The sequence below is a fragment of the Punica granatum genome, chromosome 1 (genome assembly GCF_007655135.1).
Source record: "Punica granatum isolate Tunisia-2019 chromosome 1, ASM765513v2, whole genome shotgun sequence".
In the NCBI taxonomy this organism is placed as follows: Eukaryota; Viridiplantae; Streptophyta; class Magnoliopsida; order Myrtales; family Lythraceae; genus Punica; species Punica granatum.
Genome location: NC_045127.1, coordinates 6,989,010 through 7,126,148, shown reverse-complemented (window position 1 = coordinate 7,126,148; position 137,139 = coordinate 6,989,010). Strand labels below are relative to the sequence as shown.

At 38.4% G+C, this 137,139-nt stretch overlaps 18 protein-coding genes, 1 long non-coding RNA gene and 2 other non-coding genes across 27 annotated transcripts; 11 read left to right on the top strand and 10 right to left on the bottom strand.

Moving 5' to 3' along the window:
• Window positions 1-15,512: 15,512 nt before the first annotated feature.
• On the bottom strand, window positions 15,513-16,263 carry LOC116192145 (auxin-responsive protein SAUR50-like). The gene has a single exon (XM_031520601.1). The coding sequence runs from the start codon at window positions 16,092-16,094 to the stop codon at window positions 15,744-15,746; it is 351 nt and encodes a 116-aa protein (XP_031376461.1). The 5' UTR covers window positions 16,095-16,263; the 3' UTR covers window positions 15,513-15,743.
• Window positions 16,264-33,959: 17,696 nt separating this feature from the next.
• On the top strand, window positions 33,960-39,607 carry LOC116193178 (cytokinin riboside 5'-monophosphate phosphoribohydrolase LOG1-like). The gene is made up of 7 exons (XM_031521971.1): window positions 33,960-34,289; window positions 34,733-34,830; window positions 37,888-37,918; window positions 38,091-38,190; window positions 38,277-38,347; window positions 38,429-38,572; window positions 39,031-39,607. The coding sequence occupies exons 1-7, from the start codon at window positions 34,131-34,133 to the stop codon at window positions 39,124-39,126; spliced, it is 699 nt and encodes a 232-aa protein (XP_031377831.1). The 5' UTR covers window positions 33,960-34,130; the 3' UTR covers window positions 39,127-39,607.
• Window positions 39,608-42,098: 2,491 nt separating this feature from the next.
• Window positions 42,099-44,150, bottom strand: LOC116192796 (protein disulfide-isomerase LQY1, chloroplastic). Its single transcript, XM_031521444.1, has 5 exons — window positions 43,804-44,150; window positions 43,606-43,689; window positions 43,468-43,519; window positions 42,507-42,663; window positions 42,099-42,418 (listed from the first exon to the last, which is right to left on the bottom strand). Exons 1-5 carry the CDS (start codon window positions 43,969-43,971, stop codon window positions 42,397-42,399), a joined length of 483 nt encoding a protein of 160 aa, XP_031377304.1. The 5' UTR covers window positions 43,972-44,150; the 3' UTR covers window positions 42,099-42,396.
• Window positions 44,151-49,995: 5,845 nt separating this feature from the next.
• Window positions 49,996-52,982, top strand: LOC116198511 (putative HVA22-like protein g). The gene is made up of 7 exons (XM_031528711.1): window positions 49,996-50,274; window positions 51,019-51,060; window positions 51,154-51,252; window positions 51,335-51,391; window positions 51,492-51,555; window positions 51,642-51,851; window positions 52,120-52,982. The coding sequence occupies exons 2-7, from the start codon at window positions 51,029-51,031 to the stop codon at window positions 52,549-52,551; spliced, it is 894 nt and encodes a 297-aa protein (XP_031384571.1). The 5' UTR covers window positions 49,996-50,274; window positions 51,019-51,028; the 3' UTR covers window positions 52,552-52,982.
• A 599-nt stretch (window positions 52,983-53,581) lies between these two features.
• Window positions 53,582-56,143, bottom strand: LOC116208753 (WEB family protein At1g75720). The gene is made up of 2 exons (XM_031542307.1): window positions 55,861-56,143; window positions 53,582-54,561 (listed from the first exon to the last, which is right to left on the bottom strand). The coding sequence occupies exons 1-2, from the start codon at window positions 56,026-56,028 to the stop codon at window positions 53,929-53,931; spliced, it is 801 nt and encodes a 266-aa protein (XP_031398167.1). The 5' UTR covers window positions 56,029-56,143; the 3' UTR covers window positions 53,582-53,928.
• A 1,270-nt stretch (window positions 56,144-57,413) lies between these two features.
• LOC116208738 lies at window positions 57,414-63,329 on the bottom strand. 2 transcript variants are annotated; one of them, XM_031542291.1, is made up of 13 exons: window positions 62,111-63,329; window positions 61,680-61,870; window positions 61,334-61,391; window positions 60,596-60,711; window positions 60,296-60,500; window positions 59,935-60,202; window positions 59,787-59,853; window positions 59,637-59,697; window positions 59,446-59,509; window positions 59,084-59,174; window positions 58,622-58,945; window positions 58,364-58,540; window positions 57,414-58,258 (listed from the first exon to the last, which is right to left on the bottom strand). In XM_031542291.1, the coding sequence occupies exons 1-13, from the start codon at window positions 62,175-62,177 to the stop codon at window positions 57,872-57,874; spliced, it is 2,076 nt and encodes a 691-aa protein (XP_031398151.1). In that variant the 5' UTR covers window positions 62,178-63,329; the 3' UTR covers window positions 57,414-57,871. The 2 variants fall into 2 exon arrangements, with proteins under 2 accessions (XP_031398151.1, XP_031398159.1); XM_031542299.1 differs by having other exon boundaries at window positions 59,793-59,853.
• A 2,982-nt stretch (window positions 63,330-66,311) lies between these two features.
• On the bottom strand, window positions 66,312-67,505 carry LOC116192885 (gibberellin-regulated protein 11-like). The gene is made up of 3 exons (XM_031521576.1): window positions 66,949-67,505; window positions 66,771-66,849; window positions 66,312-66,648 (listed from the first exon to the last, which is right to left on the bottom strand). Exons 1-3 carry the CDS (start codon window positions 67,111-67,113, stop codon window positions 66,467-66,469), a joined length of 426 nt encoding a protein of 141 aa, XP_031377436.1. The 5' UTR covers window positions 67,114-67,505; the 3' UTR covers window positions 66,312-66,466.
• Window positions 67,506-68,567: 1,062 nt separating this feature from the next.
• On the bottom strand, window positions 68,568-69,501 carry LOC116192886 (gibberellin-regulated protein 1-like). Its single transcript, XM_031521577.1, has 3 exons — window positions 69,280-69,501; window positions 69,074-69,119; window positions 68,568-68,972 (listed from the first exon to the last, which is right to left on the bottom strand). Exons 1-3 carry the CDS (start codon window positions 69,367-69,369, stop codon window positions 68,791-68,793), a joined length of 318 nt encoding a protein of 105 aa, XP_031377437.1. The 5' UTR covers window positions 69,370-69,501; the 3' UTR covers window positions 68,568-68,790.
• A 2,212-nt stretch (window positions 69,502-71,713) lies between these two features.
• Window positions 71,714-73,021, bottom strand: LOC116196196 (snakin-2-like). Its single transcript, XM_031525803.1, has 3 exons — window positions 72,659-73,021; window positions 72,418-72,463; window positions 71,714-72,313 (listed from the first exon to the last, which is right to left on the bottom strand). Exons 1-3 carry the CDS (start codon window positions 72,740-72,742, stop codon window positions 72,132-72,134), a joined length of 312 nt encoding a protein of 103 aa, XP_031381663.1. The 5' UTR covers window positions 72,743-73,021; the 3' UTR covers window positions 71,714-72,131.
• A 3,719-nt stretch (window positions 73,022-76,740) lies between these two features.
• Window positions 76,741-79,711, bottom strand: LOC116192951 (ER lumen protein-retaining receptor erd-2.2-like). The gene is made up of 6 exons (XM_031521665.1): window positions 79,324-79,711; window positions 78,129-78,328; window positions 77,868-78,008; window positions 77,669-77,749; window positions 77,140-77,264; window positions 76,741-77,051 (listed from the first exon to the last, which is right to left on the bottom strand). The coding sequence occupies exons 1-6, from the start codon at window positions 79,676-79,678 to the stop codon at window positions 77,003-77,005; spliced, it is 951 nt and encodes a 316-aa protein (XP_031377525.1). The 5' UTR covers window positions 79,679-79,711; the 3' UTR covers window positions 76,741-77,002.
• Window positions 79,712-81,212: 1,501 nt separating this feature from the next.
• LOC116189370 lies at window positions 81,213-83,378 on the top strand. The gene is made up of 5 exons (XM_031519016.1): window positions 81,213-81,619; window positions 81,720-81,831; window positions 82,155-82,225; window positions 82,317-82,919; window positions 83,011-83,378. Exons 1-5 carry the CDS (start codon window positions 81,410-81,412, stop codon window positions 83,128-83,130), a joined length of 1,116 nt encoding a protein of 371 aa, XP_031374876.1. The 5' UTR covers window positions 81,213-81,409; the 3' UTR covers window positions 83,131-83,378.
• A 196-nt stretch (window positions 83,379-83,574) lies between these two features.
• Window positions 83,575-84,000, bottom strand: LOC116202554. Its single transcript, XM_031534145.1, has one exon. It carries the CDS (start codon window positions 83,998-84,000, stop codon window positions 83,575-83,577), a length of 426 nt encoding a protein of 141 aa, XP_031390005.1.
• Window positions 84,001-84,736: 736 nt separating this feature from the next.
• On the top strand, window positions 84,737-87,190 carry LOC116189376. 2 transcript variants are annotated; one of them, XM_031519028.1, is made up of 4 exons: window positions 84,737-85,020; window positions 85,352-85,507; window positions 85,621-85,691; window positions 86,713-87,190. In XM_031519028.1, exons 1-4 carry the CDS (start codon window positions 84,865-84,867, stop codon window positions 86,912-86,914), a joined length of 585 nt encoding a protein of 194 aa, XP_031374888.1. In that variant the 5' UTR covers window positions 84,737-84,864; the 3' UTR covers window positions 86,915-87,190. The 2 variants fall into 2 exon arrangements, with proteins under 2 accessions (XP_031374888.1, XP_031374896.1); XM_031519036.1 differs by having other exon boundaries at window positions 84,882-85,020; window positions 85,348-85,507.
• Window positions 87,191-90,541: 3,351 nt separating this feature from the next.
• Window positions 90,542-92,303, top strand: LOC116194151 (translation initiation factor IF-2-like). Of its 2 annotated transcripts, none has more exons than XM_031522902.1 (4): window positions 90,542-91,119; window positions 91,219-91,281; window positions 91,455-91,526; window positions 91,664-92,303. In XM_031522902.1, exons 1-4 carry the CDS (start codon window positions 90,739-90,741, stop codon window positions 92,084-92,086), a joined length of 939 nt encoding a protein of 312 aa, XP_031378762.1. In that variant the 5' UTR covers window positions 90,542-90,738; the 3' UTR covers window positions 92,087-92,303. The 2 variants fall into 2 exon arrangements, with proteins under 2 accessions (XP_031378762.1, XP_031378754.1); XM_031522894.1 differs by having other exon boundaries at window positions 91,443-91,526.
• Window positions 92,304-100,170: 7,867 nt separating this feature from the next.
• On the top strand, window positions 100,171-100,268 carry LOC116193325. Its single transcript, XR_004154236.1, has one exon. It is a non-coding gene; the product is annotated as a small nucleolar RNA Z161/Z228 (small nucleolar RNA).
• Window positions 100,269-106,494: 6,226 nt separating this feature from the next.
• LOC116191991 lies at window positions 106,495-110,891 on the top strand. Of its 2 annotated transcripts, none has more exons than XM_031520370.1 (13): window positions 106,495-106,847; window positions 106,972-107,237; window positions 107,733-108,058; window positions 108,135-108,227; window positions 108,329-108,419; window positions 108,488-108,581; window positions 108,664-108,761; window positions 108,868-108,937; window positions 109,107-109,219; window positions 109,315-109,431; window positions 109,732-109,808; window positions 109,906-109,950; window positions 110,039-110,891. In XM_031520370.1, the coding sequence occupies exons 2-13, from the start codon at window positions 106,998-107,000 to the stop codon at window positions 110,526-110,528; spliced, it is 1,854 nt and encodes a 617-aa protein (XP_031376230.1). In that variant the 5' UTR covers window positions 106,495-106,847; window positions 106,972-106,997; the 3' UTR covers window positions 110,529-110,891. The 2 variants fall into 2 exon arrangements, with proteins under 2 accessions (XP_031376230.1, XP_031376237.1); XM_031520377.1 differs by having other exon boundaries at window positions 106,496-106,847; window positions 109,122-109,219.
• Window positions 110,892-111,304: 413 nt separating this feature from the next.
• On the bottom strand, window positions 111,305-113,685 carry LOC116191999. The gene is made up of 2 exons (XR_004153992.1): window positions 113,376-113,685; window positions 111,305-113,280 (listed from the first exon to the last, which is right to left on the bottom strand). It is a non-coding gene; the product is annotated as an uncharacterized LOC116191999 (long non-coding RNA).
• Window positions 111,832-111,949, top strand: LOC116193324. Its single transcript, XR_004154235.1, has one exon. It is a non-coding gene; the product is annotated as a small nucleolar RNA Z279/snoR105/snoR108 (small nucleolar RNA).
• Window positions 113,686-121,336: 7,651 nt separating the features above from the next.
• LOC116198771 (chaperone protein dnaJ 11, chloroplastic-like) lies at window positions 121,337-122,267 on the top strand. The gene has a single exon (XM_031529005.1). The coding sequence runs from the start codon at window positions 121,436-121,438 to the stop codon at window positions 121,949-121,951; it is 516 nt and encodes a 171-aa protein (XP_031384865.1). The 5' UTR covers window positions 121,337-121,435; the 3' UTR covers window positions 121,952-122,267.
• A 918-nt stretch (window positions 122,268-123,185) lies between these two features.
• Window positions 123,186-125,466, top strand: LOC116198755. Of its 2 annotated transcripts, none has more exons than XM_031528987.1 (6): window positions 123,186-123,762; window positions 123,875-123,923; window positions 124,013-124,085; window positions 124,413-124,579; window positions 124,910-125,023; window positions 125,154-125,466. In XM_031528987.1, the coding sequence occupies exons 1-6, from the start codon at window positions 123,392-123,394 to the stop codon at window positions 125,307-125,309; spliced, it is 930 nt and encodes a 309-aa protein (XP_031384847.1). In that variant the 5' UTR covers window positions 123,186-123,391; the 3' UTR covers window positions 125,310-125,466. The 2 variants fall into 2 exon arrangements, with proteins under 2 accessions (XP_031384847.1, XP_031384855.1); XM_031528995.1 differs by having other exon boundaries at window positions 123,202-123,762; window positions 124,034-124,085.
• A 6,452-nt stretch (window positions 125,467-131,918) lies between these two features.
• LOC116198739 (thaumatin-like protein 1b) lies at window positions 131,919-134,433 on the top strand. 2 transcript variants are annotated; one of them, XM_031528975.1, is made up of 3 exons: window positions 131,919-132,128; window positions 132,283-132,979; window positions 133,238-133,636. In XM_031528975.1, exons 1-3 carry the CDS (start codon window positions 132,059-132,061, stop codon window positions 133,392-133,394), a joined length of 924 nt encoding a protein of 307 aa, XP_031384835.1. In that variant the 5' UTR covers window positions 131,919-132,058; the 3' UTR covers window positions 133,395-133,636. The 2 variants fall into 2 exon arrangements, with proteins under 2 accessions (XP_031384835.1, XP_031384829.1); XM_031528969.1 differs by lacking the exon at window positions 133,238-133,636 and adding an exon at window positions 133,669-134,433 and having other exon boundaries at window positions 131,920-132,128.
• Window positions 134,434-137,139: the final 2,706 nt, after the last annotated feature.

Sequence of the window (137,139 nt, the reverse complement as noted above, 5' to 3'; positions counted from 1 at the left end):
ACAGACCAAGATGCTCACACACTATATGCATTTGTTAGAAATGTAAGAGAAATCGAGTTCTACTTCATCCAAAATGAAGAAGAGATTGTTGTAGCAGAACTTGCAAATCAAGTTCAACAATTTGTAGTTTCTGATGAAGATGACAGTGAAGACAATAATAAAGATGAAGAACAAGATGAAGATGCATGGGAGCTTGAGTATGATGGTTTAGATGATAGTGATTCAGATGATGCATGAGTACCAAGGCAAGATAGGGATGAATATGATGACTGTACCAGGGCAGGGGAAGGTGGATGGGGTGCTTCAGTGGATAAAACAGTGAAAACTGCAGGGGAAGTTCAAGCTACAGGGGAAGTTCCAATTCGAGAAGCAGGGGAAGAAGCAAGGGAAAAAGGTGGAGAAGGAACTAACAGGGCTGAATCTTCTCGTGTAAGAAGACCTAAATGGAGAGCTTGCAATGCATTGAACAGAATAGCTGGGGAAGAACCATCTGATCATCAAGCTTCTGATGAATTTGTAAAGGAGCAAGAGTATCATTCTGAAGATTTGCAAAGTCTAAAGGGATGTGATGATGAATCTGAAAAGAGGCCTGCATTATTTCACGAGAATGCAGAACATGGTCAAGTGCAGCTGCAACTGGATATGTTATTTCCTAGCTTGCAGGTTTTCAAAGAGGTTGTGAAAGATTACACAGTTTCCATTGGGAGAGAAGTGGTTATGAAGAAGAATGATAAGGTAAGATGTAGATTCAAATGTCAACCTGGTTGTGAGTGGGAGGCATTTTGTTCTTGGTCAGAACCTTATGGGGCTTTTCAGCTAAAGAAGTTTATTCCCAATCACAGTTGCTCCAGGAAGTTGCAGAATAAGCAAGCAGACAACAAATGGATTGCTGAGAAGTTGGTAAACCAACTGAGAATGATGCCTAACATGACTGGAGGGGATGCATATAAATATTTATTTAAGGTATACTCCATTAAAGTTGGTGAATGGAAAATATGTAATGCCTTGCGGATTGCAAAAAAGCTTATTTAAGGCTGTGAAGAGAAGCAATATGCCAGATTAAGAGATTACTGTGGAGAGATTATAGCAAGCAACCCGAGTTCCAGTGCAGTAATTGGGGTTGACAGACCAAACTCGAGATTGCCTTCCATATTTGATAGGATATACATATGCTTTGATGCAAGTAAGAGGGGGTTGCTAGTTGGGTGCAGACCACTGATAGGATTAGATGGATGCTTCTTGAAGGTCTACTATGGAGGCACTTTTCTAGTTACTGTCACTCATGATCCAAACCACTCCTTTTATGTAATAGTATGTGGAGTTGTCGAGCATGAGACTAAAGACAGATGGAGCTAGTTCCTGGGAAGGCTACTTGAAGACATTGGAGATCCAAGGGAACATGGTTGGGAGTTCATATCAGACATACAAAAGGTAATTGTCTTTTGGTTCATATTATTGTTTCAGTTTCCATATCTTTTTGTATGGATCTAACTATTACTTTCTATATTTTCTTTGACAGGGCCTTAGGGAAACAATTAAGGAATTATGCCCAGACACAATTCCCAAGTTCTGTGTGAAGCATCTAGAAGCAAATGTTTGGAAAAATTGGCACCTTGTAAATCTTAGGAAAAAGCTATGGCAATGTGCCAGATCAAACACCATGGGAGAGTTGAAAGGCATTTTGAGGAGTTTAGATGTATCAGTGAGGAAGCCTATGAATATCTCCAGTTGTTGGACAAGCATAGCTGGACCAGGGCAGCCTTCAAAAAACATACCAAGAACCAGAGCCTGTGCAATAACATATATGAGCAGTTCAATGCTGCTATTTTGAAGTATCGAGGAAGACCTATCATCAACATGTTGGAGGAGATCAGGTTATATTTGATGAGGAAGATGAACTCTAGTAGGAATCAAATTGCAAGATATAGAGGTCCAATCACACCAACTGCCCAGTCAAAGTTAGAAATAGCAAAGAATGATAGTCACAAATGGCATGCTATTTGGGTTAGAGACCCTGACTTTGCAAGGTTTCAAGTCCAACATATATACAGTAGCAACCATCGGCATGTTGTTGAATTGAAGATGTCAACATGTTCATGTAGAGAGTGAGATTTGTGTGGGATCCCTTGTAAGCATGCAGTAGCATGTATGCATGTTGTTGGCATTGATGCAGAGAAGCATGACAGTTCTTGCTATTCTAAGGAAACATGAGAGATGATTTATGTTCCCTATATTGCACCACTGAGAGGTGAAGATTAATGGATAAAGTTTGATCTAGAACCTGTTGAGCCTCCAAGATTTGGCAGGGGTGGTGGTCGTCCAAAAAAGACAAGGTCCAAGGCCAATGATGTTCCTCAAAACCCATATAAGTCTAAAAGGAAGTATAAGGAAATATAATGTGGAAGGTGTGGTGAGAAAGGACACAATGTGAAGACATGCAATGGTACAATATCGAAAGATAAGCAAATGAAGAAGGTTAGGACTGATACCAGCCCAAGTGCCTCAGTTTTACCTTCTGAGACTAGGCTTACAGGAGAAGATATGCAGGTATGCTAACTTTAACTCTATTTTGTCGCTCTTTATGCTGTTGATTTTGGAAATTGACCAACTATTGTTTTTAGGGAGTGGCATCCAGCATGGTCGAACAGCCAGTGATGATGTTTCAACAAGCAGACAACATATCTCAGCCTACCATACCTCATCCAGCACCAATGAGACCTCAGAAGTTAGGGGTCAGATCATTGAGGCAAAAACCAACAACAAATGATTCAAGCAATGGTGCAGTAACGTCAACTTCATTAACTCAGACTCAGCATTCAATTGCACCAACTACATTAGTTCATAATATTATTGTGCATGTGAGTTTTTGTTCTTATGTTACTGTGATTGTGTTGATGGCATGATCTTTGGGCTTATGATTGCGGATGTGCTTGTGATTGTGTTGGTGGTTCCTAATTGTGCTGGTAGTTCCTATGCAAGGAAATGATGTGTTTATGCTTGTGCTTTGCAGGGAATGTCACCGTCCATGTGTCAAGAATTGGCTAGTGGCCCTCCAGTGCTCATGTTGACTCAGTACCAAGAGGACCTAAGAAGCCAGCAAACAAGCCAAAAAAGGATTTAAGGAAGCGAAAAAAGTAGCTCATTTTGCATAAAGAATATTGTGGTTTGAGAATATTTTTGGTGATGTTAGGAGTATTTGTGGCCATTACCTTTTGATAGCATTTTGTATAAAAAACTGTTAATGAATGATAGTACTGTCCTTATGTATCTATGGCCATTGGCTTTGGACCATAGTGGGATTTTTGTCCACCATTTTGGTGACTTTCAATATTGGCAAATGTATATAGCATATGATGTATTCCATCATTTCTGCAATACAGTTTTTTGGTGCATATGGTTTACAAATTGCAAGTTAGTATATTAATTGCAAGTTCCATATGGTTTGCAGATTGCAAGTTGCATTTGCTATACAATTTTTTGGTTTAAATGCCAACATAGTGCTATACAGATTGCATATGGTGAAATCAATGCTATACAGATCAAATCATACAATGTAATATAGTGGGCACATGTGCCAACATTTGCTAACCAATGCAAGTTCCAGAGCAGTGACATAAAATTGCAGATGAAGATGGACAAATGGACAAGAACTTGACAAACGCATTTCATTACCAACATCAATACAGATCAAGTCATACATAGGGCTGAGTTGGATAGCAACTTGCAAAAACTTCCAACTCACTGCTCTAAAACTATCACAGCAATGCAACATATCCTAGTTAACTAAAACTACCTACAATCCATCGATAAACAAGCTCAGAACCACCCCACAACAATCATCACAACCAACAAGCTCAGCCGAGCATCACAAGCTCAGAACACAGACATCCTCACCACCAACACACCCATTACAATTGTCAAAATCCACCACAACAGCTTCTTCAATTGAAGCTCACACTCCAGAATCTTGCTTTTTAACAACACTACATTCCTCTGAAGTTCGTCTTCAACTGAAGAAATGTTCTGAATTTGGTCTTCCCACTCAAAATACCCGCAGGTATGATCTTCATCTTTCCATAAAGGACACCTGTAAAATGGTCGATCATGATTTGTAATGGTCTTCGAGATCATCCGACGTGCTCTTTGTCCACAATAACAAATAATCGACCTAACTCCGGAAATGCTTGAACTGCAATTAGAATGACAGCTCATGCTCAACTTCCGATCTTTGTTCATCTCTTTACACTGCAATTGAATTGTAATTGCAGTAGCAAGTGATTAAGGCTTATTTTCCTCACTTGTAACTTATTCATTCCTCTGTGATTGAGCTGTAAGCCACGAACGTCGTTCTCCACTGTAATTGGAGTGGCCAACCTCGAACTTCTTCCTTCCTCTGCGGTTGAATCGTAAATCGACTATCCAACCTTGAACTTCTTCCTGCAAAGTCGTGAACCTCTTCCTTCCTCTGCACTAGATTTGCAATTGGAGTTACAATTTCGAATTTAGTGTTGCCGAATCACAATGAGGGCTTGTAATTGGCAAATTAGGGATTTCGAGTAACAGGTCTTGAAGAAGGGCTTCGAACGCATCGTTTTTGTTGTCAAGTATGGGGGATAACGATGCCGTTTAGGGCGAGCAGGTAACGAGGAAGACAACGATGCCGTTTTTGGCAATTTAAGGGGTGGTTAACGGAGTTAGGTCCAGCTCAGCCGCCACGTGAGATTTCCGTCACGATTGGCACGCGCAAGAAGACGGCAGGACTAAAACATCTGACGGAATGGTGATTCGGGGACTAAAACCGAGGCAAAAAATTTTGAGGGACCAAACCTTTGGCACTGGTATCTTTCGGGACCAAAAGTATACCTGACTCTTTTTCTTTCTTTGGAGACTTTTCTTGGAAGCTATTTCAGAGATTTCTTTCCAATTAGTATTTTCACCCCATAAGAAGAAATGCAGGGGCAATCCAGTTCCAGTATTATTAGATTACTGATGATTACTGGGAAAATTGATCCGTTTAATGGAATCTTTGAAATATAAATCGGAATACAGAATTGATGTATATTTGAAAAATATGTTGAATTCCTAAAAATATAATATAGATGGTAATGTTATATAGTTGTCTTTGAAAAATATGTTGAATTCCTAAAAATATAATATAGATGGCAATGTTATACTGCAGTCTTTGGTATGTAATATAAATTGATGGGAAATGAATGTAATTTTAACGTCCTTACTGGTTTGAGTTTCAAATTGCCGCACATCATAATACATTACCATTAGAATAATTCGCACATTAACTAGAGAAAAATAATAAGAAAAAAACATAATTATTGTTCTCTCAGTTTCAAACATCCACTAATCCTGCCAACAAAAAGTAGACACCCTCCCAAAAGGATGGTGGGAAAAAAAAAACGAAAATCCATGATCGCTGATAAGGAAAGAAAAGGACGAAGAACGGCCCAAAGGGAAGAAAAAGGGAAAAAAATATATATTCTGAAATGGTACTCGATATGGCATTATACGAATACCGTGTGTTACAAAGAAATTTGATTGGCTCGTGACACCACTAGATGAATCTGACGTGGTAACTCTGATTCATGGAAGGCTTTCTCGTTAAAGATAGATTATTCGGTAATCCTACTTCGTAGCTTGAAGTAAGAAAATACCAATTAAATTATAATAAATTAAATAATAAATATTAATCACTCGATTAATTATGATTAATTTTTTAATTAAAATAATATTATTGATTTTTCCTGATCACATCATTATCATGTATGATGATTTAAAATTTTCTCAGCCCATAGGATTTCGTAACAATAACAAGAGCAAGCAGCTTATACTTTCCTTACTCCAAATATAGTGGGGGCAGTGCGTGTCTCAACGTATTTCTATGTTTTTTTTTTTGAAAAATTCTAGGGTCATATTATGTCCTCAATTTATATATTGTCTTCCAATATCATAATTTAGAGCCATCTATTAATATAGCATCGATATCTGCCGGTATTGATTTTTGAAAACTCTTAACATCGTATAATGAAGAGCTTACTAGCTAGTTTATCGTAAATAGTGCATGTTAAGACTTGCTCTCACACTTTAAGCCTTATATATAGATATATGTGAACCATAGTATAAACGTAAACCATCGTAGAATGGTTCAAGTGGTACAACACTTATTCACGTTTGGTGAGATAACCCGACTCAAATTAAATTAATCGAGATTTGTTGAGATATGTTGTCCCACACGAAAAAAATTAAAAAAAAATTACAAGTTTATATGAGATTTGAGTCCAATAACCTATCAACTTAAATTTTTGGGTTGTAGATGCGTTCAAATACGTGTAGGTCCAACAAATAATTTTACGAGATCCTTTGTCTTCTGAATATTAGGTCGTGCACCAAAAAAAATATATTAATAACTTTGACTTCATATAAAAAATCGAATAATTGAGAGGGCAGTAGCCCACCTGATTCTATCGTATATTCCTCCACTATTGCTTATGTGTAATCCGTCCTTATCACATACATTTATATATATATATATATATATATATATATATATATTGTATGGAGACGATATTATCACACATTATATATATATATATATACATGTATGGAGACGATATTATCACATATATATATATATACACATGTATGGAGACGATATACTGATTTGATTGTTGATACTCACAAACTGTGTTCTGCTTAACAAATAATTATGAAATTAACAATTAGAAATAGTCATCCTTATTTATTCGTATAATCAATCTCCATGAAGTGTTACATAATTACAAGCGGTAGGCTGGATTAATCTATAGATTTTCAGAATTTCCCTGTTCAGTTTTAGTCGATTACGCAGACCACATTATCATATATATATATATATATATATTTCTACAAACTGACAAGTTTTTCTCATTAACTAGATGGATTGTGATGGTTATGTCGTCGATAATGACTTGAAATTTAGTAATAATCACGAGAAAAGATTTCTGTACTTAAATTTCAACACGTTAATTTATGTAGCCTGATTCAAAATATAAGTAAAGTTTACCTTGTCGAGATAAGACTTAACTAGCATCTGAGCCATGTTCTTTGCCTTAACCTAGGGCTATGCCTGTTGCCTAGGTACTACTATATAACGACTGACTAAAAATTAATTAACTATCCAACCCACCAAAAGAGAAAAAAAAGTAACTAATTAACCTCATCAAATAGTTCAACCAAGGGAAGATAATACCCAAAATCTACTGCATTCAATCTAATATATAGCAATTATTGTTGGAGGACGTCGGGTTGGACGGAAAGTGATCAATAAATTAATGCAAATATGTTTAGCACAGTGGCACATTATCTCATATCTCTATATGGTGTAATCATATGGATCCAAATTCCATTTGTACATGTCCAAATTTGAACCATAACTGCATCAGGAATAGTAATACCCACGAATCTTCCCAATGAGATTTTCGTGAAACACCACTCATATGCAAACACAGTAGTCAGAAGACTACTGCTACAATTGTGTTCATCAATAAATAGAGGAAACTCACCCCTCACCCTTTAATTGCTCCTAAATCTCCTTGAAGACTTGTAGCTATATGATTTAGAATGTGGAATGTTTGCGCATTATTGACTGAATTGTCACCTCAATTCATTGATTTCCATCTCGCAGGTACAAGCCAATAGGCCTCCTTTCTATGGCAAAATCATATTTTATATAAACCTCTCCTCTGTCTCTCCATTATTATTCTTGTATCCAAGCATCTGTTTAGGATGGTAGTACTGTTGATTTGAAACCTCATCTTGAAATCGCGGCGACGAATTCAGACCAAATAAGGTCTTAGTGTAGTTATATGGCTCATATCAGACATTTCACGACAAGGTTCGTTGCCTTTTGATTATGCACAATGATGTTTGCTATATCGGTGGCTCCCAACTCCTTATATCTATAAATATATATACACATATATCATAGATAAATATTGTTTCAAAATGATTATCGTACCTGTAGTCGAGAAAAACAAGGACGATATTTGCATTGAGAAAAGGACATTTCTAGTACAATATTTTCCCACTGCGTACGTTCTTTTCGTTGAAAGATATGCAATTGATTGTAGCTAACAGGAGAAGCATGAGTACACAGGAGAATGCGAATAAAACAGAAGGAAACTTGTCATCTGCAACAGACAAATTAAATGGCAACTTTCACTTAAATTTAAAATTATATTTAATTATAAGCCACTGTTGACCATGTGAATTTCTATTTTCCAATCTATACATCAGTCTTTCAACTTATGTGCAGTAGTGGTCCCCGTTAGTTACTTGGCTCTCGAAAGTACAATGAATTCTATGATCAAATTACGTACTGGGTACGGTGTCAATATCTTATCCGATGAGATCTATCGATAACCGTTAACTTTAAAATCGAGATGTCAAACTATAATTTCAGAAACCATTATGTAACCACTCTATAACATTAAAATATTCGGCAATGTATTACCTAGCTCAAAAAAAAAAAAAACCAAAAGGGGAGGGTCTGCATTCTGCATGGAAACCGTGCCCAAGGCCTTTAATATGCGAGAACTTGTGAGGGAGGGAAGGGAATGAACATAGAACCGGATATCAAGCTTCTATCTTAACTATGTAGGCAACATACAATTTGTTAATTTATTTATCGCATGATCAATTTGAGAGATTCGGCAATAACTATGTTTGTATCATATACATAGTGCAATGAACCGAAACTCAGGGCCATTATTTCCTATTATTTATCCACAATACTACGAAACATAATAACATTTTTAATATAATATAATATAATATGCATAAAGTGATGTGCTGGTGGAGTGCTGCTGCTGTAAAGTGGAAGAACTAAAGCACAAGCCATGTTCTTGCTTGTGTATACATGGGTTGAAATTTTCTACCCCTACTTATGACGGTTACCTTGTATATATATGCAAATAATGTATGTGGGTTTCTAGGGAAATGATGATACATATTCATACCCACATATATATTTTTAGTAATGATATCCTTCTAATTCAAAAATTCCATTCACAATCGTATAAGTTATAATTTATATATAACAAAAAATAATTATTTAATATATGTGAATATATGAGTGTAAACGAGCCGAGTTGAGTTCGAGTACAGGCAAACTCGACTCGTTGACTCGGCTGGTTAAAAAAAATGCTCGAGCTCGAATCAAATTCAAGCTTGGTCAACTTCAATATGGAGGCTCAGGCTCGAGCTCGGCTCGTTAGAGCTCGTTTAGTTTTTTGACTATTTTATTTATCATTTTGTTTTCAAATTTTGATTTTAATTTTATTTTAAGAGTTTGCGCTTAAGAAAATAATGAGAAAGCCTAGCTCAGTCCTTGAATTATGAGCTTAGGGGCCTAAGTCTACTAATAAAAGGAGATATACGTAATTTTTTGTAGAAGCTTGGCTAGGCTTGCAAGCTGAGCAAGCCGAGTACCACTGAGCTCGACTCGGCTCGTTTGAAAAAAAAGTTCGGCTCGAGCTCTACAAGACCGAGTCGAGTTCGAGTTATCACCGAGTCGATCTCAAGTAACTCGCGAGTGGGCTCGTCTCGTTTACACCCCTATGTATGTGTTACGAAGATTATAGACCCACCTTCAAGGAGAATTAATTAATCCTATAACCATTGATTAACCAATAAAATAATCCTGAAACCCTAAAATCCCTAAACCCCTTAAGATCCAATAACTCTAAGTTAATCCTAAAATAACCCTAAATTCTAAATTAATTTTAAAATTTTAGAGTTATTGCGTTCACGAGCTTTAGGGTTATTCTTGAGTTACAGGATTAAAAGGTTACACAAATTTAGGGGTTTAGGGCATGTTTGGTTTCAAGATTCTATTTTAGAATCACAATTCTAACTTAATTTTACCAACTACAAAACAAAATAACTCATATAAAGTCAAAGAGTAGGCCCCATTTATACCACTTTTTTCCACAACAAAACAACATAACTCATACAAAGTCAAAGGGTGGGCCCCATTTATTCCACTCAAAATCAAAATCAAAATTTGATTTTAAAATCCTATTATGAAACCAAACGCAACCTTAGGGTTTAGGATATTTTAGAGGGTTAATTTAGGGTTCAAGGTTTCAAGTTTATATAATTGTAGGTTTATGTGATTTCACAATCTGATTTTAAGATTTTAACTCTAATTTTAACTCTACTCACTACACAACAAAAGTCAACAACACAATTATTACTTTTCATTTTTCTTTAATTTTTTTAATAATTCAATTTAATTTTTAATAATAAATTATATCATCTATTCATTAATTTTTCTACAATTCAACAATACAATCATTACTTTTTTCAACTATTCATTACTCTCTTTTTTTTCAATTTTTTTCATAATCTAACATCGCAATCATTACAAACCAATTAGGGCGGGTTTGATTTTTTGGTTTGATTTTAGAATCATGATTTTGATTTTAACTCTACCCACTACACAACAAAAACACACGTTTCCCAAGTCAAATTTATAATACCATCTCATTTGTTCTTTTCCACAATCAAAATCAAAGTTACTTTAACTCTGAAACCAAACGCACTCTTAAAATCAAAACTCAACTCAACTCAACTCTAAAACCAAACACCCTATTAAGATTTTAGAATATTGTACCATTCTATTTTAGTATTTTATGATTATTGATTTTTTCATTTGGTATGTAAAATATTATTTATTTGAAATGTTATACAGATGACCCTATAATTAAGGTGTGTTTTAGATAATGTTATTATCTTGTTATCAATTTCACATGTGATGTGATTGACACTTAGTCCAATCATACTATATGGTCTAGTCACGTAATTATGGGTTATCCCGTGGAATAAGTTCTCAGGGTGACAAATTTCTTCAGGTTCCTTTCAAAAGTACCCGTGAATCAAGAAATTAATATATATCGTCATTGACTGTAGTATAAATAGAATATGGATTTTTGGGCTCACGAGTCACCGCATGCACAAAATCTATTGTTGTACATTTCAAATCTCTTCTCAATTTCTTCGACAAAAAATTTTATTACACATACACCAAATTCTGATTTTAAATAGGAGCCAGATAGTTGTCTAGTACTTTTTATCAAAGTTCGAGTACTTTAGTTTAAGTGTTTAGTATCGAATTAAAATACCAAACACTTGAGCTAATATACTAAATATTTTTAAAAAGTGCTAAACGCTTGAATTAAAAATACTAAACGGTATCATATGACACCATATCATGCTAGAATTTCCTGCAAGTTGAATAGCAACGGAGGATGCAACGATAAAAGTAAAAAAAGAAAAGAAAAGAGAGGGGTTAATGATAAAAAAAATTACTTTGACTCATTTTTTCAATTTTGGCTAAAAGAGGTATGAAATTTGATTTTCTTGCCATATTAGGCATTTGTGTCATTTTCCATCTATTTTACTAACTTGATAGAAAATAGTGTCTACGTGATAAATGGTGTCATGCCACTTCAACAAAAAAATTTTAAAAATTAAAGGAAAATTTTGAGAAAGGCATTGATCGGAGAAAGAGTGAGTCACCGTCCCCCTATTAGAGTCGCCGGTGACATTAGAAGACACCGACAAACCTAATTATTAGAGTGGTGGATAGGTAGAATCATGAAAATCCTTAAATTGGGAGTTCTCACTATTTCGACAGGTGGGGCGTTGATCCTGACCACCATCCTTGGAAATTCTCCTGATTTCGATGAGTAGGACTTTGATCACGGTTACCACCCCCTGATTGGGGTTGCCGACACCCTCCAAGCTCACCGACGATCTCAATCAGAATTACGGTGGCTAGTCGGGACCCTCATCCTTTCTCAAATCAAAGCATTTCTTTCTTTTTTTATTTTTCTTTAATTTTTTTTATTATTTTTGCTAATGTTATATGACACTAGTTGCCATGTAATCACCATTTTCCGTCATTTCAGCAAAATTAATGAAAAATGATACAAATGCCTAACTTGATAAGAAAATTAACATTCATATATTTTGTCAAGAAATAAAGTTCATGTTAAAATTGAAAAAAATTCTTTTTTTTTTGTTATTAACCCAAAATAGAAAAAGAAAAAGGAATTTCCGATTGGGGTATGGTTCGTTCACCTGCGGGTGTCAGTCAGTTAACCGGTAAAATGGGCCCACATCACATGGCCAGTCACTTTACGGTTTTCCGGTTTTCCGGTTTCTTGATATGTGGGCCTCATGCACCGCCGCAGGCACCGCGAAGAAAAGCAATTTGCAAGTAAGCCCATGTATTTCGTACGATGACCCCAAGCACCCCTTCAACATTTCCAACGGCCAACAGTCAGATCAGACGACTGTTATTTTTTTCTTTGATTTTTTTTTCCTATTTAATTTTTTTTTTCCTAATGTGTTTTCTGTTCTGATGGGCCATCTTACTAGAACACGACATACATGGATCACGGGCATCCAAATTTCTACAACGATGAATTTTAATTAAATTAAAAAGGAAGTCCTGATTTTTAATCCGAAATATACATATAGTAGCGAATCCTTCGACATCAACTTGTGTATCTGTCAAACAGATAGTGTAATGGCCCTAGGTAGGTTGCATCGATAGATTAGCTAGAGCATGCATCTGGTCCGTTGGCCCCACTCACATCGATGAGAGTATATGGAGAGGGAAACTCCGGTGACAGATTGCGTGATGATGAATCTACTATATATGCATCGGTTTTATTGGTGTGTTTGGTTTTAGAGTTAAGTAAAATTGAGTTTTGATTTTAATTGAGTTGTAATGATTGTGATATTAAATTATGAGAAAAAGTAATGAATAATTAAGAGAAAGTGATGATTGTATAATGATTGTGTTATTAAATTATTAAAAAAGTAATAAATAATTGAGAGAATTTAGTATTAAAAATTAAATTGAGTATAATGAAATTGTACGTAAATTTATATACGGTGAAATTGAGTATAGTGAAGTTGGTTTTTATTGTGGGGTAAATTACAAAAAAAACCCAAATTTTGTAAAATGTCTCAATTTTGTCATAAATTTTGTTTTGTAACAAAAAAACCATAAGTTTTCTAAAATGTCTCAAAAATGACATCCGTTATAACTTCCGTCAATTTTTGCTGCTGATGGTGGGTCCCTTTAACAGTCCACGTAGGTCACACGTAGGCTAGTGAGTCCCTTTAACAGTCCACGTAGGTCACACGTAGGCAAAAATTGACGGAAGTTATAACGGAGGTCATTTTTGAGACATTTTAGAAAACTTATGGTTTTTTTGTTACAAAACAAAATTTAGGACAAAACTGAGATATTTTACAAAATTTGAGTTTTTTTTGTAATTTGCCCTTTATTGTGTAGTTAGTATAATTAAAATCTTAAAATCAGATTACAAAACCAAACGGAGTGATATGATCCAACTAAAGACTTTGCATCAGAGTTTACGTTACGACTCCAAATTGAGCCTCTCGAGTGGCACCGGGGTCAAGGCATACGGACAACTGAATGCTAGCACGAGTGGGTCGTCCAGACCACGCACACACACGCACATATATATATATATATATATATATATGCAGAGGGCAGGCAGGCCCATGCCTTAAAAAGATCGAGGAGGATCGATGTTGATTGATCAGGATTTTGTATTTTTTTTGCCTAACCCAAAGCCTACGCTCAGACCTGATTCATTTCCAAGTAGGAAAAGCATATAACGAAATGAAATTGGGAGTTTCAAACGTTAATTCATCCTTTTCCTGCCAGTACGCTGACAAATGTTGCTACATTATTCAGCGTGTGGAAACTGGGAATTCCTGTTTTTGAATTTCATTTTCTTTTAGAATGATATTTTTATCTTTTACAAAAGAAACAAAAACAAAAAAAGATGATTATTAAAATATCACCAAAGCCACACGCCCCAATTCCTTCTTTTCCTGCACCTAGCAGATATATTGGCTAATAAAGCTCCACCAAACTTGATAGTACTCATTGTCAAATGGAAAATATGCTTAAATTATATATACACACACATATTTTAAATCACTGTGCTGTTTGTTCTTCTTTGATACGATGAGTTTACCTTTATTTTGGTCATTGAAAATTTTATCGGCCAACAATTTGATCCCTGAAAAATTTCTTTAGATAAGTAAGGAAAATGGATTAGAACATAAAAGATTTTCGTCACCAAATTAATAGTCCATAAATTTCACTTCGGTTTATCAAAATAGTTCGATCGCTGGTGGCCGTGACTGAAATGTGATGTGGACAAACGCCGTTACTTAATTGAACAAATTAAAACGACGTAATTTTAGACAATTTCAAACATTGAAAAAATAATAAAAAAAGAAAAGAAAATTAAAAAGATGGGGGACTAGGGGAGCTTAGGTGGGGGCTTCCCTGCTGGTGACTCCCCCGCTAGCGAGATCACTAGAGGTCCTTGAAGCCACTGGCGACCTCATCAGTGGGGAAGGTCTCCAGTAGGGGAGCTTCCACACAAGCTCCTCACTCTGTGTTCCTCTTCTGACGTTATATTTTCAGCATATCTATTAGCGTCTCGATTATTTTGGTAGATGAAATTGAAATTCAAGAACTGTTTTGATTATAAATTTTTTTTAGGAATTAAATTGTTGATTGATGAATTTCGGGGAGCATAATGATGGTAAATTCTTGATATATATGATTGTTATATTCTTAGATTACTATGTTGTGTGTTTTCTTCGACATAATTGTTTCGTTTGCTTTTGACAAAACATTCATTAAGCTTTAGCTGTCTGTAATAGGAGAGAGTGAGTTTTCAACGGTTCACGGCAGAAATACTTATCACGGCGACAACATAACCTCATCCCAATGCTATCTTCAGACAAATTCCCCTAAAAGAAAGAGAAATGGTCGTAGAAGGTACAGTGTTACTTAGGCTTTGGCTTTACAATATTGAAAAGAAAAAAAGGAGAAAAAGGCATGCATGCATGGATTACTATTAAATTATATTACCTCCAACAATGTCAACATCGCTTGATCTTAGGCAAATAGGCCCATATAATTACTAGAAAATTTAATCCATCCGTCTCATCGTTATTTACCGTTGTTTTTCGGATATATTTCCTTTAAGGTTTCAAGATAATAAATACTTAAAAGCTTTATCCAAACCAATAAAAAGTTGAAAAAGGAGATAACATAGTAACCGATAAAAAAGGAGATAATATAGATATATAATAAGATCCACACCAACATCAAAGAGTTTATTTTTGGGTCCGCATGCATGCACAATATATTAAGAAAAGAATAATTATACACCAGTGACATGAGGATTACCAATTTTTAGGAAAATTTTTTGGGAGGATTACTAATTAATGTTCCTCTCATGCACAATATATTATGCACGCCGTCGCATGTAATTTTGAGATTTCAGATTCGATACTTTTCGTGAAACTACTCATGTTCTTTTATTAGTTATTAAAATTTTTTATTTCATTATACTAAACTCATTTATCTATTTTATAATTAAAAAAATAAAAAAAATTTACTCATATATTCAAGTAATGAAGTTTCAGTAATGTTCTTTTTTCCCGCTGTTGCGGCTACAAAATTATCCGCGTACACCACGGTGAGCTAAATATGACCCGACCCCGGCAATTTAATTACAAAATCCAAAAACCCAAATCATTATTATGGGTCTTTCGGGTCAGATCAACCACCGTAACCAAAAAGATAAGCAGAAGGTGATCGATAGCCAGCAACAAGTTGGTCATCGGAGCATCGATGAAGTTAGCGACTGGAACACGACCTCTTCGCATGGCAGGGTTAGGCCCATGTCGTGGTCAAACCCGAACTCCTCCTCGGCCCTGTGTAGCAGCATCTGGAACTCTGGGCGATCAAGGAGCGTGATTGGGACGATGTGCCGCGTGCGCTTCTCCCCAACGTAGACAACGAAGTGGCCCTTCGGGACGTCCAACGGAAGTGCTTGTGCCTCGGCAGAGTGGTCGTAGTAGCCTTGCTGCTGCAGCTGCTGTCTCCTCCCTAAGCTCGAGCACCTCTTGAGGATCTGCTTGAGGACCGCCGTCTGGGAGAGTTTGCTCGATTTCCTCGTCAGCGCCATGGCTTTTGCTTCGTGTTATTTCGCTCAAGAAATTAGAGAGAAGGTCGGAGAAGACGAAATGTGGGGGTTTTGGCTTTGAGGAAGAAATGAAAGGGGTTGTGGGGGAATTATATAATCACTGCATGGGATCTTCTATTTTTCTTTTTCTTTTTCTTTTTCTTTTTCTTTTTCTTTTTCTTTCTTTTTGTCTGAATCATTGGGATGAAACAAGATATATTCTACAGTGAAAGTATCTTGTGGCTCGCCGTATACGTGGGGATGTCATCATTAAAATCCAGAAAAGATTCAAGAGAAGTTGGCATATTTTCTAGGGGCCGGCCCGGTCAATTGTTGTTTGTCTGGTTTGCCTTATATATATATATATATGAAGGTGTATTAGGCTATTATATATTTTTAACTTTTTTTATTAAGTGTGAACCATAATATATGAAAATTCAATGGGTCATGACTAGTTCAATAGGACTGGGTCAGCTACTAATGGTTAAAGCTCTACGAATTAAAGATTTTTTAATTCACAAGACTCGAATCTGATATCTTATTTAACGAGAATAATAACCGAATCACTTGAACTAACTCTTATTGATTTATTGTCTTTTTCATTTTTAAGGAAAAATACATGCATCCACGAGCCTGATAAGAAATAGGAAAGTCGATAACAAAGATATCACAGGAAATCCTATCAGAATCTCCAGTCGAGATCGGTGAGCATTACCGTATGAAAATCCTCCTTAGTTTTGTGTTGTGGAGGACATGAAGAATGCATTCTTGCTCAGTAGGTACAATGATAAGAAATAGGGAAGTGGTAACAAATATATCATAGGAAGTCCTAAAAGAATCTTCTTTAGTTTTGAGATCAGCGAGTAGTACAATATGAAATCCTCTTTAGTTTTGTGTTGTGGAGGAAGAATGCTTTCTTACGCAGTTGGTACAGCGGATTTTGGATTGAAAAGAGAGAAATCCTTGACAGGCAAATAAGCAATTTGGCTATTTGAGATTACTAATGTTAGGAGAAAATCGGAGGTCATTATAAAATCCGAAGAGATTATGTGAAAATCGTTACAGAATGTGCTTCGGCGCCCTAGTTCACAAATATATTTATACAAAAATTCATAAGGTAAGCAAAGATTATCATAGGAAACCAAATATTCAAATGGCTTTGTGAATTTCTAGATTTTCCTTTAGAATTGGAATTTATCTCACAGAAAAAGAAAAGTTTGCATGCCCCCACCAAGATCAAGGATAAGATATGCCAAACAGTCATAGTAGAAAATTCGTGGAGAATATAGTTGTATTTTGTTTTTGGTTTGCATTGATCTCACCGTATTTGAAATCTCAATCGATCTCAACTAAATCAAGCTAGAGTTACGTTAATCTATGAAGGGATAAAATCTTTCAATTGTGAATTTTTTCCATTCATAAAATTCAAATTTAAAACATTATACTTCAAAATAAGAGATTCCAGATTGTTTGAAGTTTGAACCGACTCAAGTTGATATCCATTTGTTTCTTTCACTGTTTGTGGCTACCAAGGCTTATACTCCAATTTACAAATGCAGTATATATCAAGATCGATCAATGTTTGAGAAGAGGAGTTAGGGGGGCAGAGACTTGGGAATTTGGAGCTTTCAGGTTAGAATGTGTGAACTTTGAGGGACATGTTGGAGCCAGGCACATCGGCATTAGAGCCACCTTGCTGCCTTTTATCTGGACAGCTTGGTCCCCTCTCAGTCTGCCGCCCACCACCACTCGTATGCAATTTAATGCACAAAAACAATGCTCGGACACGAGCCGAGCCCTTCCTCCACCTAATTGCACATTTCTCCATCATCTATTAATTATGTCAATCCTCTCCGCTTTAGATTTTGAAATGACCATAACCGTGTATTTTAAAATATGGTAAATTATACTGGTGGTCCAAAATATTTTACAAATGTTTCATTATGGTTCAAAATTTTTTTTTCGCTGCATGATAGTACAAAATGTTTCAAAGTTATTTCATGATGGTACAAACCGTCAATTGGTCCTAACACCGTTAACATTTTGCTGACATGGCGCTTCCTATGTGTCACTTTTGTTACATGGAACCAATCATAGTGCGCCACGTCATTTAAGAGAAAATAAAAATTTTAAAAAGTCCTAAAAAATACAAAAAAAAATTTTAAAAATACAAAAAAGAGTAAAATTTTGAAAAAAAATAAATAAAATTTAAAATTTTGAAAATTAGTTTTTAAAAATTTAGTTTTTTTTTAATTTTTTTTTAGAAATACAAAAAATACAAAAAAAAGAGTACAATTTTAGAAAAATTTAAAAAATTATTTTGAATTTTTGAAATTATTTTTAAAATTTTTTAAATTTTTAAATTTTTTATAATAATTTTTAAATAATTTTTTATTAAAATTTTTAAATAATTTTTTTTTTTTTAATATTAAAATTATTTTAAATTTAATATTTTATTTTAAATTTTAAATAATGAAAAATATTTTAAATTTTAAATTAAAAGTTTAAAATTATTTTTAAAAGTTTTTAAAATATAAAATTATTTTTGAAAGTTTTAAAATTTTAAAATTTTTAGAATTATTTAAAATTTTTCGGTCACGTTTGCAATGAGGTGACACGTAGTAGCCACGTCAGCGTCGGCTTGACGGCGTCAAGTTCGAGTTGACGGTTTGTACCATCATGAAACAACTTTGAAACATTTTGTACAATCATGTAGCGAAAGAAACTTTTTGAACCATAATGAAACATTTGTAAAACATTTTGGATCACCAGTGCAATTTACCATTTAAAATATTAATCATACTATTAAAAGGAGAGGTGTTATATATGTCGAAATCCGCAGTGCCGAAGAGAGGTGATGGCACCTCCTGTAAATTTGAGTAACTTTATGGGCAATTAATAATTCACTCTACTTTTACACATTCAAAGGAAATCATTTTCGGAGCCTATTAAAAGTGAGTGCACATCCTCACTTAATTACTAAGAGATTTCAGATTTGATACTCATTATGTGATTATTCATGTCCCTTTATTTGCTAAAAAAATTTTAGTTTTATTGTATTAAGATAACAAGTCTCGTAAATAAATAAATAAAAATTATTTAGAGACTATTTGGTTTGTTACTTATTACGCAATTATATCTCCACACTGCTAAGGTATCATCTTTTTGAATACTGAATGTTCTGGTTGTCGTGCTAAACAAATTTAATTTGTATGCCATCTCACACGTGTTAGATGACATATAAAGACCATGCTCTATTGAAGGGAACGGCATGGACAACCTATGTCAAAGTCAACATAATACAAGCTATGTTTCACGCATGTACATGCTCTGAGATTTGTTGAGGAAGTGGAATCATGGTTATTTGATGAGCACAGACTAAAATTGGTCAGGTTGGAATCGACGAGGCATAGAAAGGCCAAGCTGACGACATATTATCTGCCCTGAGTTCGATCCTTGGTATGAGAAAAGACATCTCGTGGCGGGAAGGGTGCCCTTAAACTTATAACCTCCAAGACTCCCTTTAATTTTCAATGCCGGTTTCTTCGATTGCACATATGTGGCAAAGAAATTGTAATCGTATGAGAATCAAGTTCCTGCTTGATTATCTGGCAGTTAAATTGCAATATGCAAGAAGCGTGCGGAGTTTCAGGATAAGGTTCGGGTCGCTTTAACTCGATGGGTACAGCCACAAGTTCACACCTTCTTGGGTGACTGGGTTGAGTCCTTCATCATGTTCCGAGGCTAAAAAGAGAAGGATACTTCTCAATGTCTCTTCTCCTAATTAACTTGAATGCTAGCTCTTCTTATATATATCTTGTTCCGTCGATCACACATCTTCCCCCACTTCCCGTGGCAACTTCATTAATTGTCTCAATGAATGGGTACGGAATTCCATGTCCAGTTTTAGAACATAAACAACATCGACCCGTAATTGCCGTCCCGACTCCCCAGCCCAGCCCCATCTTAATGAAGAATGCCGTAAGACATCTCACATATCCTATAACTCTATTCTGATATATCCAATGGCGTGAAAGAGCAAGATTTCAACTTAGTATTTAATCCTCAAGGAGGTTGAGTCCCGCGGCAACTGGACAGGCCAAGTAATATTTTCTCATTGCACCCAGACAGACCCGATATAAGAGGGAAACTAATCTATGTTTCATATATATAGATGCTGATGAAAAGCTTGGAAGTGTTCATTGCACTGAACTAATTAGGCCAATTTACGTGCAAATCAAACCAAGATAATTAGGAGCGACCCGACTCAATTAATTGTCTTAGTTTCTTGACCGAATCGTGTAACTGTTCAGCTGGAAAGAATTGCATGCTCCGTAATTAATGGTTCATTAGACAGCTCATGAGGGTTGATGACTTTCGTCGTGAGATTTTCCACGGCTCTCTTCGTGGGCAAGGGCAAATTATCGATCGACGTGGACTCTCATTAACCCATTCAACACTCTACTAGAAAGTAAACCTCGTGGAGCGGGAAAACCTTAAAAAGAAGGTGTTGACCTGAAATTAATTCTGACCCTTAATTACAGCAATTTCCATGACTTTGATTGATTAATAACAAAAGTGAACGTAACAACATGTAGACTAAATACCTGGGGTTGTTTCCATAGCTGATGAGCGCCGAGTAAATGAAATATAATGCGGGGATATCGCGTGGCACGGGTTGGGATAGTAGTCAAGCTTAGTAACAAACAAACTGCCTTAGAATATCAAGTTCCTGTACAACGGAAGACATATGATGAGTAATCGGTGTTGTACATCATCCCGCGAAAAGAATAGATTCATCATGACAGCTTCTTACGCACATAGCATGAGCACTAAATGTTGCAGCGACCGCTCGACCGCATCGCGAATTTGACATTATAGGCGCAATAAAATCATCTTCGGGTTTCTTGTGGGTCTAGATTGGATTCTATCGAGGAGCTAGCTGTTGACTTTATATGGGTCCGCATCTCTTTAAGGTATTGGGGGTTCATTGAATTTGAGTCGGAGGAACCAGTTCGGAGGCTCATGAAAGGTGGTGTTTTGTTGCATCTTATGGAAGGAAATGAGATTAGGCCCAATGAACCCCGGTGTTTAATTTCATACCTACTAATGCATATGCATATATATATTTATATATGTACGTACGTACAAAGTATATATTCTGGGGAGCTAATGCTCAATTTACACTATATATAATAGCAAGATCAGCAGCTCTCATGGCGGACCTTCAAATTTACATTATTTAATCCGAGCTAAACCTCCCATAAAGTATTTTCACTTACACGAACTGTATGTCTAATTAAAAGATCTTTTCACGAGCCAACATTGGCCCAGTTGATTCTCCAGAAGCAATACACATAATTTTATAGGTTCCCAAGTGTTTGGGTCCTATGAAAATACCGGCGAGAGTTCTTCATTTTTATTTTTCTTTTTCTTTTGGGCTTGGAGCAATGTAACTGAAAATGAAAACACAAAAGTTTAGCGGTCCATATTATATCTCCCATTCCCGAACAAGGACAGAGTAAGGAATGGAAGATCCATTAACGTTACAAAAAGAAGCCCAATGGTTGGTTATACCTCACCGGATAAAGCTCTCGGCCCGTGGAATATACATAGCATCCCAAAAGGAAAAGAGAGTTAAATCTACTAGCGTTAAAGAATGAGCGGAAGATAAGCCAATGTCGTTTGCTTCAAGCGATTCGGCACTTATTCAACTTAAGCAAGATCTCAAGTTCGAGTTCTTGAAAATACAAAAAATTTATGCTGTGAGAGTTTTACTCATTCTTAAGTCGATCCGATTCGATTGAATTAATTGAAACTCAATTGAACTTCTGAATATTATGATTCATACCAAAAAAAGAAAGAGCGGAAGATGAAACAAACGCGGCTTCATCCCGAGAGCGTAGGTTCGGAGTCACCAACCAAAAGTAGGTGATCCATGTGGAGGATTGAGCACCGCTTGCGAGATGAGCTGCTTCTGCTTCCCCCGCTAAGGGGTCGGTTGTTCAAGTACACCTGATTTGACAGAAATCCTATGTCGTAATTTGGCTTCTTGAGAACGTTGAAAGCATGCCCTCTTTTACAAAAAAGCAACTCATCTTTTTCATGGAACTTTTCGAGTTTGGCCTCGTCCAAGAGGATGAGTCCGGTCCTCCTTGTGAAAACGATATATAATATATGCATAAGACATCGGGTTTTTTTTTTTCTTGGACGCCAGATCGGTCACTCAATAATTTCTTCGAGCCCTGTACACGAAGGATATTATTGGAGGGACAAGAGCATGCACCTGAGAACAAGAACAGATGTAAGTTGTTGAATGCATGGATATTAGACTTTGGTGTTCAGTTCTACACGATAAATTATTAGGTGGACCCAGTTTACTATATCATGTCAGCAAATGTTTGACACGTGTAAAATAATATGTTCAGGCTCTCTGAAAATATTAGTGAGATTAATTTTTATACGTATTAATCATTTACTCATTTAGTTCATGGATGACGTACTAGACTAAATCTACCAAATAATTTCTTATTCTACGCGTTGCAGCAAAGTCGCAGCTTTAAATGGTCGGGTTTGTGAGAAAAGTAGGAATGGCCCACATTACATTAGTCCCAACCTTTTGAATATAAGAATTGGGTTTCTGTATGGTGATATGATGTTGTGACACATCATACTCTTTATTATTATTATTATTATTATAAGAAAGGGCTAGTATAATATTTTTAATTATATATATGGCCTAGTACTTGTGTATAATACTATCAGAATTTTCAAAAGTACCACACGATATAAATGAATAATATAATTAAAAGTATTACGCGTGTCATGATGATATAATGTCACCAAATAAAATGAGGGTGCAAATGGTTTGAGGTGGCTCAGGTCTTGCACTTTCGGGTCGGGTTGGATCGTGGAAATACTCGCCCGAAAGAACCAAATGTACCTTGGGAACATGACCGTTAGTGATTCGGGTTCTCAGGTTGGGCTCTCGGTTACCCGTAAATGAAAAATATAAAATTTGAATTACATTTTCAATATTCAATTACGATTTCAATATAATATTTTGATCACTAAACAAAATAAATTCAATGCAATTGAATCTCCTACTCATCACAATAAAAATCAATTTCAAATATAAACCCAAAATGATGCAATCTATAATCAAGTTTTAATTAAATATTTACAAACCTATTACAAACCTATATATTTTTAAAAATAAATCGAACTTGGGTCCGATCCCATCGGGTTTCTTTACAAAACCCAAGAATATAATCGTATTGAGGTATGAAAAACCTCCTAAATTTGAATTCGGGTTTATGAGTCGGATCGGATCTCAAGTTTCCGGATTTTCACTTACGCCCCTAATATAAAATCCCTGTAAGAGCATTGTTTGTCCAAACTGAAAAGCCTTGGATAGAATAGGCATATTACGTCGTCATATTTTGATTTGAAATTACAGCGGTGTGCACAAGACATTTGTGCTTATATATGTTGAATTACTATTAGTTTACGACATAGGTCAAGTGTAATACCTATTACATGTAATACCTATCATACAGATCTCTTGTTCCTCATTCCTTGTATTCTGTATTATTGCAAGACAACAAAATTTAAAAATAAAAGGATATTTTTGAACCGCTTTAGGCTGATGAACGGACGGTGCATGAACTTGTGGAATTTTTATCTATTAATTCACTAAAAAAGAAAAAGAAGAAGAAGAGGGAGAAAGAACTTTTGTGTGATTTAGTTTCTTGTAACCCACGCGGAGCTGGCTTCCAGGAATGAGTTGAACATTCTGTTCACAAGTCAAAGGAGGACGACGCACGGTCGAAGAAGACGCGTAGAGCGATCGGCTGTTATTCATTTAGATGAAAAGCATGTTGACACACATGAGATGTGTCGATCAGCCCGATGATCCAACCTGAATAATTTGGCTTGGAAGGAGTTTGAGTGTAGTTTAATTTTTATGAAAGTAATTCGGATATGTCCAGTGCCATTCTCGATCATTTACTTTCAACTTACCTACAGTCCCTATGTTTTTAAATGCAAATGATACATAGCAAGCATTTTTTTTTTTTAGGTAAGAGCAAGCATTCTTTTCTTCTTCTTTTTTATCGGTACCTATTATTATTTAAGTATTCAAATATCTTGGATCTTGTTGCAAAGAATATTAGATGATAACACCGCGAAATTAAAGGGGAAATGTATCTAATATCTAATTAATAAAGAGATGCGTCTGCATTAAATTTATGCTAAATAATAATTTCACACGTCTTTAATTTTATAATGTATTAATAATAATTTCATTGGAATTTCATTGTGTGTTTCCCCGAATATAATTTTCTGCTTGATCTGCTTTAATAAATATCATTTCATTTGACCGATCCTAATTAATTACCCGTTGTGTAATTAAGGGTGAGATTGACATTTGGTCTCACAGTGACCAATTGATGATCGATCCCCTGTTGGTAAGAAATAAAATAAAATAAATAATTGGACAACACACACTCATTAATGAAAGTATATTAATAATTTAATCAAGTACTCTTATGGTTCCATCAGTTCCCTGAACTATAGGATTTCTTTTAAATTTTCCTTTTTTTTTTAATACTACGATCCTATACTTAAATCTGGGAGAAGGGTACTTCTGCTACAATTCAATTGGGTCATGAGGTAATGCATGACGAAGTTGTGATCAAATGCGTTTAAATTGTTGCACCATATACTATAATTAATTTTGATCAAATCATTAAAAAATCTAATTAAACTAAATTTTATTGCACGGTCATTTAATATAACATTACATTTCTATATTGATAAATTTTTAAACGGGAAATGCATTGAATATTCGACAAAATCTTAGACACGGAAGCTTAGCCAATTCCACAGGGTAAAATAATAGAGATAATCCTCTTAATTCAAAAATTGTACTCATTAATGACATGAGTTGTAACTTACATAACGGCTGAAGAGTTATTTGATATATTAGGAGGATTCTTATGCACATCCTTTAGGAGCATTTTGGCATTTTTGTTTATAGAGTAATGTATTTAATGTCTACTGGCCTCTAAGCTACCTAACTAATTAAGTTCGAAGAGGCTCCAAATCCTACTTTTATATATATATATATATGTGTGTGTGGAGGTCTTTGTGATAATCATAATTCTATCTATAATAAAATTTAGTCATTTATAAATTTCTACTTAGTTATTTATCCAAAAAAAAAACTCTAAAAAGTTTTCCTTTTTGGACATATCGCTTCCATCATTTTCCAAGACACAAGTGTCTCAGTAAGCCCAAAACATAATTAAAAAGGATTAGTCCATTCATATTTACGATCCATGATCCAGTTTAGTTCGTACTTAATTAGCGGAATCATAATTTGCTATTGATTAGTAAATTACGGAAATAGCCCTCTAGATAGTATCATCATGATGTCAATGATTATGAGCATGATTTTCAATAACAACAACCATAATGTATAATTAATAATGCTGTTTTTTTTTGCATATATAGGCTCTAATGATGTGATGCCCTAGCAGCCCTACATCTACGTTCTGGGGCAAAAATGGAAGCTAATGAGCATATTTTTGAAATCTTCCTCAGTTTAGAAAGAAAGGTTTGGTTTCATTTATTTATTTATTTATTTTTCTTTTGGTGGGTACAAAAGTAAAGGTAGGTTGATTAGACACAATTTAAATACGTAGCCCCTATTTGTATCTCAAAATTACCACCCCCGACAGCTCCACCAAAGGTAGTGTCATTCCCCATTTTCCTTCTTTGGCCGGGAAAGGAAAATTTCGTACTGATTCACATCATTTCCAGAATAAAACTTAGAACATCATGGTTATCACCACCCGTAAAATATGAGTTCCTGTTTCAGTATTTTTAGCAATAGAAATAGCTCTTAAAATAAATTCGTTTCGATTCCTGGAGTTTGATTTGTCACGGGCATACAGTGAAGCATGCGCTTTGTCAACCGGTCGATCCCATTGTTTAGACAACCTGATGTTGAATTTGAAAGGCACCGAAGACATATACGAAAGCATGTCCCTTCTGTTTCATTCGACGGAGTAACAAATCATAAAGCCGTCACTGCCCTTTTTTTTTTTTTGGTAATCGTAGTAATATGGTAAAATAAAGGAAACTAATTAGATGGCAAAAACATGAGTGATTGGTTTACTCGTCTGCAATTTATCACTCCATTAATTTTAGTTCAAAAATTATGTGTTATTCCCATTATATATATACATATATATATATATATGTTTTTTTTGTCAATTTAGACATCACAAGTTCGAATCTTATAGTAAGACTGCCGTGTCCCATAATTAGCTATTAAGATTTCTATTTCATTATAACAGACTTATGACTCTCCTATGTAACTAGAGAAAAAAATAAATGAAAATTATACAATGGAAGATTGTAAAAATTTAGTAAAGTTTTAAAAAAGTAAGTATTTTTTTTATTACCGAAATTTACTATAGTTTCAAAAAGAAATATTTCTTTTTCTATTACCGACAACCATTCACTTACTTATATAAATTTGGTAGTATTTTCCTATAAAAATACAAATATTGGTAGTATTCACATCACTTTGCATAGCTTTTTGCCAGTCAGAAAATTCGGCTAGTGAGCTTTTCATTAGAAGGTCCGATGACTTGCCAACATCAATTAAAAAGGGGAAAAAAAGACATGAACCTGCATTTTTTATTTTATTTATTTATTTGGCTAAAAAAGGAAAGTTGCTCATTTTAATAGTCATCCATAGACATAGAGGTTTGTTATACCACGGGGTCCCGAGACTCCAGTAGAATCACTAAACAAGGATAGACCTAAGAAAGCTGTAACATGATCAAAGACAACAAGCACTTCAAGTTGATCTCCACCTATTTTCGCGAGAAGGTCCACACAACTGTTCGCCTCGCGAAAGGTGTGGCTAGGTTTGATGTTCAAGAACCTCCTGCTAAGCGTCTTGCAATCATCAATCAGTTCTTTTAAAAGCCCAATAGAAGAACTCACACCCCAAATCCAATCAAACACTAATCGAGCATCAATGTCCACACAAATCCGATCAATGCCCATCTCTAGCGCAAGAATGAGGCCTTGTCGGAGAGCACGCAGCTCAGCAACTACGCTAGTAGTCAGTCCTAAGTTCATAAAAAAAGCCCGAGATCCGGCTTCCATTTGAGTCCCTGATAATCCCCCCTCCACCTGCCTGACCTTGCCCCTACTGGAGCCGTCCGTATTAAGCTTGAAGTATGTAGATGGTGGTGGCATCCAGCCAATAAAAAATTGCTTAGTCTTGCCCCTCAAATGGGTTTTAATGGTAGGATGGAACTTTGCAGCCTGCTTTAGAGTGAGCTGATTTTTATAATCTTAATAAGGTCAAACAAATTCCCGAATTACTTTGGCATTGGCATTGCTCTCAATTTATACATAATCTAAACGGCATTAAATTAATCCCCTTTCTTTTTGGAAGGTGGCAGGTATTTTCTTCTCCTACCTTCCAAAAGATCAAAACCCGTCACTTTATATTGATGGCGATATGCTCCTTTCTTAGCCACATTGAACAACACTTATAATCACTAATTTAATTATTTTCATGGTTTAACATAAATATAATTAACAATGGTAGGTTGGTCAATAGACTCAAAGGCCCTCCACTTCTATAATTAATTTTCATGCGGAAAATCCGAAAACAAAATTGGGGGAGATGAGACCAACTCTAATTGGTTGGCAATTGGTATTCTCTTTCCCAAATTTAAAAAAGATTAATCCATAAGCATGCACATATATAAATGAAAAATTCTTCGAAGATTCTTCTCTTACAATGATGTTGTAATTAGAAGGAATCGATTAGAATTTTACGATGAAGAGCAATAATACTAATAATTAACACTCATTTCTTCATGGTTTGCAATATGATTGGTGTTTTCTCACGTCATGTGTCGAGATAATATCATCGAAATGTTTTTATATATGAACAAATAGAGATAAGCACATCGGGGGTTTGTGTAATGACTTTGAAGACGCATTTGGTTATATTATAATGTATGAAATTTATTTAAAAAATACCAAAATTATAAATTAAAAAAAAAACATTATAGTTGTCTGTGACGTTGTTTAAACAGATAAAAGTGGTATTAATTAAATGGCCCCAATAATATTTTATTTCAAAATTAAATCGGCGAGGAAGTTTCGAGGAAGCAAGAGACTTGGACGACCTGTCTTGCCGTCGGAGAAGTTCTTAATTTGAATGCATAATATATATGTAAAACTTGCGAAAATTATGACTTACATGTCCGGAAGAAGAGAAATGACGAATTCATTGGATAAAATCAACTATCGTTGCCCTACCTATAATAATAATATGCATAAGTAGAAAATTACAAGGTTATATAATCATTTTATTATTGTTTTTTTTTCCGATTATAAGGAAGACCCATGAGCGTAATACAAAAATTAGAAGTGAAATAAAATAAAGTGACATATAAATTTCATTAAAGAAAATTGAGCTTTTAAATCGACGCATTATACTACCGCACCAAAACTCCTTTCTTCTCTTATTGTTAGATTTAGAGAGATCTCTGCAATTGATTCAGTTTTCAAATTATCAAAACTTTTGGAATAGTTCATTCATTTTGGAATCATTTGTTCTTCATTCCCTTTTTCCTCATATTTTTCACTTCATGAGCAAGAGTGCAAAAAATGGAAATTATGAGGTCCTTAAGTCCAGACCATTCGAGGGGCTCTCGGGATCATTGGATGGGAGGACAACTCCTTCGACTAAAGGTGCCCTCCATATAACTGTCTCGATCAGCCTCCTGGATGGTCAGCTAGTCCCGAGACCTTAGAGGCTCCCACGAGACATATATAGTAGATGAATCTTTGCAATACAAAAGGGGAGGGGAGAATGAAGATAGGAGGAGGAATTTTTTTTTTTATTAATCGGTAATGAGGATTCTTCATAAAATCGGTCTTCAGCTAGTCCCGAGACCTTAGAGGCTCCCACGAGACATATATAGTAGATGAATCTTTGCAATACAAAAGGGGAGGGGAGAATGAAGATAGGAGGAGGAATTTTTTTTTTTATTAATCGGTAATGAGGATTCTTCATAAAATCGGTCTTCTGCAAAAGGGACATTGGAAAAATACCTAAGCAGAAATTATAAGTGCGGGATATATTAATTGATTCGAAATACAGACTACAAAGGAAAATAAATGTGAAAGCCACATCGAGTAAAGACGAAACACTTGTAGCAAGTCTTTTTAAAACTAATAATCTCAATCGACTATCTTCATGTAACAATTCGCTATGGACCCCAGTAAAAATGGAAAAGAGGGATTCTTAATGCAGTCCATTAATCCATTGCAAATTTCTAACTCTGTTGAAGGAGATAGCATGGAGAGGAATTAATTCTTAAATCAGTGTCCGAGTGCATGGTCCCATCACAGAAACCCCACCTAAACAATTAGAGCAGAGTGGACCAACTCAACCTTAACTATGAACGTCCCAATTCAAACTAGTCGAGCCAATTATCGCTAGGCAATCTCAGTGGGTTGAAACCAGTAACTATGCCGGGGATCTGAGACCTGTTTAAAAACCACAAAAGTATATAGAATCTGGCACAAAAGCTTCTTGAAAAAGGTGGGGGATTCGATAGGAGGAGTAATTGGAAAGATCAAACATAGTGGAGAAACATGACAAGAATGATGATCCAAAAAAGTTGAACTGCAATGGTCAGTGGACACGTGCGATTACTTTGCATTTGACGTGGCTGCCTCCATTATAATTTTTTCTTTTCTTTTTAATGCTGTGGTGGTGTGGTCTGTGCCGTTCCTGTTCTTGTTCCTGTTTGGAGACAATGGGAAAACCATTGGAGCAGCTTAGAAATATCATTTCGATGATGCCCTCATTGGAGGAAAAGGGAGGGAACACATAAGCCGAAGCTGTTCATCGACAAGATGATGCATGTTCCGTTGGTAATGCGTGTCGGGTCCAAATTATCGAGATCGACACATGTCCTAGTCCGTACATGTGTCGATTTCCCGCCTCGCCCCCCCCCCCTTCCTTTTTTAATCATAACACTAAAATAAATTACATATATATCTGTAAATTCATAACTGATTGTGCATCTCATACGCAAATAATATCATGAAAACTATAAAGCACGAGTGTTGGTCTCTCCAACATGAGTACATATTATCGTCATACAATGTTCTGTAGTTGAGATGGTTCATGGGTGATCATTGATATGATCATCCAAAAACAGGGAAAAAGGAAAAGGGAAAATTCATGTTCTATGCATGTAAAGTTACCGTGTCACACATAAATCATGGATTTGATTTGATGAGAAAAAGCTTAGTGGATGTGGATGGTCAGAAAAGAGAGTTAATAAATTTCATGCATGGTAAAGCAGAATGTCAATTAATTAATTAATTCATTCATTCATTTACGTGGTAAAAAAAATTTATGAGTCTAATATAATAAAATAAAAATTCTAATAAATAATAAATAAGGGACACATGTAATCTCATCATAAGAATCAAATCTCCAATCTTTAGGTTATCAAGTTATCAAATGAAATGTTATTTTTCCTCTCAACAAATACATTTTTCGGAGCTCGAATTTTTACTCTCCTCGTTACGTAATTGAAACTATTTACCACTCAACCTAGATTTTATTGGTTGCATTATACCATATTTATCTGAGTAATTAGTTAATTGTGAGATTCATATTCGATTCTTTAAATGAGACTATTTATATTCATTTATTGTACTGTTACTTTTCTTTACTTAAATTTATGAGTTTTTTTTTAGTCGAAAAAAGAAGAGTAGACCACCGCTATCATCCTCCATTTATTCATTTGCAATCGTTTTTATTCCTGACATATTTTTACCATCAATTAGCCTCAAATGTTGGCATTCCATTTAACATTTATATCATTCCGTTAACTTTCGTGACGGAAAATTCATGGACGACATTATGTTTTCCAGAATATTTTCGTCACAGAATGGTATAAATGTTAATATAAATGTTAGACAGAATGCCAACGTTTGGGGCTAATTGATGGTAAAAATATGTCATATGTAAAAACGATTATTAATAAATAAGTGAATGACATAATGGTAGTCTATTCAAAAAAATAATTAAGTGAAAATTGAACCACGATTGTCGGAGAAAATCGGACATACGACAATCCAATTCCAGAATTCTCAGGGGTTCATGTGTAGCTAAAAGGACATAGGCGGCTGGATAGGCTTAGGGTTAGGTGTAATAAGCTTAGAGGCATTAGATTCCAATGGAACCAATAATGAAGTGGCCAAGCATAGCAAGCAAGCAAAATTCCCAATATAATGAGGACGTGGCCGCATCCAAAGACTTCCCTCAGCCAGTCAGATGTTCCTTCCGACGTTGTCCTAATTAATTAATTTATTTATCTGACGGAAAATTTTACAAAGAGTTCGAGGCGTTTGGTAACAGTCGGTTTCCTTCTATCTTGTCACACGGCAGTTTGCAGTTTGCAGTCTGCTAGCTTTGACTAATTGTGCCTATAAAAAGTAGTTTTATTATCTGAAAAATAAAATTAAAAATTCTTTCCATTTTGTAGGTAAGTAGGTCTTAGACGAAACCGCTGTAAACCTCATCCAATTTTTCATTGGATGGTGTTAACTTTTAAATCTTAAATAAATGCGTATAATATCCCATCAACACATACATACATAATTACCTATACGCATGTTCGTTGAAATGGGATAAATGTCGACTAATAATGAAAGTACGTCATCTCTGCATTTGTCAAGACTAACTTTCGGGTTATAAAACGTCCTTAACAAGGCATGATCACGATGAAATATATGATCCCGTAATGCTTGAACTGTAAGCTAATCTTTGGATAAGCCCTAATCAAATAGCTTGATCCTGAGAACTTTCGCTCCGTTTGATTTTACAATCATATTTTTAAATTTTTAACTCTACTCATTATAATAAAAATCAACAATATAATTATTATTTTTCTTTTTTTTTTTCAATTTTTTTAATCATTCAATTCAATTTTTAATATTAAATTCTCTCACCTATTTATTATTTTTTCACACTTTTTCTCGTAATTCAACAATACAATCTTTACAACCCAATTAAAATCAACTCTACTTAATTGTAAAACTAAACACACCGTAGTACCAACGAATAGGCAACGGTGCAATCAAGTTGAACCTTGGCCTGGTTCATGCACGATTCTAAACTCACTAAAGTTCGATCTAGAGGTGCAACTTTAAGGACAAGTCGACTCGACTACCCCTGTTAAACCTCTTTTGAGCCCATCTCAATTGAGTTCCAACTTCTATTAGATCCATATTACTTTTTTTTTATATTTTTTTATTTTTTTAACTAGTTACAAGAGAGATTTATAAATTCAATATAATAAAATAAAAATTTTAATACTTTATAATTTTACCATAAAAATTTGAATTTATAACATTGTAATTATTAACGAGAGAGAGAGAGAGTGTTGCGTCGTTGGGCTGTATCTCATTCTCTATATTGCTACTTCATGTGTGTATGTCAATATCCTGTATAATGGCATAACTTCTCTTCACGTCCAATCAACATCCGTTTCTCCCATTTAAAAATGAGAAAAGGAAATTGATTGAATTAATTATATATTACACAATTATATATTATGTGTGTGTGTATTTTCCCATGCAACTGGGGATGCCACGGTTGCCACCCAACCCCTTAAGTGGCTGAATTTAGCTTGGAGTACAGGTGTGGGTGATACCATCTCCATCAAAATTGGACCCATATCGTGGGTGATCCTTTCTGATTTGAGTTCCCTCCGAAGGTGGAATCACATCACAGACACGAAGATAAACAACTTATTAAAATAATAATTATAAATTATTCAATTATGAACACTTTAGATACAATTTTTTTCCACATAGATCATAATGAATTCTCCCTGTATATTATCCGGAAAAACTATATATACAATTTTCACGTGCCAGCCTGAAATTGAGGTTTCCACTTCCCATTAAGTAATAAACATTATTGGTAAATAAACAAAATATCGATGACGGATCGTGATCCTCAATGTAATAAACAAGAAACTAAAGGAGCCTAAATTAAGTCTGGATTATTAAGGTATGTTAGTTGGACATTAAATTAATTGTGAACTTTAATTTGTACGGGCTACTCGATATTTTAGCAACCTCTAATAAAATATCGATGACGGATTCTCTTATTGGATGCATCTCATTTTAATTATATACATACATAACATAGAGATATTCTTCGAACCGAAGTAATGTGATCGGTGACCCTACTTATTAGCTGTAAGAAACGCAACACAACTTACACGAAACTCGGGATAGGACGTCCATCTAGAGGTTATTAAATCCCAAAAAGTTATCGAACTTTACCCTCGGGATATTGATTCTTGCGTCTGATCTAGTACTGGTTCAGCTAGAGCATGTTTTAAAACTTCAGGATGCAAAGTGATTTTAAAATTGAAAGTGCGGGGTGCAGATCAGTACAATGAAAACTGCATGGTGCAAAGTATAAATATATGTCCAAAATATCGCGAGATGAAGGAGAGAAATGGAGTGGGTGTATAAAAGAGGGTGTAGAGCAGTATTGGCACGAGTCTTCACCTAATAATTAAGAGATTTTAAATTCGATATTCGTTGTGGGACTACCCTTGTTTCTCTTATTAGTTAATTACGATTTTTATTTTATTGTATTAAGCTTATAGACCTCCCTTGTAACCGAAAAAATAAGAGCGGATGTTGATGTGTCGGGTGATAATGGGATCGGGCCAATGTTTATATAACGTAGGGGCGCTTGCCCTGATGGGATGTACACCACATAAGACTCTGTGGGGGGACCAATAGCCATTACCAGGCAAAAAGGCCATTAGCAGCGATCAATACTCATTCCATTTCTCCCCTTACTTTTGGCCTTACCGCTCAATCTCTCTCTCTTGAAAAGAGAATATACCATTAGAAGCACATTCAAAGAGGTGGAGATTTCCTGATATGGAAAATAGCAACAACCAGACGTTCCAGCGGCTCCAGAGCCCAATGATGATCAGGTCATCACCGTCGAGGTTCCAGCGAGTGTGTGTCTTCTGCGGGAGCAGCCCCGGGAAGAACCCGAGCTACCAGATCGCTGCTATCCAACTCGGCAAGCAACTGGTATTCATATATCTTTTCATGCACGCTATCATTCATTTCTCTTGTCGTACAAATCAGTTATAATGGTTATAAATGACGTCGTTGTCGGATTTTCCTAACTCGTTACCGGCACAACGATCGTAATTCGAATCTAGGCCCTGCTGGTTGTATCTTCGGGGTCATATTGAATGCTCTAAGCATCCGATGTCGAAACCTCCGGAACCTGAGGGCAGAGTCCCCTGTTTCCAGTAACCATTGTTTGGTTAATCTTTGCTTGGAAAAAGGGCAAGAGTGATTAAACTAATGAGTGCGTGAAGATCGTGGCCACTATTAATTTACAGTACAACAATGATGATACGATCCACTATATAAATTAATAATATAATTCCGTAAATTCAAGAGTGATTTTTATATATTCGGTTGAATCGGACACGTCAGTGGCATTAAACAAAAACATTTTGCAGGTGGAGAGGAACATTGACTTGGTTTATGGCGGAGGAAGCATCGGTCTGATGGGTCTTGTATCTCAAGTTGTCTACGATGGGGGCCGTCACGTGTTAGGGTAACTCTCCATTCCCACCCTCCCTTCCCCTAAATAATTTGTTAGGATCGCTGGAGTAAGAACTAAGAAGGGTTATGAAGTAGTAGATTATGAAAGTTTTGTTGAAGAAATGGCAGAACAAAAATAGAACAAAATATTGTGGAAAGAGAGACTATTTTATTTGCAGCAAGATGAAGGCCTTTTATAAAGGCTTACAGTAACAAAAAGGCTTACAGTAACAAAAGACTAAATAACAAATCCCACTATTCCTTGTAACAAAGAAACAAATGTCCATTAATCCAAAAACTAGTAACAACAAACTGAAAAATAGGAATAACAAAACATGATTCAAATTAACCAACGATAACAAAGGCTTTGTAACAACGACCCAATAACAAAGACTTAGCAAACAACTAGACCACAACTAAAAACAAATTGTAACAAACTTATTCGAATTGTAACAGTAGCTGGTGTTGCAATTTAACACTCTCACTCAACACCAGCTTTTATCGTTTCCACCATGCCGAGTTGATGAGAGAAACTTTCAATCTTGTTGCCACTCAAGCCTTTTGTGAACGAGTTTGCAACTTGATCTTCTGTTTTAACATGCTGCAATCCAATATCTCCTTACATAAGTTTTTCCCTGATAAAGTGATAATGGACCTCTGCGTGAAAAACTAGATTTTCTGCCAAAACGCATAGTTGACAAGTTGTCACATTACACAAAGGAATGGGATTCTCCGTTGGCTAGTGCAATTCTTTCAAAAATTGCACAAGCCAAGCACTCTCTTGAGCTGCCATTGCTGCTGCTCGATATTCTATCTCTGTTGTCGAAAAAGACATAGTTGGTTGCCTTTTGCTGCACCAAGAAATTGCTTTGGACCCAAGAATAAAAACATACCCTGTAGTTGAGCGTCGGGTATCATGATCACCTGCATAATCAGTATCACAAAAACCAACCAGCTTGCAATCTCCACTTGTCTTGTACAGAATACCATAAAAGTGTGCTCTTCACATATCTCAAAATTTGCCGAATTGCTTCCAAATGACTTTTCTTTGGATTTTGCATATTCCAACTCATCACCCCAACTGCATAAGAAATGTCGGGTCTTGTCAAAGTTAAGTAGATTAAACTACCCACCAGTTATCGATACATGGTTGCATCTTTCATCTTTCCCTTCATGAGCACACATTTTAGCGTTTGTCTTCGTCGAGGTCGAAATTGACTTGCAGTTAAGCATTCCAAATTTCTTCAATAAACCTTTGGAATACTTTTGCTGATGGAGAAAGATCCCTTCTTGAGTACGATCAGCCTCTAGACCAATAAGTGGTTGAGGTGCCCAAGTTCTTTCATCTGAAAACGCACTGGGAAGTTCTCCTTTGTCTAGAGAATTTCTTCTTCACAATCTCCTATTATGTTTAAATAATCTACATATACCATAACAATAGCTAACCTCCCCCGAATCAGAAACTAGAATCCGCAGATGTCACCGAATAACCACTATGAGTAAAAAATTCAGCGATCTTACCATACCATGCCCTCGGTGCTTGCTTCAGATCGTACAATGCCTTTCAAAGCTTGCATATATATTTAGGATAATCTTGACTCTTAAAACCCATCGGCTGATTCATGTAGATTTCTCGATACGTCTCCCCATGTAAAAACGCATTCTTCACATCCATCTGCCACAAGTTCCAATCTTTGCTAGTACAAGTGCACGTAAAAACCGTATATTTGTAAGCTTCGCGACCATATTAAACGTTTTATCATAGTCTAGTCCATATTGTTGAGAGAACCCTCGAGCTACCAGACGAGTTTTGCGCCTCTCAATTGACCCATTTGTGCGACGCTTTAACTTATAAACCCATTTGTAGGAAATAGGCTTCGCATTTCTCGGCCTCGGTACAAGCTCTCAAGTCTGGTTTCGTTTTAATGCAGCAATTTCTTCTTCTGTGGCTTTCGTCCACTCCAGATTTTGCAAAGCTTCCTCAAGTGTCTCCGATTCTTTTGCACCTGCTTCTTCTACTATGGCAGCATTGGCATATCTAGGATTTTGCTTTCTAATTCTTCCCGATCTTCTGAGCAGAGCCGGTACTTCCTCATCACTAGGTTTACTTTCTTCGATTGATTACTGATAAACACCAGTGTGCCATGGACTCCGAGTTTCACCTTCATCATCTGCAACCTCAATTTCTTCTAACCTCAACTAAACTCGAGAATCTTGCAACTCATCTGAGTCCGGCAATACCTCCTTGTCTGATGACTACCACGGAGATGCTTCATCAAACGCCACATTTCGGGATGTGTAGCACTTCCCGATTGTAGGATCGTAGCACCTCCACCCTATTCTTTGACTGACATATCCTACAAAGATATACTTAACATCTTTCTTGTCCATCTTGCTGCGTAAATGATCAGTAGTAGACATCCAAATACTCGAAAATAACTAACTGTAGGTGTCATGCTCCATAATTACTCGAAAGGTGAAAGAAAAGATAACCTTTGTTGAGGAAGCCTGATGATTACAAAGGCTACCGTCTTCATTGCTTCAGCCCAAAATCACCTCAGAACATTTTTCGCATGCAACATACTTTGACAAATCTCTGCAAGGTGCATGTAGACCTGAAGATCACTCATCTTGCCAAGAGAAAATGCTCAGGAGGCCTAACTCTGATACCATAAATTGTTGAAGAAATGGCAAAACAAAAACAGAATAAATGTTGTGGAAAGAGAGACTATTTTATTTGCTGTAGATAAAGACCTTTTATAAAGGCTTACAGTGGCAAAAAACTGAATAACAAACTCCACTATCCCCTATAACAAAGGAACAAACATCCACTAACCCAAAAACTAGTAACAACAAATTGAAAAATAGGGATAACAAAACACATGACGCAAATTAACCAACGATAACAAAGACTCAGCAAACAGCTAGACCATGACTAAAAACAAGTTGTAACAAACTTATTCGAATTGAAATGGGAGATGGTGTTACAATTTAACAAGTTTATTACACAACTTAAATCTTTATGTTTCTCTCGATTATGAATATTTCAATGTCGTCACTTCTTTTGCAGAGTTATTCCCAAGACTCTTATGCCAAGAGAGGTAATTAACTTATCAAGTTGCATTTATATTTATCATTAGCTAGTTGTATCGTCATCAAGTTGAGTTTGAAATTATTTGCCATTAATTTTGGATTTCTCGACCACTTGAGAATAATTATAGAGTATTCTTTGGAATCTTTGTTTACGCGTTATTCGTTTTTCTTAACCTATAGCTCACGGGAGAGACGATCGGGGAAGTCAGAGCCGTCTCTGGCATGCACCAGAGGAAGGCCGAGATGTCACGTCAAGCTGATGCATTCATCGCCTTGCCCGGTACTATATTTTACGATTTGAACTTCTTCAATGAAGTGCATGCACAACGGTTGACTATATTACATAATGGTTGCATGTATATGTAGGGGGATACGGCACATTGGAAGAGCTCTTGGAGGTGATCACCTGGGCTCAGCTAGGAATTCACGACAAACCGGTAAATTCGGTACCCCTTGCTCCACAACGGCTTGGGATGATCGACCCGGTCAGAAGTATAAAACTGATTGATATGTTGCAGGTGGGATTGCTGAACGTGGACGGGTACTACAACTCGCTATTGACATTCATAGACAAGGCAGTGGATGAAGGGTTCGTAACACCAGCTGCTCGTCACATAATCGTGTCTGCCCCAACCGCTCATGAACTGCTCTCCAAGCTTGAGGTTGTACGGAATATTCCTTCCCTCCTAAATGTTTCTTAACTTACGTGAAGATTATTCTAATTTCTCCCTACCAAAAGGCAAAATTTTAATCTCAGATGCATGGTACACGTGCAAGTGGGCAATAATGTTTCCTAAGCCAATTAATAATTTTGGCCCAACTTGCTAAAACTTTATTCATAGTTAGTACAAAATAAAACAATAAATTATTCTAATAATTGTTGAAAACACTCCAATTTATTGGCTGAGACGATAATATGACGTACGTCCCACGTAGCATAGATCTTCAGTTTTGGTCATTTCGTCACCATATCAGTACCTTATATATATCTGGATATGTCAATTCATTATCCCAACATATTGATACATATAGTTTCTGACTAGTGGGGAATCGAACCGTTTTTTCTTCATGTTGTGCCCGAGACTGATCCGTGATCGATGTTCATCTCTTGTATGTGCAGGAGTATGTTCCCAAGCACTCGGGAGTGGCATCTAAGCTCAGCTGGGAGATGGGGCAGCAACTGGGGCACAGTACAATATCGGATATTGCACGTTGAGCCAGTCACAGGGACATTGATGCTGATGCAGCTATAGGCTTGCTAGCCAGCATTACTTAACAGCCGTTTGATCTAGATCAGACATCTCTCAACAGTCAACAGTACATCATCCGTAGACGGCGGGCCCCGCCCCCTCGCAGTTCCTCTTGCAACTAAAGCTGTGGATAAATTAATTGTCGTAATCAATTAATTAGTGTGAAATTCTTTTTTTTTCTATTTAATTTTTTGGTGGGGGTAGGAAATTAGAGTCTGACTTGTATTCTATTTCTTTAGGGCCCAAAATGAAATTGGAAATTTGTGTATATTCTGAGAAAAATGTCACCATCAATTTTCTTTTTCCTCTTTGTTGTTATTATTATAAAATGACGAGCAGTTTGTTACCCATTGCTTTCATTCTATAGGGATTGACGGGTGTATGGAGAAAGACATTTCCGTACATAGGTTAAAAAAATGTCTATGTATAAATGTATATGTCGTGGTATGTCGATCCTAAGCTTAAGTAATTTGTCTTCAATTACCCAAAAAGAAAAAAAAAATTGTCTTCCTCCTCTATTCGATTGCTCGTCACAAGTTCCTCAATCTTTTGACTGAAGATCAGTTGCTTTATCCAAACCCTAAAAAAGAAAAAAGAAAAAAAAAACCATACTTCCTCGTAAACATTTATCTCACCGGTTATAACTTGTCATATCGACTATTTATTAAACTAAAAACATGCTAACTGCATGGACCATGTTGCTGATTACATAGTGGAGCATAGAAGATGATCTCTGAAGAATCTGCAGTCTTTGTTTTTTTCTTCCGTAAAATTTTTGTGGGAAGATGAAATAATTTCTGACAAGGAAGAAGGTGGCTCATCTCAGCTTTGCTGTTGCTGATTTTGCCTCTTGGGAAGAGACCTCCATTATTGTATAATAATAGTAAGGGCAAGCAAACAGAAATGAGTGCTTCAATTATTGGTGGGTACAATGGACACCAGTCCTTGGCCGTACCCTTCCAACTGGCCGCATAACAGAGAAGAGAAGAGATGACCCTTCCTTCTTGTGGCAAATTAGCCCATTTGTCACGCCCAATAGCCATAACTTCATCCATGATCGATCCATTTACGGTCATTTTCATATTTATTTTTGTACGTTCAAGTACACGAAAAATTATTTGTAGATGACGTTTTTCAGCTCTGGAGAATGACGCAATACCTTTTCATCTATCAGAATAGTATTAGAAGTCTCATTGATGAGTATAAAATCTTGGATCTGTTCATTTCATGTTGCGAGCAAATATGCTATGCTAAAGGCCCATGCATCTATCTTCCTATATAGTAACTAACCAAATAGATGAATAAAGTGGATAAATTTGGGTGATTTAACATTTGTTTTCTTTAATTAAGGAAGATCAAGTTTTTAATGGAGAATATTCATGCAAGGGTATTTTACTCTTTAGTAGGCTGTAAAAAACTAATGGAATAGATATGCAGAAAAGCAACGGTGGGAGCAATCGGTTAAGTCCTCCTCGGGTCTATATCTCATGTCGCTCTCCCTTTTGAAGTTTTTGGTCTAAGACACTTTTCCCATGTCTTGTATCTATAGCTGACAATGAAAGATGGAAACTAACATGTATCATGTCATGCATGTAGTAATCTGTATTAGCTAAGATTTGCAAGAAGCTAGGAAATGGTACTAGATTAATTAATAGAAGACTATGAGTTTGGTTCGCCAGGCCCCATTCGTTTGCCGTGTCTTTTCGCTAATTGTAGTCATATGTATATTCAGTTCAAATCCAATTAATGGACCTTTATCCTTACAAATTGGAACTCTAAGATGTGAGATGATGTAACACGCGATATGTCGTCATCCATCAAACATCTCTGTAGGGCTAATAAATTTCAAACGTTATGCATTGAGATAACTGTTTATATGGACCTAGATTTACACTGACCGATTCTATCTATGGAGATTGTGGTTAACTGATCATAGTGGGCTGCCACTATGCGGTTAGCGGATAAGGTTGCTGTTCGCGGGTAATCCAATAAGATAAGATAAAAGGTTGTGCATGTGTATGACTGTTACTCCCGCATCTAACGACCTGATCAACGTATGGTGGATAGAGAGCCGTTGAATTTCCTCGAGTACATAGAGGACAACTTCATGTTGTTATCAATGGAGAGTGACAACTCACAAAAGTGGGGGAAGGTTCCACCTGAGCTGGCATGGCTCGTGGACTTGTTCTTCACTGAAGAAGATGGACAAACCATTTTCCCTCTTATGGATAAGCATAAACCTTATCGTTTGTCTTGTGGGATCACGTCATAAATGTACTTCCTTCTACTATGAATACGAGGACGACCTTTATTTCTCTTTTGCCTTCCTCCACCTGTGATTACCTGCTTTCGTTTTGACCATCACATACTTTCGATATGCATTGCTGTGTAGGAGGAAAACGTCGGGAGTTTACGTTACCGTCAGCCATGAGCTTCATCACTTTGCTTTTTTCCTTGTACCAGCAGATGCTATCGGACACATTGAAGAGTCATTTTTTGCTTTCGATCCTTGACCATGTACCAACAGATGCTGTCGGACTCGTGCAAGTGTCTTTTTTTTTGCTTTCGAGCCTTGACCAAGCTGGAAGAGTTATCAATAATGGAAACAGATTGAAAAACTTATTATCCTGTCTTAATGACTAGGATCGACAGAGCGGAAGTGACATTGTAGTTTCTTATATGGTTGCAGTGCAGAAAACTCTTCTTTCTTGCATGGGTTTTATTTGAAACGTGAAAGGTGATTTGGGCCTTGGAAATCCATGTCTCAGTCGCGAAGAGGTTGGCCCATTAGATGCTCTTCGCTCTCAGCAAATCTGCTGGGCAATCCCCCAAAACTCCGGTAGAAGAAGTTTTTCAAATCAAGTGGCTCATGAAGTTTATCCAAATTTACCATTAGTTTTGAGTTGCTAGTACTTCAAGTGTCAAGGAGAACATAATGGAATTGGAACCTTAAACTCCTCAACACTTTCTGATGTCACCGAGTGTCAAAGAAGTGTATACCAGTGAAATACATCAGGTGTTTACTGTCACGTGTAACAGGTCTCAAGAATTTGATGAACACAAGAACGGAGAAAGAAGACTAGTTTTATCAATCAGATTATAGTGAAATCAGATATGAGGTACAAGAAACTGTCCGCTTGAACAAAACCAAAGAACGATGCCCGTAAGGAGAACAGAAGCAGCCGTAGCTCTTGAGCTTTATCCTCTTGAATGTAGAGTTTACGTAGCCTCCTCATTCAGTCATCATCTTTGAATTCTCTGTCAAAAGAAAAGGATTGAATCAGAATTCCAACCTTCAAGTTTATGTTCTTCCATGGATCAGAATCTGCAGAGAATAGAATGTCACCTGCGGTCCAGATATCGAGGCTGAATTCCGGATCCTTGGCAAGTTGTGCATGTCAGAGACCCAACACCATCGCAGTTGATGCACCGAGAGACCTCCTTCTCGTCCCCTCCGAGCTCTACTGCCACAGTTCCCGTTCCCATGCAAAACCTGCATCTTTCTGGAGAACAATCAAAAGATTATCAGAGAGCTAAATTTTGTGAAGTAAAACCTTTGGTACTATATAAAGTTCATGTTGAAACTTGAAAACACAAAAAAACTAAGCACCTCTCTATGGCTACCATACTTAAGTTAGCTGTTTACGGATTATATGTTGATAAATTTTGGGTTCCACCCCGCCATGTTGCTCAGGTGGCAGACATGTAAGTCTCCAGTTCAATGTTCCGTCAACCGCAAATATGGATGTCGATATGGTTGATCTCATATCAAAAGAAATTCAGGAGATAGGGAGCAAAGCAAAATAGACCTGTTCATGCAACATTGGCATATACAGCTAAATTTATATCAAACTATTGTACAACACAAGAAAGACGGACGCTCGTATCTCCAATGCTTGTCTCAAATCAAAGGAAAGCTGACTCTAGCCAGACAAGATCACTCAGCTTGATCAACTTGGCCCGTTGCTTCTACTCAAATGATTCTAATATATTTTATTGATTTGTGCTTGATATACAGCGGCATTGCACTTGACACAAACTTATGCACTTGAGACAACCTTAAAGTATTTGGTGAATTGGTCTTGCTAAGTAAGGAGACAATTACTCAACCAGAAACCCCAGTTCAGCACAAAATTGATCCACTTCTTACTACGAACAAGAGATTTCAGCTATTTACCACTAATACACAGGTATGCCAGAAAGGCATTCCTATTCAAATCTATGTATGAAATCGATCAGCGTGCATTATTAACTGTACCGACTCTGATCAGATATATGCTAAAGGGCTATGAAGGTTGTTTGCTTACGTGCCCCGGATCCATTGCAGGGAAAGCAAGGCTGCGTGTTGTCTCGCTTGGCCTATAATCCAAACACATAACACATTAGCCCCAAGATCACAGCACCACAGAAGTACAGAAAGAACCCACAATTCGAAACCGACTCACAGCATTGTCGATTTGGGTCTCGTAGAAGATGGGAATGCCTATGCCCACTGCAACACTCACAAGCCCGACCGATATCGCCACAACCTTCAATACAAAAGTTGCATATAAATCCCACATTACAAGCTATACCGAATCATATTGAAGAATGAAAGAAACTGAACGGACAACGTAGCGCAAATTCTGGGAATGTTAGTATACCGTGTTCTGGTCGAGCTCGGCTCTGAGGCGGGGATAAGACGCGGGACACCGTTGATTTCTCGAGGGTTTACGGGAAACAGAGGAGGCGGAAGCAGAGGAGGAGGAGAACTTGAGGGGGTAGCCGATGAAGGGCGAGCGGAGGCGCGAGAGCGAAGGGGCCGTTGACATGGTTATATCAACTGTTGGCTAACTTCTTCTTCTCCGGTGGGTCGGTCGGTCGGAGTGGAGCTCTGAGAGGGACGGCATTTGAGCTTCAAAGCTCTCAGCGCCAGAGGAGCTTTGAGAGAGACAGACGGACGGACAGAGCTGTCACTGAGCCACGGAGAGCCACTACTTCGGATTGGGATATGTGGGGCCGTTTCCGACGGTTGGAAGCTCGTCCATCACAAATCGCCGTCGGGCACGCACGCTGGGCTTACTGTTGGGCCTTGGAGCTGTTAAGCGGGCTCGACAAGTTTTATGCGCGGACCGCGCTCGCTCTTCTGGGCTTCGTGGGAAGTTTTTAAAAGCGATGTTCTCTCGCCAAGCTCAAGAGTAAAAATGAAATTGGAATCGAACCGATGCCTTCGATCCATATACGGATACGTCCTTTCTAGGAGGAATTCTTCGTTCTTGTAAGTTGAAACGTATACGTTCGCGTACCGTCTTAAGAGTTGATCGGGCTCCTTCACAAAAGCACTTGGGCCAAAATGTACGCTCGCTTTATATAAAAGGTGCAGCGGGCCGAAGGTCGCCAGCCCAATCATAAAAAATAAAGGGAAATGAAGTGGTCTATAACAGCGACGTATTTACCCAGCAAAAAGAAAGTGTCTAGTTAAAGTGTGCAATAATTAAAGTACCCCAGCAATCTTGGACTCCTGTGAAAAAGCAGCCCTGCAAAAGTCAAACCACAATCGATGCCGATGCCCTCCGACATTTCCGTTGTCATGGTTGATCGTATCGAGTATAAATACTTATAGATCGCAAAACTGTTAAATCAAAATGGTAGTGTTGCGAGAGGTCATTACAGTCGCAGGAACACTGACTAATTTGTATGGTCATTGATCGTGCCCAAAGCATCGGACGAATGGTCTACAGCCATCGTTCGCTCTATTACAAAGATATATGCTAAGCCGATACCGGAAAAAAGGCGATTTAATTGAGTTCTATGGAGTAAAAGAACAGCAGATGGGGGGGCAAAGAAAGGGGAAAAAAAATGGGGGGATTTTGAAATGAAAGTGACAAGGCAACTAACAGAAATAATTAACACATGAGGGAGGGATGCCCATTGCCCCACCCTATATCAATCCCTTCCCCCACAAAGCCCTCCAGGCTTCTGGTTGAAATGTGAACTATCATATTGGTATGGGGTCATCGGATGCTTCCTTCTTCCCCCACCCCCCCATAAAAGCAAAATAATGAAGATGTGCCTCTCAAAACTTTGGTCTCAAGTTAATGCAGCCCCCCTTCCTCCCGTTGGTTCGTTGGATTCCAATTCAATCACTCATCCACGCCGATCTTTTGTATATTGTGAGAGGACTACATCGACCAGTCAGTTCGACCATTGCCCTGATAGTTGTCATTGCATTCGCATGAATTACTTCAGATCACTAGTGGTCATTCTTTATTTAAAATATATTTTTGAACCAGTATATACGTGCTTAGTGCTTCTGACCATGAGGGAAAGCAATTTAATCTCGGTAATATACGATGTCTTGACCATTTATCTATAATGGGTTTACTATCATCATCTAGACCTATATATATGAGTTGCAACAAGTGAAGTGTTTTGTCATGGATTTCTTCGTAAGTATGATGATCCTAAAAGTAATAAATTAATCCCATCTACCGCCCGGTGCAGCGGAAAAGTTCTCATCATATGCCCCCAGCGCCCCCCCCACCCCGGGTAGAATCCTTAAAAACTATCGGGTTGCTATATTATCGAACCCTTCTTGTTCTTAATTTTGTTCAATATTTTTCTTTCCTTTCTTAATTATGATCTAAACATCTTATACGTGCCCACTATTTCTTTTTCTTTTTAAAATTTTTATTTCTGCATGTCACAGAGAGACAAGAAAGACCCATGTCTAATCATCAAGGGGGCAAAAAAGACCCATGTCCCCAAGGGGAAAAAAAAAAAAAACCAACTTTCTTTTTGTAGCCTTTGAACTTTGAAGAAGCCTTATCTGTATAGTGTCGATGTCTAAACTTGTTCTTTACCATTCCTAGCTACCCCAACTTTGGCTAATTCATTGAACAAATATGAACTACCCCAAGTCTACAGCCGATTTAATTCTTTTAAATTGCCAGTAGAAAACATAGGAAATCTTAAATGATGTTGTCTACGTCAATTTATAAGAATTAACTGCGAACTAAACAAATTTTATGTCTTGTATATTATTCAAAAGATGGTAATTATTATAACTACTCGACTCACCGAATCTATTGGACTTAGATGTAATGTTGTTTGAATTTGTTTCATAAAACATATTTATAATATTATCGAAGCTGCACCAGTCATATATATGCTCCAAAGTGGTTGAACCAATGATCTTATCTTCTTATAGCAATATTGAAAATGTAAATGGCAGTGATCTCTGTTGCTCCTTATTTTAGAAACAAAATAGGTTGTGCAAGGTATCCAACAATTGGCACATGTTTGTGCTCATTTCAGAAAAGGTTTACATTCGGTGCATATGTCACGTCATACAACAAATAGAAGATATTTAATACTTTATAATCATCATTATCCACGTGATTATGCACCGATTAGGTGATCCAATACTGATTTCTATTGAACTGCCACGTGATACAATGTAGATATGAGATAACTTTTTGAAGAGTTGACGGACGTCGTGTGCGAGTTTAAGAGGGATTTATCGCTCAGTTTTTTTTTTTGAAACCTGAGTTTGATGAGGAAATGATTACAACATTTGAATGATGTACATATTAAATAAAAAATTCGCCACATTTATTAAATTATGTCAGACTTTGGATGTTGAGAGTAAGGTTGTTGGGACCAACTAGTTATATACAGTTGAACATAACAAAGAAATGGAACTTAATTATCTAAAGATGGTAACTGAAAAAGATAATCCGAAGGAAATGCAAAAAGGCTTTACATATTTGTCTATTGCAATTAAAAGAGTTTGAAAGGGTACTTCAGAAGACATGGAATCTATAATTTGTACATTATTTATGCATTAAATTCATTAACATAAATAAGTAATTTTATTTTTTATAAAATAATTCAATTTCTACATAAATTATTTTCTAGATTAATTCATTTGAAAATAATTAACTAAATGTATCAATATAATTAGTTAATCAATTCTTATTTTATTATCTTTTAAAGAGAAGTTGCATTTGTGTTTTTTGCTCTTGTTTATATTATAGCAATTTAAATATAGGAAAAATAACACTTGAGCTCCTATATGTTTGTCAATTTTTGATATCGAGTCCTAAATGTTTCAATTTGGAACATCAAGTCCTAAAAAATTTGAAAAAGTGCCACTTTTGGTCCTTTCCGTTACCCCCATTAACAGAATTCCAGCAAGGCAAACGGCCTTCCACGTGGCGCTTCATGAGTGGTCACGAGTTGGTTTGAGTCCGGATGTCAGGGGCAGAATCGGGTTCAGGTCCGGGTGTCTCCTTCTTCACCCGACTCCCTCCCCATGCGGCTCGAAACCCTAGCGCCGCCCTTGTAACCGCCAATCACGGGCACCGTAGCACCTCGATCAGCCCCGCCTGAGCCTCGATCATCGAACTCCTCCCGGTCGGATCTGGGTTTGCCTCATTTCTTTGGTTAACCTTTGTACTGCGCCAAAGGCTCTTCAACCTTCATTTCTGGGTTGAGTTCGAGTTCTGGGTTGAATCACTGGAGGAGGTCACAGTCACAGAGGGCCGAATCCGGCCATTGTACCTCGGAGTACAATTACAGAGGTAACAAAGAACTTATTAACCTAATCACAGAGATCTTCATTTCTTCTCATCCTCGGGGACAATTACAGATGAACATTATGTTCTAAGATTACCCTAAGATTACAAATCGATTATTTATTCATGGTTTATGGAAAACCCTAAGATTGCAGATCGATTTTTTGTTCATGGTTTCCAGAAAATCCTAAGATTGCAGATCAATTGTTTGTTCATAGTTTTGAGAAAACCCTAAGATTGCGGTGAGGAACGATGAAGAGCTGAGCAAGCTCTTGGGCTCTGTGACCATCGCCAACAGAGGAGTCTTGCCTAACATCCACCAGACTCGCTTGCCCAAGAAGACGAAGGGTGGTGTGAGGAAAGGCTTGAAGAAGGACGGCCCTGATGCCATTGTTGCAAGGGCAGCGGTTGCAGGGGATGGAGTCGGGTGAAGAAGGAGACACTCGGCCCGACAACCAGATTCTGCCCCTGACATCCGGACTCGAACCAACCTGTGACCACTCATGAAGCGCCATGTGGAAGGCCGTTTGCCTTGCTGGAATTCCCTTAACGAGGGTAACGGAAAGGACCAAAAGTGACACTTTTTCAAATCTTTTAGGATTTGATATTCCAAACTGACACATTTAGGACTCGATGTCAAAAATTGACAAACATATAGAACCTCAAGTGTCATTTTCCCTTTAAATATATAATCATATTTATATATAACATTTATAATATATATATATATGTGTGTGTGTGGGGATTATCATTTATTTTATTTTGTCTTTATCATTATAGACAAATTGCAACATTAATAATTTTTTAAATATTACAAATAAGGCGTGATTGGAATAATAATTGCAATTTTAATTATAATATTCAGTAGGTATTTTTAAATTTTTAGAAGTTACATATATATAAATATTTTTGTATGGTAACCTTGATTGAAAGAGATTCATTTTAGAAGAGTTTGTTTCATAAAAAATAATTAAAATAAAGCTAAACAAACATGTTTGATTATAAATTGAAAAATACTGTCCTATTCATTGGATGCGTTACTTGGTAAGAAAACTTCAAGTAATTTTGTCATAATTGTGTTTTCCATATATTAATTTTTTAACTTGATTTGATACTTTTTTTTTGTTAAAGATACTAAAAATGAACTTATTACAATGATTTTTTAAAAATATATTAGTACAAATATGAATAGAATAAATATGTGAAAATCTCGTGCATCACACGGGTAGTAGGCTAGTTATAATGTGTTCGAGGCTAAAAATTTTGGACCTTTATTATTAAATTGCACAACACAAGAGATTTATTCATATGCACAGGAGGTCTGCTGGGGGTCGGCCTAGAAATAGATAAGGAAACATAGGAAATTATAGGTATGATAATCGAATTAAAATTATAATATCAAGATACAAGAGAGTGTCACCTGTACAAGATATTGATTTTATAAGATTGAAATTTATACATGTATTTAAAAAGATATTTGGACTTATAGAATGTATTATAAGATGTCCTTTTAAGAGAAATTCTTAAATGTTTTCACTTCATAATGACGCTATAAATATTATATAATGATTCTTTACTCATTTATGTCGATTCATATATTTTCTCACGCCGAATAACAAGGCATGATTACCAAAAATTTTACGAACTCTCTTTTTCTTCGATTACAAAGGAAATCCATACATCAAGTATAATGATAAATAAAGGGAGGCATGTACGACTGTACACAAAAACCTCATGATAATCAAATTTATAATCGCATGATTGATAGGCAAGAGTCGTGTACCACTATACTAATCCACGAAAAACCTCATTCGTTTTAGAAGCGATTGTTACTACCAACCGGTGATTAGAACCCACCAGAAGCCCACTTTACGAAAGTGACCCTACCTTATTAGCTGTTAAGCCATCAAACTCACTGTAACTGCAGGGGTATTAAAGTAAACACAGGGTCTGGAGGTCGCACCCTCTTCTTATGGTGAATTGACGACGGGGACTTTTCAATTCTTATTGGGTCGAGAGCCGGCCGATGCTCTCCGGTAATAGTCAGCTATCCACATAGATTGCTCAGGTCACCCGTACGGAGACTTTCGAACACTACTTCAGGTAATATCAACCGTCTGATGAGATGACGATTCGCTAATCGTACGGCCAGTGTCACAGGACGCACGATCGTATGTGAAGTATTTATGCACCGGAACTCCCCACTCCCACCGGAGGAGCGCTTTCGGGCCCACGCAAGCAAATCCAGAGCCCATTTTATTCATGCCTCTCTCCCCCTCTCTCCCCCTCTCTCTCTCTCTCTGTCTCTTGCTTGAACGATAGTAGATAGATTTCAAAACTCTCACTCTCTCTCTCTCTCTCTCTCTCTCTCTCGGTCACCGCCGACACAGCGTAACGGTTCGCCGTGGCCTTTCAACGGTGCCGATTCGTGCTAGCTGGCGGCGGTTCTGACCTTTTCACGCCATTGTCGAACTGAAGCTCTGCTCTCATTGCCGTCCATTTCTGGTCCTCTGTCTTCTTTCTTGCTTCCTCTGGTTTTAGATTAAGCATTTGAAGGTATTGGCAGATTTCTGGGTTGCTTTCCCTTTCCGGACCATTGTCCAGTTGAATGCCTTTGTTTCTGTTCAATTTGCTTGCTATGTTGGTGCACGGCTCCGCATTTCAACGCAGAGTCTGATGCCGAGTTTGTCGATTTTTGTTGTGGATTCGGTTTTCCGATTTGATTTCTGAGCTAAGCAGATTGTTGAAGTCAACTGCTGGTTGATTGCTCACGAGTTGCTTTATCGGAAACTTTGCATTTTCGCCCTAACCCAGACGTTTCGTCTCCATTGAGACAGATCTTTTTTATCATGTCTCTTTTGATGTCTGGCATTTGCATTTAATCGTCGAATGTTCCTTGTGCTTCTGTTTCGATTCGAAGGAAGCTAGGGAACAAGTACCGTTGTGGCGTTTCCTTGTCATTTGTGGAGTTTTTGGGGTACCAAAACGGGAAGCGGTTCTAATCATATTGCTAGAAAAATAACTGACCCTGCTGCTGAGGAAATTTTGATTGGTGGCAGAAGTGGAATACTTTCACGGAAGTTGTTTGATGAGTGTATAATACCGCAACTGGCTGACCTGAGAGAAGCTGGCCACTGGCACCGGTTTAGATATTGGAATTTGTAGTGTGAATGATAATCTTGAAACTATTCGTCCTCAGTTTCATTCTGAGTCTGTGGCCTTTGAAGTTAAGGTCTTCTTCAGAATCGTGATTCATCATATTTGCATTGCATCTAACTGGAGCAATTTTTGCCATTGTAGGAGTACAAAGATGCTCGGATCCTTTCTTACGAGAGGACTTGTGTACGTCATCAAACATTCTAACTTCCTCATTACAGTCAATTTTTTGGTTACCAGATTTAGTGTTTGAACGCCTTTTTTATTTTTTCCTCTCAGGTTGGTTTTTGGCTATGCTTATCCGGCGTATGAGTGCTACAAGACTGTGGAGAAGAATAAACCGGAGATTGAGCAACTCCTCTTTTGGTGCCAGTATTGGTATGTTGTGCACGTCATACTGTTTATGCCTTGTCCACCTATGCAACATATGATATATTCTCACAGTACCATTAAATGGCAGGATTTTGGTCGCTGTCCTGACAGTCTGTGAGAGAGTTGGAGATGCTTTCATTTCATGGTAGGCCATTTGAGTTTTGTATGTGAGCTGCGATAGAATCGCTTCTGCGTTGTCGTCCATTGCCCTGTTCTTATCCTGTTCTATCTTTTCTACTTTGAAGGGTTCCCATGTACAGTGAGGCGAAGTTGGCATTCTTTATATACCTCTGGTATCCTAAAACAAAGGTATGTAGTGAGAAAAGAATCTGAAATATTGAAATAATTGGTTCTGCATTGACATGGGTGCCTTACACTTTGCTGTCCTATTACAGGGCACAACGTATGTGTACGATTCGTTCTTTAAACCATATGTTGCAAAGCACGAGAATGAAATTGATCGTAACTTGTTGGAGCTGAGAACTCGGGCTGGAGATATGGCAGTTTTGTACTGGCAAAGAGCTGCCAGCTATGGTCAGACAAGGATTTTTGAGATTGTGCAGTTTGTTGCTGCACAATCAACGCCTAGACCTCGCCCGGCTCAGGTACTCGTCTGCTTCCATGTTATGTTTTCGTTGCATAGGCATCACATCAGAATAGCTGTGCATGCAGTATCTATTGGGAGCTGTTAGTAATTTATAGTGGTGTCTTTTCGCTTGAGAAAGCCATAGGCCCGACTGTTACAAAAAGTTTTTCCTCCGTTGGCTGATGCTCCAGTCCACACTAATGATGCGTGATTGAATTCGATAATATATCATGCTATGATTCTAACTCTTTAACTCTTTTTCACGTATTCCTCATATTCAATTGCAGCCTCAGCAACAAGCCCCCGGGGCTGGTCAGGCACCTGCTGGATTAAATCGCCAACCTTCGCGAAAAGTTCAAGTAGAGAATGAGGAGCCACCATCGCCCACGTCGAGTATATCATCGAGCCAAGACCAAAAGGAAGTAACAGAAGTTGCGGGCCCCTCAAATGTGCCCAAGCCAGCACCTTCGAAGCCTGTGTCTTCAGCGCCAGCTCCAGTCCCTCCAAAGTTGGCCGCTTCAATGGAAACCTCGGCCCAGTCTGCACCTGCTGAGGCAGAACCTGCAAAGACCGAAGCTGTGCCGCCTGCTGAAGATGAGAATCCCGATCCACCTCCGAAAGAGACATTCATGGAGGATACCCTCCGTCGAACTCGGGGCAGATTGAGGAAGGCACGGTCAGTTCCGACCCGTAAAGAAACAGAGTCGACGGGGTCCTGATTCAAGCATCCAGAAAGTAGGGTGTAGGTGTAAGGGGCACGAGAATGGAAGAAGTTGGAGTTTGAACTACTGGTGGTTGTAAATTTGACGTGCGTTAGCTTTCATTCTTTTATGTGGCTTTATTATTTTCGGGGACGGGTCAGCAGATAAAGGGAGTGAGACGTGAACTCCATCTTCGGCCATGTTTTGTCTACGTAACAACTATGCAATTAGAAGTGGGTTATACCTAACTGTCGCTTCTCGCTTTCCGGTAACGTCTTATCCGTTTATGAGGCGGTAGATCATCCCGATAGAGATGCTGTGCTTGGATTTGGAAAACAAGCAGGTCGGATATCCGACGGTATATTTGCTGCCCTTTCCTTCTCCTGGAACGTTGAATTCATGAAGTTTTTTTTTTTTTTATATGTAATCTCACATGCACCGTTGTGTCATTGTCAATTGAGCCATTTACTAATTTATCATTCTAACTAACACGATAGAGTATAGACCACTGAGATTGGCTGCATAAGCGTATGGAGATTTTGGTCGAATGCCTTTCCGAATTAATTAATATGGCTTTGTTGAAAAGCTTATTGTGCCCCACATGACACCTTCATCAGCGGGACTAGAGATTATGGAAACAATGTTCCATGGACTGGACCGTCCATGAGGTCCTGACACCGTTGGATACGGTTCTCGTTCAGCAGGATGTTGTGACCCTGTCGAATGATTCCGGTGTTCCCTTGGATGGTCCGGTGTAAGAATTTCCAACAGATCTATATGTATAAAATCTCTTTCAATGCCTTTATCAGGTAGACTCGTCTTACCTTGGCCACCTCCATTGCCGTTGCCTAGGGAGGTGGTCAAGGTGGAAATCGATTTGATTATCAAACAAATGTGACTCGTATAGAATTATGATGGAACTCGTTTCGATGATCATTTCGGTTCAAAATTCTTTCTTTTTCCCCCCTTTCTAACATTCTCATTTTGGTTTCGGACTCTCGATCGGTCCATGTATCGTATGACAGCATAAAGCATATATACAAGCTAGAAAATGAAAACACATAATTGGAATCATATGACAGTCCTCTCCAGTTGTTTACCACAAAAGTTACTAAAGGGAAACAGAAAGGGAAAATGTAATACATGAAACTAGAAATGCTTCTTATGTTTATTATGACTTTTGACATTATGATTGCGTCGCTGTAAATCAAACTACTGAAGATAAAATCATGCCAAATCCCAAAAAAACAAAAGAAAAAGATTTGGTGAGGATCAATGGCGATTATTTTCTTAATTTCTCTTATTTCTTCAATTTTTTTTTTCCGGGAGCTCAGCTCATTGTCTACGTATGATTAATTATTACTGTATGATTGAGTTCTGTGAGGTTTAATTATCTTAGTTACGGACCCGAGGTGATGATGAGAACTGATGATGAACCTCAGGGTAATTCTTCTTGCTCTTCGAGAAGATGCCGCCGATGAGAGGGATCAGAGGCTTCTTCTTATTCGCCGGCTTCTTCAGCGACGGGTGTCTCTGCAACACAGTGTCTCGCTCGGGGACGAGAACCTGGGCCATGGAGGGAGGGTTCGCAAAGGTAACGTACCGTTTCTTCTGGAACTCAACCTTATCGCCGCCGCTGCTGCCATCATTGCCGGTACTGCAGGATGATCCGGTCTGGGCTTTGAGTACTTCGAATTTATTGGTCGGGTGGTGATCTTCAATGAACTTGACATGTTCGGTGCCGTCGGACTCTTCGTCTTCCTCGGTCACGGGATGTTTCTGCAGGGAGGACAAGGAGGATGACGACGAGGAGAAGTCGGGGTTGGTCTTGAGCTGCTGAAGCTCTTGCTTTGTACGCTCAAGCTCTTCCTTGAGGGAGGAGAGGCGGCTCTCCATTAGAAGGCCTTCTGCTCTGGCCTTTTGGAGGCTCTGCTTGGTCTCCTCCAGCTCCACCGTTATATCTCCGGCCTCCCCGGCCCCGGTACCACCACGGTGCCCATTACCATAGGGGCCAACTCCATTGTGAACCTACAGAGTTATGTTTTAGAAAGACATAATATTGGCAGATGCATCTATGTTTGTTTTACGTACATTCCGTTTGCCATATTTTGTATTTATACTGTAATTTCACACTAGAAATGAGTCAGATATAATTAGCGGATAGTAATAAACGCAACTTATTTTCTTAGGACGTAGATAAATAAAATATATACTAAATAAGTTCTGGTCCATCAGATATTCAATGATTGAGATCCATTTGATTTGATTAGAGACGTTTAGTTAATGAATTATAATATATCGGTCGATAAACTAAATTTAGTATCGGTCATACCCTTTCTATATACAGGGACGGCGACACATGGAGCCGTTTGATCGGGAAACAACGTTCATATAGCGCTTTCGTACAACAGAACAAAATAATCATAGTAAAAGTGCTAAAGTACTTCTTTATCTCTCTCTCTCTTCCTTTTTCTTTTCTTTCTATCCCAGGATTTTCAACCTTCGCCTCAATCCCTAAGACTACGTGAACTCTCGATGGTGCACAGAACGAGTAATTACTTTAAAAACGTTTCAGTGACTCCAAGAAGTTTTAAATCCAGAATCGGGTGAATACTTGAACTCCTCTTTAATCACTAAATCAAATTCTTTGGAGATCTTCTTCTCATTATTCTTTCTTTCTTTTTTTTTTTACTCTTTGTAGCCCGCTATGTGCATTCCTTAACGTGGTAGCGCGACTCATGTGGCTTTTGTCTAATTGAAGCCCATCCATTAGACACTAAACCGATTCTCCTCTCTAATATTTTTATGTATGTGTGTGTGTGTGTAGAAGGTGCCCTTTATTTCATCAAATTTGAAAAAGAAAAAGGAAGGCAGGCCAGAGCAGTTTTTCTTCTCGGTGGCAGCCATTGATTCTCTACCTCTACCTGAAGCGAACGAATGAATATACATCGAGTGGTCCATATGAGGGTTATGCTGTTGCTGTTGCTACATATCTTGATCACTTTTTAGCTAATAGTACCAACAATTTGATCCCTCCAGTCCAGAGACTTCTTACGGATCGATATCGGACATCGACAATGATTAGCCAAGAAACAAAAAAATAAAAATGAAAATGAAACAGAACATGGCACATGCTTAGTCATGCATTAGTCCGTCGACTTTAAAAGATTAATTCATGGAGAGGTAACCAAAAACGTACTAGTGATATATGGTTCAGCCACCAAGTTATTATGACGTTTTTGATTCGACAGCGTGAGGTGACAGTTTGAGAGAATATAGAATTAAGAGGATGGATTAATATAATTCAGACAGACAGACAGGACTCACGTCTTTGTCTTTGGGGCTGCGGGTGTAGACCTCGCTGGCCAGGACTCTCTCCCCGAACAAGGAGACGGCCTCCCGGACGGAGCGGAAAGGGGCTCGAGTGTCGATCTCCGCCCTCTTGATCCACAGAGCTCCGCCCTCGCTGGTGTCAACTGATGATGATGACTCCATCGTCGTTGAATTGACTTGGGGTTGAGAGAGAAGGGGAGGGGGGGAGGGGGATTAAAGAAGGGAACAAACAAGTGCTTTTCTGTTTGAGTTGATGGATGAAAGGGACAGGGCAGAGGAAGAGGTTGGTTATAGGTTAGGAGTGATATTTAGTCTTGACAGAGAGAGAGAGAGAGAGAAAATATCACAAGTACAGTAAGGTAGAGAGAGACAGCAGCTTCTTTACTTGGCGTCCACTTCACTGCATATTTGGTTCTCTTCTCTGTTTGTGTTTTTGCAGTCCTGTGTTTCTGTTTCTGTTCCTATGTTCTGTTGTGTTCTGATTATTAAGAGAACGAAAGGGGTGTCCATGAAGCTGGTGAAAGGTTGATTAGTAACTCATTTATATACACAATCACAAGTCTCTCTTGCCAATATGAGTTAGTTCAAGTGATTCGGCGCTTATTTATTAAGTAAGATAAGATCTCGAGTTCGAGTCTAATGAATGAAGAAAATCCACACTGGAAGAGTTTTACCCTTTTAACGGACTGACCGTATTCGAACTGAATTAATCGGGTCTATTGGGCTTCTTAATATCAGCGTGCACACTCAAAAAGCACGAGCCCTTCTCTCTTTCTAATATGCGTACAAATATCCCTGCATGTAAGATTGTATAAAGGGGGAATTGAAATTAGAGAGGGAGAGAGAGAGCCAACCAACCAGTGACCCCTCCACCTTGGGCTTTCCGGTGAGTTGTGGCCTTAATTACTCCCTTTTCTATTTTCTATTATACATCTAATGGCCCAATTAGTACGGTGGAATCAAAAGAGAATAAACCAAAGCATGCCTGCATCAACTACGTATGTACAATAATAATTTCATTCCATTCCATTTCCTTTTAAGGCACATACCGAAACGGGCCACAGGTGCGCACGTCAACCATTTTGCTAGCACGGTCTAGCTTTTTATCCAATTAATGGGCTTTTCAACCCAAGAACAACACTACTGGTATCGACCCATCAATCATTCCTCCCAACTCCCAAGTCTTGTGATGTAAGATAAAAACTCTTTTATCGTCTCGGAATTGACTGCTCGAAACTGGCAAAACAAAACCGACGTGCAACCATGAAACAAATTGCTTCCTCTTGTCTTGAGATGAGGAGGCTCCACCTTCCAATACGTGCATGCATATGGCGAAACTGCACCGAGCAGTGAAGCCAGCCATAACGAAAGCAATGTGTTGGGTCCTGCCTGTTTACTTTGTCCTCTGGCAGCAAATTGGCCAAAACCTCCTGCTTGCTAAATATGGTTTTAATGTCTTTTATCTGGGGAATCTGTCAGGAGCCAAAAAGAGACGTAAAAGACGGAACAGAAATTTGTCCACTGCTGGGGAGGGAATAGCTGCAGACTGGGGAAAACTGTGAGCTGCATTAATGCTCTGACTCAGATCATATGGCCACAACTGAAGCCTCCCTATGTAGGAGGGAATATCTTACAGTTTCAAAGAGATTTTGGTCAGTTTCATGGCCCTTTCTTTCACTTTCTCAAACATATTTCCCACCCAATAACTATAACCAAAACTTCACAGAGATCAACCCAACTCTTATGTATTTCTTACTATGCTGTCACGGTTCCATCGCGTCCCACAGATGCTGCTAATGCAGCCTCTGAAGTCTCAACTTCAGTTATCTTTCTCGAGCCAAGGTTGAACTAAAGTGGGCCAGTATTTACTGTCACGTTTGAACTGAACTTGACTGCCCGTCAACTTTAATATTTTCCCGTCCCCACTAGCTACCCTTGGAGGCGCTCATTACACAGCAGCTGCAAGGACAATGCACCTCCCCCGTGGAACCTTGGCACAGCTTCTTCATGAGCGGAATGGGGAAGGTTGTCTGGTCTTTTGACAAATTGTAGGTGGATATGGAGATCTCAGAGAGAGAAGTTGCTGCTGATGATGGTACTGTTGAGACAACAGTTGGGAGTGCTTTGGGCCAAGTACTTCAATTGAGGAAAGTGGAGGAGGAGGAATTATTGCAGTAAATGGAACCGTCGCAGGGGACTCTACACTTCCGTTTTGCCATGTTGGGAACTGTGCGACAGCCTTCAAGTTTCCCGTGGGCTTCGATTGAGTCGATGCTATTGGGCTAGTCCAAAGCATCTGTTGGTTTTGCAGCTCCTTTGAGAGAACCACTGGACCTCGGTAAATAAGGGATCGGCCCGAATTTGCGAGATATGAAGGTAGCTGCAGTTGGACCTGTGATCAATTCACAACAAAGATATATAATTGTCCTGCAGCCATGTTTTAAACTCCATTAATGGGGGGAAATGGCAAACAAGTGATCAACTTATGAAGCCAAACCTGCCGGGAAGTTGTCACTCCTGAAAGCTGGTCAGAGTAGGAAGGTGAGTAGTAAGTTTTTGATGTCGAGAGGGGCAGAGACATATGTTGCTGTTGGTTGATTGAGTGAAAGTATGGAACATTGGTCTTCTGATTTAGACCGCTGACTGAAGTGGAGAGAGACAAGAAATCGAAGCCCTGCAGAAGGTAATAACAACAGATAAGGCTAGAGGAAGCCAAGACGGAAACCTTAAGTACTGCTATACTGTTACTTCATACCTCATTCCCTGAGGAGCTCGACTTTGGTCCTTGATTGTGTCGGTTCTGCTGAATAATGGCATTTCTAGTTTCATATTTGTATCTCTGTGAATCAGAGACTAGCGTGCTAGCAAAGGCTTGACTTAAACCATTTTTCAAAACGTTAAAGTTGGACCCTACAGCATTTACTCGTTGCTCTGTTTGTTCATGCCGTCTTCCAGGGTCAGGCTGAAGCGGCCGGTTCTCGTTGCTCTCGGGCATTTGTAGAGAATGTATTAGATGACTTATGAAGACATGTCTCACACATTTCTTCCGTGATATCTTATAGAACTTACTCTTTGGGACCTGCAGAACATCCAATGTGGGCACAATCAGGCTCTTAATGAGAAATATATCAGAGAGGAGGATCGAATGCCTCTGATCAATTCTCTTAAATCGGGGACAAATAGTATACGGTCAAAAAATCGGCATATCATCTCTTACCTTATCAACCGGATTCCCACTTTCTATTGGTTGGGGTTTTTTGGAACAGGCTGCACCATGGAGCCATGCCGGAATCTTGCTTGTCGGTAACCTAATTTATTGAAAAAAGAGGGAGCTTATCCAGTCCCGGGCCGGAACCGGTTCAGTCGAACATAGTGACTGCAAAATTAACATAGTCGACAGGAGCAAAGTGCAGTTCGACTATGTTACATTTGTAGTCGACTATGTTCAACTGGACCGGTTCCGTCCCGGGACTGGATAAATTTACAAAAAAAAGAATAAACGTGTGGATTAAAAAAAAAACAAAAAACCAATGGTAGGAACACCTAAATCAAACTAAAACAAGGTTGAAGAATACTTACTCTGATGGACTACGAACATCCTGTGAGAGGGAGCCAGATAACAGGCCTGGCCACAACACTGGACCTTTATACATTAAAGAACCAAATAAGACCAAAGTTAAAAAAAAATCGTTTTTTTTTTTTGGGGAGGGGGGGAGGGGGGATAAGTAAAAATTGGCAAGTTATGGTAAATAAGATGAAAAAAATTCTACCATTATTCTGGCTGTCCTCACTCTTGTGGTGTAGGCCCAGCTGATTTCCAATAACTGCCACCTGAAACGTAACGCATATTTTCAGATATACTATTCAGAGGTCCCACAGAGATAGACATGCATTATAAGATGTTTCAAAGTTTTGCTCACCGTTACCTCTTTATCTTCTTGCTTTGTTGAAGGAAGTGATCTGTCCATTTCTTCAGGTTTTTTCAAGCTGACAGCAAGAAAATACTGGGATTATAACCACATCGCCATTAGCATCTTATGTAGCATCTCCAGATATATTTCTACTCACTGAGCATCGAGGCCAAGCTCTGCTGCAAGCCCAAAATTGCCAGAGGCATGCAGCACTTCATTGCTCTTCTCACTCCGAGATTGTGAAGTTGTTGTTTGCAGATCAATTTCTGCCCTCGTATCCGTGTCCTTGCTGGACAATTTGCAATCTAACAACTCCGGCTGTTGATGAGTTACCAGTCCATCGGGAGGGCAGGTTCTTGCAGTTTCTTCTGATGATCTTTCTTCATTATATGAAGCGACTGATGGTTTAAGCTCTTCTTCCTTTGCTGAAAATTTGATGTTTAAATACTTAACTTCTTGAACACAATAAGTTTGCATAAGTTAATGATGATTATATTTATGGGGAAAGTTCCGACAACCTCCGCTGGCAGAATTAGTCGATGGCTCAGTTCCTCCAGGGACAGTCGGAGTGTCAGCTGGGGAAGACTCATCATCTCGTCTGCTGCAACAGCAAGAGTCACGGTCGTTTAAGAACATCCCAGCTAAAGCATACAATGTCTCCACAACTTCTTCCTCATCTTTCGTGATAGGGCCAGTAAAGCCTGACCCTGACTTCCCTTGTTTCTACAAAAAGAAAGTCCAAGTGTCACCATCAATAGACCCACCCTCAATATTCTCAATCAAAGGCCAAAAATCCAAAACCAGAGACTCGAGCTCACTTTAGTCTTCTTAGCACCATCCTTTTTGGGAGATCCCCTTGCACTCATCGAATGCTTCTGCTTCTTCGAGTTGGGAATAGGAGGAGAAAGAGATTCCCGACTTCGCTTCTTCATGGCTGTAAAATGCCAGAGTGAGCTGTCTGTACAGTGAGCCCCCAAAAATTTCACCCCCCCAGCAGTTCATGTAGTTTTCTTCTTTTGCAAACATTTCTCTCTTCCTATTCAAAGCGCTTTTTTTGGCCACAGGGAAAGCAAAAGTATCTTTTCTAAAAGTCGAGTTCAGACAAAAAGGAGGCAGAGCCTCAAAGAAAAGGCCCATCATTCGAAAGAATGAATTGCACCATGAGACCTTGCACGAACTGAAATGTTATCTTATTGTTGGTTAATAATGATTAATCATTTTATTAAAGAGAAAACACACAGAATCTTGCGTCCATGAAAAGAAAGAAAAAGCGAAAAAAGATCTCAATTTTGCTTCGGTCCCAATCCACCCCATCAACTGGAAAGCCAAAACAAAAATGGGGAAACTTCAGTTATCAAAAAAACAAAGAAGAAAAAAAAAGGGGAAACTTCTGAGAAGATCCTCCTCTGACGCCCCCACTAAGCAGTTTCCAACACTGCATACCTCCAAGCATGTCCAGACCCACCAACCGCATTATAGCCAAACCCAGGAATAACTAGGGAGAGGAACACAGTTCGGAGAAATCAAAGCCAACACTTTTCGACCATGTGAAGTACCTGACCGGAGTTTCCGGGGGACCGAAGCCTGCTCGACCAAGTTACGATCTTCCAGAAACTACACCAAGAATAGATCCATGAGAAGAAATAAAGGGGAAGACAATAAAAAAGTAAGATAACAAGAGACGAATCAATGACTTGTCGTCCTAAAAGAATTAGTGTCACAACCGACCGAAGCAACAGTGGGACAACAGTCGCAGTACAGGGCGGACCCAGAGGAGGCCCCAAACTCCACTCATTAATGACGCGAAAACGAAAATTTCGCTCATCCAATTCTTCCTGGTCAATGTGAAAACCTGATTTTGGCAACAAATACAAGCTTCTATGGATCGATTGCATTGCTTACCATTCTGGGAAGCTTAAATCTCTTTCGGCCAACAACCGCACGGGGCTCTTCCTCTCTATCGGACGCCTCAACCGGCTCCATTGATTTCTGCCCGTCAGGGAAGCTCGAACTGGCTCTGCCCACCAAACTCAGCTTCTGGAACCTCTCCTTCCTCGTCTTCTCCGAAGCTAAAACGTCTCCTTCCGAAAGTTCTGAGAACACACAAGAACCAAAACAACAGCGTGAGACTATATGAGCTCGCATTATCGCGAGAGCTCTTTACACAAGGAGCCGAAGGAGGAATTAAGAATGTTGAGATGACGACAAAGGAACAAACAATTGAACCTCTGTTTCTTTGTGCAGAGAAGAAAGGTCGACTGTTTGGACCGGACAATCAGAGGGCAGATTTTTTTTTTTATTTTTCTCAAACAAAAATAAATCAGTAAATTTACCTGGGGAGGAGAAGTTAGGAGATCGCTTGTTGAAGTGTCGCCTCCTCACGTCTCGAGCCTTGTCCATTTCTGGGGAGCTGTGATAATAAGGACAGAGCTAATGACATCTGCTCTGCCGGATGATTCTGATAGTGGCTTTGATGGCCCAGAATCAATCAAGCTTGGAACCCTAATCCGAGCTCTGTCTCGGACAGCAGCACTGAAGGTTGTTAGCCCCCTGAATCACAGACCAACGAGGCAAGAAGCAGAGACCCGGAAATTCTGTGTGGGAGTTGAGGAGAGAAAATGGTAAACAGGGTGGGAAGTTTCTCGCTTCAGGAGAGCAGAGAGGGGATCAGAATAAGTTGGCGGATATCTCTGCGGTTTCTTCTCCGAGAATATGAGAGCTGAGCTTAAGGAGAGTGAAAGATGGGGGGGGGGGGGGGGGGGTGGAGAGAGAGAGAGAGAGAACTGAGGAGAGAGATGACCACTGAGATATAATAGAGTGAAAAAGAGCACAAGGAAAGAGCAAATTCATTCCTCGTGTTCAGAGAATCAGGTTCTTCTTGAAATAAAGCAAGAGAGAGAGAGAGAGAGAGAGAGAGAGAGAGAGACAGAGACAGAGACAGAGAGACAGAGTAGAGAGAGAATGAGATAAAAAGCACGGACGGAAGGGAGGAGAGTGAGAGAGTGATTCTGCAATTTCTTCAATATCCAACCGTGAAAAATCCTCGAAAAGGCAAAAAAGACCAGAAGATCTCAATCCGTCTCTTCCAGAAGTTGAAATGTAGGAGGAGCAGAGCAGGCAGAGTAGTGGGGGAGAAACAGAGTCCGCTTAAAGCACGCAATCCTCTTCAGAACCAACCATGCATTATCCCTCTGATTATCCCCTCGCGATTATGAAAAGAAAGATAATCCACCCGATCGAACCCCAAATGGGCGATATACTCTGCATTTTCACACACATTCGAGCGCATCTTCCTCCTCCTCAGATTCCCACTAAGAAAAAGCCCCGCAATGAGCAGGAAAAACCCATTCAAGATTCCTCGAAAACAGAGCAGCCGGCTACCGACTAGCTACCCATTCAAGATTCCCCGGAGGAGCAGAGGTAGCAAAGCAATCAACAGAGAAATCCCACTTTTCCTCATCCCTCAACAAGTCTCCATAAAGACGGAAAAAACGAAGCTCTCTCTCTCTCTCTCTCTCTCTCTCTCTCTCTCTCTCTCTATCTCAGTCTTTCTCTCACTCGTCTCCTCTGCCCATAAATCCTTCTTCAATGCTTTCCACTTCCTCGTGCCCCACTACTCAATCGACGGTCGCCAAGCCTCGATCCCCTCTCGGCCGTCGGATTGGAGAGGGGAGAGCACCGGGGGAATTCCTACGTGTCGGCCACGTCGGACGGATCTTTTACCTACGGGCGCCGAATCGACGGCTAGAACTAGCCGCGGGCCCACCGTTCACTTCTGTTAGAGAGGACGGTTAACTTTAACGCTCTTCATCCCTCTCTCAGGAATAAAAGCATAACCGAACTTTAATCCTGCCATGTTATCAACGGCTGTCATTGCAAGACCCCCTCGATCACCGCCACGTGGCGGGAAGGACTGTCATGAGCACTTTCCACCGCTTCTGGTGGGGAATATACCAAAGCCCCACGCTCCACGGTGGGAACGTGTAATTCACGTGACAATGAGGCGGCTCCGATGGGGGAGGTGCTTCGCACGCGCTGAGCGGGTGTAGTCTGCGGTCCTCCCGGGTTGGGGCCCTGGAGTGGGTTTCCGTTTTCCACGGGGGTAGAAGCGAGTGAGACCGAGAGGAGTTCTATACAAATGTACGGATCACATCGGCGATTAATCGGCGGGGCTGATGACGATTAAATTGATATAGGGGAGATGGAAGAGCAAGGGAGAAATTGAATTCCCTCCACAGCGGCGTGGGCCTCGTCACGTAGAGTGCGTGACCTTTTCTCGTCTTTTCAATATCAGGTGCTTTTTGTCAACCTCCAACTGATTTAAAAGTATCTCGGAAAAGAAACATAAGCACGAGTCGGGCCAACGGTCGATAAGTTGCGTCTTATATGGATCGACTTTATCTACGGTACAAAGATTTAGGGCGAACTGGAAGTATCTCATTGTGAGGACCATCAATTATCGAGGGGTATGTCTAATGTCTTCCCTTTTTTTCGATAAACTAAGAGTACCATACCATGTAGTCTCACCAGAAACTATTTTGGAGGGATTTATTCATTTTCTTACCATCTAATTTGATGGCTCACCAATTTTAGCCCATCAATAAATTCTTTTTACATTTTAGTAGTCCTTTCACATTTTAATGTAGGCATGTTCTGGTCCTTACTTAACGCCTATCTATGGAATTAGTTTCAATCGATTTTTTTTCCCATTAAATTTCCCTCGCCCGACCAATTATTAGTGAAACAAGGAACATCCAAATCTCGAAAAGATGATGGTATATAAGGAGTGGATACTTACGTGTATAGTTGTTCCACCTCTTTTTCACGCGGACCTCCTTCCAGCACACGTGCATGGCGGTTAGAATGCCAGGCGTGCTAGGCGCATTCCCAAAATAGTAAGGTGGCGAAACCACCAGCCGTCCTCACCGATCTAGTGCGTAGTGCCTCGCTCTCTAAAGCTCGACGGATGCCTTGACCCGAAAGCCAAGACTAAATGTGGTAGCCGAGGGATAGGTGATATGGTGACCCTAAAAGGTCAATAGGGTTTCTTTGGAATGCGGTTTAGTGTATGGAAGGTAAAGAGTGTGGTGAATTTAGATACGTAAGATGCGAGTACGATAAAGATAAAGATAGGAAAAATAATATGCGTAGTTGTTTTATGTGCGGAATGGGAGAATTACAATAAAGAAACTCGACTTATATAAGCTAAGCATGAGTGTCGCCCAAGACAACAAAAACCGGGAAATAAACGACTAACCTAGGTAATTAGCTAACCCTAGGACTATGTGAGAAATAATTCACGTAATCGGAAAATGTTATTGATCTAAATAGAGCAGCGAAATATAAATAAAATGGAAATCCACCTACAGGTGAATATCCTACGAAACAAGCTCCAAGAAGTCGTCCACGTAGGTCCATAACCTCTTTCCTTTGCTGCCATGTATATTCTCCGCCCAATGTGGCATCTTCTAGTCAACCAAAATGGAATAATCTTTCTCCATTTATCTGATTATGCAATCTTCTATTTCCTCCGCGGGATCATTCGCATGTAAGAAAAATGAAAGCCACCAAATATGGACGAAATATGGCTTTAGCCTGGAAATAATCCACAGGCGCCACCCGCAATGCCAATCCTCATGCGATTGTCCAAAACAGGTGTTACCGTGGTTTTGGGTCGGGTTTCATCAATAATTCGATCATGAGCTGCGTCCATGGAGTCTCGCGGGTTTTATTTGATCCATGACACGTCAAGGTCCAACTCATCACGAAGTGCCAAAAATGAGTGTAAACAATAATAAAAGAGAAAATTTTAAATGATTCTACCTTATAAAAACATAATAATCAATAAAACGTTTAGTTTCTATCGTTAATAACTTTTATGCTAATTATGCGAGTGATTAATATTTATTCCCTTATTTCTTATAATGTAATCAGTGTTTTCTCACTTGACGTGACAATATAAGATTACCAAAAAATTATCATAATTAGGGAGTCCTCAGTTTTAAATTAGTACTATGAGTTGGATAAGTACAGTCTGATGATAGTGGCAGGCAAGCTCATGTCATGCTCTAATCAAGGATTGAAGAGGGAATCAAGCAATGGCCATCGCCTTATAACAGGAAAACTTCACTAAGCCAGTTTATGTCATCGCTTAACATTCCCTCTTATGGTGCATTGTAGGCGTCCTATGGAAGTAGTTGGCTAATTTATGAGAGAAATTGAACCAAAAAAAACTATGAGAGAATCAGACCATCCATCTACAAGAGTTGTCTTTCGGAGGTGTAGCCCGATCCTGAATCCTTGGCTTAAATTACTAGCATGAAGATTTTGAGCGATCAAATCCGAACCAAGCTAGCTAGGTTTGGGTCAAGAATAATAGTATGGATAGCGTTAGGAAGCATACTTAAACCTAAATGGCTAAACCGGCTATGGTAAGATTTCAAAGATGCGCTTGACGTATACTATTCGTGTAGTTGAAATCAAGAAATGTGGAGAACCGAAGAACTTACCTAGTACTTACCTACCAGATAATCGTATTTCGAATTGGGATCATATCATAAATGCAGATGTATAATGATACTTCGTACACGAGTGTGTGTATATGCATACTATTTGGTGTAATTTATGCACGCCATGACCAATAAACTCTCATCGCCCATATGATAAAACCGTACAGTCTGCAGCCTTGCCTAGGGGCATTTGTGGCGGCCACCATGGGTGGTCATATTGGCATAGCAAGGGCAGACATCATAGTTCCCTGAAGTTCCAGGAGGAACGCAATCACAGCGCTCACAGCACGTCCCACATGCCCTCTTGCAGAGATGAGGTCGTGACGATAGCCTGCACCGAGCTGAGCATGCCGCATCACAGTCTGTTCATAAGAACCAGACACATCATACATACACAATATCATGAGACATGTATAGCAGAATTTCATGCTACTGGCAGACCAGCATTGAGATTTCGGCGTGATTCATAATACTGCAAAAGTACCTATCTTGGGAGGAGGTGGACTCGGCGCGTTGTCCTTGACGGAATTCAACTCGATCACCGGGCAAGAATTACTTCCCAGCTGCTCATCGTGACAAGAAACATTTTTCTTCATTGCGAGGAATGGATCAAAATTAAACCAAGTGAAATGAAAGAATTAACACGATCATATCTGGTTTACCATATGGTCACCTTGGGCAGGACCGATGGCGAGGAGTGATAAGAGAACCAAGGCCAGTGCACAACCTTTGAAGAATACCATTCTCAATTTGCCAGAGGAACAATTGTCCGAGGTTGTATCTGATGATCTGTTGCAGGTGAAAAGAGGAGAATGTGTGTTCTTCATTATATAGAGGTGTCTACGGAGAGGGGGGGTGGGGTTAGGTGGATGATTAAATTGTCTTCTTTTCCCGATGAGTTAGAAAACCAGAGAAGGGAAGAGGAAGGACATGAGAAGAGGACGCGACATTTCCCCATGCTTAGTGTTTAAGCAGAAGGCAACTCTTAATCCTATACCACATATTCTCATCACAAAAACATTGGTGTTCAATCAATCCAGAGGAGTCGAATCATGTGCGAGGAGCCGATTGAAGAGCCGGAAAATTGCATCTGTGAAACCAAATGATTAAACATGCTATAGAACTCAAACCGGTTGGTCCATTTAGGAGCTCACTCACATCACATGTTGTCGGCCTTAATCAGCCCACGGAGCTACTTCCATGGCCCAGCAAGAAAGATGAACGTTGCTTGCAGTCCTCTGCTGGCAAATTTCCTTTCCTTACACGGTAAAAACTGAAAATCATGATTGCAAGGAAGTGGAAGTAGGGCCTGATATATAATGAAAGGAGGTTTAGTTTAAGGGTTAATACTGTGAAGGGAGTCCGTTCGGATATTTCTCCCTCTATTGTATGAGCAGATTCTCCTCCGAATTCTTCTTTCACCTAACTCCATTTCCCTTGTGAATAGATAGGCAATTAGCAAACTTTATCTTTTCCTATTCTCAGTAAGTGTATATGTGCTGATGTAAACCTGCAGTTGAATGCAACGTGAGAGTATTTTTCTCCCAAACTGTGTCTCTCATCTTCTATTAATACAGCATAGAGATTAAAATGCCGCACGGATACCGCATGGACTATTAGAATGTGAACGGCAATGACCAAATGAACGAACTTGTCTAGTCCAAGTAACCCGCACAAATCCATTTTTCTTCGCGTCATCTAAAGCCACCGGGGATAGTAATTGGTAAATATTGATCGGGATTGGTGGCGTTCGTGTCCAATATAGGTTCATCCATGAACACATAAGCCTATATACATCATGAGACTTCCCCTTTGGGATCTAAAATGGGCTTTATTACTCCACGAATATTTGGGCCTTTGTTAACTTGGAAAATGGGAGGGTTCTGATTTTCTCCATGTTTGGGCCTAAAGTGATAATTCCTCCTTCTAGTCAAGTTAAGCTCCGCTCAAGTTTCAACTCGACTCTTTTTTCGACATATGTTAAATCGATTTTGAATTTATATTAGGTAAAAGTTCGCTCACATGGAGAGAAAGAGGGTGCAATGCACGTCTCATCCGTCAATCAAGAAATTACAGGTTCAATTCTCGTTGTGAAATTATTGATGCTCTTTCATTAACTATTAAGATTTTTATTTTATCATATTAAGGCAATGAACTTCTCTTATAATTGAAAAATTAGCTCATATGAAACCTAGTTGGCCAACCCTTTGTGGATAATTAGTAGAATTTTTAATATTTTTATTGGAGAAGAGAGAGGGGGGATTTGGCAAAAGGCAAAAGCTAAGAAAGGACAAAAGACAGGACACTCCATTTGAGAAAATTTATACATCATACATAAGCACGCTGCTTCATGAAACCATATATGGACATCCTACTTGCTAAGTACATCCGATCAGGAAATCGGGTGCCCAAACGTTTACGTTGCTTTTTTTTTATTATTATTATTAAGAGACAGAAAAATATATATAGAAAGGTTGAGAGGTCGCAATGGATCGATAATATTTTCAAGGGCACTTGCGCCGGCCGCCGTGGGTGGTGAGGCTAGCATAGCAGGGGCAGGCATCGTAGTTGCCGGAAGTCCCCGGCGGTACGCAGCTGCAGCGAGAGCAGCATGTCCCGCATGCCCTCTTGCACAGCCTCGGCCTCGATGATAACTGGCACCTAGCAGTACACGCCCCTCCGCAATCTGTCGATATTAATAATAATGACATTAATACCACGAAATTTCTCCTGAGGAATCAGAAGTTTAATTATATGTAGGCATATAACAATAGATTTTACATATACCTATTTTTTGAGGTGGGGAGCTTCCCCTAGCATACCCCTCGGTGGCCTGCACATAATTCATAAAATCAATCGAAGCTAAGAGATAAATATAGGCCGAAGGTTTTCGTGTGCATGATTTACGTATGTGTGAGAAGAAGTAAAATATCTGCTAGCTAGTGAGTGATCACATATACAGTACGATCAGCACTGGAAGAATTTGATTTTACCTTACGATCATCGGCTTCAACGAGCTGCTGGACGAGTAGGACGGAAACGACTAGCAGGAAACAGGCAACAGAAGTCTTGGAGATGGCCATGACTATGGAGAAATTGGTGAACAAGTACGAGGTAATGCCAGTTATATCTTAAGCTTGCTAAGTACAGATTTCAGTGCATAAACCTGAGAGACGGTAGCTCCTATTTATAGCGATCAATAGAGAGATCGAGAGAGAGAAGTGAGGGACATAGTACGTACGCGGCTGGCAATGCATTATTATAACGTGGGACATGGACACAGTAATTAGATATTTTTTTTATGTTTGATTTGACTTTTATGTGATTGTTAACCAAAAAACAAACAAAAAAAGAAGAAGAAGAAAGATTCTCTGAAGTAGTTCATCTTCATCCCTAAAAACGGAACAGATTATTTAAACTTTAAGACCTTCAGAGAGTTCATCTTTTCTTTCTTAAAGATGCTCGAGTTGGGACCAACGACCTTGATGACAAGAAAAATGTCGGCCAAACACTAAAATAATTAAAGTTTTAATATTGATTATTTTCGTAGATGATAAAGAAGACCTATAAATACAATATAAAAAAAACTAATAAAGGGATTTTTAAGTAATTTATCCCAATTAGTTTTTCAAAATATGTGTAAGTTACTCAAAAATGAAGTCAAAATTTTGATTCAGTGGGGTAAAAATATGAATTAACATGAATAATGCATAAATAATGCTTTCGGTAAGGACAAAATATCAATTTCATATTCTTATTATTGAGCAAAACTTAGAATAATTATTTTTTGGGCAAAAATTGAAAATTTCAAATTTCCAGTGAGCAATTGCCCCCGAGTCCATGTGGCCCCATCCTGAATTTCCTCAAAAGACGTGTAGTTTACTTTAAAATTAAATTAATTTACTATATTTTTAAGTAATTTACTTATATGCATGATACATTTATTTTTAAAATGATTGCACCTTAAACCTTTTTATAATAAAATAGTCATTTAGTTTCATTACGAGAACTAAACATGAAATTTTTAAATTACCAAATTAAGGCATTTGCCATTGAACTTCACCTCTTTCTTGTAAATATTGATTTTTAAACGCCCATTCAAATGCCATTTGTATGATATTTGAAAGTCTAACGTGTTCTGATCAATTTTAGATCAAATCGGGTCGGTTCACTAAGGAGTGCTCTTCGAATAAGAAGCCTTCCAGCATATCTTTGATATGACTTGTATGCGCTCAATCACAATTAAAAGAAAACAAGGAATATCTATAGTAGAAGGTTACCCATGCATGCCGACTAATTACTATAGCTAGCTTGCACAATTTTAGGTATCACTCAATTGCATCGCTATCTGAGTGAATGTGAACCAATAACCACTTGATTGCGATAAAATCACCGACCGAAAAAAAATCAACATAATAACTTCATTCCTGGTTAAAAAATATCTCTGTTATCAGAGTTCTGCCTCAATTTCCATTGCTCCGATTATCACCTTGTATCTGTTGACTGTCTATACAAGTAAACCTAACAATTATATATATTCCCTGTCCTCCGGGTCCACATGGTCACCATCAAACCGGATCCATTTATATGTAATCGGTGTGAAGTGTTCTATATATGTTAATTATTTCATGGGAAAATTTGGAGCCCTATAAATTAGAAATATCATGTGAAAAATACGACAGAATTATTCTCGAAAATTTCAGGACGGTTGTTTCCAATAAGTTCTGATAGAAGTCTATTGCTCGTGGTTCATGATTGTATTCGGAGGGAATATTTTACACGCATACGCTGTATCGTTTATCCTCTCCTTCGGTTAAATTCCTCTTTGTTATACTATTGAAGAATAGGGCTAATGCAGTTACGAACGTTTTCATGTTAAAATTCCTCTTAAATTTTATTATTGAAGAAGAGGGATAATACAGTTATGCACGTAGTTATGCACGTTCTCATGTTAAGAGATTGCAAATTCAATATTCGCAATGGATCATCTGTATGCTTTTTTTTAATTATTAAAAATTACACTATTTAATGTGAAAAATGCATTTTGGAGGCATTCGAATTTCGATTCTTAATAATCGAGCTCTTTTCGACCATAAATATCCATTTTTAGTGGAGGCAATGTATTTTCCCATACGTCGGTGTAAGATATATATTTTCTTTTCTTTTCTTTTCTTTTCTTTTGTGGTTAAGAGTAGCATTTTACTGAAATGTTAAGCTGGCTTAACACGTATACAAAGACAATTTACTGAAGCAGACTCTGATATTACAATTTGGAATTATTCCAACTGTGATAATAGTAGTTTGAAAGCAACCTTTAGCATCAATTTTAGAATCGCTTGAGCCGGAAAAATCAATCTGATGGCATCTTTACATAAGAGAATATATAAAGAGCTACAATGGGAAGTTAAAAATATAAATAAAATAAGGTCGCTGTAAAATTGATAATATTGAATAAATCACGTGTACTAACCCGAAATTGATTCATATATGTACATCTTATGCAGATACATTTATACGCACTTACATGCCATAGACACAGCCTTACTACTCCATTAAGTAAAAGGAAACAGTCCTAATTTCTTTTCTTTTTTTTGGGGTACAAATAGCTTTATTTAGTTTACTTCATTACTTTTCACATGGGAGGATTTCTACCGGTAAAAGGGAATTCCTATTTCACAATTACATTATAATTTTTTACAAGAAGGAATTTTCTTATATTATCCACCACCTCTCTATTTCGTTACATAATATGTACTACACTGATTTACCAAAAAAAAAACTATATATATGTACCACACTGATCAAGACATGCATATACAGGAGAGCAGTCTACTACAAAGAGTTCCTAAGGGCATTTGAGACGGCCGCCGTGAGTGGTCATCGTGGCATAGCAACGACAAACATCGCGGTTACCAGATGTGCCTGGAGGCACGCAGTTGCACCGGGCGCAGCAGGTTCCACAGGCTCTATGGCAAAGATTCTGCCTCGAAGCTAACCGGCACCTAGCAGCGCAAGCCGCTTTGCAGTCTGATGCGCAACAAATTATGTAGCTTTGTTTATCAAGCTGAAAATCTGAAGCAATACATTGGAACATATATTTCCTGAAAATAAACAAGAATAGACTCACATACCTATCTTCTGTTCAGAAACGTCGCTCTTCGCTTCCGCGGTTCGATCCTTCATCGACCATGCATCAAATGAAAAATAAGTGGACACGACAAGCACATTGAATTTATGGAGAGAAGTTCAACTTAAATTTATAATTTTGCTGCATACATATATTGTTAATGGACTCTCAATATTAAAATGTTTAACATAAAAAAACAAATACAATCGAAATTACGTAAAGGAACTATGATTTTCGATTATTACCATCTGATCATCGGCTTCGACTGATGCAAGTTGATGGAGAAGCAAGAGGCAAAGTACAAACGAAGCAACTACAACCTTCGACATGGCGATGTCTTGGTTCTAACTTGCTAAACCGTTTCGTTGCTTAGTATAACAGCTTCAGATCTCTACTTTGATCGATTATATCTCGTGCATAAAAGAGAGTGGAGTCCCTGCTATTTATAGGACTACATTTTTAAACATCTAGAGATGGATTTTTTTTTTCCTCGTATCGTAATAAATAAAATTCTCAATGTTAACTTACAAGAAGGACACGTAAGTTGGCGTAGTAGATAAATAAAAGAAGGATAAATATAGGGATGCAAAACTTCTCAGAGAGAGCGGTTCCATATCGTTCCTTTTCTCATAATAATTCTCAAATATAATTTATACGTAGCCATACATACATACATATATATATATATATATATATCTATTCTGCTTAATTATATCATGACTCGTTAATTTCTCATTCACATTGAAAGTGGAAAAATACTTGCAATTTTAATAATTATTTTTTATGCTCTCAAATACACAGCTAATCATTTTTCCCTAGAATATAATAAGAAAAGAGAAGGGAAAGATACTAAGATAGAGATGGACCAAGTGTGGAAAGAGGAGATCGCCTCAACACAGTGTGGCTGCATGCGAGCATGAGACGTTTCCTCTCTAGTCCTACACGTAGAATCCACCCGTAGAGAAAACAAAAGACTGGATTGAGAAAAAAGATAATTTTTTTCAAATTCGATTATCATTACTTAGATTTATTTTATCATTTCTTATATATCGTAAAACGGTCTACCAGTGTTTTTTTAATTTAAAAAAAAAAGAGAGAAGAAGAAATTCCATCAATATTGGCTAGTTTAGGTAGCTTTGCAATCCTTTCTCAAACAAGATCTCATGTTTGAATTATATGAATGGAGAAGAAACTCAAAAGTCAAAATTGAAAGAGTTAGGCCCTGTTTGGTTTTAAGATGTTATTTTAAAATCATTATTCTAATTTAATTCTATCCACTACAAAACAAAATAACTCATATAAAGTCAAAGAGTGGGTCCTATTTATACCACTTTTTCCACAATAAAATAATTAATTCATACAAAGTCAAATGATGGACCTTATTTATACTACTATTTTTCAAAATCAAAATCTGATTTTAAAATCCTACTATGAAATCAAACGTAGTCTTACTTTTTTTAATAGACGATTCTAAACTCATTTCTAAAATAATCGAGATTCATTAAATCCTTTTTTTTTGTTATTAAAAATAAGGGGTTTAACTAATGGGCAGTCACATTATCCCAAGGCTCTGGAAGTCAACCGAGCTACTATCACAGGGCACAGCTCCTACCAAAGCGCTATAATGGTGATTAGTAGGAGGCAACTTACTTAAAACTCCTCCGAGTTCGCATACACACCTTTACAGCCTTTTCTGACTACGCACGCTAGGCAGTAAAAACGAAGGAAATTATTGATGACGCGGCAATAGCTAAGTCTGCTAAGGAAATTAAAGGCTTCTTATGATGTTTGGGAATAAAACATGTGATATCGTGTAATGGTACACACATACTCTTATGTTAATTAAGAGCTTTTAAATTTGATATATTTTGATATATATACGCACGCGCAACAATGATGTTCATCTTCACCAGAAAAAATTTCAAAAAAAAAAAAAGAATCTTCACCAGAAAAGCATAAATTTAGATATGTATGTAATAATCATCAGCTATCTTTTCTGGCCTGTAGCATCGGACATATTATGGGCTGAGGTGGTGGAGTCAACAAAACTAGGACTAATCCAGGCTTAACTAGAGAGTCAACTCTAGATATCATCATATATAATTAAAATACTTCTTTCTTCTTCTTGTGCTTTCCCTTTCTTATTCCTTTTAATTTCCCAACTATAGCTGCCAGCCCACCATCCATTTTAGACGCGAGGCTAGATGACACCGTCCATCCAACCATAAAAGACAACCGTGTCACAGAAACTTTGCCAAGACAAGTGATTAGATTGAACCGTATTGTAAGGGGCATGTCCTCGTCCTATTTACTGACTAATATCGTCTAGGCATTAACCTTGTCCTAATCGCAAGATATTTTTAATGAATTTTGACAACTCTTGCATTAATTGCATATAAATTTCATTGGAAACTCAATTCATTTATGCTAATTCATATTCTCATGATCATTCATGAATTTATAATTAGGAGTGCAGAATCTCTAATTATTAAGAAGGAAAAAAAAAAGTAAAGTAAAACTAAAGATGGGCTCACATAACCATTTGTTGTTTAAGAAAAGCCTCGTGTATATATTATAGCACATCATTCTAATAAAACCTTTTTTTTTCTTTTTCTATAAAAGAGATCATATTGTCAAGTATAATAAAATAAAAATGCCAGTTACTATACTGAAAAAAATTTAATTAATAGATGAGTGCGTATATCGCTAGACTTTTTTTTTTTTTTCATCATGGCAAATAATGATTGTGTGGAGGCTTCGGTTTTCGTTCGGGAGTTGGTAATATATGATAAGGTCGATGAAAGAAGCCCCGATCCAATCCACTTTGACAGCTAATGATGCATCCAATTGGAATCATTAAATTTTTTCGTGCCATACAGCTGTTTTGTTTACTCATACAGTACGGCCCTCGAAAAAAGACTCCACCCCAAAGCCAAAAACCAAAAGAGGGAGAGACCATGACCAAGGACGCGTGGTATGGATCTTGCTGGATATGGAATTATCCTTTCCTTCTTAAATATTGCATATATATAACTATTTGTCATTTCTTGAAAAAAAAAAAAACTTGTGTCATTCATTGACGAATCAGGCCACTAATTGACAACGATCGCCCAACACTAGCGTGGTCACCCCCGATCCTAAAACTTCAAACCCGATGCTCCAATCGGGACGGCAAGGCTGCTGACATATTATCGCGTGGAAAGTAACTCGTGTAATCTACATATTGCACTATGTTTATTTGTTCCACCGATATTTATGTACATCGTACGTGGTAAGATAGAATTAAAGTTAGGAATTTCTGTTTCGTTTTTGCTGAATATTAATCTCTGTAACATATGGCATGGCAACTCGAAGCACAAGCTGTGTTTTTATCGCAATTAGTTTTCTCTATTTTCCTTCTTGGAAACCACATCTTATATCGCGGCTTTAGTTATTGGTCTTATCCCATGAGACAAAACATACCTGCATGGAGGAAGGGAGTTTGGTGGAGGGCACCAGTCTTTCTTCCGAAATCATGAGATTTTAAATGTGATTCTCACTAATTAAATTCTCATCTCTTTTATTTTACTTTTTATCCTTATTTTTATAATAGGATATGAATTCCTCTTATAATCGAAAATATATTTATATTAAACCACAAACAGCGAATCTATAAAACCAGCTGAAAGTATCTCATAAGTGGAGTTAAAACCAATGCTCAGACTGAATTAATTTTTAGCCAAGGGTGAGGATATACGTGATTATCATGGAGGAAAAAAAGCATGCATGCATGAAAAGAGTTTCACACGTAATCGATGTTATTTCTTTTGTCAAGATACTCGAGTCTAAAACCCTCAAACCCACCTTCCATAAGAGGCAAAAACGGGACATATACTCTTGCCATGCATGGGCTTTCAGCTTCTAGCCCCATTGGATCCTCCTCAGACACCGAAACAGCACATAAACTATGGCTTAGCGCTATCGGTTTCAATGCGTGTCCTCAACATAGTCTGCATGATTTCTCCAAGCAATGCAAAAAATACCAATATTTCATAATCACCACAATAACACAATCGTAGGCCGATAAACTGTTTCATTAAATCAGTTAATTGTCACGTTGTACTTTTTTCTCATCTCCTCCATCAATCGCCACCAAAGGTTTTTTAACCCGACAATTCCAGGCCTGAGTCATCAATGGGCCAAGTCCAATCTCTTTTGGTAATGGCCAATTTGTGTTATAGTGTTAAATCTGATGTGTTTCTCATTCCAAGTACCGGGTTCGGGCCATCCTTTCTCAACATAAGCCCAGGAGTCCGACAAATGTGAAAACCGATACGACAAGTCCTTGTGACGGGATCCTGTGCAATATGAACAGGTTTTGGAATTTCTGATTCATATAAATGGCTGCAACTTAAGCTACAGCTAGGATAGCTTCCGCAGTACAGAAATATATGCCAAAACAGGAAGCAGCTAACAGTCTAAATATATCATCAACAGTGAAAGACTTTAAATAAAAGAGTAAGACTATCTCTAGAGCAGAAGCGACCCAACCCGATCAACCACAACGTGCCAATTCCGAGTCCTGTTTGGGTAATGCATACCATACCGCATCACACAACCCCTGAAGGAAGGCGTAGAACAAGTTGCCCACCGACAACACTGCAAGAGAGACGTTTTGGTGTCAATTGTCAATGCAAAGCCATAAGAATACAGATCATTTGCGAAATCAATATAACAACACTTGTACCTCTTCACGTAGTAGTAGCAAAAATCTGCAAGAATGAAAGTTTGGACGATCTCAGAGAGCAGGACCATGGAAGGCCACAGCCCATAACCTAATGCTGTCAGCAAGCGCCCTCTCGTGTCCAGTACCTGCATACAGCAATGTTTTATGATGTAAGAAACATATTGGGGCACATATCTTGCATCTATAGTTTCAGACGACCAGCCATGAATCTTTTCTTGATATCTGGAATATTTTTATCAGGCATGCTATAACTGTGCTTACACAAACAATTTCTCATGCAACATTAAGTTATATTATCAACCTTTCTTTTCTGCCTATGGCAGTCTATGCATATATACATAGTTCCTCAATATAAAAGTCAGTATGTAAAAATATTAATGCAGCCTTAAGATATATTAACATCATCAATTAGCCCACAGATATCGAAAAGCAAGATGAGATTTCATCAAGAAGGAAGAAACTCTCGGAAAATATCAAGAGGGTCAATTCTAAGTAAACCTAGAAGTAGGTATCAGAAATTGCATCAGACCTGGAGAACCCAATGTGCACAGCTCAAGAACCTTGCAATTCCCAAGGCAAACACGTAATGAGCTGTGAAAGGCTCCACAATCTGGACAAGTAATTCACAAGTAGAAGCTGTTAGTTCTATACCGATTGGCAAGACATTATTATAAGAGGAGTTACTTCCTCCTTTATTATTATTTTTTTTTCCCCCTTTCTAGGAATACCTTAGTGTTCTGCATGACTCTCAGCTGAGGTAGCACTGAAACAGCCTCAAGATACACACAAAATGCCCAGAAAATCCTGTTGAAGATATGGTGATGCGTTGAGGGGTGAATAAGTAGAGATAGAACTGCGCAAGGTATCACCTGCATCGAGACCCAAAATCATCAGATAGATAATCAAGAAAAATCAATTAAATCCCTAAAGCACGAATCGTGAAAGACTTCTTATTCATTTACAAAGGGAAAAAGAAAAAAAGGACTTACCACATAGTAGATTGCAAAGTTGTCTTTGTCCTCCATGTAACTGGATCTCAGTTTGAAACGGATCATGTAGATGACCCAGAGAGTTGTTACCAGTGTAGCAGAATCAAGAAGCGTGTGGATATCATACTCCATGACGAAGCTACAGTAGAGTCTGACCGCTAAGAAGAGAGCGGTTAGTTCCTGAGATTTGAGTGAAAGCCCTGCAAAGACCAACCATATCGAAGATACAAGAAATCAGGCTGAGACTCAACATAAACGTGATGTAAATTTGCTAAAATCGTTACATTTTACTAAGAATGAGTAAACTTCTGGGATTGAACTCCACTGCTGCTTCCGGACAAACTTTAGATCCCAGATAGGCATCATCAAGAACACAATGCGGATGTTCTAACTCAAATCATATAGATGAGCAGGTCGTCAAATAGGCAAAGGGACGTACAGAATTTTACCATCCTCTCATGCAATGCTAAAGAAGTTCCATTAAGACAAACTTAAACTAGTCGGAAAAGAGTTGCAGTGTGACGTTAAATCCTAACCAAATCTCTCAACAGTGACGAGTGAACAAGTAGTTCATGTTTGCAGAGAAAACAAGCGCGTGGACTGCATAACCCAAGAACATACGGCTAACACATGTTTTCTTGCCATGAACTTTCCACACTCTATCAAGTGAAAATTGCTGCCACAGAGTGAGAAAGTTTCAGAACTAAAAGTTGGGCGCTAATAACATAATCGTTTGTAGATGAAATTGATACATCGACCCTCTTTTGTCAATTTGTATCAGGCCGGAGATTCAAATTTTCCCTTAATGAGTAATTCCAATTTTGCAATTTTCAATAGTTAGTTTAGGTTTCCATGGGTCCATTCATCAGCAAAGCAGTACAATCAATTCCCATCCAATTATAGAAATCAACATTAATTTGATGCAGTGAATATCTCTAAAGTGCACAACCATTACGACACTAAACTCCAAAATCACAAAAATTTAACTCATGCTGAGTACTCGTCTTCTGACTGCTCACACTCATTCCATGGGTAGAATGAGGAAAATTAGTAATTTAACCAAAAAATGCAAAATTCGACCGTACCAAAAAACAAACCAACCAAGAAAGCCGAGTATTGTATTGTAACGGAACTGCAAGGGACATGAAGCTCGAGGAAATTCACGAATCAAGGAACGGCCTAATAATGAGATTACCGGCACAAGTCTTCTCCTTCATGAGCTTGTAGATGAGGACGGAGATTCCGATGGCGTGGACAGCCTCGGCGGCGACGAAGAGGTTGTCGTGGTCGTGGACCACCATCCGGAGGAACACCAGGGCGGTCATGCCGGAGATGACGGCCAGGAAGGCCTTCACCTTCGGCGGCTGCCGCCGCACCCATGTCGCCACCACCTGGATCGGCCGCTTCGACGCCTTCATCACTGATTGTCCGATTGATCGCCGCGTCCAAGAGATCGGAGCAGTCCAAGAGAACGGAGCAGTGCAGGCAGAGCGAGAGAGAGAGAGAGACCTTTGAGATTGTCTTTCCTTGTGTCGCTCGGCTTGGATCATCAGTTCATGTTTCGAGCTCGGTGCGGGTTGGGTTGTCTCCGGGGTTTTGATCGGCTACGGGAAGGCCCACCATGGAAAATAAGCTTTTGGGCCTTTGTTTTTTCTTTTTTCGCTTTCGTCTTTCGGATGGTTAAGGTTGATAAGCTTCTCGTCTTGGTCAAGAAATCAAATTCTTCGATAATTTTGGGCAAGAAAATATATTTGAATAATCTAATAAAGTTATAATTCCCAATTTTTTTTCTCTTTATTAGTAAATATAATAGGAATGTTAGGTTACGGCCTCACTTCTCTAAAGTAATTCAAATCATATAAGTTTCCATATTTTATATATTGATAAAGAAACTCACATTATATGGCCATGTACATGCATAGAATTAGCTCATAGTCGAGTTAAGTAACTAATAGGACAAACATACAATGAGATGCTCTATCTTATTGCTTACACGAAAGGGATGCACCTAAGATAAAAAAAAAAATTAACATACACCAATGAAGATTTTGATGAAGCATTTGGTGCTTAAATCATGTAACTAAGTAGTTTATGTAATTAAAAATAGAAATATAGGTGCGTATCGGGATGAAACTGCCACGAACTCGAATAAAGGATATGCTATATTAGTTTTGGTGGAGGGGACATGAATTGGATGAGGAGGTGGAGTTGGAAGTTGGAGCTTAATGTTGGGTTTTGGTCAACAACCACTAACTACAGTGACTTTGGCATAAAATATAATTTCAAAAAGGAAAAAAAAAATTAGAAAAAAGAAGGCCAGTAGCTATACAATGTTGCCATTGGTAATAAGGCTATTAGATATAAGAATCCTTTCATCTAACAAAACCAAAAAAAAAAAAAATGATGTTTTGCACGTCCATCGAGAGAGAGAAAAATCCAACAAACTCCTTTTTTTCTTATAACAAGAACTAGCAAAGGTTGACTCATTAGGTGAATTTGCGCCTTTATGAGCGGGCAAATTGGATACCAACAGATCCCAGTTATCAACGTATTCAGTCCTTCTTTGTCGATACTACTAATTATAATCAGTTTTAACCGCTGATTTTCTTTCATTTTTTATATAAAGATAAATACTCCATCAATAAATGATATGTGACTTATGGTAACTACTAAAAGTAAGTTATACCCTTGTATTTTTTTTCCATTGAAATAGAACTGCAAACTTTGACCAATGTAAATGATGCATCGGTCAAAATTTAATCAAATTTTCGATCGATTCACATTTTATACCGTTAATTTAGTAATTTAATATCACAAACCAATCTACTAATTCAAATTCATATAATTTGTCGTAATATAGCTTTGGCCTTATTTTGTCAACTTGCTAGTTCAAATTAGCAGGACAACAATTCCGCGGCATATTTAACAAAATGCAGCAAAGTAAGAATGGAAAACTTACAAGAAAATATGAAGAAAAAGAGAAAGAAAAGAAAAGAAGAACGCAAAGAGGAAAAGCACAATGGGCCTTGTCCGGCGGTGAATGGGCCTTATTCTGTCTGGGTCGGCTGAAGCCCAGCCTTCGCTTTACTTACTTCAACCAGCGCATTGTCTTTATACGACCAGAGAAGCACGCAGCCAAATTGACCGTTGGAATTGTTTTTTGAAATCGCACTAGGCGCCCCGCTGCCTGCCACTGCCCGTTTGCTGTCTTCTTTCTTGATTCTTTTTGCTTGCTCAACCTCAAAGATCGAAGCTTCGGTAATCTTATCGTCTCATTCGCGATGAAGAAGCGCAGGCAGGACGCTTCTCCGGTCTCCTCGGACCGCCAGAAGTGGCAGAAAGTGTTCGACCCGCTGGTCGGGATGATAACCAAGCAGCAGTCTCAGCTGCATACTCTCGTCAGGGAGAGGAGTCTGCTCGAAGATCGTATCAGGACCCAGCAGAAGCGTTACGACTCCGATGTGGCTTTCCTCAGGGAGCGGATTTCGCAGGTACCGTTGATGACTTGTCGTGGTTGAAATTAGGGTTTTATGAATTGAGGCTTTTCGGTCTGAATTAATTTGGGGGAAATTGTTGAGGATTCTTGTTCAGATGAAGAGGGCTATGGCCGTGCAAGACATGATGCGGTCACTTGATGCGATGAAGTTGGAATTGGCCGTGGGATTGAAGCAAAGGGAGGCCCTTTTGCGCAAAATGAAGCTGGGTTAGTTCCTCCTCTTTTATCTTCTTTGAATTTTCGATATCGACTTCTGCATGGATTTATAGGAGAATGAAGTGCAGGGTGTGACCTACATAAGATTAATCGAACATGTGAAACTCTGTCGGCTCTTGATCGCATGCTTCTGTAACCTAGTCCGAGATTGTCAGTCAAATCTGGTGCATTAGAACTCTTTACCATAAAATCAATGGAAGCTTTGATATTCCACTGTGGAAATTAGTATGACTTTAGTTATCCCTCTTTTCGATTTGAAGATTGGCCATGGTAATATCTCATTTTGGTTGATAGCCTGTCTCTGTTGGGTGCAGATGAAGCAGAACTTGAGTTGGCCGATTTTAAAGAGTGTCTCAACGTCCTTTGCCCTTCTGCTAACCCTCGGGTTCGTTCTCTTTCTATGACATCTTTCACGGTTTTATACTCCAATCCTTAAACATGTTCACCCTGTGAACTTCAACATTTTTCTCTTGCAGGATGACTCTGAACGACACACTCCCGAGACCTCAAGAAGTAAAGGGTCAAGCCAGAAAAGCAGTGGGAGATCTGCCAAAGAATTAGATGTGCGGGATCATTTACTGGAAGATGAAATTAAAAGGCTAAAGCAAGAATACGATGTGCTGGTTTTGGATAAGAATGCCGAGATATCTGCATTGCTGACAGAGAAGAAGTTTGTGTGGAATCAGTATAAAATATTGGAAACTAACCTGAATGATAAGCTAAAGAGCAAGGAGGCCGAGATTCGGCTGGCAAATGAGAAAGTATCAGGACTTCTGGCAAGTATGGAGAAGCTCCAATCGTCCAATGATGCTAAGGATGAGGTTATTGCTAAATTAGAGAGTAAAATTGCTGATAAGGAAGCACTTGCAAGGAAGAGGGGTGATGAACTTGTGAGGCTTGCCCATGAATTGGAACTGCTGAGAAGAGCAAGATGCACCTCGGAGACACCCGTGTTGAGTCGGTGCACTACATCCGGCAGTATAACCTCCTCCTTGGGGAACAAGAAAGGTACCCGTGTTTCTGTGAACAAACCACCATCAGCTGCACAAGGTTCAGATTCTACGAAGAACTCTGAAAGGGTACTTTTATTTCTCGGGCTGCATCAATTATTGTGACTTGTCGCTTATGTTTTCCCAAATACTGAATCTTTTGTGTACTCGTGGTGATCAGGGAGGCCGGGGCTCAAAGAGAAAAGCTGATGAAATCGATTCAAGCCAAGTTACTCCGAAGCTGTTCTCATCATCATTCAAAATTCCAAAACTCAAGACCCCAGTGAAGCAAATGAGATGACTGCCTTGACCTTTGCCAACGCAGATTGCCAAACTCGTTTCTAATTGTATATTATCTTAGTGTCCAGAATTCAGAGTTCTTAGCTTAGTTTAGTGAATCTTGTGAATTAGCTGAGCTGTGTTATGGACAAGTAGCTGTCCCAACTTGTATTGTCTTCTACTCGTAGGCCATTTTTTCAATCCAGTTAACGTCTTGTAACTGTCAAGTTCATCTGAAAGGAAGTAAAATCGATTCTTTTTTGCGCAAAAGGGTGGCTCCGTTCTTGATCTTCACAAAGGTGGTTTCACATATTCATTTGGATTATCAACAAAAAGTCACCAAAAACAGAAAGCTGCCTTTCAACACAAACTTACAATAATCTAATATCACAACTTGTCAGAAAATAAGTACAGGGCGTTCCACACTTACATCCGAGGGAAAACTCTTTTCACTATTCATCACTCACTAGCTTGCATAGGAAGACCCCCAAGGAGACCACTTGGAATGAAAACTCGACTGGAAAGACAGCAGAACGAGCATCAGCAGCACCAGGATTGCCACACCCCAGGAGGACGACCTGCCATCTCGTTGGACTGAGTCGATCCCCGGCCTTGGACGCTGGTACGGCATCGAAACCCCGCCGTTGACGGAGACAAACTGGGCCGCGAATATCAGTAGCACGGGGAGCAGGAAGAGGAACAGCTTCATGCCCACCACGGTCCTCTGCATCTGCTTGTTGTAGTTGATGGAGAAGGAGAGGTAGAGCAAGAGCACGACTATGAAGAAGATGGTGATGACAGGCAGAGGAGGTGGAGAGACAGACGTGAGGGTGTTCTCAGTCCACCCGTGTTTCCATGCTGGACCCCTCTTCTCTTTTATCAGCCAACCCATTTAATCAAACGTTCTCCTTTCTCTCTTCTTCTTCTTTGCAGTGTTTCCTTCACAGATGTTGGCGCACAATGAAAATGGTAGCTTTATATATTAGAACGATAAGCACTTAGCCGGGGTTTCTGATTCTATCTTCAGACCGACCTATCTTCCCTCTAGAATCAACCCACTTGTCTGAATTTGATACCCATATAATACGCTCTGACAAATAAAATTACAGTTATTGCATACACAGTGTAATGGTATTTCTACCTTAATTTCTCCTCCTCTTTATAGTCATTACATAACTTCTGCTCGTATAATCTTTAGACAGATTCCTATCTACTACTCTGTTTCATGTGATCAAAGTTTAGATCGAATGTCTTGCCGCTGTTTATAAAAAATACTTAGCATAGAAGGAAGCATCCAACAGTGTTTTAGAAATCTTATATAGAGTCGTAAAGTTTCGAATTTTTATGCGCTAACCATATGGCAGGAGGAATCGAATTCGATTTTCCACCGAGAAAGGGGAGGGAACCTATTGCATCTGCTGTCCAGTGGAGGAGAGAAGCCTTGTGATTGTGAAACGTGGCAGCCATGCATGGTGCAGCTGCATGCTCGTGCTCCTCGTTTTTGGTCTTTGGTTCATAATAAGGCTTCTCGTGGCATATGATTTGACCAAAATCGTCTTGCGCTAATGTCGGGCTTGATTTTACACAAACTGGACCAGCCCAATGGGCAGTTCTCGAATTTATCGCCATTGCCAAGCCAGCCCCGCTGAGCTCAAGCTTTGGCCCATGGATTTAAAGTAGTAGTAGCTCTACCGTGTCTCCCGTTGCTCAATGCTCACCGCGCCTGTGACTCGATGTCTCGAACACAGTGAAGAGGATGCCACCTCCCGAGCACGAGGAGCCTGGGAAGAAGAAGAAGAAGAAAGCCAAGAAGACCCATCTCGTGAAGCCTCACGGGGAAGAATTCCACGTAAAGGGGGAGACGCCAGAGGGCTCCAAGTCCGAGAGGGAAGGGGGTGAGGATGAAGCCAAAGTATGTCATGCTATTTCTCCCATCTGTTCTTGATTTGCATGCCTCGTCAGTTTTAATCCCCAGTTGAAATAGAACGGTGGTGTCAACTCTGGCTTTGCCTTGATTTTGGTAAGAACTTGAGCTAATGAATTAACAACGGCAGTACGAGGATTCTGCTTCTGGTCGGTTGCCGGAATTTCATTTCTGATACTTGTGCATCAAGCCCCGATTTTCCACGAGTAATAGTTGAAGATTCAGCTTGATAAATGTCGGCGGCGGCGTGCTCCTTGTGGATGATTATACCTAGACAGTAATTCTAATTGCTTATTAATCTGTGTCTTGTTTAAGACAGGTAATAACTGGGGAGGAGATGGACGAGGTGGAGCTCAGGGATAAGAAAAGGAAGAGGAAACATTCGCTTTCGGCCTCTGTGGAAATAGGTAAAAGCAAGAAGAAGCAGAAGGTCGTCTTCGATCTTCCTGGTCAAAAGCGTCCGACTCCCAGTGAAGTATGCTGCTCTCATTAGTGTTTGTAAATTGTTTTCATGTTCTATCCTAACTCATGAAGCTGGCTCGGGACTTATGTCAATTAACAGAATTGTGCTGCAATTTTGGATTGCAGAGGGATCCGTTGAGGATTTTCTACGAGACGCTGTACAAGCAAGTGCCCGGTTGTGAACTCGCACAGATATGGTGAGAATTTTGGCCTCATTCTTATCATGATACAGCGGGACATCAGGGGCCAAGGTTTCCCGCGCGTCAGGAAGTGTTAGGTGTTCCTTTTATATTACTGATTGCTGTTTGAAGAAGAGATATAGCCATTTCTTTTCAGCAAGGAGAATACATTCCATTAATTTAGAGAATCTTATTTGATTAGTTTACTCTATCCTAAGCAGTTCTTATGTCCTGAGTCTCCGGAATGCTGATTGGATGTGAAAAGGTGTAGAATGGAAGTTCAGTGAACGAAGATTATCATACATTAGATATTCCTGTTGAGCTGATGAGACAAGATTAACAAGACATCTGCCAAATGAGAGTGGGGGGGAGGTGGGGCATGATGGCTTTCTTTAAGCTCGAGTTTTAGAGTTTCCTTTAGATGACGATAGTAACATAATGAATTTGAGCATAGAATTATCAGAATGGCTCTTTCCTGAGGAGCACATGATAAGATCATCGGGAGTGTTTTCATGCGCCTGGGGCTCAATACTGCTATACGAGCTGATCTTATGCTGCGTAGTGTTTATAGACTGTGACCATATTCCAATCTCTTTGGTATGTCTAGGTATTAGAATGAGACAATATCGTAGCTCTCGCGAGATCCTAGTAGAGCTGTGGGTGACAGAAAGAGAACTCTGCAATATCATGTTCATGTGTTGCATGTCATCAGCTGAATCTTTTATTCACTGTCTTTACTGCGGTTGCCTCTTTCCCAGTATTAGTAGTTTCTGCAATTCACTTGTGTTGTCATGCAGCGGCAGGCAGTTTCACTTAACGATTGTCTTTTCGTGCTTCCTCCCCGTTCTCAGGGTCTTTGTTACCATGAATGGAAATGGTTTCCATGTATAGTGAGGTTAAATGTGAACAAAAGATGTTACCCATTACTTTTTAATGAATTAAAAGCTCATGGGGGAAGCTAAATGGCAGTGCACATGATAATAATTCAAACTTTGTTCATTTGGGTGCACTAATGATAACGGTGACATTGTTGCTGCAGGATGATGGAGTCAGGTTTGCTTTCAAGAGAAGAGGCAAAACAAATTTACGAGAAGCAGAAGAGCAAAGCATTGACTTCTGCGGCAATAGCCGACATTGATGTCGGAACCTCAGCGAAGAGGGAACAAGTTTCCGGGAAGAAGAAGAGAACAGAAACCAAAGTTATGGTAAAGAAGTCCAGCAAGCATAAATGTGAAGATTAGAACCTGTTAATGGTGTTTTGATGGTTGTGCAGCAGAGAGAGAGAGAGAGAGCCATAGAGCAGTGTGAGGATGGCCAAATATCGGTTACAAAGGAGCCTCGTAGGCCTAGTAGAAAGATCAATTTTGTTCATTTACTGAAGTGGTTGGGTTATTAGTGGCTTTCCTGATCTGCAGTGTAAATTATTGGTTGATAGGGATATTTCCATTACTGGCTATGCCAATAGTAGTAGTCTGAGCATCAGTTAAGTGCAGCCAAAAATATGTCTTAATTAGAATGATCCTACGCTAGCGGTATTTACTCGAGACAATAGACGTAATTGTTTGAGATGTTTGGCACGATAACATCGCACAATTATCATCGGTACGAATGGAGCTACGGGGCGGGCTTGACGATCTGGAGTTGACATAGACTCGTCAATTTTTCGCCCGGCTCGATAGGACAAAGGGCCTGCAAGATATTGCTATACCTGTACTGAGTGTGTTGTACCATTGACGGGCTGGCCCGTCAAGGCAGACGAAGTAAACTGGCCTGAGCAAAAAACTTGCCGAACCCGAGATCCGTAGCTGATTCGCCCTGGATATTTGGGATTTTTATAACCCGACTCGATTGGAGGGTCGGTTTTATGTTTATTTTTTGGCTTTTGGGGGTAGTTTCGGGTTTCACAATGTAAAAATCAATAACTGATCCGCTCCGAGTTTTTTTTTTTAATGAAAATTTGATTTTAAATATAACTGAGGTTTTTGTACCGGAACTTTTGTTTGGCATTGTTAGTTTGCTCAAATAATGAAAAATTATAATATATGTGAAGTGAATGATATAGGTCAGAGTAACGCAATATTGAATCGCAGAACGGGTTTACTTATTGAAATGAGAAGATTTGTAATAGATTAGCATATTTTTATATTGATTCGGGTAGATGAAGAACCAATCCGGAAAAACCGTAACTGCCAAGGTTCGGCTTTATCATCGAACTTGGTTTCCGTTATCGAGGAGGATTCCTGAAATCCATGATTTGATGAAGACGGTTCGCTGAAGTAAGGCACGGCATCTGGTTCTCTCGCATGATTTCAGAAGAGGCACCGTTGTATGGTATGGACTGGCCTGCGAACGTAACCCCAAACTTGCCATCGGGCTCCCACATTTCTCTGGAGCTCATTTAAGTTTCGTTTGGGAATGCAGTGACGATTAAATAAGTGTTTTATTTTGTTGAATTTTAAATAGAAACAGTATTTGGTGAATTCTTTCAAAATCATAATTTGAATAATTTTTATAGTTATAAACGTGATTTTTTTCTAACAGGTTATTCTCTATTTTAAGCATGCTTTTTAAGAGATATTTATATGGGAGTCACCATACCTCGCTCTCTTGGTCATAAATGCTTCAATAGATTTGCCAATCTAATGCATTTTGGCACGTGTCGTAAGGCTGCGGTTTGATGGGAACTAATCTCGTTCTGATCTATCGGTAGTCAGAATTGACATTCTGGCTTCAATTGCATTGAGAGTTGTTTGGTTGGCAGATTATTAAATTACAGAAGATGTTATGCCCGGTTTGAATTCAGAAATAAAAAAATTTTAACTTTAACTTTAACTTTAACTCAACACACTACACAATAAAAATACATGTTTCTCAAGTCAAATTTATAATCACATCTCATTTGTCATTTTTCACAATTAAAATCAAAATCAAAGTTATTTTAACTCTGAATCCAAACGCACCCTTAGATTGCATGGAAAGTAAGATCGAGAATGTCGGATCACAAATAATATGATATTATTGTATTTATTTGAAAAAGTATAACGTAAAGTGAGATTGTTACGTATATTAAATAAATTAATGGGGAAGTAAAGTAATTTTATAAATATATCCCTTATTTGCATGGTTATTATGTCAAAAGTTTATTTTTATTATTATTCTTTTAATTTTAGACATATTTATACATAAATATTTGTTATATGTTTATATTAATAATATTGATATAAAAATATTACATAAATATAAATATAAATATATATATATATATATATAAAAGAAAGATGGTGTAATCTCATAAAGCCTCGGAATCTCAAAGTTTCTTGCTAAACTTAGGAAACTCAGGTGTAAACTTGGGGGAAGATTCCCCCTAAATTACCCCGAACCAAATGCCCTATGTGAGAGTTAAAAAATAATAAAAATAAAGAGTTAGTCTCATATTGATAATAAAGATAAATGTTCTGGACGATGTGAATTGAATTTCATCATTTATTATCAGTTAAAATTTTAGAATTGAATATTGTCTATTTAGTTAGAAGTCTAGTGGAAATTTTATATATTATTATAGCGAATTTAACATGTCAAATGTGCATCATATTCCAATACGAGAGCAGCCAATAGTATGTTTCATATAAGTCTTCCCTGGTTTGAGTGTGGAAGAGGAAGTGACAATGTGGAAAACGTTTTCTTCTATCTAGTTTTAGTTTTTTTTTTGTTTTGCCTATTTAATTTTCATTTTCCGTTTCTAAAATCAATCAAATTCAAATGATGGAAAAAAAAAATGGCGCAGCATATATGCTTGGGTGGAGACTTTAGATACTTGAAGAATACTAAATTGATTGCACATTGTACAAGTACAAATGTTAGTTTATATACACATACATACATATATATATATATATATGTATATATATTGCTGAGTAACATGAATTTATTATAACTGAGGCATTGTTACATGGGTAGCCCCTCAAAACAACTAAGACACAAAATTTGGAAGAAACCGTCAGCGTGCCACGTCGGATTTATATTGTATGTATATATATAAACTCGCCCACACAGTGATGTCCATTTAGCAGAGACCGTTAGTGTGCCACATCAGATTTATCCCTCTAATTTTGATGAAAATTTGATAGTGTGCTAAATTTGGCATGAAGGGGAAGCACTTGTACTTTTAAGCAATTGATCTTAGAGTATGTGTCAAATTTGACAAGATGTTCAAATCATGTGTTATATGGTCCTATTTACTCTTTATATAATGAGTAAGAGGTTATTTTACTTCCCTTATTAAATTTAATCAATTTACATATCAAACAAGTCGAGTATTGAAAATTTAATTTCGACATTTAATTTAAGTATGTAAAAAAAAAACTTAAGCAATGAAATACTATCTCAATATCCCATTATGGCAATCTTCTTAGGCTTGTAGAGGACAAGTAGACCGCATGGAACCCAAAAATCGCCAGGGTTGAGGTTTGATCGATAGCGCAATGTTCATATTTGGCTATGCTATTGCAGATTTGTTCATGACAAGTTTGTTGACATCAACATTGGTGGAAATCGCCAATGAAAAGCGAGAATTTGCTAAAACTGACATATCCTGCATAATGTATCCAACAAATCGAAATTCGAACATATGAGAGAAAATGGGTTCAGTGCACTGATATTCACTCTCGACTTAATCGAAAATTAAGAAGTTTGATATTCGATTTCATTTATCTGCTTTGTTCTTGAAACTGAGTGGAGCGGAGCCAAGCACCTGGGTGCATTCCATCACGGGAGCATAAACCCTAGTCCTAAACTGATCGGGATCATAAAAAGCTGACACGTGTCGCTCTCCCTGCTGTCCGCCATATAAACGGAAACAATGTCCCTCCCGCACACAAAACGCACCCCCACACTGTGTGTGTCCGACTTCTCTCTCTCCCTCTCTCTCTCTCTCTTCCCTATCAGGTCTCATCCCCTTCTCCCGTCTCCGGTCTCATCCATCCCTCTCCCTCCCTCCCTCCGCCTCTCCCTAAACCTTGAACTTGTCTTCTCAAATCACTCATCCGACAGACAGAGCCGGACCCACATGGAGTTCTCAACCGAGGAGGATGACGCTGAGTACGAGGACGTCCTCATGGTGGCGGACACACTCGTCCAACTCCGCCGGTTATTCCGCCGCGAGACCGAGTCCGGAAATCGCCGCGCCTACACTTTCAATTTGAGATGGGGGGCCAAGGGGAAGAGGAGCGACAGATCGCCGCCAAATGACGCTGTGGGCCCCGCCCCTGCCCCTGCCCCTGCCCATGCCCGCGCCGCCCCCGAACCCGCCCCCGTTGAGTCGCGACCCTCCAAGGTGTGGACTGAAGCCTCCAGCCCTGATACCCCCCTCCTTGCTTCCTACTCCGGGGGAAGCTCCGACCCCAAATCCGCCACCGCAGCCGCCACCAAAAGGAAGCCTGTCAAACGGGTATGTATAGATAGATCAGCCCGACCCGAAATCTCTTTGCTTTCTCGGTTTTTTTGGGTGACCATTCTGATGACCTTCTTCTTCTCCGGTTGGTTGCAGGCGAGGGAGGTGCTGCGGCTGGCCGAGGCAGAGGCACAAAGGGAGAACGACAGCCTTAAAGTGGTAAAAGATTATAGTTTTTGCAATAATTATTGATCCCCACATTATCTTCTCCAGACTTCAAAATAAATGAATAAACAAACTTTTTCCTTTCTCGCTAATATATATGAATGAAATTACTGTTCTATTTCGTTGCCGGAATTCATTGATCTGAATCCTGTCAGGTTTCATGTCAGGAAATTAAGAACCTCAGACGGAAGATCGATAGGGAGAATTCTCTCAACACGGAGTTGAAAAGGACGAGAAAGGTAGGCACTCGACGAATTTCGCCCTTTCTAAATTTAATTTCTCTATTTTCTTCTGCATTTATTTATTTTTTTTATATTTATTCATTTATTTATTATTTGGATTGGAATATTGATGTTTAATTTTAATTTTTTCACAGCTGTTAATTCGCGGTAAAGAAAACGAGAAAGCCCAATGGGAGGAGGAGGTCGACACTTGCTTGACTCTCGGAGTACTATCTTCCTCTCCTGCTAAGGAACCTTATCCCCACGTTCCGGTCCTCAGTGTACCCGAACCGTTGATCCCCGATCGGACGGCTGTCAGAGCGGATAAGAACAGCAATTCCGGAGCTGGGCCGCGGGAATCGCCGTCATTACGGCCCGGCGTGGTATTGCTAAATCTGAGTCTGGACCGGGCGCGCTCGCTTCCGGATCTGAACGTCCCGTTGGAGGAGAATGGCAGCAACTCTCCGCCGCAGGATCACCCGATCCCAGGCAGCAGGCTGCTGAGCAGAACTGCCGCAGCCGAGGCGAGGATGCGTCGGCATCTTATTATGAAGGCAAAGCTCCGGCGGGCGGCATGATGCTCGAATTAATCGGGAGAAAAAAAATGTGTTAGGATTTCTTTTTTTTAATAATAATATATTTTTTTTCTTATGAGATTTCTATTCCATTTCACACAAGTGTAAATGAAGATCTGGCTTAGGTACGACATTTTTTTTTTCCTTGCCCAAATAAGGCAATGTCTTTTTGGGAAATCATTATATTCCAACGATCAATGGAAAATTGCGTTTCAGTTTCTATGTATTGTCAATGGGGTGTATGACCGTTCTGTTCTCTGTGTTAACCTCCCTCCGGTCTCCACTCTTGTCTAAGATGGTCCGTTGTACTTCTGAATAATTTTCCCAACTTTGATTGAAGTAAGCTGCAAGGAACCAATTTTTTGGTACGATGTAGAATTTGATGGAATAAAAAAGAAAGGGGGATTTTTTGTCTCCGTGATTTTTGGAATATTCGTAATCCGATATCATATCAAGCTTGAAATTTCCAACTCAAATTGAAATATCGGTGGCTCTACAAGTAGAATTATGCCAAACTTAGAGCTAATCTATGCTTTAAAGGTCACAAATCTAGTGGAGACAGGAGAAAACGAAATTAAAAATCTATCAATGTGGATTTTTATGAATAAAATCTATTCATATGAATTAATCGTCAATCTTTTTTTTTTTGTTCTCTTTAAATAAAGTTTTTTATTCAAGTTTTATTAGTAAAAAAAATTCATGATCGAAAGAGCTTTATCTATAATGTGTCAACTAGGCTTGAACTTGGTAAATCGACCGTGGAGATTCTCAATACCAGATTGCACACCATCCTTAAAAAAAAAAAGAAACTGAAGCAATTTATTTAGGAAATTTGAAAATTGAATCGAGGCCAAGGTGTCATATTATAGGTGTTATTAACAAACACATTTTCAAGAGACTTATGATGATTTTGCACGGATCCATATACATATAATTCAATGTTTTACATATCAAGTTATCACGTGTATATATATATATACTTGCGGACGTACTTATTTGGGTCTAGAGAGCTATGAAGTGTTCATAGGATCGATCAGATTGAAAACATTAAAAAAAAAAAAAGAGAGAGAGAATAGTACAAAAGCTTCTTTTTTTTTTTTTTTTGCCCGGGTAAATAGTACAAAAGCTTACGAGAAAGAAATAAATTGTATGCAGAAAATAGTTAAAAGCCAACTGAGAGTCACGGCCTGTGTTGGTCAATCAAGTCCACTTCAAGCCTCTTAAAAGGGGCATAAACATAAAACCGAAGCAAGTGGACGGCCGGTAAACTGTACTACATACGACGCATGCCTTTGACTCTCTCTCTCTCTCTCTTTCCCCTTTCTTTTTTTTCCTCATTTATATATTTTAGTACCTAAAGGTAATTGACTTTGCATAATAATCAAAATAAATTGGATCACCAAAAAACAAAATAGATACTTAAAAAAAATTCAAATATATAGAAAGCAACCTCGAATTACAAATATACACTCTGTCAGAGTGGTCTTTAAAACCTCGTGCCATGGTCAGATCAAACGGAAGCCCGAGAAATATAGGAGGGAAAGAGATGGAAGGAAAAAAAGAGAAGAAATCTAAGCTTTGTTTAATTTATTAGTGTAATTTTAAAATTACACTTTAATCTAATTTTATCCATAATCAAACAAAATAATTCATACAAAATGAAAAAGTGGATCTCATTTATATAACTTTTTTTACAACAAAACAGAATAATTCATACAAAATCAAATGGTGGACCCCATATATAACTATTTATACAACTCTTTTTCAAAATCAATACTTTATTTTAAAATATTACTTACAAATCAAACGTAGTATAAATATGTTATTCAGAGGTGATTTAGCAAAAGAATTTTAAATAGAAGGACTATATTGTCTGTCTATATGATTTACCAGCAAAAAATGATGGATAATTTGGTATTTTTACATTAATCCGAAACTTTTGAGGAAAATATTACTATGTTCTCAACGTTATCTCATTTTCTTAGTTTTATTCCAATCTGTAATTTTTTCTTGAGGTATCTTAACGTTACTATCTTGGTAACGAAAAAGTGTAAATGTTGGGATATATAGTGGTATTTACTCAAACTTTTAATATTGTTTCCCTTCTATTTAATTCCAAATTGGGACCGAAAGAAAATGAACTCTTGAATGAGGAAGGCGATAAAGAGAATATTATGTAAGTCCCTCATTTCTCTCTCTCTCTCTCTCTGCAAAAGACCCCACCTAACAGTAAGCCCTAAGTTCCGACTTTCTCACCAGTGCGTCCGGCTCTGGTTGGGCATGTCGAGCGTCGATGTCTCCACCAATGGAAAGTTGAGGTCGCCCTCTCTCTCCCAGTTGTGGTATTTTTTTTTCTTCCTCCCTCTACCTCCTCTTGTATCATTTTCATTATTCCTTCTCGATCTACCATGGAGACCCAGTAAGAAGTGTCACAGTGGCTCCTCGTGTCTGAGGCCATCCAAATTGTCTTCTCTTGAGGTTGATTTCGCTACTGTGGTTGTCGCGGTACCCCATGTTCTAGTCAAGCCCAGTGCCCCTCCTTTATCTAGTCGTCACCGTGGCTATAATCATTTCCTCCTCGTCGCCCTCGATTTGTGGTGGAGACAATTCTAATGGAGTCTCGAAGGTCACAGTGGCCCTCCCCCTTTCATCTCCGTCTTTCGCAAGGTTCGTGTGGTGGCAATCTCCCCATCCCCTCCAATGAACATGTCCTCTCCCTCTTCGATCGCATCTTGGGCGACAAGTGGGGTGCACATAAAGGTAACGGTGAGACAGTGATAGCGGTACAACCCTGCACCCCAACTGGCCATGATCGATTCAGAGGGGCAGCCCAACGGCCCCGACCTGTATTATCCTCACCTGCACCAGGACGGTTGCAATGACACAATGGCCGCGACCTCCTCCTACTCAACCTTCCCAGATTGATTGACTTCTTCCCCCTCCCTTCGGTGGTGGAATCTTCTCTCCGACTCCCATCTCATCCCCGTGGTTATATCCCACCCACCACGACACTAGATCACAGCAATAATCTAATTGTTTTACCTTTCGCGGGTAAAATGGATCTTTTGTGGTTTCTACCTTTTTTGTTGGTTTTTGCAAGTCTCGGCTGGGCCTCATTGGTTTTGATTACTTAGGGCCTGTGGTGATCGCTAGTATGAACCAACCAAGCTCTCTGGTTTGATTACTCAGTAGATTGATTATGTCTGTTAGTTGTGATTGTTAGTGGGATCTTGTGCTCGGATACTAGCCCGAGATACCCTGACTACCTACTTTATTCTAGAGTAGAATTTCATCGTGGATTTAGGATGTCCTCATTCCCAATTACTATTAAGGTCCACGATGAAGTATTGTTGGTAGTCACGAGCTAACGGTTTCATAATAGCAAACTACAATTGTATATGTTCTTCTTTGATGTTTTCCCTAATTTTCTTTTGCAGTTTGCCTGACGGATAAACTGTCTGTTTCCACTCTTGCAATTTTTTATTGAGTATTTTACCTTGTATCCGTTTTTACTGTGGATTAACAAGGGTTTCACTTATTTGCTTTTTTTTTTTAAGAAGAAGAATGAGGAAGACGATTAAAAATTCGACTTTCATTCCCCTTACTCTTCTTTAAAATGTCAAAATAAAAAAGGCGAAAAATTGTCTTCACTTTCCTTCCCCTTCGAACCAAACAGTGGCATACTCGAAAAATAAGCGGAAAGAAACGTCTAATGGACTGGCCGCATGTCGGGGCCTCTAATGAGAAGGAAAGAGTTGGGCCGCTCCGATATGTCAACGAGTCCAATCTAATTCAGGCAAAGGCCCAATCTACGCTTTTGTATTACTTTATTGTTACTATTTATTTATTATTGCCATCAGACCAATGATTAGGATTCTCACATTTGCGCTGTTTAAGAAAATTAAATATCATTGGTTTAACATTTTTACTACTGACCAATAATTATAATTTAACCGTTCTAATGTGGACGAGCCATCCATCTAGTTTTTTTTTTCCTTTTGTTTTTTTGGTTATAAAGGACGTTAAAGGCGTAGTACAATAAAAGAAAATTTATTTCTTAAATAACTTATAAATGGTAGAGGTAGTTCCACTAAGTATTCATTTACATAATTCATAGGATGCATGTAAGGTAATGAATGTCATAAATTGTCAATGTACTTGCAAGTTTGACCGTACTATTGTACATTATTTCCATCAGGAATACGTTACTGCAGATACTTTCAATTTTATCGGATGTCAATGAAAAGAGAAAACACGTTCCTAGAGATCGATCTCTTCTGAGAAAAATTTATTCAATCACAACTCTTTTCGATTCAAGTCCCGGATACATCCCAAATTCGTCAACTAATTTTGGTCCGAGAGACAGCCGGAGAACAATGGCAATGCTATGATCAATTAATTGGGGTTGTTGTGATCATCATCAGTATAAGGAAATTTGTCCATAAATTCAATAAATCTCTTCCAATATCCGGCAGCATGTTCCCCATCGTCATTAAGTACCTGCTCAAAAGCGGCTCTACCACCATTATAACTATCGCTGGCGCAGCCCCGCATGCAGGCTGCCTTGCATTTGTGGATGGCCGTATGCGTCTGGCAGACATCCTCGCATTTGCCGACGCATGATCGAGTCTCTGCCGCTTCACATGTCGCAAGAAAAGCCATCAGAACCATCGCGAAGACGAGAGACACGGCGATCGCCCCCTTGGTGGCCATCTCTTCTCTCCGCGATCTCACGTCCTCTGTGTGTTGACTTTATGTTTTGAATTGCGTTGGTGCAATCAGGGCTCCATTATGTCGGGGAGAAGGCCTATTTATGTTTTGCAGTCAACTGGAGGCAAAAATGGCAGTCGCAGGTTTGTTGTGGTGAGGAGTAAAACATGGAAAATGAATGTCTGTCTTCGTATATACTTTTGTACAAATATCATCATCAGCTGATCCTCAACAAGACTGAGATTTGATGAGCTTTAAGTTTTCTAATTCAATAGTGGATACGATCAATTGCGACAGCTATACCGGACTGGACAATCTACTATTAGTAGAATTCGAGATGTACATAAGTCTTCGTAAGTATGATTATACGTAACGTGGCGGTTTGAGATGACTTAAAATAGACACTAGCCGTGGCGATATATTAACCTGGAAAAGAATATATTATTGTGGACAAATTATTACGGTCTTCATGTCCGATTGAAGGGTGAGACCATCATCCGGAGGATTGTTTTGCTAAATAAGCACGCTTCGAGATGACTTACATTAGGTTTATTTGATGAAATCTAGTCCGCTCTAAAGTACACAACATTGTCATATAATGGGCTTTTTAAAAAAAAAATAATTATTAGGTAATACATCCCGCGCGATACCTTAAATCAAGATATTTACCAACCGATAATACTATATATATATATATTAAATCGTAAAATGATCTATATTTGCCAACATTTATTGATAAAAATAATTATCTATAGCAGGCGCCTTGCGTCCCTATTATTTTGAGTAACTTAATTAATTTATCCCTTATAGGTTCGTACATAGATAAACTTTTTTTTCTGAATAATACATATATATAATTCAATATATATGACATATACGTTCAAAATACTTTGTCCGTGTTCCCAAATTTTGTGACAATTCTTTTGACAAATAAATACAAGAACTATCATATCAGTACCGCATCTGTATGTTAGAAAATTCACTAGGCTTAAGATGTTGAATCCAATCCCTTTATAAACTCATGAATTTCCTCTCAACTTTCTCACGTGGAAAAATATATTGTTCCTTACACCCAACACTATCACCCATCAATTTGCTATTATTTTGGCTCATATGACGATTGTTGAGTTGATGTGATACCAGAAAAATTCTACCAATAAAATGAAATACATAAAAATTATCATAATAAAACAAATAAAATTCGACAATCGCTAAATTAATTAGTATATATGGAAGGACGAAACAAAAAAAAACAACTATTTTGTACGCACCCCATGTATCCAGATTGTGATATGTGATAAATATCTTTATATATACAAACTTGACAACAAGACAATAAATAGAGTTAGAAATGTAAATGTTTAAATAATGTAGGGATAGAAAAATCAATGCCTTAATAAATGCTATTTGTAAGTCAAATATAAACTCTATATTGGTAATGCATTAAATGCAAAGTTTTAATAGACTGTTGAAAGAAAATAAATATATCAAAACTATTGTAATATAATATGCAATTTTATTTTAATTAAAATGTTGAAAGAAACTAGATATATTAAAATATAAATTCTATTGATAATGTATTAAATAGAAAACTGTGATAAAATGTTGAAAAAAATAAATATATGAAACTATTTAAATATAGTAAGCAATTTTAATCTAAATAGAATTTTGAAAGAAAATAAATATATAAAAACTATTTTAATATAATATGAAAATCTTATTTTAAATAGAATGTTAAAAGAAAACAAATATATGAAAAATATTTTAATGTAATATGCAATTTTATTTTAAAATAAGTAATAATATATGGGTTAAAAAGACAGCCTTAGGATTTAAGTAAATAAAATATAATCATTTATTTTTTTAAAACTTTATCATATCTATATATCTATTAATATATAGAAGTTCTATTTCCATACAGTTAATAGGTGTAAATATTAAAAAGATTCAACCTTTTTAGGATTTAAATAAATGAAATATCATCAATTGTTTTTAAAAATTTCCTCATATCTATATGTCTATCAACATATATAAGCTTTACTCTTATGCGGTTATTAGGACTTATTTACATAATCATAAACTTAATTTCATATATATATATATATATTATTTTCAATGTGTATAAATATTAAAATGTCGTGATTTGTAATTATTACATCAAGCTTTTTTTTTTCAATTTTTGATTTATTGATTGTGGAATTAACTCCTTTTTTTTTAATAGGCTCACGAGTCACATTCATATTTAGAAATATATATACATGCATATTTACTATTGCACAAGGCCCAAAGACCGCTTCCGTCTCACTTTTAAGTCCCCAAAATGCCCTTATCACATAAAATTCAATTATTATGGACCACTAAATTAAGATTATAAATTAAACACTAACAATCATCAACCAACTCCTCTTTCTCTTCCGACTTCCCTCCACCCCTCTCTCGGCCACTTGTCACATCAACCTACTACTTCTTCTTCTTCTTCTTCTTTTACCCTCATGCAAGTTTTTATTGAGTTATTTAACTTTTGAATTATATCATTATTAATGGTTAGATCATTATCTTTAAAAAATCAAAAAAAATTGAAAGGTACGTCTCTAGCACGTTATAAACGGAATGAACCCTGGGTATCTGCTCGTAAATGGGCCCCAAATGTGAGCCCGTGCCCAACATCAGTAGATCGACAGCAGAGCCCATAGCATTCACTCTTTGGACTCGCCCTTAGGTTTCCCTTCAAGCTTGCCTAAGCGACTGTGCTATAAAAAGCAAAATCCGCAGCCGCAGCTTCTCATCTCTCTGCCGTCCCAATCCCGTTTCCAGCCTTCTCCTCTCGTGATACATTCAATTGCTATATTTCTACTCTCATCTCTCTCTCAAAACAATATCTTTGATTTATTATTTATTATCATGCAAGTGGGGAGAAGATTAATAATGGCCGTGCAAATGACGAGTAATTCATTCTGTTAGTGAGAAGTCGGCATTGTTAATCGCCGACGATGTTCCAATCTCTCACTTCCATGACTCTGATGCGCCGCCGGCCGGCTTAAATTCTCCCCCTTCGTTTTGGTTCATCTCATTCTCCGACGATGTCCGATGGCTCTAACATTTATGCTTGTCGGTTTTGCTCCCCAGAAAAATTATATATTTTAATATATCTTATTAATTATTATATTAACTTCCTTGAATGATGAGCCGAGAGCAATCAATTGAACGGTACAATCAGCTTTTTGATTGTTGGATTTGATGATCAATAAATTATTTACTTGTAAGTTGATAATGGTAATTCAGTGGTCAAAAGGCTGATTGAATCATACAATGGAAGCATGTTCTTATTATTTTGGCCCCAGCAGAAATGTTCTGTTCGGCTTAAAGCTCCACCACGAAAATCAGATGATGAGCTATGGATTGAAATCTCTCACGACGGTCATCCGAGACACATCCAATGTTGCCACTGATGCATAATCCATTACTTCTGATGATTTAGTTCTTAATTGAAATTTCAGCTGATGCTGACTATCAAACCAAAATGGAAACAGGAAAATGTCCCCCCCTTGTTTTTGATTCCGGCTCATTCCGATTCCTGTTCCGTTTCTGAACTGGGGCCATGAACCAAAGGCTCCCTCGATGGAGCCCTAATTATGAATCTCACCGGAACCTGAATGCTCCTGACCAGCTAAGCCGGCTTCCCGGCCGGCCCAACTGTATTGTCGGCCTTCCTCACTTCCGGAAGAAGTCATTGGATAGTGAAACTGGGTCGACTGCTGTTAGGGCTTGTTATCTCGTTTTGGCCCAATCAAGGCCCATCTGTTGATTCTGTACCGCCGATCCCCCTTAGGGCCGTTTGGTTCGAGTACCGTTGAGTTGTCGGGAATATTAAGAATAATAGGATTATTGATACATTTACCAAAATCCTTGGAATACGTTAAATAAATTGATGGGAAAGAATGCATTTGAGTATATGGATGGTAATACTTGTTTGATAATGATCATATTTTTAAGGGAATGGTGAGTTGTTTCCTGACAATGTGAAATTTTTAGTTTACCTTGCACGAATTACAGTCGTCTATTTTCTCCGATCCAAAATCGAATTCTTTAAATATCGCCTGTCTATTTGGTATTCCTTTTCACATTATCCAAAGGTCCAATTTTCCTCCTGAAAACTCATCAAGCATTCTCCCGCTAAAGTCTTTTATGCAGGTAATATAATATAAGGAGTAGGAAAAAGAAAAATAAAGATATATACGACAAAACCCACTAATAAAAATCACTTGTCACAACATCAAATCCGAGCTCCGTCGTTCCAAAAATGATAATAATATAAATATAATATAACAAAATAAATGCGTCTTACCTTAAGTCTTCCGACGGCCAAAATTACAAAAGTTAGAATGTCCGTCGGAGGCGTGAAGTGCTTAACAAACCGCATCATTGGTACATTCTCGAAGGGAACTCAATGAGACGGTGACGGGTGGCACAGTCCGGTTGACCTCACACCATCCCCACACCAGTCAACACAATATATAATATAGACAGGTATTGGGCTCGTCGTATATAAGAGAAGAAAAATAGCACCGTACAATACTTTTTCTTTTTCTTTTTTTCATATTGCAGTACAAATTCAAATAATTTTTTTTGTACAATACAAAATTTTCTTTTTTCACAGCATAACATGTCATCCATATTTCTTCAAGAAAATGACGGACATTTTGTTTGGGGGTGATTTTGCAACAAATAAGAATTTAGGGGCATAAACAGAGAAAAAAATTAATTTTTTTTTAAATATCGTTTGGATTGGAGGATGCCATGGGAGCGGTCCTGCCAGTCATCTACTTCCCGATTGGGGTCACTAGCATGGTCAAAGAGCATGCCGACAATCCCCATCGAGAAGTGGGCAGCCGACAAGGGCGTCCCTAACCCCCCGATTTGAGGGACCCCTGCCGTTGGGGTCCTTCAAATCGGGGGTTAAAGGCGCCCCCCTTGGCGGCCTACCCCCAAATTGGGATCATGGGCGTGATCTTTAACCACACTAATGACCCTAATCTAGGGATGGGCGGTCGGGGGGCCACCCCCGGCGCCCCCAATTTGAGGGATCCCAGCGGCGGACCACACCGACGACCACAATCGAGGGGTAGACGGTCGATGGGGGCACTCTCGACGACCCCAATTTGAGGATCCCGCGTGCCGGGATCCCTTAAATTGGGGGCATGAGACCGGCCACCCACCCTTCAATGCAGTGGCTGGATTTTTTTATTTAAATTTTCAAAATTTATTTTCGCCCATGAGTTCTTATTTGTCACAAAATTCCCCCCGAACAAGCTCTCATGTTAACATTCCATCCATGCTCGTCATTTTTTTATTATGGAATGCTATACGGTGAAAAAAAAAATTGCGTTGTCTAGGGAAATGATATAAATTTGTGTTACAGCGTGAAAAATAATAATAATAAGGGATGCATGATGCTATTTTCCGCATGTAAAAATGCATTTTATTACTTATATTTAAAAAAGGAAAAACCATGTTTATTGCTCAAGCCGTTATCGACTTCGAGATAAGGCGAAAAAAAGTTCAAGTCCGATTCTCATAAATAATGATATTCTCTTAAGGCAAACGGATCTATTTATAGTTTTAAAGGATCCTGATAAATACGAATAGGATTAAATTATTACCATCCTCATGGACTCCATATCTTGAAAAAAAAAAAAAACTACCAATCTCATGAACTCTGATTTGTAAGAATGATACTGCATGAGCGTGCCACGAGACAAGATAAAACATTCTCCGTTCCGTTCGTATATGTTTCTTATATCGTGGCCCTTCATTGGCTATATTTCATCATGTTTCAGACGAAGCAAGAGGAAGAAACTCAGCAACTTCGTGCGGTTTCCCCTCTGAATCCTAAATGTGATGCTTGGTGGTGGTGAAATATGAATTGTGTTATCTTCTAGATGATAAAGTAATGTTAATTGCTCTAATGCCTGGAGACTACAGACGTTCTCTCCCTGATCAAGTCTTCTTACAGTTCATTTTTCTAGTCGAGAATATTCGCAATAACAAAGAAATTCATATCTCCTTTCGATTTATGACAGTATTAATGCATCTTTTCCCTTTTCTCCGGTCGGAAAGAATTGCCCTTCTTCTCGGCAATTTTGTAGAGCAGGACGTAGAACTTTCTTTTGACTAGGTAATCGAAGATATGTTCCCAGAGAATGAAATACCACTTTTGTAGTTCTATTATTTATTTTTATTTTATTTTTATTTTTGGGTGGCAAATGAAGCTGAGTCAGATTTCACATCATTGACAATTCAATCTTATATTTTGGTAATTGAGTCAGATTCATCAATGCAATTTAAGATAGGGTAAGTAGTTTCTTGTGGTTTCCGGTTGTCTAGTTTTCTATTTTTTTCCTCTACATTTTTTCTTTTTAATAAAAGTATTCGGATTTCGTCCGATTAATCTCATGGTTCACATGAACATCCTTTGAGCATGCAGGTGGCCCAATTCTCCCGTATGATTCTTGGGGTAACTTGAACATGGTGTTTCCTTAAAGAAATCACACCCCTTAACTATAAAATTCTCCCTTGGCCTATAAACAAATGGAATCATCATTAACCTAAAAACTCGAGCTGACAGGTTGTGCTATCCAGTCCCTTATAAACTTGCACTTTGACTGCCTCAAAACTAGGCTTGGCGTGGCGAAGTCCACACGAGCACGCAGAAGCATTCCATGCACTGATACCTTGTAAAATTCTCACTGAGCCTATAAGCGAATTAATCCAGCTCAAACTTAAAAGTTTGAGCTGACAGATTGTGATACCTAATTTCTTATAAACTGGTGATTTACTCTAAAATTTTTGTCTCAACATTAACTAACAAGCCAACTCTACTGACTTCCTTCCATTATTATCAAGAAGAAGGAAAAAAAAAGTTTCTAGTCTTTTTCATTTGTCTATGAGATATTTTTCCCTCTCATTTTAGTAATAAAATCTCCATTTACATCACATAATCTTGTCTTATTTTAGGAAAAATAATTAGTTTGATTATCTTCTGATGATTTTTGATGAATATATATCTTCTGAAGATTGAGTACGACGTATGAAGTACTCATGTTGTTTGATCGTAAATTTGAGTCAATAAACGTGGCCAATGGACTAGTAATTTCTTGATCTAAAGGTTGGAATCTTAATAATTCATGGACTAGCAAATTCTCATCGAGCTATAAGTTTATGCATATGTCGAGAAAATGGAATTGGTATAGTAGCATCATGTCCTCAAAGTGGAATTAGGATATGCAAGGTTTCGACTCTCGTTACGGGAATTTTTATGTCTGTTGATTATCTTTTTGATGTCTCTTATCGAACCAACGAGTCTCCATTACAACTTTGTAAGCTCTTTACTGACGGATTTTCGAGAGAATTTTTCTTAGGAGTTTATTTTTTTGTGGTGATTTTCATTTGATCGCGAAAAATAAAATAAAATATTACCATGGATGGGGACTATACCATAGGCGGAAATGTTGATATTTGATGGGCAATTTCCTGATTTTTCAGCACTGGACCCGCCGCAAATTCCAAATCTATCAATGTGATGACTTTGAATGTTATGGCTTTGAATGGATTTTTGCTGGCCTAATGATTTGACCATGCCTCATCTTTCTATTGATTTTTCATTTTTTACCTTTAATATATTTAACTAATAATTTATGGCCACGGCTTAGAAAAATAATTAGAAATTTTCATTTCCTTGCACTATCAAATTATTCAGATTCCTTCATGCTATAATTTCAGTTTGTTTTTCAAAAAGGAAAAGAAAAAACTTTCTCATACTTTTATCGATGAGAAACCATATTAAGGGACCACAATTTGGCGGGTTTCTTGGGCTTTACTTGTCAAATAGAATACAAAAATCACAGCAAAATCAAATTAAGTACATATTAAAAATTATTAATATTAACTCCATTAAAGGTCAAACAACGTGATTCTGTCATAAAAGACATGGGTTGTTGAAGGAAGGAGTTTTAGTACAGTGTGATGAAGCACCGACTTAGAATTAAGAGATTATGAATCTGATCTTATCAGTGAAATTTATGTGCTCTTTTATTTTATTTTTTACTTTTATATTAAGCCAATAAGCATCCCTTATTTTAAAAAAAATATATATGTGATTAGACTCATCTTCCAGTAGGATTATAGAGTATTCAGGTGAAAAGTTAAAATTAATCGTCGAATTCCATTTTCCTTCTCATTATTAAAAAAAAAAAGTTTCTATAGAATAAACCCGAATTGGTTGGAGAATTGGAGAAAAAGCAGTAATTAATTAATTAAAATAAAAAAGGTAGGCAACGTGGGGGAGAAAAGACCAGCACAGGCAGTGACGTCACTCCGATAAAACAATAGATTTGGTCCCTGATTTTTCGGAGGTTAGGTCAATTAAGTCCCTGACTTAATTTTTACATCAATTTGGTCCCTTACTTTTCTAATTTAATCAATTTAGTTCCTTAATTTTTCAATTTGCATTAAATAGGTCTTTCTTACATCAATTACATCATTCACTATAGGAAATTTCATCTCCTCAACTGAGGAAATTATATCAATTACATCATCCATTAGATAAGTTGAATCATTCTTATACAAAATACATCAAATAGATCTTTTGTGATACATTAATTAGGTTTTTCCAACAAAATTAGTACAACGGAGTTAACTAAATAGCATATTACATCATTTAGCCCCTCCTTTAATGGGTGCTTCCCACCGGCGACTTTCCCAACCTCCCTAGTACCACAGGCAACCTCATCCTTAGGGGGGGAGCTCCACCTCAATTTTTTTTTCAAAAAATGACAACGCAATGATGTCGTTTTGAGAGATGGACTCAAAACAATGTTAGTTCATCGTTTTAGCCTTTTTTTAAACAACAAAACTACTTCATTTTGGATCCATCCCTCAAAATAACTTCGTTTTTGTCGTCTTTAAAACAAAAAAAATTAAGGGGAACTCCCACCGGAGCTACCTCTCCTGGCCTGGGGGGGAAGTTGCCGGTGGGAGAGGCCTACCGAAGCTCTCCCTTCAAATGAGGTGGGGCTTCGGTGGGGACTCCCTTATTGGTTTTCCTTTTTTTTTTTTATGTTGGAAAGGTAAGAAAGGAAAATAAAATAAAACGAAAGATCTAAATGATATAACATGTTCCTCAATTAATGACATAGTTAACACCGTCATAACGGAATAATCTAATTAGTGTTCCAAAAGAATCGTTTTATGTATTTTTCATAAAAAAAAAGGATCCAATTAATGTAGCGATAATTTATTTGTTGTAATTTCTTTTAGTGGATGATGTAATTTCCTTCAGTGGAGGATGTAATTGATGTACAAGGACCAAATTCAAGTAAATTGACAAACTCAAGGATAAAATTGATGTAAAAATTAAGTCAGGGATCTGATTGACGTAATATTTGAAAGTTGGGGACCAAATTGCCTATTAATTTAACAAAGAAACCGTAACTAGAATATCACGGCACAGGGCGGGACTGGATTGGACTGGACTGGACAACTCCCGCTATTCACATACAAACATTTTTAATTAAAAAAAAATCATATTTTCTCTTTTTCATCAAATTAAATTAAAGCGCCAAAAAGAAAAATCATAAAAGTCAAATTGACAGCATGAAAAAGTCTCAGTTCATACATTAGAATAAGCTTCAAAGAAACCGAACCAGTCAACAGTTTCTGCTACCCATCACTCTCCTCCGTCTGGCACCTCCCCATTTTGAATACCTCTCACGTCTCACCCCCACAAAAAAAAAAAAAAAAGTTCTGACAATTTTGATTTGATCATCTTCTCCACGAGATTACCCTTGATTTGATTAACGCGGCTTTGCCTTTTCTTACCTCTTGGTCAAATCATCATATCCCATAATCATCGTCGGATATCCCTGATCAAGAATGGAATCGCCCCATTGTCTTTTGGGTCTCTGATTATATCATCATCATCATCGTCAGTTTCCTGTGTCTTCTTCGTCTTCATCTACTCTTCTTCCCTCATTCAGCCCCTTTTTGTCGGATACAGGTAACGTTTTTGGTTTTGCTTTGCTTTGGTTTTGGGTTTCTTTCTCTTGTTCCATTTTTTGCCCAGAACTGAGTTGCCTGTCGGTGGTGCTGTTTTTTCTCTGGGCTGTCTGGTCTCTGCACAGCTTTGGAGCAGAATTTCGGATTGGAAATGGGAGGGGTTTGCTCGGGAGGGACGCCGAATCAGAAGCGGGAGAAGGGAGCTGTCTCCAGGTCAGCACAGAGCTTTCAGAAGCCTTCTAAAGAGGCTTCTCCCGCTTCGGAGTCGAAAGGGAGTGATTACAGGAAGACCCCGCCGAAATTCGATTCGGGAGAGCTCCGGCACCTATCTTTCTCTCGGGAATTGAAGCCCTCGAAGCCTTCTACACCGACCCGGAAGGGGTCCGGCAAGGTACTGATATTTGCGTGTCTTCTGTCGGATTAGAAATAGAATTCTACGATTATGAGATACAAATTGTCGAGCTCATTTTGAAGTCTGGGGGAACTTTTTTTGCCATTAAAAGTTCAATTTTGATTCTCCCAGCAGATGAATCAATAAGGAGTGGACTCTGGACATGTAATTGGTAGGCCAAGCAATTGGTTCATAGAGAAACAATTGAGCGAAAACAGTCGAACTATGATCAGAGATGTTACCATTTCTGATATAGTTGGTGAATAATCTAGCAGTCATACTCAGATTGCGGTAGATGATTGATAGAAATGAATGCGCCTAAGAATCAGGATCAGATTGCTGAATCTGAATGTGTTAAGTGTGTTTATTGAAGCATTTTGGGCTTCATAGACATTTATGTGCAATTGCTACATGTATACTTTTTTCGTAACCAATCATTTTGACAGCATCTCATTCAATTCATCATCTCTTATTCATTTATCAAAATTCTTTCAGGTCTCAGGAAAGGGCTCGTTCCTTGGAAGAGCTGGGACTGTGAGTTTGGACAGGGCAGTAGATGTCCTAGACACACTGGGAAGCAGCGTTTCAAATCTGAATGTGAGTGGAGGGTTTGGATCGGGGATATCTTCGAGGGGAAGTAGAATCTCGATTTTGGCCTTTGAGGTGGCCAATACTATAGTCAAAGGCGCAAACTTGCTGCAGTCTCTCTCGGAGGAGAACATCCAGGTCTTGAAGAAGGAGATTCTACAATCTGAAGGAGTTCAGCTTTTAGTATCCACAGATATGAAAGCGCTACTGACTCTCGCCGCTTTAGACAAAAGGTACCGCTCGCTAACTATTATTTGCTCTCTTTCAATGAGTTTCTATATCTAAATTTCTGTTGTTTGCGGGGTACAGGGAGGAGCTTGATATTTTCTCTCGAGAAGTGATCAGATTTGGCGATTTGTGCAAAGACCCACAATGGCACAACTTGGGTAGATTCTTTACAAGGTATGCCTTAAGATTGCTTTAGGAAGTGTTTCATCAAGTTAGTTGACTCCTAGTATCTTACTGACAAGTTATTGTCTTTGTTAATGGATTTATTTTCACAGATTAGACTATGAGGACATGGGACAAAAGCAACTGCGTGCAGAAGCTGACGCTACAATGCTAGAACTTAGCACTCTCGCTCAGCACACCTCGGTATGTTGCAAAAGCTGTAGTTTGAGTGAGATCAGATATTTCGAGCAACTAACTTATTTATTTTGCAGGAACTGTACCATGAATTGCACGCCTTGGACAGGTTCGAACAGGATTATAAGCAAAAGCTCGAGGAAGCAGAATCTCTGAATCTTCCTCGAAAAGGTTTATGATTAAAAGAACATGCATATTCTAAGAATAAAATTGTGGGCAGTTTATGCTGATTTGAACTTTTTCATAATTGTAGGAGAGTGTCTAACGATGCTGCTTAGTGTAGTGAAGCAGCAGAGAAAGCTCGTGCGGGACTTGAAGAAGAAGTCTCTCTGGTCTCAGAATTTGGAGGAGGTAAGATCATAAGGAGGCGGCTAATATTTATGACGAGAAATCTGAAGCTTTTTAATGCACAAAAAAATCACCACTCGATTCAACCTTTTTATATTGCACATTGCAGATAGTGGAGAAACTTGTCGATATTGTTACCTATATACATCAAGAAATCTCAGATGTTTTCCAGGACAGTGGTACTCATTCTAACTAACAATCGCTACTATGAGAAATCCACATTTAGAAGCATGTGAAAACTCTTTCTCCTTTGCCCAATCCAATCTGGGTTTGCTGTTAAAGAGAGTTTCTTTGAACTTCACTTTATGGCAATTTATCTTTATTGATCGGAATTGTTCCTCTTTTGAGGCGCAAAAATTGCAGGCAGCAATTCCAAGGGACAAATTTGCGTTCCTCAGAGGTTGGGTGTGATGGGTCTCTCATTACACTATGCCAATGTAATCAATCTGATAGATACAATAGTAAGTCGTGCCGGAGCCGCATTCTTGAAAATTCTTCGTGTTTTAATTGGTCATTACAAGAGCAATTTTGTAATATACTAACTTCGTAATTTCAGGCTTCTCGGCCTGCTTACCTTCCTCCTAATACGAGGGATACTTTATATCACGGGTTGCCACCGAATGTCAAGAATGCTCTCCGCAGCTCTTTACAAACTAATAAATCTCGGGAAGAGGTAAGCTTGTAATTTGAAGGCAGTTTCAGTTTTCTCTTTTGTGCTGCTGCAAATGCATCTGAATTCCTCTTTGCTCAAAATAGATACGATCTTTCTTGCTTTCTGCAGTCGAACATGAAGTACAATGTGATGTTTATGACATTTCTTTTCATTTTAACGGGAAAACTCTTCCTGACCACACCCACCTTTAGATGCCCCTTCATCATTGTTGGACTTTCTGTGTGTCTGCTCAGTCAGAATAACTCTTCATTCTTATTATTTGCCAAGTATGTGATTCTTAAATTATGGAAATCGTTGCAGCTCTCCATGGCTAAGGTGAAGGCCGAGATGGAAAAGACTCTCGAATGGCTTGTTCCCGTTGCAACGAATACAATCAAGTAAGTTGATCGTTCAAAGATTTCTTATGACGTTCGATTCGATTTAAATTGAACTATATATATAGCTTATGCCCCTAAAATTTGTAACCGAGCGCAGAGCACATCAAGGTTTCGGGTGGGTTGGAGAATGGGCCAACTCAGGGTAAGCTCAAATCTCTTTCAATTAATGAGATACAGGGATGACATAGTTTTCATTATTATCGAACAAACATAATCTCTTGACTTTGCAGTACCGAGTTCGGGAAAAGCAATCCTGCGAGCACTAATGTAATCCGCCTCCAGACACTCTATCACGCTGACAAGCAGAAAGCTGACCGATATATCCTCGAACTGGTGACTTGGCTGCATTGTCTGTTCAACTTAGTAAGACACCGGGACGATAACGTCATCAAGCCTTTCCCTGCCAATCAGAACTCAATTACAAGCATGCGTTTGAGATTCCACTCCGATGCACTACCCACACCAGATGTGATCATTAAGGCAAAGGGGACTGAGCTATCTGAAGAAGATCGCGAGATGCTAAACCGAGCTTGCCGAAGGAAATTGGTGCCAGGAATTAGCAAGAGTCAAGAGTTCCCCAGGGATAACAGGACGAGGAGTAGAGTTTTTGCAATCAGCAGGAGCATGGGGAGCTCGCCGAATCGGGAATTCGACACGAGGCGGGGCTCACCGTACCAGGAGATCAATGTTCTGGATGGGCTAGACCCGAATACAGTATGAATATGCTTGATATTTTTTATACGATTGCTGAGCTATTCGTAATTTTGTTATACAGATGATGAATAGATGCGTTTACACTCGTACGAGATGGTATAGCACTATAGTGGGGAGAGGATTTGAATTCTTGCTATATATGCTGTATATATGAATGTATAGATGCGAGAGGTTACATTACATCTGATGGCATGAGCAGATAAAATCTGTTCTTGAAATTTTCTTCTGTTTTCCTCCGTTTCCGGAGACGCAGAAACATTTGGCCGAGGGCAACTGGGTGTTTTATTGACGAGTTTGTCACATTTGTTGGCTCTCTTGTTCTCACGTTGGAACATGGAAATAATAGAAGTGGAAGCGTTTTCAATTGTAGCCAATATCTTATTACGAATAATTCCGACAACTTCAGGAGAAAAAAGAGGCATTTACCTATTACAGAGATGGTGCGATTTGATTATTATTATTTTTCTTATCTTTTCTATTTTATTTACCGTTTTCAGTCTTAGAAGAAAGACGTCTGATTCGGGATATAAAATAAAGAAAGCTTTTGAAATAAATCTACGCTTTTTGACGGTGAAGTTTTGTAAAAAAAAAAAAAACAATTCCTTCTGTCGTGTATCCCCGATTAATGCAGCCTCAGATGCTTCAATTGTCGATTCTAGTATTGAGCGAAAGGTTGCACCTATCTACGGGTTATGTATTGCAGGTCAACCCTGCTCCAATTAGTCCCAATAGGCGGGCATAGGGGAAGAAGCACTACGCCTAGGAATCAACAACACAAAAACTTTGTTATAAATTCTCCCCTTTCCTTATCGAGATCGGAACTAAGAAGAATGGTTGGGCCAACAAACATCCATCAGTTTATTCATAGGCGTGTTTATATGAGCTGAAACTGGGGAAATAAGAAGAAAATAAAAACATAACGCAAGGCTAAGGAGCCAGCTCGGTCTCGGCACCACCACGTGACTTGCGATGTTGCCTGATTGAACGTCACATCAAGATCAGCAAACTGAACAAGCATAAGGTTGGAGATTTCGCGTCGACCTATAGTTCATGTGCCTGAACATCGGGAAAGCGTGGAAGCATTGTGCCAGATCTTGGGAAGGGTTGGGTGTTCTACTTGAAGGCCTGAAGAAGTTGTTTTGGGGGTGTGGGGTGTGAGGTGCGGGGTGTGAGGTGCGGGGTGTGTTCTAATCTCTAATTTTAAATCAATCCCACATCGGTTGGGGGAGAGAAATGGGCTTTGAGGATGCTTGTATATAACGAGGTGGAGGGGCAGGAGATTAAGTCATGATCCTTCAGGCAGTCAAAGGGGATATGAAGAGTGGTCGGATCTCGCAGTTCAAAAGAAGATGCGAGAAGGGTGTTCCGCCCTAACCAGCCTGGTTACGACAACCTGGGCACTCCCATTCTTTGTACCATCTGATCCCTATGCCTCGATGGAACCACCCACAACACAAATCACCAGTCAAAACCCCCTTTTTGCGATAGTGAAAGGGGCGAAATCTCCATTATAAAGGAAAAAAAAATATTACAAATTATAAGGCGGGATAAAGAAGCTCTAATGAGTTCGATTTCTGACGGAGGAAGTTGATAGAATGAATCTCCGAATTATCCAATCGGCACATGAGTTTTTTTCATATTACAAAAATCTCATCCGATTCATGTCAGAGGAAGCTGATAGAATGAATCTCCAAGTCATTTAATCGGCATATGAATTTTCCTCATATGTTACAAAAATCTCATTCAATCGGCATATGAATTTTCCTCATATGTTTCAAAAACCTCATAATAAGCTCGGCACACGAGTTTTCCTCATAATATGTTACAAAAACCTCATATTACAATCTTATGATTAGTATAAGCTCATTCATATGGGCCAGCGGTACCAATCGATTCGGGTCTGCTCTTGTGCATGTTACCGTCAGGCCGAACTGTAAGACCGAACATTTTGGAGTGTTTTTCCCTGGTCACATATTTCTACCCTGAAGACTTTGGAACAATTTGAGTTTTGTCTTATGGAAATGCAGACCAGCAAATTATTGTGCTGTTCCCCTGTCAAAGCAATCGCCATGGATCCGAAACGTGAAATGGAGATGGGCTAGCTGGTAAATAAGTTCGTTGCGATAACGGGAATAAAAGCAGAAAACATGCCACTGCAGAACTGCTCTAGATTGTTTTTGTGGATAGGATGGAGAATACTAGACCCTTTGAAATGTTGGAAACATCCAACTGGAATTTTTGCTTAATGAGATTTCATTAATCGAAAGAGAGGAAGTTTTGAGACACATGAAGGCAGTGAGGTGAGAAGAGGAATAGGCCCAACAAAATGATTCGAAGCTTCCCAGTGCGCAACATTCGTGGGGTGGGGCCATAAAATTATGTGCCCTGGGATCAAAGTTTACAGACCATGAGGAGAACAAAAAAAGAGGGTCTCGAGCCTTTGAGATGCATTTGAAAGAGTTCCTCAACTATATCCGGGGCATCTCGGCGGAGAAGGATATCTTTGATGTCCATGGAGATGGCACATCAATTGGATGGCTTTCGAAGCAGCATAGCCTTAACTAAGGAGCCCTTGGGTTTGAGACATGCGGCCCCAATCCAAGTACCTTTGGGAAGGACCCGCTGCATCGAAGAGAAAAGGTATGTTGTTGAAGGCCGACCTTGCATGTCGTAGGGTCAGATTCATCGGCCTCGCTAGACCAAGCAGAAAGATGCCGGTGGAGCCTTTTCGTGATGAATCGGGCTGCCTGCAATGGGTCTGGCGTGGCTTCAGTTTAACCTTATGGAGTTTTTCATCCGCCATATTCAGGAAAACAAATTACAAACTATAATACAAAACCATGTTGATCTTACATAGGAATATGCAGAGAGTCATCGTTGCCAAAGATCAACCTAACCCAGGCGACAGCAGAAATGTTTCTTAACGTGTGTTTCTGCAGAGGCCACTATAGATGAGCCCACATAGAAACAAAATGTGTTCTATTGACTCAATAGTTGCTAATGGCAAAAGTTATAACATTTTTTTGGAACCATTCATTATTGTACCCGCACACCATCAGATTAATTTTTTGGGTAAAACGCACTTACCCTTCCTTGAGATTTAGAAAAATAGCACTCAACTTCATTTGTTAAAGAAATATGGACTCAATTTCATTTATTCTCTTTAACCAAACCATCACCTTTTAAGGAAAATACCAATTTAGTCCATAAGTTTTGAATTTTTTCTTCTTAAAATCATATATTTACTTTTTACTGAAAGAACTACCAGATTCGCATAAAGCTATTCTTATATTTAAATTTATTTTATTTAAATTTTAAATAAAAATTAAAAAATTAATTGAAGAAAGAAGAGAAAGGCCCAATTATGTTACTTGGAGCGATGTTCACAGATGATGGGCCATCGTCGCCCCATTATCATTTAATGATGTTACGCGATTCAAAAAGTGAAACTATTATCAGCAGATACAATTTTTTCATTGCGTTGTAGCCCTCCCTAGTGACTTACTTCTAGCCACTTATCGTCCTAAGTGAGGTCTCCAACATTCTATGAAGACGTCTCCTAAGAGGTGGTGGTCGGTGCCGGTAGTGTCCCACCACCGCCCCCTTCCTCTCTTTTTTTCTCATTCTGTTCGAAGCTTTCAACTTTTTTTGTCTTCTTGACATTTTTATTTATTTATTTTACAAATTAAAAATATTTTAAAAAATAAGTTAGGCATTACATAAACATTTTGTGTAATGTGGGCCTTATTCGATAAAATAAGTCAATGGAATTAAGTGTATATTTTTTCAACAAATGCGATTAAATGCTATCTCGAAACCTCAAGGAGGTCATGTATTTTACCCTTATTATTATTTTTAATGAATATTCATTTCTTCATAACTAGTTGATCAGATGGACGGATTGAAGAGGATCGGGACAGCTCCTCTATATCCATTGTTGCTGATGCCTCCTCGCTCGGTTTGTCTACTTGGCCCGTTTGTGTATATGAGGGAAGGATGGAGCGGACATAACGTGCATCCAAACACACAGTTAAGGTGAGGAATTGGGGAAGCTTTTATCGTTGTTAGACATTGGATGACGCCGTTATAGGAGTTAACCTTTGCCTTTTGCTTTCCCGACAGGGGGTGTGCACGGATATCTGGTACATTTGGAACCTACTCGTTAGGGTAGAGTCTGGGTAACTCGTATTGAAAATATGATAGGATACACGTATTAAAATAAAGAACAAGTAAAAATCGATTTCGGTTCTGGTTTTTGCATATAGGATACCCAAATCGGCCTCAAATCTATGGAATGTTTGCCTCGGCCCATGCATTCCTATGCCCGGCCTATTCGAAATCAAAATCTGAGCCCATCTGTGAAGGCCCTTTCTCCCTATGGAAACAACAATGCCTGCTGAGGTCTTGTTCATACTAAGAACTGTGGCTCAAGGATTTTATGTTGTGAAGGCCCTCTCTAAATGTTGTAAAACTATTATAACCAAACTGCAACTTATATGACTCATTTGATAATTTCGGGGCAAACTTATAGGATTTTTGTTGTAATTTTTGTGCATATATTGCACGTAGACATTTTGGTTATAATTTAAAAAATTCACGCCGTCAATCTCTACGTTATCACTTTTTATCGTTTTTTTGTATATATTGTAAGTAAGCATTTTTGTTATAGTTGAAAAAATTCATGCCATCAATGTCCATGTTATCATATTTTAATAAAAATACATAATGGACTAGATGTTTTGAAAATCGAGATATTTTTAATTCTATTTAGTGAGATAAAAAAATTTATAAATTCTAATATGATATTCGAAACCTATAAAGTAATGCAAGTTTCAGGTAAGTTCTACTTTCAAAACTCAATACGATAGGATTCGATTCGAAAATATTAAAATTTATCCTTTACGGAATATGATTCGGATATGATAAAAAAAAGAGAAGATAATCCACACCTTATCTCTGACAGGGTCATTGCCACTTTTAATGTTTACTGACCGTCACGTGAGATCCCTGTGACTTGTCACCGGAAGATTCGCCGTTTGGACCAATGAGATTACCCGAAAGTAAATCGGTGTCTGGCTTTCGAGGTCAATCCCCCGGACAGTGAATCCACCGCCCATTACCGGTAAGCTCGACACGTGTCCATCAACCTGGAATCCAATGTCCAAACCCGGGGGCCGGGGGACAGGGGAGGCATGCGGAGGGTTCATCCTCGACACCGTACGGTGAGGCGCCTGTTCTGCTCTTGTCCGGTGCAGTGCCGGAAAACAGAACCACTGCGTGTCTCCTGTGATTCTTGTTTGGGTGTACATCTCAATATCTAAAAATTTAATGGATATCGATTATCAAGTTTTCCGTCAGATTAAAAGGAAATACACCTCGTCCAATATTAATTTTCTCTATTTACAATATTCGAATATAAAGTTTTGTTTTAAGTTGACAAATTAATTAGGCCTCTGATTCTTTTAAATTACTCGTTGTTTGTCAAAAGTAGGGATGCTAATCCGACCTACATTAAAGTATATATCTTGAGATTTCTGTTTAATTCACAAAAAAAAAAACAAAAACAAAAGGAAACGAAACTAATATAAAACTAGAGAAGATCTACTGGTCGATGCACTAGACACTTGCACAGATGACGTGCTGCCACGATATATCCATGTAACTAAAGGGTGGATGAATGCATCGAGAGAGATGGATCAATGTACGTGTTATCTTGAATCAAAAGATTTTAAATTCAAGTTGAATATAAAAAAAAATTCTCCCCTCTTATATCTTTCAACAAAGATAAACTCATATCGGTCGAGCTTTTCACAAAATCGTTTCACTACTGTGCTTGCATGTCAATACTTGTTAAAAGATTAAAATTTAGTACAGTATAAAATTTTCCAAGCTTGAGGTTTGAATAATTCAAATTCTCTGAGCATTGATAGTTTGATACATATGTAGGGTCTAATTATTGCTTTATGCCAAATTACATAGTAATAATATATTTTAATAATATATATATCTTATTCAACAAGGTAAGAGGATCCGATTATTAACAACACTATTAACAGTTTTCCTAGGTAAATATATGCAGTCGTCTCATTTAATATGCCATGATATTAACCTTCAGTTAATGATCCGGATTAATTAACACTTGTGGCTTATATGTGTTTTTTGGAAAACAAATGTTAGACCAAAAGACTGTGTTAGTGTTCTCCTTGTTAAGCAGTATATATTTTGTTAGTTTATCCGAACTCCAAGATAGCCACGTGGCATGCTGCTGTATCTGACATCAATCTCTGTTCTGTTGATCTAAATTTAAATCCTCTGACCACAGTGGACCCCCCGACAAAGCCCTGTCATTCCGCCACGCGTCACGCAGTCAGCGTGGTCCCTTTGCATCTGTCTGTCTACTCACAGTGGCAAGATTCAATGCCCCAACCAGACTCCGTTAATTTTATCATTATAGATAAACACATTACGTAAAGCTTTGAAAATTTAATAGAACTACATGAATTTTGCAAAAGAAAATTAGCTATAGAATTATCCATATAATATTTCAGAATTTCAAAATTTCAACTGTAGTTCTTCTGCCAAAAAAAAAAAAAACTTTGTAGCTTCCCCTCATGGGACGGCCATAAATTAAAGAGTTGCACATCTCAATGGTCCCCGTGACTTGATAAATACAAGAAGATCCATCCAATGTAACGTATAATTCTCGAAAGGGTGGTATATTCAAAGAATCAACTTTACATACTTTTTAGATCAAACGATTCGATTAACGATAGATAGGTCTTTCTTTTCCACATTTATATAAATGACAACACCACTTCTAGCAAACAAATTCGAAACTCCCGACCTATTGAAGACCATAATGGAAAGTTAATAATACATGGACCCACCCTTCAAATACCCATCTAATTGAAAGGCTATGTAGATTACGTGTGAGCGGAGTGTGGACCCTAACATTCACTAATTCCACTTGTCCCTCTTGCCTTATCCGTTCCTAATTGCATGTTTCTAGAACCTCATGGTCGAACTCGCTATCCGAATTCAGTGACCGCATTCTGATAGCTAAATTATCAGTCGACATAGCACGATAACGTTCTACTTGCCCACCTCCTAATATGTTGACTAAGTTTTTAGTCGTCGATCTGGTACAAAGAGAAAAATGTTACGGTTAACTATTTGACAGTGTCCCGTTACTACGAATGGTTCAATTCAATTTTTACAGTCCTCCACACGCCCCCACATAGATCAATGCCCACACTATGGGCGAAATTTATCAAACCCTATCAATTTGGATTATAATCATGTCCGTTTATTTGATGTCATCTTTTTCACATAATTTAATGTTCGTAAGTTTTTCATAATGAATAGTTATTATGCATTGTACTAAATTGTAAGAAAATTATACTTATATATATATATATATATAGTTTCTTTTCAAAAAAATGTCTTATGCATCGTTGGATTTTTTTTTGGGGAGGGGTGGGGGTGGGGAAGAGAAAATTGTCGAAGGGGAAGAAAAAGAAGGAAAAAGTATGAATAGTTATTGTGGTGAATTTACTACCATATCCATCCAATGACTTATAAGTTTAAATACCAAACATATGTGATACATGCATTTCAGGATTATTAAAGAGGGACAAAAGGTCTCCTGGGTTTCATTATTGAAGATATATATATATCATAGAAGTAAAATGAGTTCTAACAAAAAGTCGCATTCCAATTCGTATTTACGCCATACAGAAATTCAAATGTGATATAGTATTAGAGTGACATATTTGATATTTTAGTTTAAGTATGTAATACTTTCCTTCAAGTATTTAGTACTTTTACTATTTATAATGGGCTATACAAAATATTAAACGCTTGAACGTAAAAGTAAAAAAAATAATTGTACTAATTACGAGTAATAAAAATACTAAATACTTAAATTGAAAGTACTGAATGTGCTACATTAACTTCTTGTCACATTACACGGACTCTGCCGTTGGATTTGTCCCTGCCGGTGCCTACAAGTAAATCATATAATAAAATGTGAACATTCGTAGGGACGCATGGGGTTGGCAGTGGGAGTTAACCAATCCGCTCGGTGGCCTAGTCATATCTCATTCGCATAATTTCGTTGCGCAGTACTTAGTACATACACAGCTCATGACGCGTTTCTATGGAAAATCTATCTTCAATGGTCGCAAATTCACATCACGTCCTACGTCGATAATAAAACAGCAGAGGGGCCCTCATTTTTTGTCATTGGCATATGGATTTTATTTTCGCCGATGTCATGCAAATTCTTTACTAGCAATTGACATGGACGATTTCTTCTTTGGAAAATATGAAAGGTGGGTCCTTGAAGGAAATGTATTTCGCGCAATTTTTTTCCCAAAGATTTGGACGTCTAACTAGCGGAGAATAATTCAGACTATCTCCCAGAACCTTCTGGACATTAGAAAGTGCTATGTCTACTTATGAAGGATCTCATCATTCTTCATGTAGACGGGCCTCCTCCTCGTACAATTTTGATTGGATTTCAGAATGATTTTCAGCCATGGTATGGATCAAAGGTCTTTTTTTTTTTTTCCCTTTACAATTAGTGAGGAGAGAAGTGTTCTAGGCTTTACGACTAGCCATGCAGCTGCGATCGTATCGTCCAACTGACACAAAAATTTCAATTCATGAATTGGATATGATAACATTTTCGCCGTAATGAAATGAATACTCTATAGAACAAAGAGTGGTAGTATGCGAATCATTACAATTCAATCTTATCTCGGGCAAGATTTTTGACAGTCTTTTCACGATTCCCTTATTCGAACTAAATTTTTTTTGAAAGTGTAAATTTTCGATTGATTGCATTCTTTTTCTTATTAGTAAAAAGAAACAAAATTATCAAAAGAGGAGTAGCGTAGTAATGCACATATGGTAACTAAGAGATTCGGGGATTGATATTTGTGGTGGACTTATTAGAATTCCTAATTCTTTATTTTAGACTTATAGACTTCCTTTGTAAAATAAAAAATAAGCTATTTGGTTTTCGAGTTTGATCATGATCCAACTCATCTTGATTTTGTGTAAGATTGCAAGTGTTCAAAAATATGTGGATGGATGAAAATATATATATGCATATATATAGATGTAAAAGTAGATAATGAATTTATTATTAAAAATTAATTATAAAAATGGTTCTAAAAAAGTATATTTAAATGGAGAAAAAAACAAAATAGCGATGATTGTAGGGTTTAATTTAGGGAAAAATAGAGTTTAGTTGGATAAAGTAAAATTTTTTATTTCAAAACTAAACAAAGCCACCTTACTGATTAAACTTTTATCAAATTTTATTATTATTTCCATCCAAATAATATTCAAGAAATTCGGCATGAAGCAAAATCCAAAATAAGGTATTCTTGATCTCCAGTAATTATAAAAGTAATGTCTCCCGGAATTTTTTACTAGAAATACGGGACAAATGCCCATGAAAGGTTTGGACGTCTAGTTAGCGGAGAACCATTTAGACTATCTCCCAGAACCTTCTGGACATTAGACAGAGCTGTGTCTACTTATGAAGGATCTCATCATTCTAACGGGGCCTCCTCGTACAATTTGATAGGATTTCAGAATGACTTTCAGCCATGGTATGGATCAAAAGTCATTTTTTCTTAGAAGTAGTGTGGAAAGAAGTGTTCTAGGCTTTACGACTAACCATGCTGCCGGGATCTTATCATCCAACTGACACAAAAACTTCAATTCATGAATTGGATATGGTAACTTTTTCGCCATAATAAGCAAAAATAAAAAATTTCGCCATAATGAGATGAATACTCTAATAGAACAAAGAGTGGTAGCATGTGAATCATTACAATTCAATCTTATCTCGGGCAAGATTTTTTACAGTCTCTTCACGATTCCTTGACGCTATTCAAACTAATTTTTTTTTAAAAGTGTAAATTTTTGATTAATTGCATTTTTTTTCTTATTAGTAAAAAGAAGCAAAATTATCAAAAGAGGGATAGTGTAATAATGCATACTTGATAACTAAGAAATACCGGGATTGATACTTGTGGTGTACTCATTAGAATTTCTTATTCATTATTTTAGACTCATATATTTCCATTGTAAAACAAAAACTAAGCTTGCGTTTGGTTTTCGAGTTGGATTATGATCCAATTCAACTTGATTTTTTATGTAATGACTGCAAGTGTTGATAAATATATAAATATTTGAGACTATATATATATATATATATATAAATGTGAAAGTACATAATAAATTTATTATTAAAAAATTAATTTTAAAAAATATGAATGAGAAATTATTATTAAATGAAAAAAATAAAACAGTAATAATAATTTGTGTAAAAATATAATTGAGTTGGTTAAAAGTAAAATTTTTTATTTGAAAACCAAACAAAGCCACTTTACTTTACTGATTAAATTTTTACAAATTTTTATTAGTATTTCCATCCAAATACTATTAAGGAAATTAGGCAGGAAGCAAAATCCAAAATAAAGAATTCACCATCTCCGGTAATTGCGAAATAAATGTCTCCGCAGCCGCAGATGAATGAAATTTTACTTTGGGAAAAGGACAAAGAAACTTTACACAACGTCCGACTGTCAGATTCCCGTGTGCCCAAAGCAGAGAAAGAGATTCTGTGGACGCCGACTGTTCTCTGAGTCAGCACCAGGCGGATCGAATCGGATATATCCAAACGGATAAGAAACCACCCGGACGAGAAGCCCTAACCCAACCCCAGCCTTAACCGTAGTTAAAACCATCCCTTCCATCCGAGGCATGAGGCATCTTCTCTCTCTATAAAATACTCCCCCCAAAACTCGCCTCTGGTCATCTCGACTATCCTTCGACAAGTCAAACCCATCGGATCCGATCATCGTTAATCAAAACCGAGAAGAAGAAACTCGTCAATGGCTTCCGCTTCCTCATCCGTCTCCCGTTTCCCCTCCTTCTCGTCCCCCGTGGCCTCCCGCCTCCACAGCCCCCGTGCCCCGGCCGCTCGGGTCACTTTCCGCCGTCTCCAGCAGCTCCGTGTTTCTGCCTCCTGCGCCTCGACCGTCGAGAGGCCGGCCAAAGCCCACATTGGGTCCCCGGGCTCCCTGTACGAGGTCCTCGGCGTCCAGGCTGGCGCGACAGGTCAGGAGATCAAGGCGGCCTACCGGAGGCTCGCCAGGGTCCTGCATCCGGACGTGGCGCCGGCGTCCGGAGATTGCGCCGGCCGCGAGTTCATGAGAATCCACGAGGCCTACGCCACGCTGTCGGATCCCCAGAAGAGGGCCGACTACGACCAGGCGCTGTTGACCAGGCGGCGTCGCGTGGGCCCGCCGTTCGCTGTCTCGATGTCGGCTGCCTGCCGGGGCAGCTCAGTAAATTCGGGGTTCCCGGCGTACACCAGGCGGAAGTGGGAAACCGACCAGTGCTGGTAGTCGAAGATAGACCGTCTTCTTTTCTTTTTTTCTTTATCTTTTGTTTCTCTTTTTGAAGGGGGATCACTAAGGTAAGATTAGTCAAATTTAGTGGTCGGATCTTCTTTGTCCGCCACTGCATTTAGGAAGATCTGAACACTAATTAGGATTGTAGACTAGTATTAGAATCAGTGGCCGTATTTTAGGGGCCGAGCTAATGTGGACGTTAATGTCAGCTGAATGTGTATACATAGAAAGAACTACTGTAATAGCAATCAGGCACATTTTTGCAGCCTGTGATCTATTAGAGAAATCGAGATTCCCTCTTCAAATTTTACTCTCTTTTTTTTAAAAAAAAAATTATTATAGATAAACGCATCGATGATACATCGTATTAACAATAACGCACGGGTGTGATTCTTATTAATGGTTCACCGGCGTGAGAGGTTGCTCCTGTAGAGCAAATAACACATGTTATGTGATAGAAGGCAAATCGACGAGTAACGCAAAATCATCCGAAGACTTGACTCTATTTTGGACATTGGTATTTCCATGTCCATGAAATGTGGGAGCTAATGCTAAGACTATTTTATACGGGTTCGGATTTATTTTCACTGATAAGTGGTGGTAATATTCAAATTTTATATTTTCTATGTAGGATTTTTTAATTCTCAACGTGATTTATTTTTACCTACACGTTGCCTTTAAATAAAAATCTAGTTAAGAACTTGGATCGATACGATTGGTCTAGGACTAGGAGGTTGTCGGATATCTCCTTTCTAATTAATGGCATGGGTTGCCCAAGCTCCATCCGTCGATGGATATTAGCTTACCAGAGTTTTCTTTGGAAGCGACGGGCCGGTTGCCGTATCGACAAAGGTGACTGGTGGCGCAGATTGGCCGTTGTCTCGACCTTTCGCAGCGCATTTGTCTTTTACAACATGTGGCATCAGTATCTTCCATCCATGGTGATGTAGCTTGGAATTTTATCTGGATTGTCCCGACTGTCAAGCGATTTTATGTTCTCACATAATTTGTACTTCTGTGGTCTAGAATGGATCCTATTTTTGTGTAGATCCAAAATTCTCTTCCCCACAAGCATGTCAAAACCAACGTCCGATCTCCGTCTCTTATGGCAGCAACAGACCGAAGCCATATCTGGCTTTGCCGGTGAGTTTTGAACCACGCCAGCCCAGACCGAGCCTCATGAAGGGATCGTAAACTTTATAAGTTACCATGAAATGAAATGTCATAGTTCAAAGAGAAAATGCATTCAGTCAAATATGAGCTAGCTCTTGAACAGCTAACTAGCATATGAGCCTGGGCCTTCGTATGGGCTAAATTATGGCCCTGAGCCAATGAGCGCATATGGGCCTCGGCCTCAGTGGGCCACTAGATATCCCCCATCACCAGCTAACCTCTGTATTGAGCTAGCTCCTGAGCCCCGGATTGAGGCGGAGGATGGCTCAGCTGATCCGCCCACTACGGCAATGGCCGCCGAGGTTCCAACACTACCGCTACCGGTCCTCCTCACCGCTTAACCACCTGCACGTTCTCTTATCCTCTCACACAGCGCTGTCGCCGACGGAAACGGGCTGCAACCGCCAGCGCTTTGCTAGCACAGTCCCCTCGGCTCTCCGCCGGTCCCGCGCGCTCCGGCTGCCCAAAGCTCCGGCTCCTTACGAGTTCCGCGAAAGCGACTCCAGCAGCGACTCCGACGATGACCCCTCCAGGAAGAGCCGCAATCAGAAGAAGCGCGAGGCCCGGCGCGCCGTGCTGTGGGGCATGGACCTCGCTTCTTTCTCTGCTCCTCAAATCAAACTCATCCTCAGGTGAGGCATTATCATAACATTCCCCAGAATTCTTGAATTTACGAGCGGCAATTTGTTTGCCACGTTTATCATCTTCGTTTCTAATCTGCCTGATTGTCTGTGGGAGTTGTAGAGCGGCTTCTTTGGAGGAAGAAGTGTTTGAAGCTCTCATGTTAGTGAAGGTGATTGTCTAGTATTACTGAAAGTTCTGTGTTTAGTAATATTTGCTATGTTTTATGGAAACATTGGAGGTTGCTATATAGTCACTTAGGTGTTCGATTATTTGTCACAGAGACTGGGACGGGATGTTCGAGAAGGAAAGAGGAGGCAATTCAGTTATATAGGTATTATGCTTCTTGTATTCATCTTATCCGTCGCTTTTGCATTGATAACTTTGGGCTTAACTCAGTGTTCGAGTCAGTTGGGTTCACTTTAAAGATTGAGATGCCACTTATTTCCTCCCATTGAAACGAAAAGTGTACTGGTAATAGGATTGTGGCCAGTTTGTAACTGCCGATGATGAAACTGTTCAATTTTGTTGCATTGGTTCCAATGAGCTATTACTTGCTAACAAATACCGACTGCTGGTTTCAGACCGATAGCTATGAATCCATGAGCTATTACTTGCTTGAATTTGACTTATTTATATGATATGATGTTATCAATGGCAGGGAAGTTGCTGCGGGAAGCAGAACCTGAATTATTGGATGCTTTGATTCAGGCTACAAAGGATGGCGATCAGAGTAGGCTGCAAGCGTTATCTGGGACCGAAGTTGCAGTTGACGAAGATGATTCTGAGGAGGACATTTATGAAGAAGAGTATGAGGAGGAAGATGAGGTACCGTATTATATTAATTTTTATATGTCAGTAAAGATTAGGTTTTCGTTATTTCAGCCATGCTTCATTCAGTTGCACTCTTCTGCATGGGGTGAGTTTGAGACTCCGATTTGAGAGGACTTAAACAGATAGTTCTCCCGGTGAATTAGTATGTCTGTGATAGGTTTGATGATTTCTTTTTGCAAAGTTGCTTGGTCAGTCGATACGTGTAGAGTCCTTATTCACATTTTTGCGCCAGGCGGTGTGGTGCCCTTGATCATTAGATACGTGAAGAATCCCTCTTCACAATTTTGTAGGAATGTAGATGTATGATAACTCTTTTATCTACAGGAATCCCTTGAATATGTAAGGATTGCAACAAGGTGGTTTGATGGTCTTGTCAATAGAGATGTTGGGATAACCAACGAAGTGTACTCCATTCAGAGCATTGACTTCGAACGGCAAGTGAGTTGACTTGAATACAATCACTCTATTCCATGCAATGCATTTCTATACCAAATTCTGGATTATGATACCAATTTGGTCGTCAGTTACACTACTCTATAGTCGTCTCGCATTAACTGTTCCATTACAGGAGCTTCGAAAGCTGGTGCGGAAAGTTCACTCAATTCAAGAACAACAGGCTTCAGTCGACAATGATGAGGGAGGAGCAGAACTAATAGGTGCAGAGAAGTCTCTTTCCCGTTTCCTTCGTACTCTTGCAAAGCGAATGCCAATTGCTGAAATTTAAATCGGAATTTGTACCTCTTTGTAACATTAAATTAGCCAAGATGAATAATAAGAAGATGTGCTCTATTTATCTGTACAACCAAATCAAAAGCTTGTTCTCACATTCTTCGCGATACACTCCGCAATAAGAAGCATGTCTGTTCAAAAGGTTTCTTTCATCTTGTTGGTGGGGAAGATAGTTTGTTTCTCCGGAGAGAGAGAATTACGTTATGATCAAACAATACATTCAACTCTCAAGCAGTGGGATGGTTGGTCCTATTGGTAAAATCTTCTTTGTCAATGAGTGGTTTGTGATGATTTTGAAATCTTTTATAACGGGTAATTTAGAATCCTTTTGCATGAAGATAATCAATTTGTTGTGGTCGGATTCTCCATAGGGCCCTACGGGGATCAATTTGAAGGAGTTTTGCCAACTTTTCGTGGGCCCGTTAACGTCTTCAACTTCTGGGGTCTTACAAGGCCGAATCAAGATTTTGCCATTTTCTCCAATATCATGTCTCCGTTATCATAGCAGATTACGTCTCCAAGATCATCGATGGACAGGTCGATATCTCGATATTAAATAGTCGATTAGCAGGCCTTGCATGATTCAGCAGCTATTCTGTTAGCGTGGTCCGCTCGATTCAAAATTCAGGATAATGTTGTGTTTGGTTTTAGAGTTAAAGTATAGTTGAGTTTTGATTTTAATTTAGTCGTAATGATTGTGTTGTTGAATTATGAGAAAAATTGTGAAAAAATAATGAATAGTTGAGAGAAAGTAATGATTGTGTTGTTGAATTATGGAAAAAGTAATAGATAGTTGATAGAATTTAGTATTAAAAATTGAATTGAATGGTTAAAAAAATTGAAAAAAAATGAAAAAAGTAATAATTGTATTGTTGATTTTTGTTGTGTAGTGACTTTAAAGTTAGAGTTCAAAATTTGATTGCAAATTCAAACGGAATTTCTATCCTTCCTGGGACCTACGCCAACGACGAGGCTGGGGACTAGCAGAGATATTGGAGTTCATGTTGCATACGTCGTGATGGGGGCACGGGCCAGCGCATGGCAATGGAGACAGCGATGTACTTTGTCGTGCAGGAAAACTACAACACTACCAGCTCATACATCATTCCGCGTTTGCTTTTACCTTATCAGCAGATGAGGAACTAAACTAATTAATATTGAATGAATTTGGTTGAAGAATATTTTCACGGAGATCCTTTTAATGGAAGATTACAAGTACGATGATGCCATCTCTTTTGGGTGCTTTTGTCCCTCCTAATCATTGTCATACAACGACATGTGCGTCTACGACGATGAGAACAGATGATTTTACAGGAACTGAGGAAGAAAACCGCTCAGACTCCTCGATTCGTGTCACGGTCATGGTGTTCTGAAGTGCGAGGTAACTCTTGAATGCACGACAATATAAAAGTTTGAGTTTTACACGATCGATCTTTTCTAAGAATTGTGATGAATTTTTCAATGATCTTATCCCGTTCTATAATGTGAGGAGACTAATAAGAAGAATGCAACGAAAGGATGAATACTAACAAACGGACAGTGGCTTATAATTAATTTACATGATGAAAGAATCTTATTAATTATTTCTTATCATATTATTGTGAAAAAGTTGCAATCATTTAGTATTAACTTCTCAATAAGTCCAAGAAACTTGGAAAATATTGTCAAATCCGACTTAACTTCTTGAGAACCATTTTGTGGGGTTTAATTTTCTAGAAATGTACTAGAATTTCTCCGTTTGATTTCGTAGTTGAAATTACAAAAATTTTAATTTTAACTTTAACTCAACACACTACACAACAAAAACACATTTTCCAAGTCAAAATTTTTAACTTTAACTTTAATTCAACATACTACACAATCATTTGTCATTTTCCACAATCGATATCAAAGTTACTTTAACTTTGAAACCAAACGCACCATTAAAAACTTCTAATTAAAGCAGTTGGAGTTTAGGCTTGGGAAGTTATGAGAACCCAAACTTATTCGAGCAGTCTTGGGGTGAAAAAAAATTGTTGGAGCGGTCGTATAACTATGATTATCCACGTAATTTCATTGGACTCTTTGGACTTTTCGACAATGCTGGCTATGAAAATCCAAAAAGCATAGGAATTTGGTCTCATTAAACAAACCCATTGATTGGTACTTTTATCTTCATGTGATGTAAAACACAAGCAAAGGAAGGAAAAAAAGCCGCCTTCGACCGGATCAAATCCCTTAGCCTCTTCCATATAGCCACCTTGAACGGATGACGACGTCGATCATCTCTTTCGTGCTATAGTGTCGGAAGGTAGTTGATGAGTATATTCTTTTGAATCGAGCACTTGCATAATATAATTCTAATGGCGGAGTATCGTGTTAGTGTAATGTTTCTCTTTCTTGTCAATTAGAATGCTTTGTCCAGCTATGTACTCACTTCATTTCATGATCAAAGAAAAGTAACGATACTTTGTTTCATGATAATTCGCATATTAATATCTTCTGCTACTGGTCCCTTGTAAAGAACTAGGAAACGTTAAGTAATTTGATTTAATTAATGTGGGTCTGAATGCAGAAAATTATATCTGGATCGATACGTACTTCTACCAAAAAATAAATAAATTTAGTGGCTATAGTCTTGCAAACTGAATTGAGCTCAGAGGGCCACCGTACCCGATAAAGCGAATGATATTATTCGTGCGCTCGAATTCCGGTACCTGCTGGTAAAGGTTGATAGGCTTGTCAATATGAAGCTCGTAGCGCTTTGCTCTGTTCGGTGCACAAGTATAGAATGGAATTAAATGAAGATTAATGGCAAGTGCAAGTTGAAAAGGGGCACGTAATTGACTAAGCCCGTTGTTAACGTCGGTGTAGTGGGCTTAAATGGGAGGAGGTCCAAATGCACCACTTCCGCATTGTTGGCCGTCCGTCGACGTTCTGTCGGCGGTTGGTATACATTCCAATCAATCAATTAATTTTTTTTATGACCGATGTCCATAGTATACTATAACAAAACAAAAATCGTAATAATTAACAAATGAATATGAATAGTCTCATTATAAATATCAAACATGAAATCTTTGATTAACAGACGAAAGAATACATCACTGCCGTAAACTAGTTTTACCAATTAGTTAAATATCATGGCCTATATATCCCGTATTGGATTGAGATGTTCGCCCCCACCTGGAACAAGGTTAGTGGAGAAATGGATAAGGTTTAGTCCGACGCATTCAAACCAGCAAGACGGCAGCTATTGAATTAAGCCGCCTCGTGCGGGAAAAGAAGCTTAGTCAAGTATGTCCCAAAAAAAAAAAAGAAAAAAAAAGAGAGAGTCAAAAGCTAATATACATGGGCAACCTATCTAGTCAAAACTACTGAATAACTGATTTCATCGCCCGAAGGGAGTGCGGCGCCTTATAATAAAATGGTTAAATTTTTTGAAGAACATGTCAAAAACAATTCCAAGAGCTAGTTTCTACATGAATAAAACGTACTTTACGCGTCGGGAGATAAATTAGAACATACAAACTAAAAATGCTCATGAAATATCATATGTACGTAAAATCAGTTCATTTATGGCGAAATTGCAAACCTAGCTACCGCAATACATACAATAATATCTGCCATTATTTTTCATTCGATCATGATTTCACACTATCTCTTCAAGGGGTCCATTTGGCTTGGAATCAGCCCTACGTAGCTGACCCGGCCGTTTTTTCATTGCTACTCAAAATATACAATTTGTTCTAGTCTATTAGGGTGGCTAACTAAATTCATTTTCATCATTACGACTGATCATGAGTGAGTTTTATGAATCTAATGAAGATAAAATAGAGAATTAAAAGAGCACGAGAAGTCTCAGATGTGAATATCGAATTCGAAATCTCTTATTTTCATTTTGGATGGCAAAAAAATCTCTTAGTTTCATTTTTGTGCTGCTTCCCTTTCTTACCTTCCTGCATTTTCTCTATTATCGTAAGAAGTTTCATGGGAAATGAATTTGACCAGAGGACGATTTCTAGTGGGGAAGAACCGAAAGAATTCTCCACTAGTACAAAAAATGTTCGAGTAGTTGTTGTCTGTTAAGACCAAACGTGGATGTTGTCCAGTTCACACGAGAGAAAACCCTAACTTCAAGAAATCTGATAATTGGCCGTCTCCGCAAGCAAAATTAGATTTGGAAAGTCTCACTAATAATCATCATTTGTACAGTTGAACTACTAATTTGATCAGAAATGCCCGATGTTACAATTAGCAGTAGCTTAACCAAGCATATACATACATACATATATATATATATATATATATCAAGTACTGATAATAATTTTTTATTTAATCTTTTTGCACGACATGGTTCTAGTCTAGTACAAATCTGCACATCCTCGTACTAATGATAGAAGAATTAACATGCAGTGCTAGTGAATTTTCTTGGCTTTAGAGGGAAAAAGGACAGGATGTATTGTGGGACCCCGTGACTCCCACGGTCAACTAAACTCGGAGGAATCTTGAAATTCAAGAGTTGAGAAAATCTTGCTTTTAATTGTCAGATCATCTTCTTAATTAGACTTTCCCCCCAGCATATAAGATGTCATCGCCCGCCAGAAATATTAGTGCCGGCGCCTGACATTGGTTTGGAGTGTCAGTTACTGTTCCAAGTACAGCTTATCTTGTACCTAAGATTATCCACATTCTGTTCAGATATAAGACATCCTAGATTATATTTATATTCGATAAATCATACTTCGTCTGATTTGGCTTATTCGTGTCGAGAATAAAAGCACGAAGCAATATCATATCCACGACACTGTGACATTATAAACGATGCCCTCGCTGTTCGGGAAAAAAAAAACATGTATATAATACCCTAACTGACTCCGATGATAATCGATATATAGATAATTGTAAAAGCATAGAAGTGGCCAGTACGCATGTACGTGTTTCTCTTGAGTTATAGTACTGTGACACAAACCGCACGACCGTTCGATGAAATTTCCACATAGAGAACTCGTCCGCTTTGGCATGTGGGTTGTGAAAATGAAAGCTACTTGCTGACAATCCATAGCAGCCAATCCATGCCCGTTCTGATTTGTCAATCGTTCTTGGTGAGTGAGGAATTGATGTAATTGGTGTGAAATTGTGTAAAGGCATTAATTTGTTAATAATGAAGCAGGTATGGAAACTCAAATTGAAATCGTCAAGATCCCCTTGGGTTGTTAAACTGTTTGAAATGTGAATTCTAGGAAAAACATGCAATAATAATCTAAGGAAAAAGAAAGGAAAAAGAAAAGAAGCTTTAGAAATATGAAAATAGATCGATGAATGATGAGAAACTCATGAACAAGCTGATCGGAGACCCGGAAGACATGTTTCCCAATTCAATGGACCTGTCAAAATAATTAATCCAGTAAAATGGAACTTCAACATCATAGAACCCCTGCATGAATTGGGGAGAAGTAGCTGTGTACTTTTCAACACATTTGCCTCCCATTTTAATATGTGAGAAGAGTTAGGAACACTCGCACCTTCTCACGTAAATTAAGGATAATCTCATAACAATTACCGTAGTTATTATTAATTATAAAGAAGCATATGAAAAATCTCATAATTAAAGGTTTAAATTATATGTATCTATATTTTTTTACGAAAAAAGAAGTAAACTTAGAATTTCTTAACTTTAAGCTAAGATTACTGATCAATGGCGAGAATGATTATACTAAATCTTTTCTTTTTAGGAGTTAAATATTAAAATTTTATGAATGAAAAGAAGTGGGAGAAAAAACAAAAATCATGAAAAGGAAAATGTCCGATGTAACGCCAAGTCATAATGGTAAGTAACGGGTAAGAGAGAGTCTTATCAAACTTACCAGAAATTACACTTATTACATTGCTTATAGTAAAAGTTAACAAAAGATAATCATTAGGCGCTTTTCTTTTTTAAAATTTTCCCAGCTATAATTTTGTCCTCGCTTGGCTTGATTTTGTGGGACAATTTCTCAAGTCATGCTTCTTCCTCACGCCTACAGGTCGGTCCTCCGGTATCAATTTCGCCAACAATTCAATGCAATATCGATTGCAATGTGACAGGAAACTTGGACCGATATTTCATGGTTGAGCTAAGTTTATATAAGATTATATCAGGATTAGATCATAATTACTACTAAAATGAACATGTTTATTAACCTCCTTACATTCGTGCCTAAAAATCCTTACATTATTACTCATATTATTCTTAAATATTGATTCAATTACAACTATTGAATGGTAATTAGAAGGATTTAAAAAGGGCACGGAGTAAACATGGAAATGTAATGCACCAAAAAATGCCAAAGGTACCGGGTTGCTTTTCTTCTAAAGATTGCACAGAACAATAGTGTATTGGTAAATATTCGTACAGATATATTCTTGAAATTGAAGGATTAACAGAAATTGTTAGGGAAAAAAAGGGAACTTTAAAGTAATTATTACTTTAAACCTGATTATTTTTTACCAACAATGATTATTTTAAGCTCTTCGACCCCTATTTGTTTTTTTTTTGTGGGGAAAAAAAAAACACTAATGTTCTGTTAACTCAGCAGCAGTAGACTGTTGGGGCCAGTTTCTTCCGTTTATAAATACCCGTTCCCTCTCCGCTTCTCAAGAAAGAATCCCTCTGACCAAAGAAGGAGGAGGAGAAAGAATTCCTTCATTCAGGGGCACATTCGACGACTCTCTTCTCCTTCTTCCTCTTCTTCTTGTCATTTCAGCTCTCTAGCCAGAGCTTCAATGGCGGCTCAATCGACATTACCTACCTCTCTGCTCTTGCTTATCCTCTCACCTCTTCTGCTCTTACCGGGTAAACTACACATCACTTCCCTATGCTTCTCTCGTAAATCGATGAAGACCCATTAGTTAAATTTTCATACTTGACATTTCAATATGATGTTATCATGGATTTAATTATTAATGCCTTTTGATCTTTTTTTTTTTTTTTTTTTTGGTGAGAGCAGGGGTGCGGTCCAGGACCTTCACATTCGTTAACAAGTGCGACTACACGGTGTGGCCGGGAATCCTCTCCAACTCCGGCGTCCCTACCCTCTCCACCACCGGCTTCGCCCTCCAGAACGGCGAGTCCAGGACGCTCACGGCCCCGGCCTCCTGGGGCGGCCGCTTCTGGGGCCGGACCTACTGTACCCAGGACACCTCCACCGGCAAGTTCTCCTGCCTCACCGGCGACTGCGGTTCCGGCGAGCTCGAGTGCTCCGGCAGCGGCGCCACTCCCCCGGCCACCCTAGCCGAGTTCACCCTCGACGGCGCCGGCGGGCTCGACTTCTTCGACGTCAGCCTCGTCGACGGCTACAACCTCCCCATGCAGGTGGTCCCCCAGGGCGGGTCCGGCCAGAACTGCACCAGCACGGGCTGCGTGGCGGACCTCAACGCCGCGTGCCCGACCGAGCTCAAGGTGGCGTCGTCGGACGGCTCAGGGGGCGTCGCGTGCAAGAGCGCGTGCGAGGCGTTCCAGCAGCCGCAGTACTGCTGCAGCGGCGCGTATAACACACCGCAGACGTGCAAGCCGTCGTCCTACTCGGAGATGTTCAAGAGCGCGTGCCCACGCGCCTACAGCTACGCCTACGACGACAGCACCAGCACCTTCACATGCGCCGGTGCCGACTACATCATCACGTTCTGCCCATCCCCCAACACCAGGTCGGAATTTACCCATTTCTCCCTCTTCTCCCGCCCCCTTCCTTCCATCCCAACACCTCCCCAACGGTGATGGGCATTTTGCCCAATAAAATTTTAAATGATGCTAACTCGCACGACGTGATAAAATCAATAAGAATTATTTAATAAAAAATAATTATCATAATTATTCAGGTAATTAACATAATTTTTTTTTTATTTCATTCACTTTCATTAGTATTTTAGAATTCTGTCTCAGTTGACGTGGACAAACTTTATCAGGTCCACTCATCTTCTGATGAACGTTCTCTTCCCTGATTCGATGGCCGGGCGGTTCATTGGAGCACGTGATGGGCGACAATCCCATGTGCCTTGCATTTCCCGGCCGGAATTCTCTCTCGGCTCATTTCGGAAATCCAAAATCTTAATTAATGCTTAACCAAATCATTCTAATTCGATTATCGAATGTTAATTTTCCATTTTTGTTTACCATAATTTTACAATGTTTGAAGCAACGTTAGGAATTGTACCATGTTTTGGGGCACACCTCCCGAAGTAGTCCCCAGCCGCACTGATCCTGTCAGTAACGGTCAAAAATGGCGGAATGTACAGTTCTTGTAGGCGGGACGCAGATATCTATGCTCCCCCTTTTTGTCTTTTGCTTATTATTTGCATCAGTCGCCGCTAACGGTAACTTCATTAACCTTTTGCAGTCAGAAATCGTCTTCCTCCTCGTCGAACTCCTCGTCGAACAGTAACAGCAGCATGGTGTACGTGGGGGCGCTGGACACAAGCGGGTTGTCCTCGTCAGCGCCCACTGTGTTGGCAGGTCGCATTGCGGGGAGATTAGTCAGCATCGCAGTAGCAATGTGGCGGTTGCACCACCTCTTCTAACTTCCCAATAGCCCATTTTTTTTTTTTAGTTTTAAGAATTAAAGAAGAACTAAAAAAAAAAAAGGAAACACTGTAGGGGATCGAGCTTAGTTGTCAGAGCTGCCATTATTATTATTATTATTATTATTTTGGGTCCACGAAGAAGAGGTCGGGCCCAAAGCTTCAAAGAACTATGTGATTGCACGACATGTCGGGCCCTACTGGTGGGGCCCGGGGAGAGATGGGGCCAGCCAGCGTGGGTCTGAGTCACCATGAAAAAGCCCACTACCTGTCGATTGGATATGGAGGAAATTCGAGGAGGTTGCCCCATGTTAGGTTAGGAGTTGGGCAGCCTTCGAAGACTTTTTATTTATCACTATTAATTTTTGTTCTTATTAAATGTCATGACTACTATATTATTTTTTAATACTTAGGCGGAGATATATTCAGTATATTTATATATATATTTAGGATAGGAAAGATTGTAGTTTTTAGAAGATTGGTTGGGTGGGGATTCTTTGTATTATGTAAAACCACCACATTTGGTGTCGTGAAACATTTATGTTGATATAATAAATATATAATTTTATTTATTTACGGTTCAATAATTTCATATCCTTTTATTTCTTATATATGTTATATCTTTGTTTTATCGTATGTAAGCTTGTAACCACGCAGAAACCAATGAGAAAAATGGATAAGAATGTGTGTTCTAATTTTTCATAATGTGGAGACAATCTTATAATGGGTCAAATGTTAAACTAGTTAGGCTAATTAAATCATCAATATTGTTGAGGGAGAATTCGTTCGATGAACAGATCTTAAAAATTCCCCGAAACTAGTGCATTATTAATTCCGAGATATTCTGATCTTAAAAAGTTTCATGAAACTATTACATTATAATCATCCGAAATATTTCAAACGTGGTAGATGAAAAAGGCCGGACATTTATGTTGTCATCTAATAAGCCGTTGCGAGCACAAGCAATGGTACAGTGAGAAGTACAGACATGCGGAGATCAAATCATAACAAAAGTGGGGGAAGGTCTTATTAGGCTTAGCAAGGGAACTTCCAACAGCTGCAAGTCCGACTGCCACTGCCTAGAAGTAAACTACAACAGACTCGAATGGACTCACATCGAATGGAAGGGCCACAGGAAAGATATATTGCTACTAGGGAAAGGGAAGGTAGAAGCAAGAAAACAACCGCCAAAAAGTCTATTTAGACTATAGTGAACTTAAAATATATCGAGCTCTAATACTATGTTAAGAGATGCACAGTGTTGTTATCATGGTACAATGATGATATATATGTTGACCATAATACAATATGTACTCATCCAAACTATCAGCCGAATAAAAGATGACCAGGCAATACTAATAATGCGGGGGAGAGCGATGTCTAAACACAAGTACATCTGTGGCAATTCCACGTATACAAAAAGTTGACAGCACCTCAAATTAGATGAAGACATTACTATAACATATTTAAGTTTTTAGTTGTGAAATTAATTGTAAAGAGCTTGCAAAAACAAAATTTTATTGTTCTAACGTTGTAGATTAATGCACATTGATGCACGATATACATGACGATGATATCATCAGAACGACACTCGTCCTCGTTTCGGAACTAAGCTCCTGACTCTAATTCTTATCAACGAGACTTGCAATGCCACTTTATTTTTTGTTTGTTTGTTTTTATTTTTATTTTCAAAGGGGTCCATACTTTTAATACAATGAAATAGAAATCATAATTAACTAATAAAAAGATATAGGTAGACGCACTTAATATCGAACTTAAAACCTCTTGGTTATCGGGTCAGGACGTGTGCCACTATACTATAACTTCTTTTAATTTTTTTTAATTTCCCATTAAGCTGAGCCTATAGGCCTTCAATCCGGAAATTAATAGACAGTGCTCAATAATACAAAGGGAGAGGATCAACATCAAAAAAAGTGTAGCGTAGTGACATACGCTTTCGCCTGATAATTAAGATATTTCAAATTTAATACTTATTAGAAATCACCTATATCCTTTTATTAGCTCTACCATGATTTTTGTTTTATTATATTAGTTGAACGGAATTTTCAATGCAAATGGAAGGAAAAAAAAAAAGTAGAGGACCAGTGGGATAAGCAGATGGATGGATGGCATTGGTCGTCTGACTCATGTCGATGTCGTTTTGACTGCCCGACATCCACCCTTACGTGTCCCTTATGCCCCAAGAGGGACTTCCACCATAATGTTTTTTCGAGTGCCCACCTTCCATTATTTCAACTTCTTCTTCTTCTTCTTCTTCTTCTTCTTCTTCTTCGCAGTTTGCAGCAACGCGTCATATGAGCTCGATTCATCTTTTTAACTTCACACTTGATAGTGACTATTGTTAAGGACAATGTAGCTTGCCCAAGATCTTGTCATGAGGTTGGGAAGCATCCTAGATGTAAAGGTAAATCCATGTAGGCATACGAACTGCCTCTCCTTAACTTATACCAATTAAGTCGGTTATTTGTTTGAATGGAGGGAGTCGAAGGGGAACAATACGGAGGAAGAATAATATTTCCTCGAAATATTTCATTGTAAATTTAGAGAAATATGATATACTTTCCCTCCAAATGGTTTCCTCCTTGCTACTTAATTCCTTCAAGCTAAACACGTGGAAACATTTGCCATCCTTTCTGCATTCTGCGACAAGAGTTTATCTACTTATTGATTAGCATTTGCAGGGCAGCATGGGTTTGATCCGAGTTGCATACCCCGTTAAAAGTGAGACCAATTATTTAACTCGGTTATTGCGGGATGAATAATTGTCGACATACAAAAGCAAAAAATGATATATATGACTTTGTGGGGTCCTTTGGTTGGGTCACTGAGGAGCATGTAGCTCAAGTAGAAATCATGATAAACATGGACACCACCGTGTTTCCTTCCACTCAAGTCGGGTGGCCGTGGGCCAATTCTTTTTCTTTTTTGGTATGTTATCCGGAAGTCCAATTGGATCCGGACTAATTCAGTCGAGCCGGAACGACCGATTGAAAGGTAAAGTTCTTCCAGCTTAGATTTTCTACATTCACAATGACTCGAATCCGAGACTTTGCTTAAGCAGAATAAGCGTCGAACCGCTTAAATCAACCCACGTTGCTAGATGCATGAAACCACATGAAGTGCCGAACCTGCTCGAATCAACTGAGTGGGCCGATTCTTGTTTCAGCCGCTTGCTAGATGCATGAAACGACATGAAGTGCTTGGGTGCAGTATAGACCGGTTATTCTACACGAGAAGAACGTGTATGATATTTTCTTCAAGATTTTCAT

What these genes read in the sequence shown, in the direction of transcription:
- LOC116198771 (XM_031529005.1), top strand. Translation starts at nt 121,436, where the DNA reads ATGGCTTCCGCTTCCTCATCCGTCTCCCGTTTCCCCTCCTTCTCGTCC.
- LOC116192145 (XM_031520601.1), bottom strand. Translation starts at nt 16,094, where the DNA reads ATGGCGCTGACGAGGAAATCGAGCAAACTCTCCCAGACGGCGGTCCTC.
- LOC116202554 (XM_031534145.1), bottom strand. Translation starts at nt 84,000, where the DNA reads ATGGGTTGGCTGATAAAAGAGAAGAGGGGTCCAGCATGGAAACACGGG.
- LOC116208738 (XM_031542291.1), bottom strand. Translation starts at nt 62,177, where the DNA reads ATGGACAAGGCTCGAGACGTGAGGAGGCGACACTTCAACAAGCGATCT. An exon ending in GATTTAAGCTTCCCAGAATG is followed by an intron (nt 61,392 to 61,679) that starts GTAAGCAATGCA and finishes TTCTTGGTGTAG; the next exon opens with TTTCTGGAAGATCGTAACTT. An exon ending in GTGGGAATCCGGTTGATAAG is followed by an intron (nt 58,946 to 59,083) that starts GTAAGAGATGAT and finishes GATGTTCTGCAG; the next exon opens with GTCCCAAAGAGTAAGTTCTA.
- LOC116192886 (XM_031521577.1), bottom strand. Translation starts at nt 69,369, where the DNA reads ATGGCCATCTCCAAGACTTCTGTTGCCTGTTTCCTGCTAGTCGTTTCC. An exon ending in TTGAAGCCGATGATCGTAAG is followed by an intron (nt 69,120 to 69,279) that starts GTAAAATCAAAT and finishes AATTATGTGCAG; the next exon opens with GCCACCGAGGGGTATGCTAG. An exon ending in CTCCCCACCTCAAAAAATAG is followed by an intron (nt 68,973 to 69,073) that starts GTATATGTAAAA and finishes TAATATCGACAG; the next exon opens with ATTGCGGAGGGGCGTGTACT.
- LOC116192885 (XM_031521576.1), bottom strand. Translation starts at nt 67,113, where the DNA reads ATGAAGAACACACATTCTCCTCTTTTCACCTGCAACAGATCATCAGAT. An exon ending in CTGCCCAAGGTGACCATATG is followed by an intron (nt 66,850 to 66,948) that starts GTAAACCAGATA and finishes CACGATGAGCAG; the next exon opens with CTGGGAAGTAATTCTTGCCC. An exon ending in TCCACCTCCTCCCAAGATAG is followed by an intron (nt 66,649 to 66,770) that starts GTACTTTTGCAG and finishes TCTTATGAACAG; the next exon opens with ACTGTGATGCGGCATGCTCA.
- LOC116192951 (XM_031521665.1), bottom strand. Translation starts at nt 79,678, where the DNA reads ATGATCCAAGCCGAGCGACACAAGGAAAGACAATCTCAAAGGTCTCTC. An exon ending in GAAGGAGAAGACTTGTGCCG is followed by an intron (nt 78,329 to 79,323) that starts GTAATCTCATTA and finishes TGGTCTTTGCAG; the next exon opens with GGCTTTCACTCAAATCTCAG. An exon ending in TGCTACTACTACGTGAAGAG is followed by an intron (nt 77,052 to 77,139) that starts GTACAAGTGTTG and finishes TCTCTCTTGCAG; the next exon opens with TGTTGTCGGTGGGCAACTTG.
- LOC116189370 (XM_031519016.1), top strand. Translation starts at nt 81,410, where the DNA reads ATGAAGAAGCGCAGGCAGGACGCTTCTCCGGTCTCCTCGGACCGCCAG. An exon ending in TCAGGGAGCGGATTTCGCAG is followed by an intron (nt 81,620 to 81,719) that starts GTACCGTTGATG and finishes ATTCTTGTTCAG; the next exon opens with ATGAAGAGGGCTATGGCCGT. An exon ending in CTACGAAGAACTCTGAAAGG is followed by an intron (nt 82,920 to 83,010) that starts GTACTTTTATTT and finishes CGTGGTGATCAG; the next exon opens with GGAGGCCGGGGCTCAAAGAG.
- LOC116198755 (XM_031528987.1), top strand. Translation starts at nt 123,392, where the DNA reads ATGGCTCAGCTGATCCGCCCACTACGGCAATGGCCGCCGAGGTTCCAA. An exon ending in GAGGCAATTCAGTTATATAG is followed by an intron (nt 124,086 to 124,412) that starts GTATTATGCTTC and finishes TATCAATGGCAG; the next exon opens with GGAAGTTGCTGCGGGAAGCA. An exon ending in GCATTGACTTCGAACGGCAA is followed by an intron (nt 125,024 to 125,153) that starts GTGAGTTGACTT and finishes GTTCCATTACAG; the next exon opens with GAGCTTCGAAAGCTGGTGCG.
- LOC116194151 (XM_031522894.1), top strand. Translation starts at nt 90,739, where the DNA reads ATGGAGTTCTCAACCGAGGAGGATGACGCTGAGTACGAGGACGTCCTC. An exon ending in AAAGGAAGCCTGTCAAACGG is followed by an intron (nt 91,120 to 91,218) that starts GTATGTATAGAT and finishes GGTTGGTTGCAG; the next exon opens with GCGAGGGAGGTGCTGCGGCT. An exon ending in AGAACGACAGCCTTAAAGTG is followed by an intron (nt 91,282 to 91,442) that starts GTAAAAGATTAT and finishes GAATCCTGTCAG; the next exon opens with GTTTCATGTCAGGAAATTAA.
- LOC116196196 (XM_031525803.1), bottom strand. Translation starts at nt 72,742, where the DNA reads ATGTCGAAGGTTGTAGTTGCTTCGTTTGTACTTTGCCTCTTGCTTCTC. An exon ending in TCGAAGCCGATGATCAGATG is followed by an intron (nt 72,464 to 72,658) that starts GTAATAATCGAA and finishes TGGTCGATGAAG; the next exon opens with GATCGAACCGCGGAAGCGAA. An exon ending in CGTTTCTGAACAGAAGATAG is followed by an intron (nt 72,314 to 72,417) that starts GTATGTGAGTCT and finishes GTTGCGCATCAG; the next exon opens with ACTGCAAAGCGGCTTGCGCT.
- LOC116189376 (XM_031519028.1), top strand. Translation starts at nt 84,865, where the DNA reads ATGCCACCTCCCGAGCACGAGGAGCCTGGGAAGAAGAAGAAGAAGAAA. An exon ending in AGCGTCCGACTCCCAGTGAA is followed by an intron (nt 85,508 to 85,620) that starts GTATGCTGCTCT and finishes TTTGGATTGCAG; the next exon opens with AGGGATCCGTTGAGGATTTT. An exon ending in TGTGAACTCGCACAGATATG is followed by an intron (nt 85,692 to 86,712) that starts GTGAGAATTTTG and finishes TTGTTGCTGCAG; the next exon opens with GATGATGGAGTCAGGTTTGC.
- LOC116198739 (XM_031528969.1), top strand. Translation starts at nt 132,059, where the DNA reads ATGGCGGCTCAATCGACATTACCTACCTCTCTGCTCTTGCTTATCCTC. An exon ending in ACCTCTTCTGCTCTTACCGG is followed by an intron (nt 132,129 to 132,282) that starts GTAAACTACACA and finishes TGGTGAGAGCAG; the next exon opens with GGGTGCGGTCCAGGACCTTC. An exon ending in TGCCCATCCCCCAACACCAG is followed by an intron (nt 132,980 to 133,668) that starts GTCGGAATTTAC and finishes AACCTTTTGCAG; the next exon opens with TCAGAAATCGTCTTCCTCCT.
- LOC116208753 (XM_031542307.1), bottom strand. Translation starts at nt 56,028, where the DNA reads ATGGAGTCATCATCATCAGTTGACACCAGCGAGGGCGGAGCTCTGTGG. An exon ending in GCAGCCCCAAAGACAAAGAC is followed by an intron (nt 54,562 to 55,860) that starts GTGAGTCCTGTC and finishes ATAACTCTGTAG; the next exon opens with GTTCACAATGGAGTTGGCCC.
- LOC116198511 (XM_031528711.1), top strand. Translation starts at nt 51,029, where the DNA reads ATGCTCGGATCCTTTCTTACGAGAGGACTTGT. An exon ending in TTTCTTACGAGAGGACTTGT is followed by an intron (nt 51,061 to 51,153) that starts GTACGTCATCAA and finishes TTTTCCTCTCAG; the next exon opens with GTTGGTTTTTGGCTATGCTT. An exon ending in TCTGGTATCCTAAAACAAAG is followed by an intron (nt 51,556 to 51,641) that starts GTATGTAGTGAG and finishes GTCCTATTACAG; the next exon opens with GGCACAACGTATGTGTACGA.
- LOC116191991 (XM_031520370.1), top strand. Translation starts at nt 106,998, where the DNA reads ATGGGAGGGGTTTGCTCGGGAGGGACGCCGAATCAGAAGCGGGAGAAG. An exon ending in CTCTCGCTCAGCACACCTCG is followed by an intron (nt 108,420 to 108,487) that starts GTATGTTGCAAA and finishes TTTATTTTGCAG; the next exon opens with GAACTGTACCATGAATTGCA. An exon ending in CTAATAAATCTCGGGAAGAG is followed by an intron (nt 109,432 to 109,731) that starts GTAAGCTTGTAA and finishes AAATCGTTGCAG; the next exon opens with CTCTCCATGGCTAAGGTGAA.
- LOC116193178 (XM_031521971.1), top strand. Translation starts at nt 34,131, where the DNA reads ATGGAAAATAGCAACAACCAGACGTTCCAGCGGCTCCAGAGCCCAATG. An exon ending in TCCAACTCGGCAAGCAACTG is followed by an intron (nt 34,290 to 34,732) that starts GTATTCATATAT and finishes AACATTTTGCAG; the next exon opens with GTGGAGAGGAACATTGACTT. An exon ending in AGACTCTTATGCCAAGAGAG is followed by an intron (nt 37,919 to 38,090) that starts GTAATTAACTTA and finishes CTTAACCTATAG; the next exon opens with CTCACGGGAGAGACGATCGG.
- LOC116192796 (XM_031521444.1), bottom strand. Translation starts at nt 43,971, where the DNA reads ATGTCAACGGCCCCTTCGCTCTCGCGCCTCCGCTCGCCCTTCATCGGC. An exon ending in AGACCCAAATCGACAATGCT is followed by an intron (nt 43,520 to 43,605) that starts GTGAGTCGGTTT and finishes TTTGGATTATAG; the next exon opens with GCCAAGCGAGACAACACGCA. An exon ending in CCTCGATATCTGGACCGCAG is followed by an intron (nt 42,419 to 42,506) that starts GTGACATTCTAT and finishes TTCTTTTGACAG; the next exon opens with AGAATTCAAAGATGATGACT.